We start from the raw sequence: 144,179 nt of genomic DNA, 5'->3' as shown, positions 1-144,179 counted from the left end.
GACTCTTCTCAGGAGCCTCCCCTTAGGAATGAGGCTCGGAGAAATGAATATGCAGCAAAGAGAAAGAGAGGACATTCATGCGCATGCAGGAACAAATACATCTAAAAACGATATCAACAAAGAGCCACTTTTTAAACAATGACCCAAAAGTTCTGTAACTCTATACTTTATGTAACCACTGTTTTTTTAAATGAAAGAAATAAAAGATTTTATGTGGCAATAGATATACAAAAGAAGGAAAGTAGGTGAAACTGAAAAAAATGGCAGAAGGGCTAAGAGATAAGAGCCTGTCATCCTACATAGCATTTAAATTAGAGAAAGGCAGGCAGGCTATAAGCTCTCACTGACAGCAACAACAACATTGTAGCTACAGTAGTAAAATGGTCATCTCCATGTTGGGACAAAGATTGGGTTTGATTAGAGACTGATTTGTGCTTATGACTGAACATGTACGAGCCAGAGACATAAACTCAGCACTTCAATATACTGCAAAACATCTTGGAGAACTTAATTTGGCATCCCACTTTTTAGACTATTGCCGAGGTATCAGATGGCTCTAATGTAACTCATTTCTACTGTATATTGGAATACGCTGGAACACAAACGCGTGCCCCTAAGATGAACATGGGTACAGATCTCAGACTTTAATGTTTTTCTCATTAAAGTTCAAGAGTGGGGTTTTTGGTGAGGGCAAAATGTTTAGAGCAAACTGCTGTCCTGAATTCTCTTTTCACACATTGCACAGGATTCAGATTCAGCACCCTGGTGAAATCATGTAATTATAGTCAAGAATGAGGTTTTCATTTTGAGGAAAAGCATGCTGCGGGATATTCCATTCCCACGACTGCTGCCGCTGAGGTTGCACTCTTGCATGCCTCAAAGACTTCCGAGGATCAGTCGGTCGTTCTGTGGGAACTTCAGGGTCCAAACTCTCCCACAGATATCATCCTTAATGCATTCTTACATGTAATACACATACACACACAGTATACACAGATGCACTCAACAATTACTACTAGCTCAGATCTTCGCCCACCCTGATTAAAAAGTGTCAGCTTGCTCACTGCTCGCCTTTTTTTCTTCTTCTTCTTCTCTGTCCCATCAGTCATCAATTTCCCCTGCCCTGACCTAATCCTGAGTTCACATTAATTAAAGAGGGGGCTGGAGCAAGAGAGACAACAAGAAAAAGCCAGTGCTACACACACCTAAGGCTTCAGTACTACAAGTTCACAGCTGGAACAAGGACCAGGGGGGTGTAAGAGAATCGCCGAGTCAGCCAACTGCTTTTATTTCATTTGTGGGTTTCAGACCTCAGGGTTTCCTGTAAACTGCATTTGGTAATCAAATCCATAGCATCTCAATGCCGCTGCCCTCCTTCTCACTTCATGCTCTCCAAAGCTATTTTCTTCCCACTCCCCCTCTCTGCCCAGGCGTGGGTCTCATGGATCTGAAGCCATGGTATGTGTCACTTTGGAGTGAAGCTCTCGTAAAGCCTCCGCTGTAAGGAGCACTAGGTCTCTCTCTGCCTTTATGGAAAATTTGATTGAAGAGACTTGAAAGGACCTGTCTGCCAGCAGAGAAGATTCTGCTTGCTGTTCACCATCTGGAAAAGCTCACACCTAGCTAGTTTCTTCTAGTGGTCTGTGGGACTTTGGTTCCATCTACTGGCAGCAGCGGAAACTGCGGGCTGAAGATTGAGGGAACGAGCAGGGGTTTCTTGAGTCATTGAGCGTTTGTTTCAAATCAGTGAAAGGATCATTGTAATGAGTTAGTAACTTGTGACACTTATTGCTGAGTTCTGTAAACAGCCAAGCCATCTGTCTCCTCTCCTCACCGTCTTTGGCACTCTCCCTCTCTCTGCTCTGCAAGCCTTCCACACAAGCCCAACATGGCTCTCCTACTGAATTAGGGAATGCTATCTGAGAGATGTTTTATACATTCCCTGTGGGTATGGGTGTCAAAACTGTTGTCCTTAAAATTAAGGAGTAGAGGTTGAAAGACTGAGATTAGTCGAGTTGCGTAATATTACTTTCTACTGAAATGATAGAAGCATTCCTCTGGCACACTGTCTATTAAATCAACATTCAGTCTTAACTGTTGAGCTTATTTCCTCACTACTGGAGTCCTTTACGAACACGAGGGAAGTGACCTTCACTGATTATTGTAATGGTGTGCATGGGTGATAAACCACTTGACAATTTAATGGAAATAAACAACACTATAAAGTCTCTCTTCTCTTCTCAGGTCTGTCAACTTGATAGCAGTCTAATGAATCTTTGAGTTGCAGCTAAGACCGTAACCGTGATGAGAAGATTACGATAATCAAAGGTCGTTAGCTCTTACGGTGCTACATGACTTGCAAATAAAACGGTTTGGACAGGATATGAATTTGCTGCACATTTGCGCTCATTACGAGGGGGCTAAATTGTTAAGTGTGCCGTGGTTGCCTGTGGGCCAAATCATGATGGGTATATTCACATGCATCTTCTGGTTGGCAGCAGCTGTCTTCTGCCAATTAGACACTTTGTCTGTGTGTGTGTGTGTGTGTGTGTGTGTGTGTGTGTGTGTGTGTGTGTGTGTGTGTGTGTGTGTGTGTGTGTGTGTGTGTGTGAGTGTGTGTGTGTGTGTGTGTATGCATCCTTAGATTCATCGCCAAACACACCCCAGTTCCCTTTGCCCCACAGGCACATGCTGCCTGAGCCCTGGCAACCCTGACGGTGTTCATACACAAACACACACTAACCATTAGATCCCGCAGTTTCCCCATACCCTGCCCCCACTACACCCTGGGTTTCTGTGAGGTAGACAAACACGCACTCTCTCTTTCTCGTCAATCCAGATCTAATACTGTCTAAATATGGAACAAAACTGGGTGAGGACAAAGGGGAGAAAGAGCAGAGCACGGGAAGGCTAAGATGTTATTGAAAATGAAAGAAAACACAGCAGGAAAGGATTTCATATCAGTATAACAGCACGCCTGTGTTGAATTACAACAGATATGATCTCAATATTACGTTGTCAGACATCATTCGTGGTTTGACATCAACGATTTTAATTGTGACTCACTTGGCGACACATGACACGAAACAAACTGTAGGTTTTTCGTAAGCCAAGTCGGGAAATAATTTTCCTTTTTCTCTCATTCTGCAAGTTACTATTATCTGATTTTATGCTGCACACAGCATGAGCATGCAAACAGCAGGGCACAGGAGAAGGAATTGGTTACCTTGCTGAGATTTTGGAGGTGTGCAGCCGGCCACCCGGCGCTCTTCATTTAACACTTCACTATGGTTGCACCTCCTTGATCTGCTACACACTGCAACATTTCAAACCGATCCATTGTCAAAAAATGGCAGAAGTACAGTAACTGATGTCTTATTTTATATATTTATTTTTGGTGAAACAGACAGATAAGCTAAGTTCACAGACATAACACATGATATTTCCCTTCTCAATAAAAATCACCAGTTAAATGCTTTTAATGTGAAGCACAGCTGTAGGAAATGCTCAGTTTGTATTGGCATTTTTTTAGGAATGTGACCGCAAGCATAACATTTGTTATATTGCAAAGAAATACAAAGACACGATTTTTCCATATTGGTTGAAAAGCTACCAAATCTTAAGAAAATCCTCTTAAATTTGAAGTTCCACTGATGCTCACACGGTTCTGGTTGGGATCATTCTCAAAGTGGGTGGTGAACCAAAAACCTTCTTGTAATTCCTTTGGTTCCTAGCAGATTGCCGAATTTTACCTATAGTTTGCATGGAAGATACCGACTTGTCTGCAAGCAGTTGAGAAACTTGAAAAAGTGTGACACAAACTGGAAACATAGACAATTTGCCTTTTAAAAAAGTGTACTTTACCAATAAGACTAGCACATTTTTCAAGGTGCAACTTTATTTTGAGCATGAACAGTCTGTTTCCTGTTTGCATAGTGCTCTTAAGTTAAAAAAAACTGCTGAGTGCTTGTAGACAAGTCATCTACAAGATAACTTCCATATAAACTATGGGCAACTGTAGAAATCTGATAGCTACTATACCAAAGCAAGTGCAATGGGGTTTTCGGTGCAGCACCTTCACTGAAACCAATTTCACCTAGCAACAGGGAGGAACTTTAACCAACCATTCGCTAATTGAGGAATACACTTTTTCTTTACTAACCAGTGGTAACAATGTAATCACTCATTAGTTATTTTTCCCCAGCCATGTGGTTGCCAACCGGTCTCTGTGGCTGTGTGAATGGGGCCTAACTGTGGAAAGTGATACATTATAATAGTCTTGATGACCTTTATTGTTGTGGACATGGCGCAATTCAGTTCTCGGCTTAAACTGGCTTTCTTCACTATTAAATGGTCTTCAACAAACATAATGTAACCACAAACGTATGGACAGTGCTATAGGACATGAATCAATTGGGTTTTAAATATAAACTTTCCAGAGCACATGGAGTCTAATTCAGGGGTCTTATTATGTCTAAAAGCTTTTCATAAAATAGTCGGATATGACGGCAGTGTTATTTTACCTGCTGCTGCAGGGGGGGGGGAGCTTTGTTTACCTCACCTTTAAATGGAAAGAAAATTAGTTTCAAATTTGGAGACAGTGAAGCGCTAAAAGCTATTTACAGACCCTTATCACATACACTCTGTGCAAGAGTACTCACTAATGGTTTTAGTCCATTTTATATGACTATAAAACAAAAAAACAAAGAATTGTAGGTAAACATTCATCAATCCATCAAAAGTAAATGCTTATCGTTTAACCAGGCTGACATTGGGCAGAGTACAGCCTTGACAGGTTGCCAGACAATCGCAGGTCTGACACCCTGAGAGAGACAACCTTTCACACTCACATTCACACCTACAGGCAATTTATAGTAGCCAATTAATCTCAACTGGATGTCTTTGGAGTTATAGCACCAACAGGAAATCCACAGAGGTGAAGCTGAAACTTCACAAAGACAGGCCATTGTTTTTCTTACATGCATACAAAGTAGCAGTGCCATTAATGCCAGGGGTCATTTGTAGCAACAATAAATGTTTGGCATTGTTAAAAAGGAAATCATGAATTGCAGCGAAAAACCACTGTCGTTTCTGCCCTTTTTCTGTATATGGACAAAAAGTATTTGATGCCCAATACACTTGACTTTTAACCCCAAAGAAGAAATAATGGATGGATAAAAGCTTGAGTGCTCCTGAGTCGGCTTGCCAGAATACACTCTTAATCCCAAGGCGAACCATCAGTTGGACAAAACTCACACAAGCAAATGTGTGTGCACTAATAAAGATTGTGTGCCAGTTTTGACAGCTGTGTTTGTGTGAAACCTTTGGGCACTGGGACCTTAACCAGGCTGCCTGCCCATCCCTGCTGTTGGTCTGGTTCAAACTGATGCCACGCATGCATCCAAAAAAGAAAATGAACACGAAAAACAACTCAAACAACACCGAAATTTTGGACAGAGTCAAAAATTATGACATTTTCTGCTTCTTAAAACGCCGTTATTCCCCCATAACAGAAAAAGGTGACCACCAACCAACCAAAAACCGCCATCTCACAAGAAAGAGAGACCCAAAAATGACAGCAGTCGGTTGGAAGGTCACAGTCTGTGCACTACATATCCATTTGAGCTTTTTGGCATGGCGATCTGCTATGATAATGGCTGCCCGGAGGGGGAACTGGCTGGATGGATGGAGCTGTTTTAATCTCAGAGTGGTAGACCTCTGTGACCTTGTCAGGAGGTGTCCTAGGTCTGGGTGACTGACGAGACTCCCCACAGGCATGGCACATAGCAGGGAGCGTGACTCGGTACCCTCATGCAGTAGAGACTGGTGTTAAGAGAAAGATGAGAGGCAGAGTGTGCAGAGCTCATGTCTCAGGCTTAGTTACAAGACAGTGAGGAGCAGCTGCAGAAAGTTACAAGATAAGGTCAGTATGTGTCATGAGGAAGAACAAAAAAAGAAGAAGAAAGGTACTTCTTGGAACGCATCTTTTCTTTTAGCAGTTACTTGCAAGAAAAAATCCAACATATATTTTTTTACCAACAAGACTGATTTCTCAGCAACAGGCACTTCAAACCTGAGAGACTACAAGACCGAAAATGGAGATTGTGCTGTAGCCAAGCCACAGTCTTTGAAAAAACAAGCCAACATGGAAGTGGTAACAACTCTAATAACCACTTGAGGTCAACTTCCAAACAGAGTAAACCTTAAAGCAGAAATAAAGATGTTCCTAGCCTGGTACAAAAATTGGTCTCTATGTATGTTTACCTTTCATATGGTTTTTTTTTATTTTAATATAGCTCACCCTTTTTAAGTTCAATGATTGCTATAATTTATGCATGATCAAAGGCATGGCATTTTGGGTGCTAGCACAGACAGCTAAAGCATCACCTTAGGCCTGTTTCGCAGGGCTAGAGTGACCCCCTAGCAGAAAGTGTGTACTTCATTGTGATCAGTTTCACCTACCCAGTGACAGCTAGAGACCTTCCTCAGTCAATCGCCAAACAGTCAGAGAGTAAACATTTTTCCCATCAATTGGTTGTTACCAGGGGGTCACTAGCCCACCTTTAGGCCTGCATGATTGGGGTTTTATAAATTGATTTAACGGCAACTACCAGCAACCTCCAGCAGCCACAACCAGTCATTGAATAAAAAAAAAGCGATTGGTGGTTGCCGGTTTTGATACTTGTCAAGAAAGGGAGGCATCAGCTTTACATCCAGCCCATGAGTTTCTAACCCCAAACAGCTTGAGATATTTTTGTAGATCCAGCTTTTTGGAAAACAAGAAGTCTTCATTTAGGAGTGCAAAGTCTAAAAGGTCACGAAATTATTTTTGTTGTTGCAAAATTGAGACTGATTACTCTGAGCTACATAAGTTGTGACAGGAAATGTTCAATTCTCAATCATTTTATTTGGCTCAGTAGCCCCTTTATCTGTTCGTACAGAGTTTATTATCTTTTGTGTTTCTTGCTGTTTAATATGCCAAAACAGCAACCTTGCTTTTTCACCCAGCTCTTAGTAAAATTGTCTTAGTTTCATCAGATTTTCTGTTGCATTCTCTTTCAAAAAACAACAGTTGATAGGGATTTTCAAAGAAATCTGTCTCAGTCTACCTTGTTCTGTTTCGTGTGGCTTTTTTTGTTTGTTTTTTACTGTTCCACCTACAGTCTGGAACATTTGTGCTTAAAACTTACAAGGCTGTCATCTAACCTCTTTTAAATGATAACTTTCCCAGTGCAAAGCAGCAACTAACAGGTCTGTGTTATTTTCAAAATAATAATCAAGTCATGCCCCCAATTAATTTCATGAATTCTGGATTTTTAAGCCAGAGTGGTAGGTGATGGCATCTTGGAGGATAATGCAAGGGTATAGGTATGTTCACAATGAGGGAAACCAGGGAATCATCTTTAATCATTGTACTATCATACCAGCAGTGTATAATTGTAGACATTAAGGTTGAAGTGACCAGGCATTAGTCAATTCTGGAAAATGTATAGTAATTAATGAGAGTAATAACAAAAGGTTTTCCTCTCACCAAGCATCAGTTAACTCCTTAATATAGTTTACTAACTAGTTTCAAGTCTACTGATAAAAAAATTGCTTTTCCTGTAGCTTTATATCAGAGTGAAGTCTTAGATTAAAATAGTCCCCTTTAATAAAGTTTGGGGCAAGGTAGCGAGATAAAAGAACAGTTGTTTGAAAAAGGAGGGGTTGTCTTATTAGGTCTATACATATTGACCAGATTCAACCTGAGAGAATTTCACACTGAATAATCAGATAACTACCAAATCAATTCTCCTTAATGCTGATAAGGTGAAACGGTAGCGAGTTATGTATGAGAGTAATTATCCCACATGAGTGTAACGTAAAAGAAGCTGGGAATACTTGGTCCGACCATCACGTCGTCATTCTACTGATGGGTATCTTGGAGATAGATTATTTTAATATTTAGTTGGCTTATTCTGCTCATGAATTGCTTTAGCTTGACAAGTTTGATTAAACCTCTTATATTTCATGAGGTGAACTGAAGTTCAGAGGACACCTGATTTATTCACGTGATATTAACCGAGTTAAGTGGAAACAAAAAAATTAAAGAGAACAAAAAGAACAACACTGACAGCCATCAGCTGCTACCCCTCAGCATCCTAGCACATATGGTATACATTTGAAACTCCTATGTTGCTTTGTTCTCATGTTATCACATTCACAAACTTGGGTGTCCATGCCACCTGCATGCCTGGTGGTGTGATGACAATAAAAATGACATACCATACAACACTGAAAATATAACTGAGTATACTTTCCCAACTTAAATGGACCTTTTCTTTCTGGAATAAAAGTATCCAAAAAGCCTTTTAAAAAGAGCCATCCATGCCATCATCACAGTATGCCCTAACAATATGGACATCCAGGATGGAAAGTGTGGCCAATTTTCTTCACTTCATTAAAGATTTCCTTACATTTTATCAGTGCAGCTGACACAATGGGTGCCCAATGAATGAAACCAGTCGTAGATATTTGTTTAATATGCACACTGACATTCTGGTTAAAAATGACTCCAAGATTCCTCACATTGTTACTGGAGGCCAAGGTAATGGCTTCCAGTAATATGTCTTTAAGACATGCATGTAGATTACCTCATTGATCAGTATCGTCTGGCTTCATAGATGAATCAAGCTGGGTATCATCTGCATAGCAATGACAATATATGCAGTGTTCTAACAATATCGTCTAAAGAATGTTTGTATAATGTAAAAAGTATTGGTCCTTGCACAGAACCCTGTGGAACTCTGACTAACCCTTGTGTGCAAACATGCACAAACTGGAAGCAGATATGGTTCAAACTAGGGCTGGGCCATATCATACCGTTCCCGGTAATACCGGTATAATGTTGGGCAACGATTAGAAAATGAAATATCGCGATGGAATATTGGTAAAACGCGCATGCGCAGTGCTTTTATTTTCATAAGCACATGGCGGAAAAAGCATGGCAGCGACGCAGAATGAGAAGAGCGAAAGCGGATCGTTGAATGAATCGGATGAACCAGAATTGGTTTGTAAAAATGCTGCAACTTCAGTGGTGTGGAACTGGTTTGGCTTTTATCCATCAGATACACAATAAAGCACTATTTTTGGTAGCGCATGCTAGCGGGCTGTCGTTATTTGGAAAATACGGAACACTTAAAAATCAATCCTTTGACAGTGCCCCTTATTATTCCGTGTGCCTTATGTATGGATTCTGGTTGTTTACTGACCTCGAAACGATTTATGTGGTACACAGCACTCGAAAATCTGTCATATGTTTTAGTACGACTTTGCTAAGCTACGAACCCGCACCGCTTGATGGATTGTCGGAGCATTACGGCTATCGTAGGCAGGAGCCTCGTGGAGTGATACGTACTGTGCTTCAACATAATATTACCGTATTGTGTGTGTATAACCTCTTTTTAAGTTTTGTGGATATTATACATGGTTATGCTGAGGATATGTCGGCCAATTTCCACTGGAAATGTCTTTTGGTTAAACTGTCAGCAAGGATTTGCATTTGCACTGTTAAGTTTTTATATAACTTTAATGCACATAAAAAACAGTTGCTTGTTTAAGTGAAATACATTGATGTTTGTTTGGTTTGTTTGACTGCTACTCTTTCACCCATTTTTAATATAAATCAAAAGTTAGAAATCAGTATAGAATCAGTTGACACAGCTGGATCAGTTAAGTGCATTTAAGTAATGGTGCCTTAAGAAAGGTAGATTAATCACATTTAAAATTGAAGCGTTAACTAATGGAGAAACTTTTTTGAGTAGCCTTGTAGGAATGGGGTCTCAAACATGGTGAAGATATTGACTATCTATCTATGGAGCTATGTGTGAAGCCAGTATTTTTTGAATGTTAAATACAAACTTATTTTGGTGCCACATCACAGTGACTAATGACAATATACAATCAGTCAGCTTGTAGCAAAGAAATGGCTCTAACGAAGGTAACGAAAATATGACACAGACAGCAAGGCAGAATATTTTTATTCATACAAGCACACAAAGAGAAGGCACACAGAGTGCTCTTTTTAATTTCTGTCTGAACTACACTTTCCCCAAAAGACTGAACCTGCAATGCGAAAACAACCTTTCATAACCCCAAAGCATATTCATGCAGTGCAAAAAGCAATGTCTGTCTGGTAACCTGGCAACTCTCAGCAAGCAAGGCAGGGTGATAAGACTGAATCTACTGAAAAAAAAAAGAAAAAAAAAACAAAAAAAACTTAATTTCCCTCTACACACTCATGAGCCAAAAGATATGCATATTAAACTATTTTGGACACACTTAACCTGTAAAGGAACCACAAAAACAATGTCAAATCCACTGCTGAGACCATATTATAGCAATGCCAGCTCTTATAGTATGGTCTCAGGCTATTTCTTTAGAAAATGAGTTTTGGGAGCGCAGGATGGATGGAAAAGTCAATTATTAAATAACTGAATGATGGATGTGGCGTACAACAGCTCAGTTTGGCAAAGCAGTAACACATCACATCCTCTCACTATTAATGTAATGTCAAACACACTTCCATGTGTCTTCACATTTTTGTGCAGGAAAGTTGGTCAGCAGACAGGAGAGCCTTGAGACTCATGTCTGCTCTATTCAGCCACTCAAGTGCTGGTTACGCTGTGCTGTCTTTGTCCCCTGGCACAGCTGTTGCATCACAGCACTGGCAGAGGATGGGTTGTAAGGATGGGTAGTGAGTGCTGTTACTGTCTCCCACCTGTGTCTGTACTGGCAGGTTGGTTTTGGCATACATTATAATTTTGCCTCTCCTCTGGTTCATGTTTTACACTGAAAAATCTTGCTCTCAATTTGTTCCAAATGTGCAGATTGAGCAAGTTGTTTTAAGCTGTTCCAGTCTGCTTCCACGGTACTACAGTCAAGCCCATGCTGTACTGTGAAGAGGCATCTAAATGACGTTGACAAGATCTTATAACGCCGCACTGGATTGGCAGCAGGTAAACAGAAATGTGAGACAGGAAATGATGAGACAGGAAAGTAGATTATATGCCAAATTAATATCAATCACAAGATCCTCAGGTTGCACACCAATACCTGGACCCCTGTAGAAAACCAAGAAAATGCAGCAGGCATTCGAATTACTCGAATTTGAGAACTACCTTTCTATGAGACATTCATTGGGATAACACTGGTGTTACTGCTGATTATTGAAAACTGAAAGCAGTCAGGGTTTGGCTTAACACGTGCTTACACAATTGACTCAGGCCAACAAAATAAAGGAAATCCTTTTCAAACAGCTATCAACAATTCAGCAGCTCTGGTGATTTAATATGATGTTTATGTCTATAATACTGAGATAATTACATGGCACTGTGTCATTCACGATTGTGAGGCATGAAATTTTTCTTTGCATTTAGAGATAATTACAAGAGCAGTGAACAAACGATAATGCATAACGAATAATGAGAAATCAAGTCACAACTGCTGCTGAATGTTAATCTGATCCAGGCGCTTAACTTCACCTACACATTCACTCATGCCTAATCTCCATGTTTGCAGAAGAGGAACAAGAGTAGGCAGCTGCATGGAGCTTTTATCGGCTCTTTGAAAGTGACTAAGCTTGTTACAGCAGGGCCAGGAAAGCACAGCTTGAATTGCTTCTAAATAAATAGATGTACAAACAATGCTGACATTGAACATACTGCTACGATTTTGGAGTAATTTTGGCCAGATTGCACCGACCAATATAAAACGAGTTTGGTTGTTTAGACCAAAATATTCTTTGCTAAAAGCAGTTGCATAACTGCAGATATATTTTTTCCATTCCTATTCATTATGTGTGTTTATATAAGTTATTATATAAGATTTCTATTTTTTAGCAATTTAATTCTCTTCATTCTTTTCAAGCTCAGGTATATTTCTGCATAAACAGAGAAAATCATGTTCCCACTGTGGGCAGGCAGCAGGGGCAACACATTTAGAAACCCCATTCACACCTGTGAGCAATTAAATCTGTGGGACGAACACTTCAGTGAAGAAACCACCGTGACAAAGTTGAGAGTTAAAACTGCAATTAAACGGCTCCTGTTGCTCCTTCGGTAAAAGCCAGATCTAAACCACATTTTTAATGATGCTCCCGAGTCCCGAGCACAACAGCAAAACACACTCAACCAAACATGCATGGTCACGCAGATGTAAGAGAGCAAATTACCGGCAAATCCCTTAATAACACTTAATAAGTCTCAGTTTATATTATCACCTACCGGGAATGTAATGGTTCTCCAAATCTACGGTTTGATTCAGTCGGTTTTGTTTTTGTTTGCTTGGGTTTCTTAAGTTGTTTTGCTTTAGGAGACAAACCCATCATGCTGTTCCATAATGAAGGGCATTGGGCATTAAAAAAATATAAAGCTAATAATACTTATATTTTGGCTAAGTATCATTCAGCTAACTTAGTCCTTAACTGGTATTCTTCACCCTATATTAGCACACATGCTATATACACACACCACAGAAAAGCTCATAATTTATAAACAAAAAATTAAAAAAGTATGTTTATTGAAAAATTGTATCTCAAAGAAGGTATGTTAAGCGATGTAAGTGCAAATAAGCATGTGGGCAGAGAATGTTTTCACTTTTCTGGCACATTTCACATAATGTAAGTTGCTTCCAGTAACTTCAGGACAGTTTTAATGTCCATGTTTAGTTTAAGACCAATTCACACTTATTCAAATCACTTGGATCCACTTCACAGTAGACGAACACACTGTCGTCATTCGACGTTACTAAAATATGAGTGGGTTCCATCTGCAGGGCAGGATGCCCCGTCAAATCAATGAATTGACGCAGCACATTATTACACAAAACATTTTGAACGCAAGCTTTCACACTATCAACAAGCTAATGTGAGTCATTGGGGTATGACGCACAATAACTTGCTGGTATAAAACACCGTTCCATATTAAAGTGATGGTTTCCAGCTTCCTTGGGAAGATAAAAAAAAAAAAAAAAAGACAATTTTCACACCATCCTGTTTAGACCAACCTAACTATTTTTCTTGTGTCAGGCTGACAGTTTCTCCTCCCCCCTTTTTCCCCACAGCTACCCACTTGTCTCTCATTTCATCTTCGTCTCTCTGCATTTTTCTTTTCTTGTTTTGTTTTATCTACAAAAACTACAGTAACGTTTACATCTCGTGGATGATTTGGATCAACTGAGCCCATTAAGCTGAAGTTAGTCTTATAATGACTGATAGGTCAAGGCATTTAGACATTTTGTAATACAACTCTTCAGCTTTTGCACTAGTACCATTGTGCAACCAAATTTCAGTTTTCCTAATGCATTTATCAGCCTTCCATAATTTCTTACTTTACAAAGTGACTCAAAACTTGATATTTGCAATATTTATTGATTTCAATATGAAGTTTTCCATGAACAATGACTTACAATTTAAAAAGAAAACTACTAGACCTCGGGGGACACGAGTACCTAGGTTGGCTAACCATTTGACCTTGACCTTTGACCTTGATTTTTTTTTTTTTTTCGAGAAATCATATTGAGTAATATGTCATATGAAAGAGGATGGAGAGAGCTGTGCAACACTTTTTTTTCTCCAGGGTCACAGTGACACCATAACAGGCTGACATCAGCATGTTGCAATCAAAACATCAACGTTTTAGTATAACCCTTGCCCTTCAGGTGGAGTTGTGCTCTTGTTTACACTGCCAACAAGTTATTCATTGGGGTATTAGCTTGTTGGGATGCAACATGGTCCATATTAAATGGATGGCTTACAGGAGCTGACTTTTTTGCTTTCAAACCATCCAGTTTAAAAAAAACCAACTCTATTTTTCTTGCGTCGAGCTGACAGTTCCTCCTCCACCCCTTTTTTCCCCACATCTGCACTTGTCTCCTGTTTCACCTCTGTCCCTTTGTTTTTTCTTTAAGCATCTCATGGGGAGCTGATGAAGCTTAAAGTGACAATGACACCGCCCTGTCTCATCCCTCAGAGTTCAACTTCTGTTCCTCTACCCAGGCCACAAAAACTCACTTTAATCTGACAATCGAGTTTGATGTTATTAATCTAAATCCATAATGCTTTCCACCTAATATAATTTTTTAATCTTCATTTGACTTGAAGCACAGATCACAATCAGTTATTTAAGTTCAAAATATAATTAACAAAGCATAAATATAGCTAGTGTGATGTACAGCATATTCATCTGATACAAAACGCAGTGATCGAGGTCAGCAATCAGCATATGACTCATACATAAATCCTGGCTGAGAATAGAAGCACTGAATACTTTCTGGAACAGTTAAAGCCTTGATATTTATGCAAACATGTGGCACAGCTTCATATCTATACATTATATACACGTCACTAACGAGCAACAGCAGGACCCCCCTACTCTGTATGCACCGTTCAGTGCTTGGCTACCAGATTTCATTCATTGTGCTCAAGGTTAATTGTTTTCTAGGGGAAACACAAATGACTTGTAAGTAGCATGTTCATGCAGCTGTTGGTACATGTTTGGGTTTGTGTGATGCACATTTCCGTGTGCACCAGTGTCAGAATGATTTAGCATCACAATTAACAAGCAATTGTGAATAAACAGACATGCATATGTTTACCCATCTCTTATGAATATATATAATATGTGGCAAAAAATAAATAAACCTAAGTAGATGCCCAGCTGTGTTTTCACGTGAATAAACAATCATCCATGTCAGCCACTCACATATCTGCACAAACAAGAAGAAGAAAAAAAAAGAAGCACAAGCGCAAATCAGGAGGGATTATGTCACTGTGAAACCAGTGATGAGAATTTCAAGGTTAAGGTCCAAATTATGAGGTGGCAGTTTGCCCACTCAGTGACCTAACAGCCTACCTGGCACATTAAATTATTTTTATGAAACATAAAATCTTAACTAGCAAACATCTGTCTATGCATTCTTGGTTCTTGTAGTCCCTGGAATTACTGAGCAGTGAATAATGAATGCGCATACTAGGCTTTTTATAGTAAGAATATTTATATTTTATTATTTTATTGTTTTAAAATGATACAAGAAAATGTAGAGTTTTGAGTTTGGGTAAGCTAAAAAAAAAAACTGATAAGATGTATATGAGGCATAACAGCAGATCTGAATTTTGCAGAACTCCTCTTTCCGTGAGTCTCCTTGGACAAACAGCTGCTACCTTTTCGCTCGATAAAGTCTTGTTCTGACCAATCGCAGTTGTGCATATGTAGTGCCCTTGATCTCAACTGAACAATATCCTTCCAGTAGACATCTGCATTGTTAATCTGACTATGGAGGTCACTTTACTGTGCAAAACCCTTTGAATCCGGAAAAAAGAAAAAACAACAAACGTATTTCTGATTGTACTCCTGACCAAGCACCAACTTTCATCTTGGACACTGTAGACAGCTGAAAACCGCTGTTTGGATGGCGAGTCATAGCTGAAGAGCAGGTTGTCATGACAATGATTGCTGCCATGGGAAACCCAGCTGAGTTTGACACAGACACAGAAGTTGTGCAAGATTTGCTTTTAGAAAACAGACATTTTACGCCTGTTTTTACACCTCTGCATGTTATATTTTTGCTTAAATCAAACTCAAGGAGCAAACTCAACAAAACCATCAGCTGTTGTTTTAACTGTCTTGCATATTTGTCTCATGAACAGAGACTTCAGTGAAGCACAGATAAGTCATTTTCTTTGCAGGGAGCAAAGGTGATTGAGTGACTGACGGATTGACGCAGGTTAGAGCGGCTGAATGTGTTTGCAAGTTGGGATCTAGGCGACCGTGTTTATAGGACGGCCTCCAAACACATAAATAGGAAGGTGATGGACAAACTGGGTTATGTAGTAAAACTAGCAGATAACAAGGAGGGCCTGATTACCACCATGATAGTGAAAATGATGTGGCAGAGAACAGCTGCAACATCCAGCCTTTAAATACCCAGAGCTTGATTAGTCAACTCGGAACAGCTGTGGAAAGGACAGCCCGAGCTGGAAGCCTCCACCAGAAGGTGGGCCTGCAAACGACTCCACCTGAGACTTAAAGAGGAAGATTAAAGGAGGAGAGAAAGAAGGAAAAAAGGGGGAACCAAACCCCATCCCTGCCTCATTTTGCCAGTTAGTGGAACAAAAGTTTTCACATTTGCAATGCTGCCTTGTGGTTCACTGTGAACAAGAACAAGATTATTTCTGTGATGGAAAAAGCAGAATTTGTTGAACTACAGAGCAAAAGGTAATAACTGAGTGTAAAACAGCTCTATATTCCATGTGTGTTGCTACACATCCACGTTGCATTTGTACTGCTGAAGGTTAATTGCAATCCAGGGAAGGCACAAGTGGTTTTGTAACAGCGATGTCTTGCAGGTTGCAATTTTGTGTGCGTGTGTTTTTGGGTGTATGAGTGTCACACTAAATCACCATCACAATTAATATCCAGTTGGAAGTAAACCTGACATCTAAGTGTATGTTCTTCTCCTGCAAGTAGACACGCACACAAAAACAAACCCACGGTTTTACCATCAGCAGTGCTGCCCGAAGCAATTATGAAGGTTATTATGGCCCAGTTGCGAGTGGCACGGTGGTGCTTGTGTTTGGAGGCTGACTCGACAGGTGAATTCTTTATTATTTTGACTGCTGGCTACTGGAGTCGAACAAATAAATACACAAGGCGCACACAGGCAAGCACGCACACTCACACATGCCCAGACTGCCGGGCCTGACCTGACAGCCGCCTACCCTGTGGTTCCCCGCCAGGTCAGACTCGTTAACTGTATTCCATAGCCATTTAGAGCCACTTAGTGCAGGAAACCGTTCCCTCACTTTCTCTCCATCTCGGGTGTACCGCACTCCGCCACTGACTCACTAACTCTCTTGCTCTCTCTAACACTCTTGTTTATGACAGGCTTTTCCCCTACCATGAGTTTCTCCCCCATTGACCAAGTTCTGGCCATTTAGCAAAGCCTATTAGGGCCCATTGTCTTTCGTGTGCAATGGCCAGTCAAACCATCTCAGCCTAATCAGAGCACAGGGAATTCATCTCAATCTTAAGTGGAGAGAAGTGTTTGTTTTTCTCTCAGACTGTCCAAGAGGCAAAAAACACACACCGCTCAGCTAAACAGCTCCACAGAGACAGTGATAGGACACTAAATTGTCAGCTTTCAGTCCATTATATTCAGACAATCATAAATATACAACTGTCACACTCCAACAGCCTGCAATCAATCACATTTAAGCTGTTAGAATATTATAAGCAATTGTTACAGAGTTGCTCAATGATATGCAGGTCACAGCGGGATGTGTTAGCATATGTGAGTGTAGCTGTCAAAATTAAGCCGTATTTTGTCACTGCTAACTGCCACATCTGTCACGCACACACTTAAATTGAATTGATCATGCCAATCAGTCAATCAGGCAGTCAGTCATTTAGAAGGATAAACTGCCGGGAAGCCAGCCCAAAAAAAATAAAAAAAAATAAATCAGGTCAGTAAAGTGCCAAGTCGGCACACAAGACTGAGCAGTGCCACAAAACAAACCAATGCAAAAAGTGAATAATGAGTTAACAAAAATATAAAGAGAAACATGCGGAAATCAATTATGTTAATCAAGTAGACAGTGATTTCCTAAATTAGCCCTCCAGACATCCATTTAATCGATGACAATAATTGAGATCCGTAACTTCTTTACAGCTTCTACATATTCCAAATTCTACGCTGGCCTCGAAGGTTTGACAAATGGAGGAATTAAAACTTAAATATGGCCAAATGCTGAATAAAAGTGGAGATGACAAGCCCGTTTGTCTTGGGATTAATTACAGGATGCTCAATTACTTTTCATTAGTCATGTAATTTGGTTAAATGGCCTTGGGAGTGGAAACCTTTTTATTTAATTGTCTACAAAAACTAGAGAAACATTTAAATTTTGTGATCTGGACCAGCTGAATTCAAAAAGCTGAGATTATTTGTCTCATATTGGCTTGTACATGTAGGTATTCAGAGATTTTGTGACATTGCGCCACAATAACCTTTCCAGTGGTGACACTGGTGCAGCCCGCGTTCAGTTTTGCTACAGCATTTATTTATTAACCTTTCATTGGGTCTTACTTTACAAAGGCTGACGGTGACTAAAGACTTGATATTTGCTAGATAGATCGATAGATATTTCAACATTAAGTTTGGAGTGAGCATTAACTAACAAATTTGAAATACAGCATATGACAATATTTATTCAATAATAGCAAAATGGAGTATTTATGTTTCTAACTGCTGTAAGGTAGACTAGGCTAGTATTAAATGGATAGGCTGGGGGGTCTGCAATTACTAGAAACAGTTGGCACCTCTTTTGCTGTGAGTACTCTCTTAATTCTTTATGATTTAGGTTCAATGACATGCTGGAAATATTCCTTATAGATTTGAATCCATATTGATGTAATAGCATCACAGTTGCTGCAGATTCTCCTCACCACATTCAAAGGTGCTCTGCTGAATGGAGATGAACAACACTCAGCTAGGTCGTAGTATTTAATCCAGGGGTCTCAAACTCCAGTCCTCCAGGGCCGGTGTCCTGAAACTTTTCCCGTGTGTCTCTGTTGCAATACAATTAGTAGGTCATTAGTGAGACTGTATAGAAGTTGAATGCATGCTGAGGTGGCAATTCAGCCATTGGATTCATGTTATAGCAGCTCATGAGTGAATGAACATGGTGCAATAAAAGTACTTTTAGAAGTACATTTTTCCACTTAAATTTACTGAAGTAGCGTTAGTGGTTGCCACTTCAGTATGCAGTCAAGTTCTACACGCTTGCTAATGACCTAATTTTATTCAGGTGTGTTGCAACAGGGACATGTGGAAAAGTCTCAGGACACTGTCCCTCGAGGACTGGAGTTCCCTGATTTAATTGATGCTCATTTGGTGCTAAGGGGCTTACCCAAAGAAATATCACCTGCACCATTACACCGACACCAGCAACCAGAACAAATCCATGCTTTCACACCAAATTCTGACCCTACCATCCTAATGCTCCGAGTTGTCAAACCAGGCAATGTTTTTTTCAATCTTCTCTTCTTCAATTTTCATGAGCTCGTAAACTGTAGCTTTAGTTTCCTGTTCTTGGCTGTGTGGAGTGACATTGAGTGTAGTCTTCTGCTCCCATCTGCATCAAGGTTTGAAGTGTTGCTCCGAGATGCAATCATGCCTTGTTCAGTGTCACTCAAATCACCTTTCTTCCCGAATCTAATGCTTGATTTGAACTTCAGCAGGTCATCTTGACCCAGTCTATTTCTGCTAACAAGCAGTCGGACAGCAGCCAAAAACTGTATATTTTCCAGTAATTGGTAGCCTTTCTGTCAGACGTTAAGGTGCACAAGGGAACAGCAACAGGGGATGCAAAATTTGTAACAAATGCAAGCAACAGCTTCTGTTATGGGGCTATGAGAAATTTACTAAAATAATTCATACTAAAGTAGACAAAACAAAAACAGTAGTCCTCCACTGAAATTCATGCAGTTTTGCTGTTACAGCACAACAGTCATAAAGAAACAAACCACATCCAAGATCGTATAGTCTGATACAGCAAGAAAGTCAGGAAACTGTAATGCAGAATAAAGACAATTGATTATATTTGATCACAAGACAATAAAATTCCTATGAATGAAAAAATAAAATAATGGTCAAATTTAAGTCATTTTTTTTAGTTGTTTACACTTGCAACCAATCAGTTTCTTCTCCTATAATAATCTTATTTGTACAGTTTCATCAAACCATGGAGCTAGAAATGCATGACGAATATGTTAAAGGGACATGCTGAATTCTCCTTCTAACCTATTATTTAATAAGCCCCAGAGCAATTAATTATTTTTTCTTGCTGTTATCATCACATCACAGGCCCTGTGCTGTCTTTATTGTGTTCATCATTGTTTATGGGCAGTGACAGGAAATGTCACATCTGTCACCTATTATGAGGCGCTAATAAAATTTGTGTGAATTATTCTCTCCCACTGAAGCTGTACCTCTCTAAAATAAGTTCAGGTGTGCTAAAGAATGGCACATAATCATGCAGTATTCACTCCATTTTTTTTTTTCTTATCATCATAGCCTCTCCAATCACAAACAGTTCCTCCCTTATTAATGCAACAGTCATAACTGAGCTTCATTCATTTTGAACAAATCACAGCATTCTCAAGAATTTTCTAAACTTCCCAAATGTTACCGGCATCAGACCTACGGGAATCTGGACCGGCAGCAAGTGGCACACAGGCTAGAGAGCAAACAAACTGGATTAACAGAGAAAACACCGAAGTAAGCGTCTTGCTCAGGCCGCAGTTCATTTATTTCTGCAACATATACACAATACAAATCACACTAAACCATGGATTCTTCCCATAAAATAACATATTTCATAAACAAAAATAAAGTTACAAAAGGTATCCTCTCAAAAGCAAAATAAATACAAACTAATTCAAAATAACTTTACATACAACTTAATCGAAACACTTATGGCTAAAGCATAACAACATACCAAAATAACCCACCTTCACACAACCTTTCCCCACATTCGCGCCATATACTTTTGAACATGGCGTCCCCCGAACGCAGCACAACATAGCGGCAGACGACTGCAAATGTTGTTTCATCAACTTACAACTTTCCCCTTAAGACATGTACTCAGTACTGCTTGGCTAACACTAAAACAAACACTACAACACATTTTCTGAAGTCGCAGGTTGCCACTGTCATAGCATATACTTATAGTGCTACGTAACATAATAGCATTATGCCGATGATACACTAATACTCATTACAACAAAATACCGCAAAACAACATCATCACAATCATCTCAAAATATGGCCGAACAGTTGTTACTCAACTTACATGACATTCAGAAAAAGTTCGGTAACATAAAAGTTTGTTTGTCAGTACTTGTGTTTTAATAGAGAGGACACCGAAGTTAGCGTCTTGCTCAGGACGGAGCTCACTTATTCCTGAGCTGCGCATGCGCAGAGCCTATAGCGAGTCTCTGGTAGTTCCACAGCAGTGCAAGAGCACCATCTACTGGCATAATGAGATATAACCTTGGTCTGGCAACGCATAACAATGTCAAAATAAGTCACAATAATAAACCAAAAAATAAGGGGGTATTTGGTTTCCTTACAAAACTAAACATGTAGCCTTTTCCAACCTGCTACACAAACATAAATCCCCCCACAAAAACAGCATTGCTGATTAGGTTCACCTACAAAGTCAGGCAGTCTATAATAGTTAAATTACAAGCATCAATTAGTATGTCAATCTACCCATCCATTACTATTCAATTCATCCAAATCATTGAAATTTAATCTTTTATTAGGTGAATATTAAAATGCAGCAGGTTCACATTTGGCATTCAGTTTCTGACAGAGCACTGTGACACAGCAACTGAGATAAACTGAGGAACATATATAAATCCATGACTAAAAGCACAGTATATTGTCAGAGCCAAACAGCCTCCAATGATAGTGTGGTATAGTGAACAGAGATATGCAGCAGGAGGCCTGCACCGGGATGACTATGTATAAATTAAACCCAATTTCAAACCCAAACTATTCCCCGTTCCCAATCTCATTTTAACCCAATTTTAGTGCAGGGTTGCATGTTGAACCACAACTGAGGAGGTCATAATGCATGATTACCTGTCGAAACAATCTGGTTCTAGTGCCAGTGTCCGATATGTTGTCCAAAAACAAATGCTGAATACATTTAGAGTTTGAACTATAAACAGTTTCCTAACTTTCAAAAGAAATGGCAGTCTATTCCTAATGCCTCACAGTCAGCAACAGCAGAGCGTAACCTTTTTACTTGCGCTTTTATACCTTAAATGTCTTGGTAAAATCTGTTTTGGTGATTTATATTTACAAAATAATAACCATATAACCCTCCATATTTTTTAATTTGTTCATCAAGGCTGTGGAAATCAATCTTTCTCAATCAAAGAAAGAAACTCCACCCTTGTGAAAGCATTGAAGTAAAAATTTTGGTCAAATCTCTCTTAGCTCGATTCATCTGTATAGTGTAAATAGAGACATTGTGCTGCGGAAACATTAAGTAATGTGTAGTGTTCAATGCTGGCAAGCAGACATGTACAAACCGAGCGTCAGAATAGGGGAAGAAAAGTGATTTAAGTGATTTTGAACATGGCGTGTGGTTGTTTGTGCTAGACGGCCCAGTCTGAGTATTTTAGAAAAGGCTGAACTGCCAAAGGAAACTTCAAATAACTATTCTTTACAATCAAGGTATGCAAAAGAGCATCTATGAATGCACAGCATTCATTTCATATCGTATTGTGGATGTGCCATATTTTCAATGTACGACTAATAAAATGGCCACTTACTAAAGAGAGCTGATTTTTCCAGAGACTTCCTATGAAGAAATGATCACGTGTGTCACGTGATTAACCTAAAGCCTGTGTGAATCCTCAGATACATTGTCAAACAGGAAACCATCCATTAAAAATAAGCGCAACAACCATAGAGATAACATTATTTTTTACAAGTGTTTAGCTGTCAGTTCAGTTTTAAAACTATGAAAGCATCATAACACAGTTGTCAAACCATCGCTAAAACAAAAGTTAGCTAAGCCGCTACAAGGACTTAATTGGCCAGGCTCGCATCAGACACCCTGACATGTTGTAGCAGGAAAAGCAGCGGTGTAATTAATAGGGCCTCGGCGGCTGTACTTCTACACTGGCACACACAGAATAATAAACATCATTGTGGTTATTAATTACATCTGCTCTTTTCCTGCTGTAAGTCAACATGCCTGAAGTGAGAAAGACAATTTGCTGGCATTATAAATATACATGTCACAAAATACATTAATTAGAAGGCAGCTTGTGAACCTGTTAGCACAAGAGGCAACTAACGCCAAGCAGTAGGCAGTGATGGGATGATTACTGTCGTCTCAACCAATAATAAATCCTTCTTTGGAAAGAGATCCTGCCCAGAAACATAAAGAAAACGCTGAAGCACTGACAACTAATAAGATATTCACCCCTACTTTACCTAGCTAATTAAGTGGAAGGCAACAAACTATGAGAGGAAAAGTCTGGACAGAGTGCTGACAAGGTCGGAAGTTCATTTTACTCTAACGTTTGATAGCCTTTTTTTTTTTTCAGTGGCTGGCCAATGGATGGAGCAAACAATCCAAGGGCTACTTTTTTAAACCTCTGTATTTATATGCTCATTTTTATTATTTATTTAATGGTGGTAAACAACATGGTTTCAAGCAGTTTGTATGAACACTGTAAGTTCAGCGTAGGCATGGGTGTAAAATGATCACTGCTGGCATCAAATAATTAGTGAACTCAATACACAATAATTGCGTTTTTCATTCATGTAATAAATCATATTGTGGTTTGATGGGCTTTGTTGGATATCCCAGAAAACATGGCTGAAACCCCAATATCATCTCCCAGGGTGCAACTGCTGAAACATATCTGAGCGATGTTGACATCGTTTTGCAATGAGGTCTAGTCAGACAATGTTTTACATTTACATTTAAATTAAGCCATTTGCAGTTATGTACACAGGATTTCTGTCTCATTTGTTCCCTATTGTCTGCTGTCCCCAACATCAGCATAATGTAGCTTACACCCAGGGACCAGGACTGAACTGGTAATCAGGTATACTGGGTAGCTTTATTTTTATTTATTTTTTTGAGCAATTATGGTGGGCTGCCTGGATCAACAATGCCATGGCTGATTTCTTTGTCCAGCCCTGCCAGGGACACAACTAAAATGTTAATATTGATGTAAAGTCAAGTATCTCAGTAGGCTCAAAAGCCTGAGATCACAAATATTTTGTTTACTTCATTTTTATTTGATTTGATTTTTTATAAAATCACCAAGTACCTCGAACCAGTAGCAACGTTGTTTAACTGTCATAGATAAGGCAGGTAGACTCAAGATGCAGACTCAGGGGATCAACTTCAGTGTGTTTACTTACACTGAATGTGCAACAATGAATGCAAATGACGGAATTGTGAGTCAGCAGATCATTGGGCTCCAGATCAGGCAGTTCCACAGAAAAATATTCTCTCCCCCTCTCAATAACTTTTGCGGGGTCACCTTCATCAGATGCACAGATGAGAACAAATGGGTAAGAAAGGAGTATAAGCAAACACTATGAAGAGTGGGGCGGCAACAACACTGACTGTTTCCTGCTTAACGATGCAGCATAAATTGAATGTGATCCCTCTCCTTAGGTAGCAGCCAGCTGAGTTAATTGTCAGAGGTGTGCTGGACTGAAGGGCAGGAGGCAAAAGGACCCGCCCCTGCTACAGAAAGTGTGGTTAATCCAAACACACACACATACACACCTTAATACACAGACAGAGGAGAGGAGAGCGAGACTGATAGAAAGATTGAGCCAACACAGGAGGGCTGGAGGACCGTGGCATTAACTTTCCATCCAGCTATTCTCTTCCGCTTCTCCTTGTCATGGTCACAGGGGGGCTGGAGCCTGTCCCAGCTGTCTTAGGGCGAGAGGCAAACACCCTGGACAGGTCGCCAGTCTAACACATAGAGACAGACAACCATTTGCACTATGGGCAATTTAGAGTTACCACTTAACCTAACCTCACTAACTGCATATCTTTGGACTATGGGAGGAAGCAGGTGTATCTGGAGAGAACCCAAGCAGACACAGGAAGAACATGTAAACTCCACACAAAAAGACCCCAGCCTATTGGTGGAATTGAATTGCTGTGAGGCAACAGTGCTAACCACCATGCCACCGTGCTGCCCTGGCTTTAACTTTAATTTTGGAATTGTTTTTCAACAATAGATGTTGACAAAAATCCTTAACTGAACGTTTTCAGTCTCTAAAAGTTCACTGCAGTCCTATTTTAGAGCTTTACCAAGAAAGATTGTCACTAGCAGTAACTACACTGCTGTATAACCAGAATACAACCAGTTGGAGACCAGTTGCATGGAGTCCCCTACTGCAAAGAGACACATCACAGACCAGTTGCATTCATCAAGACAGGCGAGCTCAGAGTGATTGCAATGTTCTGACAATCTCTCTGCAATTATAAATAAAATGCCAATTATTTGCAAGCATTGCCCCCTCTCTCTGAGAGTGATGGATAGTCGTGTGCCACATCTACTTGCAATCAATCTCCAACAGCAAAATTAATCAGTGCAATCATTTCACATTATTCAAGTATGACTGAGCCCTAAAGCAATCAAATTAGAATTTGAGCATTAGGAGCTTTAAATCTTAATCATCAATACCTTAGACATATAATGTCATATAATCCCTACCTAATCATACATACATACATTATATATTAAGTGGCCAGTAATAAATACCAACAATTCAACTTTTACAAGAAGTTATAATTTGGCTTCACAGAAATTGGGTTAGTCACTATTAAAGCTGGGTTAGTATGAGAACAATTAAATGCTACAGTAGATATGGATATCAACATTAGTATAATGATAATAGTCATATAACTGCTAAATAAATGTGCACTACTACGTAATTAATGATACTTAGAGTAATTAGGTGAGCACTGTTGCAAGTACAACTCAAGTAAAATTGTGGCAGTGGCTGCATTGTTGCACTGCCAGCAACACTTTTATTAGCAGCCACTACACTGATCCAAGTACTTGTGGGTCTCTTTTCATTTCTCATCTTTATAATTTTGTGTTTTTATTGTTGCACAAAAAATGAAAGGTCTAAATAGGATCGTACATCTCTATTTTTAACATCCTTTGGTTTTTTAGAACTTCTGAAGCCAGACAAGTGTGTCCAATTATTTGATTTAAAATGTATTTGAAGGCCAAGAAAGTTTAATAAATAAATCAGATAAATTATGTAATTAATGAAATAGCTCAAAGAAGCTCTTACATTATACAAAAAGCTTATAAGAAATTTTTACTTTGGCGTTTTATTTGAATCAAATTGAATAAAACCCACAGTTAGTAGACAAAATGGTTTAGCGAAATGAATGGTGGAAGACATTTGGCAGCTTACCTCGCTTTGCAGAGCATTAGATAATTGTAAGAGTTTTTCTTCCAAGTGCTTCATGTGGAAACTTTGCTTTCTCCCATATCAACTGATTTATTTAAGCATCCTAGATAGAGATAAATACCACTGGTACCACTCTTGTCTTTGCTGCACCCATAGAAAAACAGGTGAAACGATGCCTTTTTTGGAACAGTGAAGAAAAATCCTCTCTTCACAGAGTTACTGTTCAATCATGTAAGGGGTGAAGAGCCCGTGTGCTTTTCTATTGATTGCCTATTTTCTATACTTTTTTCCACCACTTATTGGCTTCATAGGGAAAGCACATACATTCAGTTTGAAAATGGTGCCCCCTGCAACTTAGGAGAGTTTATTTATAACCACACTAGATTCATTCCCTTAAGCATATTCACAGGGTGGAAACATAGCTTGATCCCTAGACCTGCTGCTAAACAATTGACTTCCCACTCTGTAAGGATGTGTAAATACCCACAAGGAAATGAAAAGAAATAAATTTCCTGTTTACTAAAATAGTAAATGTTTGAACCGATTTCTAATTTTTCTCATATGTTCATATTATTTACTTACAAATGTGATGAGTAAATCGTAGCATTTAGGAAACAAACTGGCTTTTGCCTTTTCTTTTCTATTCATTATACCTTGGTAAGTAGCTGGTTGGTGTTTTTTAGATAAACCTGTCACTTCCATGCAAACTACAGGTGACTGCAGACATTTTCTAGTGACCAGAGTAACCACAAGGAGGTTTTTGCCCACTGGTTAGGGAATACACATTTTTCCCTAGCAACAAGTGGGTCAATGGGAGAAAATGGGGGTCACTGACCATTCTGTAGCCCTGTGAGATTGGGACTAACAATCATTTTCCTTGGAGGTGCCATCGACTTACAGCAACCACCTGTAACCAGATGGGGAATATTAATTTTTCCTTCGCGATTGGTGGTTGCCAGATATCACAGACCAGTCTCTTAGCTCGGGGGCCTTATTCGATTAATCCTGAATTGTCAGCATGACAAAAACTGTTCTGTGTACATTTACACTGTGTGAATGGCCGATTTCTGTGTGTGTGTGTGTGTGAGTTCATGCACGTATTTGTGTGTTTCATTTAGTGTAGAACTATATTTATGCACTGTCAATTAGCATATCTTTCATTTGCAAAGTACTGTACTCCTGAGGCACCAAGCTCCCCAATATTTCACACATGGGACTATATCACAATGATTTAGGAAAAAGGTTCAGTTTTAGAAAACACAAAACTGCAGAGGGGGAGTGTGTGATGCAACAGAAACGTGAACGGCGATGACGCAGGTGGGATGCGGAAGCATTAACTGTGTCAGTGAAGCTATAATTAATCTATTTTAGTGTTGCTTTAAAATCTCTCATTATGAAGATGAAAACAAATGCACAGCAGCAACCCTAAAGCCCGAGGATTTTATTTATGGAGACTAAATCCACCATGTTATACAAGACTTAGGAACCCTTTCAAAAAGGAAATAAATGGAAATCCCATGCAATATTATCAGCATGCACACCCCAGAAAGCTGAATTAACTGGCATCATCTAAAAGTTTTTTCCGGTGCTTTTGGATTGTCACCTTTCATAGTCAAACACATGCAGAGGGGCTCTCAGTAGGTAAACCACAAAGTGATAATCTGTCTTATTTCATTTCAATACTGTAGGTCTAAAGACTTCATGATATTGAAATTATATACTGTAGATGTGAATTCCAGTCAGAAAAAAGCTTAAATGTATATCCAACATGTTTGTTTTTCTTCTTTTTGTTTTAAGGATGCAGGTCCATTTTTCAGTAGAGCACCTGCTCTCAGACTTGACTGGTCAGCCTCAGAGTGTCATGCATGTATGTCAGACATGCAGGAAGGAGCACAATAGCCCCTCGGGGACAGTCTTGTTTTCTATCCTGTTTCCCTCCACACCTTAGACTTCAGACAGTTTATGGCTGACTGCTATCATGGGCTGTATCAGCGGGGACCCGGCTTTGTCGAGTGATGTCGGCTGAACCACCTACAGCTCAGCATCTCTGAGAAAAAAGAAAAAAGAAGCTGGAGTGGAGTTTAGGAGAAAGGAGACCCCCTTGTCACCTGACTTCATGAAAGGAACGGATGCAGAGGTGCTTGAGGACTTAGATACCTGGGAGACCAATGCCTCTCATCTCTTTTAAGCCTCTCTGGATGAACACAGGAGTAACTTTGGCGTCAGACTGTTACCATTAAAGGGCAACACTGAACACTACAGGAGAACCTTCCTCCCAGTGGTCATCATTCTGCACAGCTCCACTCTCACTGCTGGACTCTGACAAGGATTATTATCTTGCACAGCAATTGCGTGCTTCAAACTCAGTCCAGTGCTGTTAACACTTTCATCTCTCAGATTTATTTATTTTATTTTTTGGCGGGGGAGGGTATCAAATCTACTTGCTGTGTAGTGCATCTATTGTCATAAAGCAGCTCATAACTTAATGATCCTGCTTTTAATTGTTAATACTTCACAGCGTGGCTCACGCTTGTTAAGTGTATAAGGAACATATGTAAACGACGAGGAAGGGAAATGCTGGCGAATGATGGTTGCAAGGAGGGAGGGGCTTCTATCATGGCTTCCTCATGGACTGCTATGCAAAAAGAGAAAGAAATGGTGTGCAGAATTTACCACACACATTTATGTTGACAGAAAGTGCTTGTTGCATGGTTTCTGCATGCTGCAGCTAAATTATTAATACATTTGTAACATTGCAACGTGAGTTTTTGCTCACTGTCTGTGATTTATATCTGACTATAGTAATCTGTACATTGCACTGTCGCTCACACAATCCTCTTCCAGGTTCAATAATACTAAAATCCCTTTTTTCATGTAAAAGAAGGGATTGTAAGAGATTGTAGGGCAGATTGGGGGGCCTCAGACTGAACTACACAGCACACTTGGATTGCACGTCATGTTGTTTTTGATTGATTGACACACAATTTTACACTATTTTTCCAAAAGTATTTGCTCGTCTGCCTTCGCATGCATATGAACTTGACGTACATCCCATTCTTAATCCATAGAGTTTAATATGATGTCATCCCACCCTTTCAGCTATAACAGTTACAACTCTTCTGAGAAGGCTTTCCACAAGGTTTAGGAGCATGTTTATGGGAATTTCTGACCATTCTTCCAGAAGCACATTTGTGGTCAGACAATGATGATGGATGAGAAGGCAAAGAACGCAGTCTCAGCTCTAATTCATCCCAAAGGTGTTCTATCGAGTTGAGTCCTGACCTCAACTCCAACGAGTTGAGGGTGAGGCCAGTCAGGTTTTTCCACACTAAACCTGCTCATCCATGTCTTTATGGACCTTGTCATCCCCAAACTGTTTCCACAAAGTCGGGAGCATGAAATTGTTCAAAATGTCTTGGTACAGAAGAAGCTGAAGCATTAAGTTCATTGTACTGGAACTAAGAGGCCAAACCCAATCTCTAAAAAAAACAACCTCAGAAGGCTCTGGTTTAAATTCTTCCACAAATAATGGCATAGTTTTTGTAGGACAGCAGTTCAATGGCAAAATGACAAAGCAACCTTGGTTTTAGATAGGAATATAACCGGAGTACAACCAGTTGGCAACCAGTTGAATCAAGTTTCCTATTACAAAGAGAGATGTTGCAGATGATTTGTGCTCAGAATAACTGTAAAATGTTGGCTGTATGCTTTTATAAATTAGATTGCAATTATTTGAAAACCTTCGCCACTCTCACTGAGATTAATTGCGGTCAGTCTGAGTTGGATTGTGATCATTTTGAGACAGGCCTTCTTCCACCAGGAAGCCTGTGTAATCAACTTCTGATCAAAAGTGGTTTCACAGAGGTTGAGCATGCACAACGTTCAGCCTATGGGCACCCAGTCGATCACTGCAACTACTTGCAATTTGTCTCCAACAGCAAAAAAATTGAAAGTAATCACTTTCAAACCATTTTTTTCCTAGTTGCAAGGAGGCTGTTGTCCTGTTTTTAGTCTAGTATATCTGCGCAAGAAAATCAACCAAATTAGAATTTAAGTATCAGGAAGTTTACATCTTTGCCATCAGTGTCCTAGGCAAACGAACCTTATCATATATACCAAAAGGCCAAGTCATAATTTAAGTCATAATTTCCCTTTGATAGAAATGAGGCTAGCCATTATTAAAGCCTGGCTTGTATAAGAACAATTTTAAAAAGTCGCTATGGATATTAACATTAGTATAATGATCTGTATAATTGATCAATAACTGTCCACAACTATAATGCCGATGATAGTTAGCTTAATTAGTAGAGCACTGTTGCAAGTACATCTCAAGTGAAATTATGGCTTCATTGTTTCTCTGCCAGCTTACAGCTTCATGAGGGTGCAGCAGTAAAGACGTTTCTGTCACCTGTTTTCTTTTTTTTAATCATACGCGTAATGTTTCAAGGACAGTTGCTTCTTAAGCCTCATTAATTTTGGACTGTCAGCCACAGGGCAATTGTTTTCCCTGCTGAACAGGTCTATTCTGTGACAAGGCAACTTAATATTAAGAGAGTGGAGAGAGTGTTCACTTATTCACAAGGTTTAGAGTAAAACTAGGAGACACGCACACACATTCACACATCAGACGAAGGTGAATGAAGCAGCGCGGCCCATCCACTCTCACAGCAGTAACAGTTTCGGTCCTCCACAACACATATCCATCCACAAGAGCAGTTTGCTCGTGCGTCACACATTTGTCCTTTTTGCATTATTCATTGAAATGTGCTCATCTGTTTTAATATTCTAAGATCTTCCCATAGCTTTTTATTCTCTCCCTGCGTCACTTTAATGACAGCGCCGGTGCTGGAATTGAATGATTTCAAACAAACAAACATTATTATCGCAGCCCAGGCCATTCATTCATTTCTTATTCATATTTATCTGTTTTCAATTGTTCTAGCTAGTAATTGGAAAAAAAATTGCTGTGATGGCAAACACTTTTGAATACAATAACAAATGCGCTCCCATCAGTGGATAAACAGCAACTTGCCAGTCAAATACTGACTGAAAGCCTGTAAATGCTATTAAATTCCAATTCAGACAATACAAAAACATGAATGTTCCATCTAAAAAGCCTGTTACACAGCTATTGCTTGTGATTTCATTTGCAAATTAGAATGAAATGTGGATTTTTTTTTTTAAACTCTGTCATGATCTAAATTTTCATTAACTGGCAGCAAAGCATTACATCAACGCAAATACTCCCTGGTTGCTTTTTTAGAGTACCACAGCATCTCTGCAGCCACCTCCCTGGGGCCGTGGACACCAAGGGAGGGAGTCGTTTAAATCATGGTCTATTTAAAACATAGGCACATAGGAGGCAGGCTGGAGCTCGCTCGCTGGATAGTTGACAAATATTTTCTAAATCTTAAGCAATGACAACAGTGAGCTTGGGGAGGAAGGCAGAAGGAATGAAAGAGAATAAAAATGAGATGAGAACAAAATAGGGAGCCGCCAACCAGCCAAACATGGGAAATGTGCCCATAATTAAGAAATCTAATTTATTTTATCACAGCAAAATGTAATGTTGGAGGTCTGCAGTGTAATAATTCGCTTTAGGGTCTTATATTCCTCACACTCGACATTATCTCATTATTGTGATCTACAATTTGTGTCTTAAACGACATCTTGTCTGGAAAAAGTCTTATTTGAGTGTTTTGAAGAAAAAAAAACCCACCACAAGAAATGAACAGAACAGTTTGAACATAAAAAAAAATCCAGTTGCTGAAGTCAATGAATATATAGATTTTACACATGAAATACCTTCTCACTTCAACCTGACAACATCAGCAAAAGCACATCTGTTTATTCGGTTCTCGGGTCAAAACCACCACACGCAACTCCCACCTCCCCCACCCTCTGTACAAGCTGGATTTCTGTGCATGGACGGGCTGCAGATGTGTCCAACCAACAAGCCAGTAGCAAGTGAGTAAATTCTCAAACAAGTGTGCAAAGGACAAACGTTCAGTCAGCGTTGTTGAATAACGGATTCTGGCTCGTGAAACTGAATTGGTCATGTTTTTTTAATGTCAGCGTGAACTTTGACCTTGCATGTGCTTTCCTAAAACACAACAAAACATCCTTCCCAATCAGAACAGAAACAGGCTCTATAATTATCATTGCAACAACAGATAAATGTGTCACCCAAATATTCACTGACTCGTGAATAATAAGGACATGATTTTAATTAACATTTCTGCAAAGCTATAAAGAGTTCACAGTCAAATTATCAGCTACATGTTAGCCCACCATGTATTTCATTTGTTTTCCTCACGCTGTCTTCTTTTGCTGTAACTACAGCGCAATGCACTCAGTTATATAAAGGCAATAAATGCACTTGGTTAACAGTGGCTAGGAGCACAAACACATGGCTGTTTATGCATGCATTTTCTTTACAATGCTTAAAATACTAATATCATAATAAATACAATAGCCACTGTTTGGTCGTCCTTCCACTCTTAGCTGCCGACATCTCCTCCATTTAAAATTCACATCGCCGCTTCATTTGTCAAAGATGAATCTCAAACTCTACCGAGTTACATACAACCAGCTTTTCTTTTGCTGAATACGTTCATGCTTCAAGGTCAATTTTGAGCATTAAAAGGATGGTATAAAATGCTTCAGAGAAAAGGGGAAGAAAATACTCATAAAGCCTTTTTGTTAAATATGGCTATGAGATTTATACATTGGGTGATTGATACGATGTTAGGGAAATAAAGGATCCTCTATAACTGACAGAAAGCTGTATAAGAAAGTGTGCTTAAGGAAGAGTACAGGAAGACGCCAATGTAGACAAGCTTTTTGCTCAAGCTAAGATGGAAGCAAAACAAAAGGTTCATTGGAGAATATATCTTGAAACTGTTATTTTCCCACAATCCTACTGGGGTTAGCGTGAGGACAAATCCAGCAGAAGGCCATATTGAGTTAATGGGCAGAGAAGTCCCTTATCTGTTCAAGTGGGCCAGAAACATTGGATGGATGAATTAAAGCTCAAGCAAAATGGATTTGAAAGTTTAAAAAAAAAAACACTTAAGAGATGTACTGGGACGCTGTTTTGATGCGGAGCGTAGATGAATGTCCACAGACAAAGTCTTAATTTGTCCTGATGCACTGTGATGAACTCTATTTTCAGCATGCACTGCTTACTTCGCTACAGCCTTTTACCATCAAACACAACCCCATCAAGAGCATCTGTTGTTTACTGCAGCGAGGAACATGAGAGACACGTGTTCCTCGCCGCGTTCCATTTTTGATGTGGCCATTACTCTTGGTGCCAAAATATAAGAAACGCTGTGGTACATTTTCACTCCACCTGTGCTGATGCCTCAGTTCTTATCATGTTTGTCACACATGAAAGGCATGCCCGCTCATGCTTCCTCCACTGTTTGTAAATGGGTGCGCTGTGAGTGAAATGAACAAACACATATCTGTGTGGCAGGGATAATAAAGCAATGTCAACGGCCCGATGAGTGGACAGGATAAAAGCATTCAGATGACTGTTGTCTTTGTAAATTTTTACTTTTGCGCTGAGCAGAACTGATAGAATTAATAGATAAGAATTATGGTGTCAAATATAACCCTGACAGTTTAAAACAATGCCGAACCGAGACAATTTGACATCCTGTCAGTGAAAGCATTTTGCTCTGTTCTGACTCAGAAAAGATCACTATTTTTGCCTGCATGAAACACGGAAGCCTTGCACATAAAACTGTAACTTTCCGCCTCAAACTTTCCACCTCGAGTCAGGAAAAATGAATCATTACTCTTCACCTCTTCCCCTCTTTTGGTCACATTCACACCCACGCACTTGTCATCATATTGTGATGAGCTGTCTAGCTTGCCTACAGCATTCTGCCACAAGTGTTGGAGAATCTTCAAGAAGAGAAGTGCTGATATTTCACCATTTCTTGACCTTGCTATTTTTGACACATATTCGGTGAGCTGTACAAGCCGCCCCACTGGTGGTAAGGCATTGTGCAGCATATCACATGTCTTTTTAGCTTCAGATTTATTTTCTTGAGCCCTTAACTAAACAGGAAGGGTTTTATGAGACATATGTGCGCAACAACATACAAAAAACAAACATACTATTGATCAAGTAGCTTCCAGCTTCCAGAGTTCTCCTCAGGCAATAATCATATTATATTTTGGCTCACATTACCACATTAGCATCATGCACTTTGTGCACGAATTTGTTGGCCTCACATCTATAATGATATGATGAAGCTCTGGTTCCACCTCATCCAATAGGTGCTCTGTTAGATTTAGATCTGTTAACAGTGGAGACTTTTGAGTACAGTGAACTCACTGTTATGTTCAACAAACCAGTTTGAGATGATTTGAGTTTTGTGACATGGCTGCTTCCAGCAGAAAACCATCAGAGGATGGTCATAACTGGATGGACATGGTCAGTAACAACACTCAGATAAGCTGTTGTGTTTAAATGATGCTTAGTTAGTACTAACAAGCCCAAAATATGCCAAGGAAATGTCCCCCTCATCATCGCACCAGCAGCAGATGCCTAAACCACCGATACAAGGCAGGGCAGAGCCATGCTTTGGTGTTGTTTACTCTAAATTCTGACCCCACCATGCTAATGTCAGAGCAGAAATCGAGACTCATGACAGCAAGTTTTTCCAATATTTTGTTGTCCAATTTTGATGAGCCCGTGCAAATTGTATCCTCAATTTCCTGTTTTTAGGTGAGAGGTGTGGTCTTCTGCTGCTGTAAACCATCTGCTTCAAGGATCACTTCGAAGGTGTTGTGCATTCTGAGACGCTCTTCTGCATACCTTAGTTGTTGTTGTTGTTTTTTTTAGTTATTTTGTCTTCTTCCTATCAGTTCAAAGCAGTCTGGCTAGTCTCTAAACTGCAGAGAACTGCAGCTCACTGGGTATATTGTCTTTTTCAGACCATTTGCTGTAAACCCTTGAAATGATTGCGTGAGAAATCCCAGTAGATCAGTAGTTTCTGAAATACTCAGACCTGTACTATACCTATACCTACCTATACTCAGATATCTATATCTATATCTATATCTATATAGATATATATCTATATCTATATCTATATATAGATATATATCTATATCTATATCTATATAGATATATATCTATATAGATATATATCTATATCTATATAGATATCTATCTATATAGATATAGATATCTATCTATATAGATATAGATATATGTCTATATATATACATACAGTAACTGAAGTTTGGTGCAATAATAGATGTGCTTTGAACTTGGATTTCTTGCAGTGACTGTCATTTATTTGGTTATATGCGTGGTCTCCAGGGAATAACACTCCTTTCGTATTAAGCTCTTCCCCCACTGAGCATCTTTCCTTACGCAGACCTCTGCTCCCTTTTAATTTTCCCTGCTTCCAACCCTTTGAACCAAACGTTGGTTCATTCATTAATATTTATTTCCCTTTACATCACTTTGATGGTGGAGCCTTTTAAATGTTTAATTTGGTTCAGGGCCATTAAACAGTAATGCTGGAGTCTTTTAATTCTAATGTACACATTATGCCACAGACTGAACACAAGCTGTGTGGACATAGCCTCTATACTCTGCATCACTGTGGCCAACTGTTTTTGCCTCAAGTCCATCATATATTGATGTTGGTCAGAACCAGTAGGAAGCACATTTGAATACACTGGATAGTTCTTTAAGACCATTTGCAAATGAGAGCAAGTAACCTTGTAAAAGGTGCTTAATGGTGTGAAGAGGAGTATATTAAATAAAAGTGTTAGTGAAAAGCTAAGACTAATGAGAAATTTAAAACAAAATATAAAATGAAATCAAGTGTGAAAAAAACAGTCTAGTCTGGATTCGAGCCTTCTGGTTGTAAGTCATGTGATTATGCCACCCACCATACCTCAACTCTTCATATTTTGCCTCCAAGGTGCAATAGTCCTCCAAGGCTTCTGACACATTGGCTGCTTTTTCAATCATTTTCATTTCAGTCCTTGTGCCGGAGCACTTTCAGAGGAATGTTTGTTTGATAAGCCATTTAACATTCACAAGCATGAAAAGTCATCTAATTCAAGGGTTGAACCAACATTGTGTCTACACATAACAGACAACTTAGCAAAGAATCGATTCAAACTTTGTCTTTACGCACTTTGTTACTAGCAGAACAACAACTTGGCACATCTGAGGGTGGTGTACAGTGTGTTCCTACAAATGTGAGGAAACCAGATAAGTAGATGGCCAAAAACTACAGCAGGTGAACAGTATCTGAAAATCATGACCCTAAGACATAGGAGGAAAGAAATATCGGCAAGACCTGAAACAGAACCTGGGAGCTGCAAATGTCTCTTTAGTTGATTCATCTACTGTCAAAGAAGCCTCATCGAAAATGGTTTTAGAGGAAAGATGTGCTGTAAAGAAGCAGGGGAGAAAAGGTAGAGGTATGCCAAATTACACAAGAACTGGACTGAAAATTCAGGCACCATCTTATCTTAATGACCTTGTAGTACCATATCACCCTATTAGAGCACTTCGCTCTCGCACTGCAGGCCTACTTGTTGTTCCTAGAGTATTTAAAAGTTTTCAGGCCCCTCTTCTGTGGAACCAGCTTCCATTTTGGATTCGGGAGACAGACACTATCTCTACTTTCAAGATTAGACTTAAATCTTTCCTTTTTGCTAAAGCATATAGTTAGGGCTGGACCAGGTGACCCTGGATCCTCCCTTAGTTATGCTGCAATAGACGTAGGCTGCCGGGGATTCCCATGATGCATTGAGTTTTTCCTTTCCAGTCACCTTTCTCACTCACTATGTGTTAACAGACCTCTCTGCATTGAATCATATCTGTTATTAACCTCTGTCTCTCTTCCACAGCATGTCTTTTATCCTGTCTTCCTTCTCTCACCCCAACCGGTCGCAGCAGATGGCCGCCCCTCCCTGAGCCTGGTTCTGCCGGACGTTTCTTCCTGTTAAAAGGGAGTTTTTCCTTCCCACTGTCGCCAAAGTGCTTGTTCATAGGGGGTCGTATGATTGTTGGGTTTTTCTCTGTATCTATGAAGCGCCTTGAGGCAACTTTTGTTGTGATTTGGCGCTATATAAATAAAATTGAATTGAATTGAATTGAATTGAATTGAAAATTAGTGGCCACGTGTCTTTTTTTTTTTTCTTTTTCTTTTTTTTTTTTTTGCCTGTCCCGTTTGGCTCTTTTGCCATCAGAATTGTTGTCTAAAGGCAAACAAAGATGCCCAACGGATTTACTTTACCAAATTGACCATCCCAGCCTTGCCGTAATGGTCCATTTGATTCACCTTTTATTGTTTATTTTATTTTCACTTACTGAATACGGGACAGACTTGACTGGGGGAAAGAAGGGGAGAAAGAAAGAGGGAAAGAGAAACAGCTGAGAAGAGGGACGGGGGAGAAGGGCAAAAACCAAAAACCAACAGAATGAGCAGAAAAAAAATGCATATATCAATCACCTGGGTCACCTGCTGAGAAAGAAAAAAGAAAACAAGCAGAAGAGAACAAGAGTAATAGAATAAACAACATCACAATGATATATGGGAATATGACAGTAAATACTAAATATTAAACATTATTGTGCAGCACATAAGATCAACAGAACACAGTGTGCTTTGAGGTAGGAGCCAAAAAGGGTGTAGTTTGTGGGTGTGATCACCCGTGTGTACACCTGTGAGCATGGACGCGCTTGTTTTTTGTTTTTTAAAAGGTTCCTTCATGTAATGATCTGCTAGAGGGTGTGGGGGGGCCACAGCCCCGTCCTCCAGGGCATGAAGCAGGTATGGAGGAGATCAAAACTCCAGACATCCAGAGGCCCCCAGAACACAAGAGACCAAGGAAGACCAACAGAGGGGCAGCCGCGCCACTGTCCCAGAAAGAGCTGAGGAGAGTCCCAGATGAGGGCTCACTCAGCAGCCGCGGAGCAGAAGCCAGGGGGAGTTGCAGTGAGCTCCGCTGGCAGCCAGCCGCGCCTGAGTGACCGAGCCCCAGGCCGAGAGGCCGGGGGCACCCCACCTCCGAAGTGGCCCGAGCGAGCCCCAGGCTCCAGGCCCCGATGAGCGGCCGCCAAGGAGTGAGCCGGTGTGTACCTGGACGCCCATCCCCGGACACAAAGAACCACCAACGCACCGATGTCTGAGGGAGTCCGCCACTGGCAGGGGAAGTGGTGGTAGGGGGAGATAGGCCTCCAAACCTTGGAGGGCCTGAGATGTCCCCAGAGAGGTGGTGCCTGACACCCAACCTGACATATAGACACAGACATACAGGCACACACAGATACAAACATCCATTCCCCCCCTCATGCTCTCATATGCACTTACTCCACACTCAACCAACGTGGAGACAGACATAAAGAGACGCTGTACACACGATCACACTCCCCAAGCGTACTCTACAAACCGGGTCTAGGTACCCTTGCCCCTGGAGGGGGGAACTGCACCCAGACCCAGGTGGTGTTACCCTTTTCCCTGCGGTGGGGGGAGGCAGACCGCCCCGACTCCGCAGCAGCAGGAAGGCCCCACACTCCAGACCGCAGTTGGACGGCCAACTCCTCCTCCTAGCACCCCCGCTCCAGCAGGTCGCAGAGAATGGGGGTGAGAGAAGACTCCAAACCTCCCTCCACCCGCTCATTGTAGTGTTGATGCATGTGTGTTCTAAGGTGCATTTAAAACCCAGGAGGGCATGGAGCTACCTGCCAAGGAGCAGCAGGTAAGCGCATAGTCCCTCCTGTTAGCCCTCAATGTCTACGTGTATTTAAAATTGAGAGGTGGGCAACGACGCCAGGGGTGGGGTGTACACCCTGATGGTACTTTGGATTCCGTGTATCGTGCCCACCCCCAAGATCCTATATGTATGTGTAATGAGAGTGTGAGTAATGTGAATGTCTAAGTTGTGGGATAAAATTGAGGCAGAGGCAGCCAGAAGGGGACAGAGGGGGGGGGTAGCCTCCTCTGCACCCTGGTGACATACCCCTACTCCAAGGTCCTGCATGTGTGGGTGGTTGTGGTTGTGAGTGGCCACATGTCTTATGGAGTGATAAATCCAAATGTGAAATTTTTGGTTCAAATTCTCCTCAATATGTATCCAGAAGGTCAGGAGAGAGCATTCACAGCTTAGTGGAGGCTGTCTGAAACAGCATTTCAGCCAGTTGTGTTAGGGATCGTCAAAACTGATGGAATTATGAATGCATAAAAGAACCATCAGATTTTGATCCACTATGCAAAACCACCTCGGATTGGCAACGGCTTCATTTGTCAGCATGACAATGATACCAGATACACTGCCAATGCATTAAACATGCACCTGGATAGAAATACACACAATGGAACACTATCAGTGAGCAAAATTCCCCATAACATAAAGTTGAAGACATATAAGGCTTCCAAGTTTGGTTTGTGCTGCATTGCTCTCCTCACTTGTCTGCCTTTATACTGAAATGGAGGTCTTGTTAGACCACATCAAACACATGTCCCAGCTCTCTGTTATCCCCACTCACACTCATTTCCATGTCTCTCTAACTGTTGGGCTCAGTTCTTTCCTACTAATGCATCCCCATCTCTTTTTACTTTGTAGTCCAACACATGACACCGACATCAATAGAGGTCCTTTAAAGAAATTACATTAAGTAAAATACTGCTCAGAGGGAAGGCAAGAAAGGAGCATCTCACAGGAGGTTTATATATAACACACGTAAAGAATCACAATCAAGTAGTCACACAGTGTTACACAACCTGTGAAATGTGTTGTATAATGTGTCTGGTTGCTTTGGAGGAGCTTTGAAAAGTCATTTCAATAATGTTGTAAGATGTAGGAGTCATGACGCCTGACAAAAGATGTCATCATGTTACATTATGGAAAGTTTAAGACCCAATTTTTTGGAGCTTGAGCTTCAATGGTTTCGACTGTGCTTTTTAAACGTGTCTCTGCAAGTTACTGCACCACTGGAGTACTCGCTTTAAAAGTCTGCTGTGTTTATTCATAAACTTTAGAGACTTTTCAAAGAGCTCTACTTGCAGGGCAAGCGGTGAAAACATGTTATGGATTCTCTTTGACTTCTGTCTGCAGCAGGAAACCTTTATGTCTTTATTTATATTTTACAGGTGATCAATGTTTTGGAAAGGAATGATTTAGCTTTGAAAAACCATAACCATCACTTACGCTTCTGTTGGACCACATGTGTTTTATGACCCGCTGAAAGTCTCAGCTGGCCTGTGCGAATGAAATCTGTATCCAGTAACTGGATGCAGGAGGTGATCTGGTGGGACTCCAAAAAGATGACACAGTTACAGCAAAATCAATGAAGTCTTTAATGAGCTGCAGTTTGAATGAAACAACACATCTGTTAGAAAGTTATATCTATAAAATTCAAATGATTTGTGTAATTACTTCCAATCATTTCACTGTGTGAAATAAACTTACAAATCATCTGATTGATTTTCATTCATGCAGGCCTAAATAAATCTACATGTTTGCAGTTCGTGTGAGGATTTATGCTACCCTGCTTATTAAATGTTTCTTTTTAAAGGGACAGCATACACAGGGTTTCACAGCCTTTTTTTCTTCCCCTCAACTAACCCAGGAAAGCTAAATAAAAATGTAGAGATTACATTAAAATGTTGCCCAGTAACAGCTTATGCAGATATAAGTCAGGTTCAAACCCGTTCACTTTTTATTCACAATTTAAAGTTGAGTTTGAAGATCTTTTAGTATTATGTTTACTTATTATAGGCTCAACATATACACTATATACACATCAATTAAAACTGATATCCAACCCTTCATCCAAAAACACATTATCCTCCAAAAGATTTTTTTAAGTCATTCAAAATTCACTTTGAATGACTTTTAAAATCTATTAAATACAGTAGATGGTATTTTCTTCCTTCATTCTCATTTACCAGCTCTGTGAGTGAATGAATGATAACAGAAGCAAGCTGAAAAAAAGCTGAGGCAGGAATCAATTTAGCGTGGACGAGAGCTGTTAAAGTGCTGTTAGAGGCCACAACACTGTCCACCCATACATCACTTGACAGTATGTGCAGGGTGTGTTTTAAGCTGAGGGTAAGTACTAACAATGTACAGCATACTTTGCTCAGTAACTGTACAACAAGCAAGATTTAACATGCCAAGTTACAAAATTCTATTAGCACTTAAACCGACAACTCCGAGAAAACGTACAATATTAATGCTGGATTAACCTCCGAATATGAAATAGTAATTTTAACATTAAGCAATAAAACAGAGAAATATCCTGTAGGCAAAGTGGTTAGTAAATCTAATAAAGCAGTTGTCTGCTTAAAACTGTACACATAAGCCATTCCAACAATAAAAAGATGTTGTATAAAGATCTAATAAAGTCAGCTATAAAATAATTCTGAAGAATGGGGGTAAAATCCCATCTCATTCATGTAGACACAATGTATCACAGATAAAGTGCACTACGGTGTAATTACTGGAGTAAGCTACGCAGCTGGAACAGACAACATGCATTTTGTTACATCTGTCGATGAATTTTCTCGCAGAAAACAACATAATCCTGATATTACAACTAACCCCACACAGTCTAGCAGCTCAAATTATATTTTCACTGCCAGATTCGACAGTTTTTTAAATATTCTAACTAAAGTTTTATATAATATATGCAAGCAGAAAACAGTAGCTGTGTTATTTTGAGTGGAAGATGTTTATTTTGTTGGTTTTTTGGCAGGTGAAAAATATGGTTATCTCACAGCTGTGGCTCGTTGCTTCGTGTCTTTTCAGTTCATGGTCATTCAGCGTGATTTTGTCACAGAGCAGGTATTCAGGTGTGCGTGCAGACGATACAGTTGTGTATCTGTCTGATGGAACATTTTCATATTCAAAGCTGTTGCGGTACAGATAGTGTTTGACTTAAATACCAGGGGGAGGTTTAGACACATATTTCAGTAATTTCCCTCATGCGAGCCACAGATATGCTTTTCTACGTATCAGTACAGCTGTTTGTACAGGCAGCATAATAAGATGCATTTTACTATACAGGTCTTAGCATGACCTCAAGCATAATTTCATACTTCCCATCTATTTAGCCAGCATATATAAATAGTTGAAAATGCATTGTGATGATTGAAGCTCCTACAGTACTGTTTCTGTTTCTTCTTCAAAAAGCTTTCTATTGACACGGGATGAAAGTCAAACTTGAAACAGTCTCTGTATAATGATGAGGTGTGTAGTCAAGGTGGTGGGTGCCTTCAGTTGTAGTTTATACACTTTGGTGCCTTTGTTGTGGTTCATTGCGTAGTTGGCTGCAGCTAGATCAAACACCTGGTGGTGGCTGTGGTGGTGGAGTTTCAGGGTGACCGGCTTCTCCGAGTGTGTTACCCTAGTCGTCCTTGAATTCCAAACTCTGAATTGCAGTTTTTCATTCACCCATTGGCCGGTGTTACTCAACAAAACTCATCAAAAGTTATGAATTATATAATGCTCAGTCATTTTAAAATGTAATTTAATCACTCTCTGGAGAAAGTAAGTCGTTACAACATAAAACCCGAGGCTACACTCGCGTACGTTGACATAAATATCTGTAATAATGATGATAGACATATGGGTTTTCTTTTAGCCTTTAACTTTGAAGACTGGCCTAAGCAGACTTCAGTCCAATGACTATTGTGTTTCTACTATAGAAGCATGTATAGGTAGAAATGGAGGCTACAATGCTACAAGCCTGAGAGCTCATCACCTGTAGAAAATCTGGCTGTTGGGCTGGGGTCAACATAAACTCTGCTTTAGTATCATTCCTCACCAGCATCGTCGCAGTCAGAACTCATTCAGTTGAAGACTGTTTGCAGACCGAGTCAACCACATTTCCATTTTATCACCATCTGGACACACCAGAGTGGTTTTGAACGTCACAAATCTGTTCCCCATGTTTTAGGCCATTTCAAGGGCAACAAGATTGCAGACATTTGCAATAATTTGGGTCATCAATAGTTTTATAATGGAGTTGTTTCTGTCCTGAATGCTGTTTGCACTCAAATTGTAGACCATTGTTGAGAGATACGTTTTCAATTCAATTCAATTTTATTTACATAGTGGCAAATCAAAACAACAGTTAACTCAAGACGCTTTATATTGTAAGGTGAAGATCCTACAATAACAGAGAGAAAACCCCATAAATCGGTTGGTGACAGTGGGGAGGAAAAACTCCCTTTTAACCAGGCTCAGGGAGGGGCACCCATCTACTGCGACCAATTGGGGTTGAACTTTTTAACATGTTACACCCAATATTGCCATTCGCACATGCAATGCAAAGCCCTTTACAGTACTGCAATAAGTTTTATAAAATGCTTTATATTTAGTATATTTTTCATTTTTTACTTCTTGCACCAGCAGCAACAAGTGAATTAAGCTCAAAAAGTATTTAGTACTCTGAAGCTTTGCCTTTGCCGTGCACTTCAACAAAACAACCTTAAAATCGAATCAACCTAACATGAGTCATTCAAACAAAAAGGACGACACCGTTATCTAATCAGTTTAAGCTCAGGGTGGAGAACAGAGGATTTCTGAAGCAAAGTTATGCTGATGTTATAAGTAAGTTTATTTTACAAAGGGGTGGAGGACCAGACACTAACTCAACAGCTGCTGAAGGAAGCTTCTGGTCTGGAACAGTCCTCTGTTTAATGAATTTGCTTTGCTGTGTTTCTATGACTGACAGTAAAATATTACAGTAATAAAACATGACTGCTGTTTGTTTTCTTAATACTGACTTTATCTTTGAGAGACTCCAAGATGATAAAAAGATGCAGGCGAAACAGATGTTAGCATAAACTGACTTTAGTGTGATAATTAGGATCCTGATTGTTGGGGCAGGCATTATTGCACAGCTGTTAACAAAACAACTTGTCTTCATTTAAAAATCGGTTGAATAACAATTATTTGATATGTTGAAGTAAATAAAGAAGAAAGGTCTGCTTACTGTAGATTTCAGTATTTTCTAAGTGTGTGTGTCCATCACTACATTAATGAGCACCTTCCAGGCAGGTTGCTGTGATGAGGAGGTGCTCTCCTTTCCACAGAGATGAGAAATGATGGTGGCAGCCCAAAGTCTAATTATAAAGTGGGTCTAACAAACCAGCCGTTCATATGTCTCTCACAGCTTAATACCTCAGAGGAGGCAAGACAGATTTTTCCTGTAATTTTCATTCTTTGTCTTCTCTGCGTTTTGCTTCCTCAGAAATGTCGGAATGCCGCGTGCCTCCCTCCTCCACCTACACAGTAGCCGCTGCAGCTCCCTCAGTCACTCCCCGAGAAGAAATAGCATCAATAAACAGTTGTTATGGTTTTCAACTCCACCAACAAGACTTGGTGAAATGCTGTTTAATCTATTCTTTAAAATACACGTGGGAGGATGTTTGTGCATTGTGTATTCTGAGTAGTGAGAATGCCTTCAGACATTCATCAAGAGTAAAACATTGTAGTTCCCCAGGGGTCAAAAAGACTTTCTAAACATAGTTTAATCATAGGAAAGAACAAAAATAATTAGAATACAGTTTAGTCCTTCTGTGCTGACAACTCAGTGTGACTGAAACTAAAATGCCTTGATACTTAAGTCTCTGACCCAGCAAACATGCCCATGCAGGCCCGAACCCCTGTTTATAGGGATGCTCACACTTGCAGATGATTAAGACCATATGGTTAGCAGCACCTGGCTGCTACTTGATTTTTTTTTATTCCTAGTCCAGCAGTGAGTATCGTAGGTTTTGCACAAAGTTCAGTAAAAACTTTATTTTGTAAGTTTTCTTCACCAAACTATCAGAAAATTGATAAAATACTCAGAGTTGGTAGAGTTTTACTATTGAAACTGATACTCAAAGTTGGCTACACAAATAGAAAGATGTAGCTTTAGATTGTGGCCCCCCGAGCCTGTATAAAAATGATTTGGTTGGTTCTTAACTGAGCTCAAATGTGAGTGTTTTGTTTTTTTTCCCAGCCCTGAATATTTCACGTGGGTATCAAATGTACTTCAGAAATTGTGAAGACTCAAAAATAAGATATAAAATAATTACGATTTAAAAAGCAGCAAATTTCAATCCTGTCTGGCCCTGCAGCATAGACGATTTTCCTAGTACGAAGGTAAAGCTTTGCATGGCTTCACTGGATGCGCTAAAGTGAATGTACAAGAAAAATCACTTGACTTTGTGGGATCAGGTGGGGACTGGTCACTGATTTGACTGATTTAATATGGAACGAATTTTGGAATAAATTCAAAAATCAGCCTCCTGACATGTTCACATTCTGATATTAAACTGGAGCAACATCATCAAATTCAGAGCCCCTTCTGTTTTCTTTTCTGTCTTTTTCTTTTTTTCTTTTACCGCACAGCTTGTTTCTTTTTTGGTGTGGATGTACAAATTTTTCCAGGTTTTATATACCCCATTAAATGCCCATTATTACTGGGTAATTATTCCCATAGTAGTGCAAGTTAGCAAACTTTGGTTCCCTATACTAGTTATCATTTCATCCATTGTAATCACCAACAAACATCTAGCCAGCTATGTAGCCTAGAATGTCCTTAAGTGACCGGCCGTCGACTGCAAAACAATGTGAGATGAGCGAATCACTTCCTGTGGGTACGCAGCCTGCCTGACCCTCACTATGGTTGCAAACGTCATGCAGGTTTCTGTTTAAATAAACTCAATGACAACAAGGAAAGCCACTAAACAAATATGCGGTGAAGTCAGGCTTCTGAAAGAGGAACTAAGAGGAGAAAAATTCACAAGACAAGTGGAGCAGATAAAAGTAGAAACTACTTTCAGCTCCTAAGGTTTCGCCACCCCAACTGTAGAGGAGAGACACTTGAATAACATAGCCTAGCTAGGAGAGCAGCCTAGCATGTCCAGGTGAGTCGACATGTTTAGCAGAGCATAGTTACCAACCAACCTAACCAATCCAGGGTAATGATTTAACAGTCATTTTATTGGACTGCTTTTCCAGTTGGTGTCACATTATTTATAACAATAATGGCAATGAGCTCTGTGAATTTCTTGCCCAGGGCAATGGCGACTCTAGAATCGCCACTGGCCTGTAAATTTTATGACAATCCAAATTGGTGAACTGACTGACATACAAATGCTACTTTCCCAGGAGCTTTGCTGCTTACATGGCTAGAAAGTCATGAGATTCTACTTCGAAAGAGCTGTGCCTCACATTTTCGGGGTTGTGAATGAGTGCAGTCGACTCCTTATATAAGATGATGAGGCGAAGCAAGCAGATGAGAAACAGTTGGAGGGGTTTGTGGTGCAGCATGAAAACTCAGCAGCTGCAATTCCTCCTTCACTTCGGCGAAATTAGATCAGAAGGCATTTTGATATTTCGAAATGGATGTACAGCTGCTTTCATAAACCCAAACTACATTATGCATAGAAGTTGCGTGGGGGTGCAACAATGCAGATATCATATATGAATGGATCATTCTGATCGCACGGTTTTATTGTTTAGGGTACTTTATAAAATTGCTAATAATTCCCATAATGAACACAATTGTTCTGCCTAATCTCCACTGAATTCTAGATAACTGTAAAGAATGCCCTTGCAGGTACTACTACATAATGATATGTACAGTGGTGGACAATTAGCTGTGCAATAATGATTATTATACAGTGGGTGGTTTCAGCCAAGCAATCTTGAGCCATAAATTTTAATTTGTTTAATGCCTGAAGTAAACCCGCACTCAATACAGATCACACCAACATTTAATTCTTCACCCGAGGTGCTATGCAACAGAAAAAAAAACGATTTAAATGGAAATTTGCTTATTCCATTTTAACTTGCATGAGACTAGTGATTAGAATTTAATTTTAAAGTTAACTGGCATTCAACAAAGGGTTCCACAAGCGCCTCAGCCAGTCAGAAAGAGACTGGAACCAAGTCACTCACACTGAAATTATTCAAATGAGTGAGCGTGATGCTTGATTTGTCTGATTAGGTAAACCTAAATAAACTGCTCTCACTGAGTAAATCATTGACTCTTTGCTTTCAGATTTACCAGCGAGATGCACTTGAGAGTTAAGGACGCGACAATCAAAATATAAAAGGTAAAATAAAATCCACGGCTGGCACTCCAGTCACAGAATGCCGAGAGAGAGACACAGAGCAAACACAAACTAAACTGAGCACACATGCTAAAATGAAAAGGTTTGAGCTGGATCAAGGTTGTTTTAACATAAGCCTAAAAGGTGAAAGGCACCAGAAGAATCGGGGATAGAAAACTCATACTTCAACAATGAAAGCTATTGAGTTTCCAGAAATTCCTAGGCGACCGCTGCTCTGCTTCCAAGATGATTTTATTATATAATATTTTCCTCTCTTTGTACTCAAGAGAGCTTTTGTTCACTATCCCTTTTCACTTAAAGCAGCGCAGCCTCTGTGAACCCACACTGCCCCCTATTGATCAAAACCAGCCCCGGCATCAACACTTGGTGCTCTGTGATGAATAACAAAACTGCTTTCTGTGAAGCAACTTTCTCCTCTCCAGTGTTTTACTTCCACAAAAGGAAATGTGACTCACGCTTACCTCTGTAAAAGGACAAAGTGAGAGCCCACCGGAGGACATAATAGTAAAGACTAGATAATATGCAAGTTCAAACAGAAAACTTGTATGCACTCTGCAAAAGTATTCTGCATAAAACTGCACTCTGGTTATACTGCAGTGGGAGTGCACGGAAACAGCTCTGCACAATTTATTTATCAGTCAAGATGCTTGACTCATTTGCATATGCTGAGTTCCTGCATATATTTATGTAGCAATAATAGAAAAGACGGTGACTCAGTCTCTAGTGATTACCTCCTGCTTTTTTTTTTTCCTTTTTGAGCAACAAAATTAACGATCGTCACTCAAAGAAAAGAGATTCTATTTGCCGTCTTTGGATTTAAGAAGACACGGACAGGTGATGTAACCTTCCACTGTTTTATTTCCGTCCATTATGTCTCATCAGACACACTGACTGTACAAAGTAATGGGACAACCTGCCACCTCTCCATTAAACAGCCCATGAAATTGATTGAGCTGGCCTCAATGTTATTACCTCGATGTTTTCCATCTTCAGCGTACAACCTTTAATAAAGGCGTAAAGGCAGGGGAGAAAGTAACACAGTGGGGTTTTTTATTATTCAGATGGAGATGATGGTCAGGCTGTCTTCAACCCTTTCTTCTCTAACGCTTCTCTAACTATATGAAGTATTGCCCTCTTGAAGTTATGCATTAAAGCTGGGGTGAAACCGTACATCAGAGAGCCAATGACAGTAAGGTGCTCCGGAGGAGGAACAAAGAAAGGAATGTACTTTTATTAAAAAAGGTTCATGGAATGGGTGTTCAGTTCGGCATTTGATCTTCGTATCACAGAGATGATGAAGAAAATGAAAGAAAACATGACTGAGGTTAATGAAAATCAGCTGAATGGTGAGACTGCTTGGAACACCTATGAGCTGGCCTCTGTCTCCCCCCAGTGGTGGAGGGAAAATGCAGCGATGTTTGATGGCTCAAGTTAATTTTATGTCAGCTGGCAGGAAGTAAGCCTATTTGCCTTTAGTGATTCCAGCAGCATTTCGATGGCCAGCTTCCATTTACCCTTCTCGTATCTGCACTATGAAAAGTCGATGAATAAGTGCAGAATACACAGTCTGGTCTATTTTACTGGAAGCATTAAATATTCGGCTTGAACTGCTTTACTGTACGCATGTGCACTATGGGAAGTGTTCTATAGATTAATAGTACAGTCAGACTTTGAATACATTCTGCAGCAGAGCAAAATGTCAGATGTTAGCGTTTAAACATCATTAATGCACATTTTTCCTCTTGAAGAGCTTATTTAACTAACGCCTCTTGTTTTTGTTATGTCATATAACTTCAATTAAAGTGAAATGAACATATAATGATGTTGAGATTATGGACTTATATGACATCAATATTCATAATAAGTCATAAAATATGTCATCAAAGGATTAACCGGGTCCATTTATGAGCAAACCATTAAACATGAGACTAACGTTGGTTAAAAAGCTAGTTAAAAAGCTGACTGAGGCCTGTAATAGACTGGGGACCTGTCCAGAGTATACCCTGCCTCTCACCCTGGTATACCCAGCCCCAGGTGGAAAAAAGTGGACGACATTATAACAAACAAATCAAATATTTTCTTGTTTAAGCCTCTCAAATGTGAAGATTTTATACTTTTATCACCTTTATGTCTCTGTAAATTTTATATGCTTTAACCTTGCTGTCCTACCAATAACACCTTGAGTTCTTGGCATTGAGATGGACTTCATATGGACCAAATGATCACCTCGGTCACTAGGTGGATAAAAACAATTTGTTTTTATTAATATGATTTCCATTCCTATCTTCCACAATCTCAGTATTACTTTTTCCTCTCTTTTTTTACTTTACCTCACATTTATGTTTTATTTTCTTCACTCTTTATCACTGTGGTATATATAAAGGACTATTTTTCCACTATCTCATAGTACAAGGCCCTTACTATGCATCTGTGGCACTTTACTTATTTTAGAATACACTGTTTTTATTTTTTATCCTGCTGCTGTAACACAATAGTTTTCCTTGTGGGATCAATAAAGCATGAAAAATCCTATCCCTTCAACATTTATGAGTGCAATGAATAAAATAAAACATGACGTTGAAGACATAATGTCAGCAAACCAACAAGCCCAGGATGACAGCACTAGAAGGGGGTACTGTGAACCATGCTAGAAAGCTAACGTTCGCTGCTTATCACTAATCCCAAAGAACAGTTGAGGCCAGTGTGAAGGTAATTAGATTTGTAGGTACTGAACTTTAAATGTTAAGGGATTATAAAATGTTTTGCAATTCATTCTCAAGAGGACATTTATGTCTTCACTTAAAGGCAAAAAAAAATCAGAGTACCACCAAGGTCAGTATAATTCAGCCTCTGGAGGCTCTGTCTGGGTCGTGCATTCATCAGTTTTTAAGAGATTTTACTTTGGAACAAAATATTGGCCTTAGTAACAACAGTCTGGTTATATACTTAAAACTCATGGTATGAAACTACTGCAGGATGAGATCTGATAATCAGTGATCAATTATTTTCTCATTATCAGCCGCTGTCTGATAACAGCTGTCATCTATGGGGACTTTTTTTTGTACATTATGTCCAAAAAGGGAATTCCCAAAAATCTGGGCATGCCTATGTGAGCTGTAATGTGGAGGTGACGTTGCTCTAGAGGGGCCTCAAAAAGATCAGCCATCTCAGTTTGGCCCCAGCAGTGATCAAAGTCAGAGATCAGATGTGACTTTAGGCATATAATGTGCTCAGCCAAGTGCACAAAGCATTCCTGACAGGACAGAGATGGCTCGGCGTTGACAATGATTTACGGTGTGGTGTGGAGCATTCTTCGCCTACGAGGGTAGACAGGAGACATAGGAGGTCTGCAGACGCACTGTAAATTCTTGTTAAACTGATCAGAGCAGACAGCACTCAAACATCACCGAAACATCAAGCTAAACATGTAGAGTCTCCTCTGCTTCCCACTTAAGATCCAAGAAGCTGAAGCCAGCGTACCCCTGAGGCTCTGTAAGTGTTTTCAACTCTTGTACAAGCACTCCGGCTTAACTCCCTTGTGATTTTACTATAGCACAGCATAATTACATACGTTCCGTTAAATAAAACTGTGTTAAAGGCAAAAAAAAATATTTTACTGGGTTACTCAGATAGCCTAAGGTAAATACTGATGTGGTCTAGGGGAAAAAAATTGTCACTTGACAATTTGGGATTATTGGGTAAATCTAATCTATTTTATTTATTTATTTATTTATTTATTTATTTATTTATGAAGTGAATCTATAGTCTGTTGCAAGAAACAGGAAAATAAATAAGCACAGATATTTTTTAAAGTCCATCTAGAAATGATTTTCACATGCCCGAAAGAAATTATTGGCTCTTTTATATGCAGGCTGTTAAAAAAAAAAAAAGACACCTCCTTCCAGACAGGTCTTTAAAAAAAAAAAGTAATAAAGTGCAAAAGTTCAAGCAGTCTGAAACTGTGAAATCAAGTGAGTGTCACAAGTTATGTGAAGTGATTAAAGCTCCATTGTTCGCTTGCTGAGCTGTGACCGATGAAGGGTAAAGGAAAGGAATTTTGCACAAAAGAAATTAAACTTCATTAGTTTGACATCGATTCCTGAATTTACATATTAACTTGGCTAATACAAGAAACAAACCTTTTGAAACAAACCTTGCAAAAAATCAGTCAGGCATCATGTTTTAGTAACTTAACAAGTGTTAAAAAAGAGTTCAAGCCCATATCAGCTGATAGTTTAGCTGATTCATATAGAGCCTATGATATTTACGCTGCTGTAGCCAGCCTATAGTTAGTATGCATTTGCAAGCCTCTTTGCAAGCCTCCTCCATGCTTAAATCTGTCCTATCTGTTCTTGCTGATGCATGCTCTTTTACCTTTCTCCAGTCTTATGTCCTCTATGAATTAATGTGAAACAATGCTGGAGGTCCAAGAAAGGAGATAAAAAGAAAAACTGATTTTAAATATCATTTTCTACGTAGTGCAGAGGTTTATTTTGCTGCCTTGACCAGTTTTACATGCAAAACTATGATAAAACACAAAGTGTCCAATCAAGAGAAGCACTGAAAAAGAATGGTAGCTTTCAGATTCTAGGAAGTGAAGATAATTGGGTAAATAAAGAGAATTACACCATATGAGGGAGATATAAAAAAGTACTGATATGTGCATCCCCAGAATATATGTGTGCATAACCTCTAGATCTTTGCACAAACTCAAACTAGTCTCAGTTTAAACATTCAGAGAATGAGGACAAGCAAGAGATATATGAGACAAACACCTGACTTGATACACTACATACTGTGTTCACTCTGCTAGTTACACTCTGTCAACATGCAGATATGCTGCTTGCTGTGACTGTTGTTTCTTATCAACATTCCTGTCTTGACCTTGGTTCAGACACATTGGTCAACTTTGAGACGACTGAGAGGAGAATACAAACACTTGCTGCCCGTGGTTTGTTGACTAGTGTAAGGTAAGGTTTGCCTGGTGTATAAATAGACAGAGAAGGTCTAACGCTTCATTTCTGAGGTTTTCCTGACAGGAACCACAAGCACAGAAGCAGTCAGGAAACTGTGAGACACAAATGTGTTCTCTCCTAGAGCCGTTGTGTTGTTTGATTTTCTCTAGATGTGAGTGTAATTTTACCTCATGTTTGAAATATTCCTTTTATGACTCTATCTTGGGAGAGTGTGCTTATGTGATGGAGGAGAAAACTGGCAGACCAACAAAGATATAAGTATATAAGAATAGCATGATTTTAGGGTTTAGTTTTAGTTTACTAAAACTTTACTTTAACTAGCTGGAGACACCAACAGACTAAATAAACAGAACAGGAAGGCTGACTCTGTAATTGACTGTTGGTTGGTGTTTGTAGTGATTTTTGGTAGTTGTCATTGGTAGTTGTAGTGGTTGGTTGTTGTAGTTGGTTGCTGGTTGTTTATTGTTAGTTGTTATTATTGTTGGTTTCTGCTGTTCGTCAGTTGTTATTGGTGGTGATTGATGCCAGCTGTTGCTGTTGGTTGTTGGTATTGTATCATTATTCAACTGCTGAAATAAAAGAATTTGTGAAATAGGGGATTTTGTGTTTTCCATCAAATTGTATTGTAGTTGTATCTAAATGATTTAAACAGTTAGCTGTTAAAAATGTATTAAAGTTTCATTTGAAGATCAGTCTGAAGGCAGAAAGGCTGCTGATACAAGTGTTAAATAAAGATAACTGCAGCACAGCCTCTCACAGTACCATTAGTTATTGGCTAAAAAACAGATTTTAAATTTAACCTGTCATTAAACACAGGTGTTTGCCTTTATGGCAGCTGAACGTAGCAACAGAGTAGCAAATAAAAAGAATGACATGTGGCTGGTTAAACGCTGAAGTGCGTTTAAACAATAACTTAAAGCACATAGCAAGTATTTTATTTCTTCATGTGAGGGCAAGCACTACTTCAAACTGCTTGTCAGGGTTTCATATCAAAAGCAGGCTGCTGGATTAAAGAACCAAGCAACAAAAACACCTTTTACTGTTTTCAGTGTTTGGTGTCGTGGTTTTTGTTGCACTGCATCTTAATTTCACTTTTCTAAAGGCCACACAAGGTAATCTTCCTGTTCAGAGACATCACTCCCAGATCTGACTAAATGGGAGCAAAAGGGTCAGAAAACAGTCACTCCAAATAATAGTCTTATCATCCATCCATGGTTGGGAGACTGTATGAAATGCATCTTGGGTGCAATTAATCAAATTCTGCTGCCAGTGGTGACACATTGATGAATGCTCCCATGTTTTTACTGGTTAAAGACAAAGGTGGAAACAAAAGAAGCACATTTCTGTGTGATTTCTTACTGTCACACAAACAAAACATACATCTTTATACTTCTAGAGACTCTGAGAACCTTGTGTTGATTTATTCAGACATTTTTTGTTTCTTATTAAGTGCTTGTTTTACTGTAAAAAGCCCCACATAGGTGTGATTCATCATAACCGGATAAAACTAGAGGTGAGCTTTCATGAATTCTTTTAATCAAGTATTCTGCAGATTCTGAGGGCGACTGAGGTAAACAACCTGCTGTAAAAATAAAAATGCTTTATTGAGCAATACTTAGTATGGATTGCAACATCCTGCGGTGTTGCAATACCAACGATGGAGTTTCATTTGTTTTTCTGAGGTTGGCAAAAAAATTATGTAACAGGAAATTTCATTTGAATGTGTGGCATTTTGATACCTGCATTCAGGCTATCGCATGCAGCAGATCCGCGCAAGTTGCATAGAAAGTCAAGTTGTTGTTTTTTTATGTTTTCCTGCTATGGTGCATGATACGGTAATAATATGTGTGTGTATATACATTCTTGAGCACCTTTATGCATCTAAATCAAACTCTTGAATTTGTTTTAAATACAAGTGCATTCCTAAATAGACTGCTCAAAAAATAAAACAACATTTTCAAAAAAAAACAATGGGGAAAAAATTACCATGCTGGATATGAACTGGGTCGGGAAAGAAAGGATGCCACATCATTGGACAGAAATGAAAATTATCAGTCTGTAGAGGGCAGAGGTCATCCTGTTCCTCCTTGCACAAAAGAGCAGATATCAGGCGTGCTGATGGGTTAAGGAATGCCTTCCACGGTCTTCTCATAGAGTAACTGCCTGTCTCCTGGAATCTCCTCCATGCTCTTGAGACTGTGCTGGGAGACAGCAAACATTCTGGCAATGGCACGTAATGACGTGGCATCCTGGAGGAGCTGGACTATCTGTGCAATCTCTGTAGGATCACATCATACTACCAGTAATGATACTGACCCTAGTCAAATGCAAAAGTAGTGAAAAAAACACAACAAAAACGTCAGCAGCCGCCAAGTCTAAAAGCATTTCTGTTTTTGGTGGCTATCTCTTTGTTGCCCCTTTAGTGCACCTGTTGTTAATTTCATTGACACTAAAGCAGCTGAAACTAACAATCCCCTCTGCTACTAACTGCCCAGATCAATATGCCAGAAGTTTAACTGACTTGATGCTGTACTTTGAATAAATGTTCCTTTAATTTTTTGAGCAGTGTATTTATGTTGAAAGGCATAGCATAGCAGTCAGTATACACTAAAGCATGTATATATTTGTAATATCATTGGCTAAGCCATCTTTTCATTTGGATGCATACCAAATAAGGCTTCCATCTTCCATATATAGTATTTTTGTGTATTAAAAGTTGCATAGGCTTTAAAAACAATCCAGTGATGGCTGGGCTCTGTGTTTTTGATACAGAGAGATCAAATTCAGCTCTACTATATGGTGGTCCAATGCCTATCAAGCTAATACTTGATAGGCAAGCTAATACTGCTGCCAATGCTGTTCGTAGAAGTGGTTTATGTTTAAGATCGCAATTTCAGACTCTCCTCCATTAGGCTAAAACAGCTAAACTATAAGCTCAGACAGCACCAGATTAAACAGTGTTAAACTCAGCTAATGGCCCCTGTTGACCATCCCCAACACGTTGCCTCTATGCACACAACTTCAAAGCAAACAGTAAGACTACGCATGTCTACAGAGCTGATATAAAACCTGTAGCTAGTTCGCCAGAGTAATGCGATTGAGGGAAATTACAATTCTAGATGCACATTTCTCTCCGTGGTACATGAACTAACATTCATTTCAGCCATCACAAAATGTTAAATGCTACAGAGAACTGCAGGTTTCGGGCTTGTGGAAAGAATTTCAGGCAGATTCGATTTCAGGTTTACAGATTAAGAATGCAGGAGTAGTCCTAAAGGTAAACAGTGTCTTAGCGGTACATTATCCACAGTATTACCAAAGAAAACTTAACACAAAGAAATTACCACATCAAGACTGCTGCACACTAAACTTAATGTTTGTTGTTCAGGTGAACTTTGATGTCAGTGAGAGAAAGGTTAACAAAACTCTTCTTCTTCATCTGGCTGCTCTCTTTAGGGGTCAACCATCTCACCCAATCGCTAGTGTCCTCCTCCTTCTCGCCACTTCTCTATGGTCTTCCTCTTTTCCTCCTGCCTGGCAGCTCCATATTCAGCACCTCTGCCTGACCTGAGACAAAAAGGCAAGACATATGGGTGCACCATCTAAGACAGATAAAAGGGGGCACAACCACTAAGAGACTTAAAGACATATTATTATTATTTTTTTTAAAATAGATTAGTAAATGAACTGGAAGACAGTTAAGGGAAGCTAAAATTGGGATGACATGCTCTGGTTGGTTGCATCAGATTAAAATCTAGCTGCAGTGTTTTGCACCAGTTGTGGGCGAACAATACATCGTAGCAGGTCTCACCACCATAATATAAACCTTCCCTTTTAATCTTACTGCTAACCTTCTCTTGCAAATCAGCCCTGAGACTCTCCAGCCACACCACTGTCAAACTAAAGATTTCCCCTTACTTGCAGGCATACATATTACACGTGTGCTTTCTATCCCACAACTATACAAAAGATCTACCTGAAAAGGTCCATCTATCCATTTTCACACACTGAGACCTCCTTGTCTTTATCTTGCTGGCCACCTCCTCCACCTCATCCAGGAGGGGGGACACCAAGGTGTCCCACAGTCTGCCAAGAGAGAGGTCTTCCCTGAGGCCTGTCCTCAGTAGGACATGCCTGAAACACCTCACCTAGGAGGCATCTTAAACAGGTCCCTGAACCACCTCATCAAACTGAAAAGGTCCAATTGTAAAATCAGACACAGCCACAGAGTTGTGCGGCTGCAGGATCTCACAGCCCTGTGGGGAATGAGCTGTATCAAAGGACTTTGGAGGGGAGGGGAGGGGAAAGAAAAGGGACAGGACCAGGAATCTAGCATCCCAGCAGTGAGAAGAGGGATGGATGGGACTCAAATACCCTGCGCAAATGGAAATATTTTTCAGGTAGAAAGGGCAGCTGCTGTTCATCCTTCTGCCTCTGTGCAGGAATGATTCCCACACAGGATAAACCGAGAGCAGCTCCTTATATTTCAGCAAACACCATCACTTTCTTGCTGCACACAGCACAAATCTTCCATTTCCAGAGCTCGCTCGCCCATTTTGTGTGACGGGTCCCGTATGTCTGACCCACTAACACATTTCCGTTTATCAGGCGGCGTTACGTCACGCCAGTGGGCGGAGTCTAGTCGTTCAAAACACAGCCTGCCTTCAAATCCTCCCAGATTTTTTTACGATTCCCACCTTTTTTTTATTTTAAATTTTGCTCTCATTTTACAGCCTCCCTCAGCTTTTTCGGTACTCGGCGCCTTTTTTACTTTTTAAAATTTTTATCTGCTCTTCGTATATAATGCGGTGGATCTCCGTGTATTCTTTCCGACCTGGTTTTTCTTCCGAGATTGACTTCACGAACAGCATCATCCTCTGTTGTTTGTTTTCTGGATGCTTTCGATGGATATGGATTAATTTAAAAGCCGTATAAATGCACCTGCCGTCGGAGAGACACTCGGCTTTTAAAATCGCAGAGGTAAGACTGTGCGAGAGCTAAAGCGGAGGGTTAACGGGAACAAATGTTTTTGTTTGCAGCAGCAGCAACTGTGCAAGAGGCTGCAGGAGCAGCTGCGGGGCATTATCCCGCCTGGAGCCCGTCTGCGTTGTGCTGCACGTACTGCACATCAGAACAAAGTCCATACTTTCAAATGATTTTGAATTTGCATTTTGTCAGCAGTGTGGAAGTCTGGGGAAATGGCGTTATTGTTGTCGAGCAGACTTGAGCGCGCAGTTCATTTCCTGCTTCGCTTCTTTTTCTGAGTAGAGCAGATTGTTTACCAAAGCAGACTAAAAATCGCCGCTGCAAATTTCGGTTTCGAGCCAATACCAAGTGAGCGCAGGCCCAGTGTTACCGACACTGATGCTTTAACCTTCTGTAGGCAATCTCAAAAGTACATCTCAGTTTTTCTGCGTGATGAAGACATGCCCCTGTAGTAAAAGAAATCCATCTGTAAACACGACTCTCAGGGTTTAAACTGTAAGAAATGAATGTGTAAAATTACAGATTAAACTCTGGTAGCTTGTTGCCCAGACTTCCCTCTAATTATAAAACTTTCTTTTTCTTACTATGAAACAATTTTTAAAAAAACAAATTCTAAAGTAGAAGCAGAAAAACAGGAAATTTTGTTATTTAATAGTTGTAATTAAACATGTAATGTGACCCCACTGCTGAGGTCTTTATTAGGAAAACCTATATATCCTATGAAAATACTGCATTAAATAGCGGCATTTAGACAAATGTGTCCTTTCTGATTAATAGGAGAAATATATTGAACTTGGGGGGGTAGAAACAAGGTCAAGTATCAATCCAATACCAATACTAGCATTACTGTCGATACTTGGATCGATTGACTCATCTCTACTGTGGATCGTGGAAATCACATTTTTGCACAAAACTGGTTTGTATTTAAAGAAGCTGCTCAAATTGCTGTTTCTACGAAACGTTTCATCTCCCTGAACTTTACTAAGCTGCTATCATTTTTCTTCTATTAATTAAATTAATAGAAGAAAAAGAATGTGATAGCTTCTTGTCTCACCCAACCCTCCCCCCCCACCATCAGGTGTGTGTGCCCTGGGTGCAGCCTGGCCTGTGCTGTGGATGTGATGAAGAACCCAGGAGCCGCGGAGAGCCGTCGGCTGGACGGCCTGCTGGAGGCCGCTCTGGTCCGAGAGGCTCGCCTCTGGAAGGTACCAGTCTTCAAGAATGGATGCATCCAGGTGAGCCCATAGTTGTTAGGGGATGCATAAATGTAGGGTGTCATTTTTGCATTTTCAACTTGAGTAAAGGTGTTTTTTAATGTTTATAAAGCACAGACATTTTATAGGCAGCTCAAACCTTTTTTTATGATATAAAAAATGGAATGATGCCAACAGGAAAATCAATTTTGATTCGGTCAGTAAAAGGAGCCATTCTTATGACAGGAACCAATAAATCTCCATCTCAAAGTAGTTCAGCTGGTATTATAGAAAGGCAGCCTGTCATCTGGTTTTTATGTTGCTGTCATTGTACCTCTTAAAGCAATAACCACAGCAGAAAACCTTACAGGTTCTGGTTTGCGCCTGGTTGCATTTTATTCTTTCATCTAAAATGTAGTTCTTTGCACATGTAAATCATTAATCTGTTTTATCCTTTGTCCGCTCAGGGCGCTGACATCTCTTCATCCCAACACCAAGAAATGATCCTTTGGCTTGGAGAAATGAACAGGCTGTTTCATTTCTGTCCAGAGACCTTTGCACTGGGAGTGTGTGTCCTCAACCGTCTGCTGTCTACTGTGAAGGTAGACAACAACACGTGATGGTGGTGGTGTCCGGCTTTTGTTTTGGTTTACAGCTTAATTTGCCCAGTAACTAAGGTTTACACTTTAGAATAATAGATTCTGTAGTTCTAAATTAAACTGTTCAAAGTTGCATTGCGCACATTTCACAGCTAATATTCTGTATGCACACCCTGTTAGTTTATCCAGTGCTGCAGGAACAAAGAGGTGAGAGCGAGGCAGATCTTTACTGTTGCAACATATCATGTACTTAAAAGTTATCAGTTGTGATGTTTGATTTAATTTCCGCGGGTCTTTCTTCATGGAGGCAAACTAAACAAATCCTTTTGTGTTTTATAGGCTCAAACAAAGTACCTGAAATGCATCGCTTTTACCTCACTGGTTCTGGCTGCCAAAATCAACGAGGAAGATGAGGTAAGAGCAAGCTTTAAGCTGCAATGCAAAAAGGAAACCAAGAGTTTAAGGCTCAGTCACAGTAGAGTAAAATTGGAGGGCAGCCTCCTTGCGACTGTGGGGGGGGAAATCAGTGGTTGCCAGGTGACTGCAGTGAATTTATGTACTCTGATTATTGGGTTGGGTTTTTGTTTTTTTGTTTTTTTCACACAACTACTTGAGCGTGTGATATCCTCACCCTCCACATTGGATTGCAAGGTGATTGCACAGGTTGCCTGATGTGAGGCAACCTGTCTCCAGACAATCATGGTGTGACTCGGACTCACTGCAATCACTCTCAGACTGACTGTTAAACTGATTTATAAACGTCCAGATTTCCAAAACCTTGCAATCAATCTGATACAGTCTACGAAAATTACTGCAACTCCTCTGCAACACATCTCTTTTCAGCAGGAGACTAGTTAACTGTATGTATTCTGGTAATATTCTGGCAGCAACTACGTCACTATTTATGGAATTTTCAAAACTGAGGTTCTGACTGGACACTTAATTTAGCAAGTAGATGGCAACAGAATTGGATGTTCACCGATTTATCAGTTAATTGCAATGTTAATACAAACTGTATGTAGTTGCCAACCAGTTGCAAACTGATTGCAGACTGACTCCGACTTATTGCAGTTTCAAGGCAAAGGCGACAAAATCACAAGTTTGTTGCACATGATCACTAATAATGATTTTTAAAAATAGAAATAAATAAAAAAATAAACACCTCCGACTTCAGTGCATTTTTCAAAACATTGTTTATTAATTTCCCTTTTTGTCTGTGTGTGTTTAACAGGTTATAGGCTCTGTTAAAGGCCTGGTTGTGCAGAGTGGATGCAACTTTTCAACAGCGGAGATTCTTCGCATGGAGAGGATCATTCTAGACAAGCTGCACTGGGACTTGTACACCGCAACACCCATCGACTTCGTTCACATAGTAAGAGAGAATTCAGCAGATTGACAAGCAGACAGAATTTTTTTTTTTTTTTTTTTCTTTCTTTTTTGTAATCTGGACCTGAACTCGAAATGCTTCATGAATTCAGCTCCTGGTCTTGCATAAAAACACACGTGGTACAAAAGCGCACATAAAACTGTCATGCTTGCATCATGTTTGCTTCAAGATGGCATTCACAAACCCTCACACCTTCACCTCCCCCTAAAGAAAAGAATTGGTCCTTGTAGTGATTGTGCATTTATTTGATATGACTCAATGTGGCTACAGTTATCTATATTAATATAACAAACTCCATTCAGTTGATAAAGAAATCCTGGATTTCACTAAAAGCATATCTGGAAAGCTGGATTGTGTTTTTCTTCATGCCACTGTTTTAGAAATCAGATTTGATTTCTTTATTTTTAATGAGCAAAAATTCCAAATATTTTGTTTTTCAGGTTCTTAAATGCAGATTTTAAATAAATCCTCCAAAGATTTAATCCAGACTTTTTTTTTTCTTCTCACTTTCCTTCTAATTCATTGGCAAAGATGACATTTAGTGATTCATAGACTATTAAATTTGTCCATTGCAGAGTAAACAGATGAAAGAATTAAACTTGACATTAAAATAAAGCTTTAGTGCCACTTTGTGATCTAAAGATTTGACTTGCAGATCTCCATAGTGGACAAAATCAAGTTTTTGTGTTTTTTTTTTTTTTTTAAGCAATAAGTCAAGCGTTATGAGGCTTCTCTAACACAGAAGGCTGCATGTGCAAGCTGCAAGCAAAGTAACATACGTTGCATATCAGGCCAAGGCACTTCTGACTAACCCTGCAGCCTCTCTGTGGAGACCTAAAAGATGAGCGGCCAGGAGGGTATAAAGATCAAGGATCTCTAAAATTATATCTGGGGTAACCGCTCAAAATCTCCGTGTTGTGTTTACGGCTTGGATCTGTGGCACTACTTGTTAAATCTTCCCAAGTCATTGCCTGAGGAGGTAACCGCTCACTGAGCTGTCAACAAACACACACACACATTATTTGGATCCCCCCTCGTGCAGTTGGGCCTCGGGCTGTATTCATAATGCTTTTAAGTGAAAGTCAAAGAGCAAAAATTCACGGGACTGAGGTAAACGTCTCGCCTGTGAAGGTGCTCTAAAGAAAAATCTTTATCCATGTGATAGAAATAAAGCAGATTGTAGGCCAGAAGCTGGAAGCTTTATGAATACAGCCTTGACAAATGGTTAAACTGAATTCAGCCACATGCTTTACGAGTTTTACCTACAACTCGTGATGCACACTTTCAAATGCATCTGACTTTTTAGAAAAGTTAAATATTTTTATTTTTGTCTTCTCATGGATTCTGTCTCAACCCACACCTCAACGACCACCAACATTCCCAACAAATGTATAAATAACATCGTTGTGATTCTGAGAGCAGTGTTGGACTGCTTCTTAAAGCCACCAACCATAAACTGTCCCCCCCAAAAAGCAGCTTGGCACATTCAGGCTGAATCCCCACTAAACTTACAAGAAAAAGAAAAAAAATGGCACTTCCCCTCCAGGCTGATATTTATGTCACAGGTTTACCGAGTGCAGTTCTTATTGTGGCTCTATTATTGTCCTAGCGCTCGACTTTTCAGGTATTACAAAATCCAAGACTTTTAAAATAAAGACATGATGTATTAATAAAAACTATAATAAAATAAAGACATTTTCTCTCTTTGTACTATTCAAATAAATACTTTAACTATACTTTTAAGTATGTCACAATTACATTCCCCCGGCCCTGAAGAAGTTTCCCTTCACTAAATAAAACTGTATTCTACCGTTGTCTACAAAACGGCTAACAATAGACTCTATCGATTAATTTGTCACAGACGCTCCACCATGACACTTTGATATGAATAAATAAGAGGATTTACAGAGTTTTCTTCGTGTTACCTCTCGTCGTTCAACATCCATGTGAAACTCCTGGAGAAGCACTATCAGCTGTGTGATGGTAAAAACCATCTTTACTGCTACATTACCCTGAAAAGGACTCCAGAAAGAAGTGTAGTGGTGAGGGGGGGGACTCAAGAAATTATATTGACTTTAGCGCCACACCGCTGAATCTGCAGCTCCAGGAACATCCCACTTTCTTTAAATCCCATGGCTTATATTTGCTACGGCGTAAAAGACGAAATAAAGCAGATGAACCAAACGCTATGTGACTAAATGAATGACGGGGTTTGAAACAAAAGCTGGATGAATGCATTCCTTTTTTTGATTCTCAGGATGTTCATCTAAACCAAAAGACTGAGCCAGCTTATTCAGCCTGTACTCACTGGTTTTAAAAGTGAAGCAGATTAATTAGTTTATGTTGCTATTTGGAAAAACTGAAACCACCTTCTTTTTCCACTGAGCCCCAACTCAGGTTTGTCAGTTACCTCCCACAAACGGTAACACAGAAAAGCACTGCACGTACAATACGATACAAACGAGATTACAATAAGCAGTCGGACAAAGAGGAGGGGGGTTTGGCGGGCTTCATTAGCAAAACCTGCACTGCTAGAGCTTCAGGTTTGGACCTCTACACTCACCTTTTGAAGAGTGGATGATCAATCGGCAGATTGATCACGTCTTTGTTGGTGAGAAATTTGTGTAAAAGGGATGAATGATGTGCAGTTAAATGCACTGGTATACTTGATATAAATCTAGCAGGTTAGGAGTGGGCAATGGGTGGACAGACAATGAGATAACAATGACATCGTTATGGTAACATTTTGGTCTCGATTATGTTCTTTCCCCCCCCGTTGGTCCATCCTAGTTCCACGCCATGCTCGTCTCCAGCCACCCCCACCTCATTCCGTCCATCGGTCTCGGATCCGGTGTCGGCTGGTACCCTGCAACGGACCCCGGTGTCCCCCCCGTTGGGCTGGGGAATCAGAAGAGACCTCCCGGCCTCCAGGTGGCGTTGTGGACCAGGCAGGTGCAACACTGTATGGCTTGCCACCAGCTTTGGCAGTTCAAGGGCTCCACATTGGCTTTGGCCATCATCACTTTGGAGCTGGAGGCACTCACACCCGACTGGTTCTCCATGTTAACAGATCTGCTGAAGAAAGCACAAGTAAGAAAAAGCGCCTACTACTTTCTCTGGTCACGTTAAACATCTTAACGCAAGATATTCAGGGATTAACACATACTACAGCCCAACCAACAGTTTCATGTATTCTGCAATTAGTGGTTGATTTTTAGCTCAAGTAGATTTTACCGCAAACGTGATAATGGAAAACATGGGCAAAAACTTGGACAGTATTGGTCGGTTTGTTGAACTCATGCAGAGAAATGTAATATATGTTGAAAATCTAGCACTTTCAGTCCAGGCACTCCATGAGTCGTAGCAAAGCAGTCTCTCAAAATCCAACTGGAAAAATCCCAAAAGCTTGCCCATAGCTGTAAATCTGCAAGCTGCTTTGCAACCCTGTTTTTGTTTTGTTTTTTTCCCTGATCGAATCAATGTCATGTCAGTCACTGATGTCCACTGTGCTCTCAGCTTCTCATCTATGCGTAAGAAATAAAGCTGAGGCCATAGGACACAGCCATAATGACAAACATTTGATTGTAGAAACTGTTGCACGTCAGGTATTTCTATTTGTATACCACCAATTCACAAAAAGCTTAGCCTCGAGATGCTTTAAATCCTAGAGCAGCGGTCCCCAACCTTTTTTGTGCCACGGACCGGTTTATGCCCAACAATATTTTCACGGACCGGCCTTTAAGGTGTCGTGGATAAATACAACAAAATAAAACTAGTACCGGTACCGAAAAAAATATTTATTCATAACACGCGTGAAAAGACCCAGGAAAACAAAGTTAACGATAAAAACGATAACAGAATAACGCTGAAAACCATACATTTCACACCTAAGCCTCAACTCTCGCGGCCCGGTACCAAACGACTCACAGACCGGTACCAGTCCGAGGCCCGGGGGTTGGGGACCGCTGTCCTAGAGTATTGGATTGAACTCTTATTTGCTGCCATGTCAAATCTTTAATTAGAAAAGTAACTTATTAGCAGTAACCCTGGCAACAAGCCTGTACAGGAAGTAACTAACAAAATGTTGTTTAAACACTATGTGTCTTCATTGTTTGTGTTCTGTTGCAATTTCCATTTAAAAGCACACTAACACACCAAAGTCACAAGAAAGACTTTCCTACTCTGGCAGTGGGACCATCTGAAGTATAATAGACTAAAGTAGAATCAACAATATAGTCTGTAGGCCATCATTTACATCATGCTTGTCTCTTCTTTTTCTTGTTCATCTCACACACATTATCATGCTTCTTCTTGTTCCCATCTCCCAGGTTGACAGTGCGGAGTTCATCCATTGCAAAGAGGTGGTGGACGAGTACCTGCACAGCCTGGAGTTCTCCCTGACAACCAACGCAGTCTACATTTTCAACAGCACTCAGATCCAGGAGGAAGAGCGAGCCCAAAGCCCCACGCGGCACTTACGAGAGTCCGGGAGGGACCAGGAGGACTCGGACGAGTATTACGACGGATTCAGAAATCTCTATAACGAGGAAGCGACTCCCGGGGCAGAGGGGAGCAATCGCGATGATTCGTTTGAGCAGGAGGACATCTCGTCGTGCCCCCCACTGCACCCTGCTGTCAACTAGGAGGACATTTTATTCACACCGTCCACCTTTCGTCTACAAGGACATTGTGGGACCCAGATGCTCCTCGCTAACCATAACATTTCAAGATTTTGTTTTTCCTAAAAGATTTGGCTAATGTAAAATTTAGTATTATTTTAGTTTCTTCTTTGCACTTGTCCTCATTGACTCTGAAGGTGTCAGGATTTTTTGGGGGGTCTTATTCTGATCTTGTGGCTTGTTCTTGGCGGCTGAGCTGAAGCTGTGGGGAATCACTTACGTTACCAAAATTAGATTTGAATGTTTCTCTTTAGTGCAAAGTTACTGTTCTACCTGTAAAGGCCTTCTTCCCCTTACTTTACAACCTTCTTTTGGTTCACATCAACTCCAGATTTTTTGGGGGGTGTTTGTTTTGGGGTTGTTTTTTTTTTTTGTTTTTTTTAAGGCCTGTTTATTTGCTTCTTTTCCAAGTTTGACGGTGCCCCCCCTCCCGAGCCACACAGCACTTTGATATTAAAAAAAAAAAAGCTTTTTTCTTTTTTATACAAATAATTATATATTTTTAACCTCTTTTTATTATTTTAATCTTAACTCTACTAAAGTTTTCCAATTTTGTTAAATGTTTATTTACCCTTTTATTTAGAAAAGTTACATTTTTACTTAAAAGCTTTATTTCATGACTTAATTATGCAAATGTTTTTATTAAATTAAGTTGCAGCCTGAGTTGGTTTAAATTATGCAGCTGTTACATATCATATCTGAGTACCTTTGGGAGATTGATTCAACACTAGAGCAGAATAATAAAACAATGGTGATTTTTGACGGCATGAGATTATCTGATTGATGATGCAGCATCAGTGATAAATTAGCAATATTTTTTTAAATTATGTACTGTATGATAATCTGAGGTTGACCTATGGGATTATTCTTTCCTCTGATGTGTAAACTGATGAAGGCTGATAGATGGGAACGCAGCGTCTCTTGAGGGACTTTACCTCCACCGCTCTACCAATGCTGGAGAGACTGATCTTTGATTTTATATATTTATTTTTGTTTAGGTGGCTCAAATTGTGTTCAGTCTCAGTAACATGACTTCTAATGTGAACAGGTTATTTTCTCATTTGTAAAGCCTGCTTTGATTCATCAAGTCGATCTGAACCAAGCAACACATATTCCTTCAGATACTGAGGCAGCTATATCTTATTGTCTACCATAGAAATAAAGCTATGATTTCAACAAATAAAAATTCATTTCCTGATATTTTGAATGTTTTTGGTTTTTACTCAATTTTTGCTTGATATTTAGAGGTTTTGTCAATTACTGCATACGAGGATCAAGTAGTTGGGATGGGGGGGGGTCAACAAAAAATCGGAAAAGTCAGTGACACTAAAAAGAAACAGGTGGTGAAACATTTTATAGCTAATATAACTGCATCTACAAACTGTGGAATAATGTTCCTCAACATAAAATTGCAAATATTTCATCGCCTACAGTACATATTATCAAAGGATTTAGAGAATCTGGAGAAATCTCTGTGCGCAAGGGAGTTTGCTTGTAGTTTGTCCATCCACAAAATCTGAGCTCACAATCAGTCGTAAGTAGGTTAAAAAAAAAAACTCATCTAGTCAAACCCCTGAAATACGTCATGCATCTCAGCAGCTATCACTTATCTGTCACTGGCTTTGATGTTGTGTCTCAGTCCAAGTATGTACATGGAGGCTCTCAGGGTGATTAGCAGGCAGCTTTGTTGGCAGTGTTAGTGTACTACAGCACAGAGAGAGCTCTGAACATATTGTAGGGCTGAATGAGGTCCAGTGAACTCTGCAGGTGGTAGACAGAATAATACCAATGCTGGCAGATCCTTCACAGTAAATGGAAAACAGTCTCAATTACCCAATAAAATATCTCAGATTATTATAGTCTTGTGTAGTTTTTCATTGATAATAAATATAGCATTTATATACATGTTATATAAATTTAGAAAAGAAATGCACTTATACCTTTACCTGTTATATCATACAGCAGCTAGTTAACACTGGTAACAGGAAAAAGGGGGATGCCCCTGGGCTCATAGCCAGATCTGTATTCATGACATGACCATATTAGGATTTCTGCCTTCACTGACATCACAGTCTAGCATAGAAAAAAAAACAAAAAAAAAACCACACAAAGTGAGTGTTTTGTCCAGTAAAAATACTATATACCTCATCTATCTGATATTTTGGTCATATTCAATACGAGCAAGCACCTCTGTAAATTAGGTTGCATTCAATTAGAAAATGTTATTTATTGAAAGAGAATGGTGGACGGAGTGAACAAAGATCCCGCTCACTTTTATGAGCCCAGTTGGTGGCCCAGAAGACGCTCACAGAAAGCAGCACTGATGACTGAGGTCGATGAAGATCCACCTTTTATGACGCATGACATCAATCGGGTGGTCAGGGATCCCTTTGGCGAAGAAGTTACCGATGGAGTGTCCAGAAAAGAAATCTGGAGAAATTCTAAACAATGAAAGAACTTAAACTGAAGTGGGGAAGGAACTGGGTAGGATGTGGCCGGCGTCAGGTCGTACGGGTTTAGTAGGGTGAGTTTACTTTAATAGTTTGTCATTTTTTTTCTTCCATTTAGATAGTCCTGGACAGGAATTGGGTCAATTCAAGCCACTCTGTTCCCAGTTACCATAGTTTATATTTTCATACTGGAATGATGAAAAAGCTGAAATGCAAAGTGAAGGGAGGACACACCTTTCCACCTCTCACTCCTTTGAAAAACACACAGCCACACCCAACAGAGGTGAGCAGCGATGGTGAAAGCAGGGAGGATTGTGTGCCGAGCACACAGCACTTTGTTCTTCAGTTAGAGATCGCTACACAGGAAACGCTGCCTCAAGCTGACAGCTGTTTGGTTACAGCGAGGGGCCGTCAGCCTCTGTGTGTTGTCTTAATGCGCACCTGAGGGAATGAGAGTCTTCACTTGCCTGTGCTTCACTTTCAGCTCCACGCTGGGTAAATATAGACAAACAAATCATGGCAGAGACGCATCAAAGTCAGGAGTGGAAGGGTGTGGGGTGGGGGGGGTTGCATTTATTTCCAAAAGACACACAGTAAATACAGCTGCTCTCTTCTACATCTGAGTGTAAACGCGTCTACATCAAGCTGAATAGTTTCCTGAATCCTGGGTTTACGTCGATATACTGGCTTTGTGTTTGCGTCCACTGTCATAACAGTCACATCGAGACGATCAACTCACCGTTTACAATAAAGTTAAATCACTTACGGACAATGTACACAATCATATGTGCTTCTTATAACAATATCAGATTTAAAAACTAGTACATTTTGCATATTAAGCTTGGTAAGCTCTAGAAAATATTCACATACATTTAATGAGTTAAACTGAAACAGCACCAGAATATTGCATACATTTCTTTAAAAAAAACACTTAAGATTATTAGGTTTAGGTTGTCAGCACCTATGTGTATGCAATATGCAGTACACAGGTACTCAGTTATTGCTATTTAAGTATATTATTTGGGCTTAATTGATTAAAAAAAACAAAAAAAACAAAAAAAACAACTTTAACCGACTTTAACTTTAACCAAGTTTAACCGACACATTTTATCTGGGCAATTTTTCAGAAAGATCATGTATTTAAAGACAAAAATCTTTACTGATATCTTCTTTTATTATTTTTGTAATACTTGCTGAAGAGTTTAAAAAATGTTGCCCAGGTGTTACGTTGTAGTACCAAACAGTCAAAGGTTCGAATGGTTTTAAGCTCTTATTTCTTGTGTGGATAGTTAATGAAGAAACAAAAAGAAAACAACAAAATATTTAAATCACAATTAAGCAAAACAAAACGCATATACATACATATTTATTTTAAAAAGTGTCCAAAGGGGGGGAAGCAAAACAAACAAACAAAGATCCTGAATAAATGAGATGGCCTCTGATGGAACGTGAATATTTTTGCTCATCATCTCTCACCATCTTTCACTCTTTTCTTCCCTGTGGCTTCACCATCATCATCATCATCATCATCATCCTCAGTGTCTTTGGTCCGTGTGCACAATATCAAGATGGAATGTCGGAACAAACAAACGAAAACAAACAAACCAACAAAAAACAGATGTTGTCGCTGCTATGGTGATGGAGGACAAATCCATGGCCGCGTGAGGAAGGGTATACAGCGCCCAAAAATTAACTGAAAAACAACGACAAACAATAAACAAAATAAATCGAATGAACAAACAGCGACTTTACTGAAATAATAAGTGAAATAAAAGAGAGGGATCAGAAAAGCAGCACTGAAGCAAAGAAGTTAGGAAGCTCAGATAAAATCGTAGCGCGTGTGCTGGTGAATGAGGTGTGAACCTTTTAAACTACACTCTGTATGATGATTACTTCGAACACCAGTCCTGAGTGAAACGGCCAAAAATGATGTTCGGAAACGCACAAAATGGAAGATCTGCAACAGGAACAAGAGTAATGCACGTGAGCGGCCACAAGATGGAGCCATATGCCTGGTCAACTTGGTGGGAATGACCATGAAGACTTCACTGCCGTTCACCTATGACCAAAGCTTGGCATACACACAGAGATGCTTGCTTCACTCAAAGCCAGCTCTGATTGTGATACAGTGTGTAAAGGACCGCCAGCCAACAAAACAAAACACAGATAAAGAACTGAAAAGAAGCTACACGACAGACTGAAGTAAAGTGAAACCTGAACATTGTACACGTTTGACTGTCTGAAATGGCCTTGAAATCATCAATATGAGATTAAAGTGCAGACTTTCAGCTTTAACTCAAAATCCTGAATGAATGTGCAGGAATTACTGCTATTTGTTGATATATGTGCCCCATATTCACAGGACAAGTGACTGGCAGGTAGAGGGTTCGTGACCAGAGATGGGCAGTAACGCATTACTTGTAACGCGTTACTGTAATCTGATTACTTTTTTCAAGTAACGAGTAAAGTAAGGGATTACTATTGCAAAATCGGTAATTAGATTACCATTACTTTCCGGTAGGAACGCTGCGTTACTGCGTTACTAAAACCGTGATTTTTTGCGAGAATGTCTCATGACAGTGACGTAAGCGAGTGCGACGTTTGTGACAACAGCTGTGTGCAGATCAACAATGGCTCACATATCGATTGTGGGAGAGAGTATGAGCACGCAGCGTTTAAAGCGTGGAAGTACTGACCTTACTTTGAGTTTGATTCCATAAAAAGTGACAAAAACATTAGCGTCCATCGTGCGTGGGAAGAAAACTTCTTTTTACAGCGAAAAAAAACCCCTAAACTTCCAAGCAAGCACCGAGTGCACAACGACGTACACAGAGAAACTCGCGGATTCTTCAACTGACCGCGGCACACGTGCACCAGGGTAAACCTCAACCTACCCTGCCAGGCCTGCTTTACAGGTGAAAATAGAGCAACAGGACCGCTGAGTCTTTGACTTTATTTATTTTCTGCTGTGTTTTACTTGCATCTATTTGAAAGAGTGAGTGTAAACACAAAAAATATTTTATTTTATGTGCTGGAATGTGTAGAAAATAGGTTTAAATGTTAAACTAATTTATTCAAGTCAGAGAATGTTGCATATAATTAAATTTTTGCTTGATGCATAAAGTTAAAAGATTCAAACTGATAAAACAAGTTAAAAAAAGAGACTTTTCCATTTGATTACATTTTGTATGATGGATTATGTAGAAAAAGTAGAATTGGGCTGAAAGATCTATCACTTTATCACCTATTCAGGTTGTAAATCGTGTTTTTAAAAAGTAACTAAGTAATTAATTACCTTTGAAAATAAGTAATCAGTAAAGTAACGGGATTACTTTTTTGGGGAAGTAATCAGTAATTAGTTACTGATTACTTTTTTCAAGTAACTTGACCAACACTGATCGTGACCAGGTCATTTCATGAAAAACTGAGCAGATAAAAGTTGAATCCAAGTACTGAACTTGCATTTTGTAGCTCCTAATAAGGATTTCAAAACGTTATCAGCTTCAAGAAACTTCAAGCTAAACTTCTGTTTTACTACATGAGTTCATGAAGATCAAACTCATTTTATAGCTTCTACAGTCAAGTTGTACTTGACCAAGACTAAACCAGAAAAAAGCAGCCTCTTATCAACAGTATGTGAACAAGTTGGTCTAAAGACAAAACAAGCTGAAGGCTCCTAGAATGCAGCTTTAAACGAAGGAATATCAAAACAATGCTGACTGGGCTTTGAAACAACCGCAGCACCTTGATCCCTGCTGTGATGGGTGAGCTATAGATCGCTATGCATGTCAGTCCAATACCGTACTTAAGAAGAAAGCATCAGGTATAAAGTGGAAGATTTAACAACGATGAACACACCCCTATTGAAACATCAGTTTTGCCCTTTCTGAGGTTTTCACTACCTCCTGACTGAGTATCCTGAATAATTAGAGCGAGGCGAAAGGAAAGAGTGAAAGCACAGGAAATGTTAAGCTTGGGCAGGACAAAAAGGAGAGGAAGTTTCCTTAACGCATGCCAGGCCTTTATAATGGTTGAAATGCTTGTGTATTGGAGACAGGTCGACAACAGGTCTAAAGCAGCAAAACACGCTCTATTCAAGGCTCCATAAATCCAAGGGAATTAGCAGAATGCTAACCTCGTGTATCAGTGTTACTCAGCAAAACAAGAAGAGACAAGAGCAGCGGGGAAATCATTTCAGGTTCTGAAGGCACACAGTGAAAGGCAAGAGGATTACTTAAAGAAAGGAGTAGGGTTTAAAAAAGAAGCAGCTTCCTGTTACTGAGAGAAGAATGACACGATTGAGTGACTTAGAGGGACTGCCTTACTTTTTCTTGTCCTTGTCTTTCTTGACGGGCTGAGATAAGGACAGTGTCTCGGCTGCCGCCTTCCTCTTGTTAAAGGCGTTCATCTCCTCCTCCAGGTATCCTCGCTTATCCTCCACCTTCTTCTTCTCCTCCTGGTGCATCCGTTTCAGCTGCTCGAACTTTTCGTGCAACTGAGGGGGAGAAGACGAGTGTGGAGACGGACAAATGGGATGAGGACAAGAGAGACGAAACTTTAGAAGAAAGGGCAGTTTAGGAAGAGTTTGTCTGACTAATATTTTTATACTCAAACTGAACTGAACATTGGCTTTTCCTATATTTTTTCAGTGTATATAATTTTGTCTTGCATGGTTATATTACTAAGAGCAGGTTAAATAACCATATTATGAAGTGCAGTGAAAAACAGGGCATCCCCCTGTTTAGTCATACACTGCTTCCCTTGTGATCGACAACACACCATCATCTGCTATTGCAGTGTGCAACACTTTGGTGTGTATAACACTGGATGCACTGCAGAGCTGCTCAAAGTGTTTTTGAGGGCCCTGTATAGTTGACAAGTAGACACTCAAACAAAATAGAAACTATTAAATGCAGGTGTTAAAGACCTAAAGTGTGGCTTTTATGGTTACTGGGAGCCCTTAGCAACATTTTATGCACTCCTCAAGTACAACAAGGAAATAATGCACTTTTGTAGATTTCAATTGTAATACTATGATGGGAGGTGAAAACTCATCTCTTTCCAACACTGAGAAAGTTGGTGGTAAACTGTAGAAACTGCACAAAATGTAAAAATGCCAAGACAAACTTTCTTAGATCAGACATACAGTCAAGTTACAAACAATAATTTAAAGTGTTTGATCTGTGCATTTCTTTCTGTGTAGTCACAGCTTCCTAAACTGACACTGAGTCATAACTTTGAGCCTCACTGTAGGGAAATCGTGTGATGAGGGTCTTGGTACTTTCTCACAGTGGTGCCAGATATGAGTGATTAGGATAAACCAATACAAACAGAGTCGGTCATTCACATGTGCAGACACTTTGTCATATCTTAAAATGTGCTGAACTCAACAGGTTTTACAGATGCCATGCAAAACTGTGTGCACAATATTTCTGATCTTCTGACAAAAAAGCACCTGAAGTTGATGTGTGGACATGTCAGGTGCAATTGACTATCAAATAAACGACAGCTCGGCTTTTCCAGACTGACCTCTCTCTCCTTGTCTTTAAGTTCTGCTTCCGTCTCTTTTACTTTGTTGACAAACATTTGCCGCATTTCTTCCTCTTTGCGCTGCAGATCCCCCAAGAACTCTTTCCTCTTAGCCTCATACGTCTCCTGAAGGCTGCAGAGCAGTAAAGCCAGGACAGAGAACAGAAACAAAGAAAGATTAGGCACAGTCTTCAAAAGATAATCGTTTCCTTTCATTGCTGTTGACAGTTGGTTGACTGTGTGAGCCTTTCAATAAACGCATTGTCTGTGTTGCACTGGGTGTGTCCACCATCTACCTGAATGGCTCGCTGTCAGGATCTGTATCTTTGAAACCCATCTCCTCGAGCTTGCAGCGCCGGTACAGCTCATAATGGCGGGCATGTGTCTGCTCCCTCAGATCCTCCATGTTGACTCTGATCAGCATCTCTCTGAGCTTTACAAAGTCGCAGTGGCTCTCGTTCTCAACTAAAAGGACAAATACAGAACGCCATGAGTACAGCAGCAGAGACTCAGGAGGCCCTTTTAGTTATTCCCTCCACATTAGACTCTTCTGGTGTCCAAATAATGTTGTTTTCAGTCCTTGCTTCACGCCTTCATTCAGTGCCTGGCCATCATTTTCAAATGACTTTAACATGCCATCTGTCACTCCCTCAGCCTCTCTTCCTCTTAAAAGCAGGAATGTGAAGCCTCCACAGGAAACAGATAATTCGGCATGTACATATACGCCATCCTGAGTGATTAAATTAAACCAAATCAATTTTTTTTTCCAGCAGACTTCATATTCTGCACTTTTCGTGCTCACTTTGTTCAACTGGAGAGAACTTTCACTTTAGTTTCACGTTTGAGTGAGTCTCACACTTAAATGCCTTCATGGTGACGAAAGGGCAGGAAGTGTTTCCTGCCTCACAGACTGACAGCAGAGGAGGGGAGAGGGGATGATGGGTGCCCTGGGCATCCACTCTGTTGAAGCCTTCAGTCACAGGTCACCTCACCCCATCAAAACAATAAGGACTGTTCTGATAATAAAATGTGTTTCATTTTGAGGCCAAAGCTAAGATCTGTAATGGCAGGAAACCCTAAGATGACTGAACCATTTTGTACAGTAAAACAATCTCAAAGTTAAGATAAAACAAGTGAGTCATAAAGAGCTAATACAGGCAGAAAGAAAAGTCAAACAAGCACTTTGGGGGACTGTAGATCAGGAAGTACTATAAACCAGCTATATAAATGCAGTCCATTTGCCATTATTTACTGAAGTTCTGACGCGAGTTTTGTATTTTAGCTAATACTGACAGTTTCTCACCATAAAACGATGATCTTCCATTCAACTATAGCTAGCGAGAATGCTTGCTACAGATCTGCTGTTGCTGAGAGAAATCTTATTAAAATAAAATAAAAACAAAAAGGGTTTAACTTGTGTGCAACATCATTTGTTCGGATCAAACATGCAAGGCAAGACTTCAGTATATTAAATAAAAACTTTTAATACCTTCTGAGTTCATTCGATCTCTTTTTGTCTATATTGGAAACTAACTTGAACAACATCTTCAGTAAGCTTTTTTTGTTTTGCTTTTAAATAACAGGAGACGATTTGGAGAACAATGAATGGAGTATTAGTAGATCCCAAGGATATCTTAATAGAATGTTTGACTAAACTAAAAAAAATAAAAGCATAACTCATTAAAAAATTTGTTGAAAGTCAAGTTCATCAACCTACTGGCAAAACTCAGCAACCCCTTAAGATTACTTTGGTTGCTTCAGACCCGGTTTGTGAAGAAAGGTCACCGTGGTGAGAAAATACAAAGGCATTATGTTTAAATACCACCAGAAGCTCTAAGGATGAATAAACAACAGTGGTGGCATTCAAAAAGCACAATTAGCATGGCAATTAGCTTTTCCAGGTGGACACAGATGTGAAAGTCTGCAGAGGATGACGTTAAAATATAACAATGCAACATAAATATTTAAACAAAACAACAAAGGGTAACTTTAAAAAAAAAAAAAAGAAGGCATTCCTTTATTAGACTTGGACAAAACACAAAATAAACTAACAAATTCTTTTGAAACCAAAATTAATTTCAAAAATCAGCAGTCATTCAGCTGCATGACTCAGTCACTCGTGTATTTTTTGCTCAAATTTGCTGGCTAACCGCACATCATTAGTGGAAAAAACATGGGTTTAAAAAAAAGAAACTAGCCGTTTACTGGGGCTGCATCCAGGCTACAGAAAATTATTGTTCATTTGGCATCTAATAGCCTCTCTTCTGCACACTACCACCACTACCACCACACCCCCGTGAGGACTGAATGAAGGCCAACTCTCCAACTGCCTGCAGCACTGAGCCCTCAAGATACAGAAGCACATGGCTCTGCTGGTACACAGACACATGCACAGAAATACAGAAGCAAGCAAGCAAGAGAGATGTGGCTCCAAATAAAGTTATCAAAAGTAAACATTCATGCAATTAAAAATCTAGAATGATCGGTTTTTACTGGGTTGATTAACAGCTCCGTGAGTCTTTGGAAAGGCTTCCAGATGTTTGGAGTTTCAAAGATAAATATTACAGATTAGGGAAAGCTTTGCCTCATCATATACATCCTTCAGTCTCTGCTGAATCCTTGAATTCCTTACTGCTTTCCAAATATTTATTCCCTGCGCCAAGGAGGTAGGTAGGATTTTGATAGTGTCATTCTATCTGTAAACACCATAGCTCAAACTGTTTTGAAACAATTCTGATAAAACTTAGTAGAGGTGTAGAGTGGGGCCATGTTAACAATCCATTAAAATCTGGCTTACATCCACCAAGGTCTTCAAGGTCAACTCACTGACTTATTCTGCAAATATTGACAAAAATTGACAACAGTTTTTCACACTGGCAAGAAAATATTGGCATGGAACATTAACCCTAACCCTTTAATTTTATTACAGTACAGTAATGGGTTATAACCATTTAAATACAAAACAATTTGGGCACATGTACAATGATCTGGGTCATTTATGCTTTCTTCAAGAATTTTAAGATGGACAGATGGAAATATTCACAATTTGCTAATCTCTCACTGTCTTGCTGTGGGCTTATATACATACTATGTGTATATACTATTACGATATTTAAATGGTAATAAAAGCGAGACATGTTGTAAAGTACATGCCGTACTTCATGCAGGGATGTGGGAACCAGCAGTGCTGTCTTTTACAGTATAAAGACGTGATCTCACCTCATATTACTTCAGTGCATGATCATTTCCTCTGGGGCCGTGTCTAGACTCTTCTTCTTTCTTTCTTTTTACTTGTTTGTATAAGAGAACATTAATAAATTGTGTTCAAATAATGCCCTTGTACAGTGAGGCTGTTTGGGTGGTGACGAGTCTTCAGGCGTGTTTGGTGGAAGTTCTGAATTTAAAAATCCAGGGTCACTGTTTATTTCTGCTTTCTGCTGAAATATTAAAACCAACGAAATATCAATGGACGGATTACATTCTCAGAAGAAAATAAGTCTGCGAAAAACTTGATCTATGTGATTATTTAGTAGCTTTTAGTGATACTTTTACTGAGTAGATTAATGCTGAATAATACATTTTTTTAAATCAAGAACAAATGTACGTTTCTGAACTTACATAAATCTACACATTCTCAGGATTTACTGTTTATGTGATTAGGGATGTGTAATTTGATGCCAGAAAAATATTCTTAATTTTGTGTCGTTTTCTATCTGTGTGAATAGTAACACATAGAAAGCTGCAGAGAAGGTCTGCTACGTGTCACAGATGTCTGGAGTTCAGAGATAACAGCACAATGAGATCTTGGGGAAGATTAAATACACACACACACAAAGACCCCCTGAATAGCTCTTTTAGTCAGCAGACAGCCCTCGTCTGTCTTTCTTCAAGCTCATGGAAATTTCTCATGACTCTTTAAGAGGTTACCATAACCCATCTATATGACATCTGGCATCTACAAACTGTTTCCACAGATTGAGAGCCTCCCTTCAGTTAGCTGCATGTTATAAAACACAGAGACCTCTGTGCTCAGATACTGTGACAAGTGTGTTGTATGAATGATGAGCAATCAGTGTGAAAGCAGGGCTGAGTCAAAATGGAAGCAGCTTTGCTCTATTATATCCCATCAATTTAGACTTTTGATGCCAGACACTGATGGACTTTACGGATGAGACATAACCATGCAGACAACAACAAGCTTCAAGAGTCTACTGCACAAGTTATAGTTGTTTCTAAATACAAAAATAAACAAATACTACATACCTGCTTGCAACTATAATACATTATTGTGTGTTGTGTAATATATAAGAACACTTGTAAAAAAAAAAAATAAGAAAAGCAACCAGGAAAGAAATGAGCTTACAGCAGGGCTGACAAAACTTTTTTGCAGTAAGCACCAGTCTGTCGGATGACTGGACTAGAGCAGCACAGTGACTGATAAGTCCAGAGGAATCCATCCCACAGGAGACACGCAGCAGGCTTTAGAAATAACCACAGTGTCCTCTGAGGGTTGGAGAATGAGTGGCCACTAGATAATGGAGAGAGGAGAGGAAGAGAGGATGGGTGAGGGAGGGAGCAGTAAACGAAAAAGGAAGGAAGGAAGCGAGAGATGGAGGGAGAGTGGAAGGGAGTGAGCGAGGTTCTCTGAGAGGATGACTCCCACATGAGCAGCAATATTCTCACAGCAAATCTGTGTGTGTGTGTGTGTGTGTGTGTGTGTGTGTGTGTGTGTGTGTGTGTGTGTGTGTGTGTGTGTGTGTGAGACATTATTAAATTAAACTGTTTACCATCATTGACAAACACAGAGGAATGAGCTGTGGGAAACAAAAACTCCCAAGAAACCCGACGTCTCCACGGGCAACGCATTCATGCCAATATCCAGGCATACATCCAGGCTCTGCACGCCTACAAACACAATGCATGAAGCTAAAGACGAGACATCGTTAACGATAAACTGTCTGCGTGCGCACAGAGACACTGTCAAAACGATCTCCATACTTCATTTTAGTGTCACTCCGCATAAAGTGACACTGTCAGCTGTGGAGGGCATTCTGCATTAACGGGTAAAAATAAACAGGAAAACTATGGGATGCACTCGCCACTCTGCCACGTGCAGGAAACATCCTTCACCAAGGATACTTAACTGAGTAAAACGTCCTTAACGAACAAAAAACAAATAAAAAAAACAAGAACAAAAAAAAATAAAATAGTGAGTCCAGCTACTAGTTTGTTTGTTTTTTTTATTTAAAAATGAATCATATGATTCAGAGCTTTGTCAGTCATATATTATTTTTTATGATTCCTGCAGGTTACTTTTCTTCCACTGGCTTTATTGTTTTTCTCATTCTACTTTCTCAAATACAGAGTTACTGCCTGGTATGACTTTTAATATTGCAAAACATCCACATGAACACCCAAACACAGGCACAAGGACACTGAGTCACCTACTTCCTCAGATATATAAAAATAAACAAAAGATAAAAATCCCACATGACCGATTTCAGCCACATTCACAGCACAGCAAAAACAAGAAAATCAAGCAAACTTATAAAACGGCGTAACAGCAACTGTACAACAGTTCAGCGTTTGTGCCAATATCCCAAACAGTCACCTGTCACACATTAGGTACGCCTATTCAAACGCTCAATAATGCAAATGCCTAATTAGCCAATTACAACTTAGTACTTTTAAGTAAAGAGACAAGGTCAAGATGCATTAGAAAGGGGAAGAAAGGTCACTTAGGCAACTTTGAATGTGGCATGGTTTTCGGTGCCAGAGTGGTTGTGCTGAGTAATTCAGAAACTACTGATGGTTCAAAAAAGAGGAAATATCTGATGACTAGCAGTGCTCTAGAAGAAAAGACCTTGCTGATGTCCGAAGTCAGAGGGGAGTGACCAGACTTCTTTGAACTGATAGCAAGGCAAAACTAATAATCATTCACTACAACCAAGGTATGCAGAAGAGCATCTCTGAACACCCTGAAACCTTGAAGCAGCAGAAGAGCACACAGGGTGCCACTCCTGTCAGATATTAATCTGCACAGGCTCACCAACACTGGACAATGGACTGTAAAAAAAAACATTGCCGGTTGTGACTAGTACTTTATGGAGTATAACCATTTTCTCTAACTGAGGATATATAATATGTGGTATTTTACAAGAAAAAAAACACTTTCTTTTTGTAGTAGTCCTGAAAAATTAATCAAACAAGACCGGCCCTTCAAATTTACCTGTAAAATGGGCCCGCCGTTGGGCCCATTATCAATAAAGGGTTAATAAACCAGCTATTTGATTGTAAAATACAAACACAACATATTGTGGTTAAATTTCTTGTCAGCATCTCTCACCTTGAACGACACCCCAGGGGTACTGTCTGGCCCTCACTGCTTTGTTCCCCACTTTGACTTCTTCCACACTCCCGACTACAGCAAATGGCAGATGGGCCTGCACAGAAAAACAGGTTAGTGTCAAAAAGGTTTTTACAAAAAAAAAGTTCTTACTGGTGCAATAAGCAGGGGACCAGGGTACACTGCCCTAAGGAGATTTTTTTTTTTATTCTTCACAGAACAAGTCAATTTTCAGTAGGCTGTGGTGTAAACTGTACTAAAACGAACAGGACGGATAAGCCGTTTCACTGTGTTTGTCTGCTCTCTTATCCTTCACAACCAAACCACACCAGTGCAAAGCGTAACCATGTTTACATATGAGCTGCACCAGTGATCGGTTTCACGTTTTAAAACAAAATGGGTCTCCCAACTGCGGCTCAGATGGGAGACCTATTTAGTTGAAGTGATTAAACACACACGCTTTATTATTGCTCTTGGAGCTACTATGCTTCATTAAGACCAACAGTGAGGAGGCATCGCAGGGGAAACATGCCTGACACGCTACCTCAAAAATTAGATGGCGAGTTGAAACCAGCTGGCTGGTTACAGCTCAGAGGAACCAGCAAGCTGGCGAGTGTGGGTGCTGATGTAACCAACTATGAATAGACTGGGATACTGTACAAGGACAGTGCCTCGGAGAACCAAATGCTGTCTTGTTCACCATTTTTGTACATGCGTGGGTGTGTGTTTAAACATTATGATTATACATGAGAGGCATAATAAATTCTGATCTAAAAATAGACAGATATTATCATGAAAATGCACTTGTGCCTGATGCTTCAGCAAAGGTCTGTAGCATACGTTTAATTATAATCCTACTTGTAAGATGAAACTTAAGTTGGAGTAATATCATAAAGTTTATGCACTTTTTAAATTTTTTACCTAAACCAAGGAGGTTACATTTTTGGTAGCGCTTGCGTGTGTGTGCATTCAATTTTGTCATTCTGTCTGCAAACACACTTGCATATAAAAGTCTTGCATGAATTCTGATCAAACTTTGTAGGACTGTAGAGTCGAGTTGTGAAGGTCAAAGTGATAATAATGCTAGACAGAGCCATTTAAAATTATGTTTCTTACTGCTACTGTTTGTATTATTTTGTATAGGTAATGATATAGGGTGAATCTAAATATCACGTCACTTTGGGCCTCTTCTTCAAGGTCAAGTAAGGTCAAACTTTCATAAAATGCTTTTTATCTTTTAAACTACGCTTAAAATGTACTGTCTTTGTCTGTATTGACAAGTGATACTGATACAGTGGGATGCAAAAGTTTGGGCAACCTTGTTAATAGTCTTTATTTTCCTGTATAAATCGTTGGTTGTTACAATAAAAAAAATTGTCAGTTAAATATATCACATAGGAGACACAGTGATAGTTGAGAAGTGAAATGAAGTTTATTGGATTTACAGAAAGTGTGCAATAATTTTTTTAACTTAATCAGGCAGGTGCATAAATTTGGGCACTGTTGTCATTTTATTGATTCCAAAACCTTTAGAACTAATTATTGGAACTCAAATTGGCTTGGGAAGCTCAGTGACCCCTGACCTACATACACAGGTGAATCCAATAATGAGAAAGAGTATTTAAGGGGGTCAATTGTAACTTTCCCTCCTCTTTTAATTTCCTCTGAAGAGTAGCAACACGGGGGTCTCAAAACAACTCTCAAATGACCTGAAGACAAAGATTGTTCACCATCATGGTTTAGGGGAAGGATACAGAAAGCTGTCTCAGAGATTTAAGCTGTCTGTTTCCACAGTTAGGAACATATTGAGAAAATGGAAGACCACAGGCTCAGTTCAAGTTAAGGCTCGAAGTGGCAGACCAAGAAAAACTCGGACAGACAGAAGCGACCACTGGTGAGAACAGTCAGAGTTAACCCACAGACCAGCACCAAAGACCTACAACATCATCTTGCAGCAGATGGAGTCACTGTGCATCGTTCAACCATTCGGCGCACTTTACACAAGGAGATTCTGTATGTGAGAGTGATGCAGAGGAAGCCTTTTCTCTGCCCACAGCACAAACAGAGCCGCTTGAGGTTTGCTAAAGCACATTTGGACAAGCCAACTTCATTCTGGAATAAGGTGCTGTGGACTGATGAAACAAAAACGGAGTTATTTGGGCATAACAAGGCGTTATGCATGGAGGAAAAAGAAAACAGCATTCCAAGAAAAACACCTGCTACCTACAGTAAAATATGGTGGTGGTTCCATCATGCTGTGGGGCTGTGTGGCCAGTGCAGGGACTGGGAATCTTGTCAAAGTTGAGGGACACATGGATTCCACTCAGTATCAGCAGATTCTGGAGACCAATGTCCAGGAATCAGAGACAAAGCTGAAGCTGCACCGGGGCTGGATCTTTCAACAAGACAGTGACCCGAAACACTGCTCAAAATCCACTAAGGCATTCATGCAGAGGAACAAGTACAACGTTCTGGAATGATCATCTCAGTCCCCAGACGTGAATATTATTGAAAATCTGTGGTGTGAGTTAAAGAGAGCTGTCCGTGCTCGGAAGCCATCAAACCTGAATAAACGAGAGATGTTTTGTAAAGAGGAATGGTCCAAAAGACCTTCAACCACAATCCAGACTCTCATTGGAACCAACAGGAAGCGTTTAGAGGCTGTAATTTCTGCAAAAGGCGGATCTACTAAATATTGATTTCATTTCTTTTTTTGTGGCGCCCAAATTTATGCACCTGTCTGATTTTGTTTAAACAATTATTGCACACTTTCTGTAAATCCAATAAACTTCTTTTCACTTCTCAAATATCACTGTGTGTGTCTCCTATGTGATATATTTAACTGACTTTTTTTTTTTTATCGTAACAACCAACGATTTATACAGGAAAATAAAGACTATTAACAAGGTTGCCCAAACTTTTGCATCCCACTGTATATGGGGATTCCAAATATCACATAATAGTTTGCATCCAAATATCATGTAACATTTGACCTCTCACCTTATATCTTTAAAGAAAGCTTTATGAAGAGAAAGAAAATGAGCTGACTGGTTATATAGAAGTATACTTCAGTAAAATATTATATAATACGCAGAAGTTATTCATACCCAGTTATTTATAATTCAATTACCTACTCCTCCATTAAGTTTATATACAAAATACAATACTGCTCCCTTAAAAGTAAATAAGGCCCAGAGAGTGAGCTCCCATGGCCCAGGTTTGTGCACTCAGAGTGCCTGTTATGGTTATGCTTGCATAGGCAGACTAGTGCAGAACTTCTTTTTAGTTCTTGTTACGAACTAAAAAGAAGAATAGAAAAGTGCCAATCAGTGCAATCAGTGGGTCCAACGACATATGATCCTTGTATATAGCTACATACCCACGGTTAGCTAGTGTTTGCAAATATTATAAATATTTTACAAAGTATACAGTCAAAATTGTGAGACTGTAATTCATCTGCATTGAAACACTGACTCTTTATTTATGGTGTTTTAGTCAAAGCATGTGTTACCGTCATTAAAACAAAGAATGTTTTGACTTTTTAAATGTTTTTGTGCCAAAAATATTACTTACATTCATGGAGGCATTGATCTCACTGACAGTTTCGTCATCTGTTGGGAACTGATATATCTGGACGCCGTTGCTCACCAGCTCGCTCATTATCTTTATTTTGAATTTATGAAGCTCGCTCTTGGAGATTGTGTCCGCTTTGGCAATGATGGGAATTATGTTGACCTGCGGAAATAATGACAAAAAAAAAGTGAGATAGTTATTAAATATGCGGTGCACTGCACTGTTGTTGCTAATGTGGTGGAGTCTTCCAAAAATGATAATGCAAAGACGTTTTGTGTTACATTATGGAAGCATTTGGTTTAGCCTGGTTTAAACGTTGACATGACAAAACAAAAGGATGCACAGGAAACACCTGAATGTTTTCAGATCATGACAGATTACAGCAATTGCCATCTAACCATCATGAGCAAACACTGCTTAAAAAAAACATTAAAGCTACATTAAATATGTTGAGGTTTTAAACAGCTGTGTAGCGCATCTATAAGACCATGCACAGTTAACTGAATAGCAAATAAGCCCAATCAGAACCCCGACTGATAAATAAAACAAACAGTGATTATGAAAACAAACTCGGCTCCATCTACAATCAGCAGCAGATGTGAAGAAATAAACGCACAGTTTGTCTGCATTCCTCTGTACGGCTGCATTTCCCAGATCACCAACTGGGAAGATGGCAGGACTCCCACAGATCCACACAGCAATTCCACAGCGTGCCTTAGAGTATGAGTCAGAGCTTGTTAAAAATCAAATTTGAATCTCATCATACTTTGTTGGCTCGTTAATTTGCAGCGGGGTGGCCAGTATCAGGTTTTAACCCTAATATAACAAACTAATTTAACTAATCTCGGTGTTATATTTGCTCGCTTCCCACAACTGAGTTTTCCCAGCTGACCAAAGATCATTCCCAAACAGTTAATGTTTGTTCTGAGGGACCAGGAGCGCCAGCTGTGACCACATTAAAGCAGTTCACAGGAAAGATAATCCCTGAAAAAACAGCCCAATATTTTTGGCACTTTGTCATTTAATGCTATACAGGGAAATATCTCTGAGTGTGCAGGTGAGACCACGCTGATACAGTCTGAGCCTTAATAATGAAAACGCTTACACAACAATATAAAAACACCTAATATGAATGGATCCCATTATTATCGTTTGTGTTACATAATTATCTGGATAATGAGCTGCTTAACTCAGTTTTCATAATGAAGTTCCTGTAATTTCTGGGCTTTGGTGAACAAGAAATTGATGTACAACACTGCTGTGGAGTCAATTACTCACCTTTTTTAAAGGCTGGATTTATTTATTGATATAACACTGCTATGATAAATTACTTATTGCATGCCGCTCGTAATAGATTAGTTTGAATCATCATGTGTTTATTTTTTCAAGAAAAAATAAACACATGATGACTCTTGGGGACGCTCTGGAGTATTTCCTGATTTTTTTTTATCTGATTTATGGACGCTGCTGGATAAGAAGATTCTGGGAAAGTCGCAATAAATCTACAAATATAAAAATAGATGTTTAGCAAGATGTTTTCAAGCACGCCTTGGAAGCCTAAATAATACCTGATGGCAATAAAAGCAGGAACACAACAAATGTCTCACAGACTTAGATAAGGGTTTAAAAGATCTCAAACCTGCAAGCTGCCACTGACTGTGGATAACGTCACACAGCACTGATGTGAGAACAGCGTAGGCATGGTCTCATGGTAAGTGGGCAGCATGACGTGTCCTGTCCCATGCACAGTCTACTCAGGCAGCAGCTTCTCTTGAACCAAACCGAGTATTTTCAGTACCACTGTGTGCTATATGTAGGGAGCGGACAATGCCCTGACCTGATTGTGCCAACACTGTTCAAAGCTCATGTGAAAAAACAGCACTACAGGAGTCAGGAAGCAGACTCCTTATTACTTTTAGAACCCCAGCATGTAATGTGTCCTTTCAGTAATGCTGCTTCAAGCCTCTCCCTCTATTTTTACTTTGGAAAACATCTCATCTGCCACAAACAGGAAAAACGGTATAACCAAAAACAGCAAAATGGAACCTAACCCAGCCATGTGACAGTGGATTACATCACAAATTAAAAAGGTATTCTTAAAGTTAAGCAGGAGGCATGAATCCTTTCGCCGAATAACCTCAATAAACTCACTCTTTTACATTCTTTAATTTATAAAGTTAAGTAGAAATGTTTCCCATCCGTTAACAAAAAGACTTAAAACCTTCATTTAAAACAAACGACACTCCTTTCAGACTCCTATCTCTCTTCCTGCCTTCATTTACTAAAAACCACATTTTACTTTACGGGCCTTGTGTGGGGAGGGCTGATTCGTTAACAAGAAAAACACCATTGTCTGGGTTAGACAGAAAAAAAATACACAGACTGAGGGAAAAGCTGTTTCTGGTCTCTTTCCCTGGTTTTTCTGTCAGAGGGGACAGATCTGTTCATTTATCTGTTTCATTTCCAGATACAACTTAAGATTTACACACAATGTAATGATGCTTTCTCTGACAAGGATATGTCTCTGCATTAAATTTGATATTAAAAACACATAGCCCTGATTTATCGAGCCATGAAAAAACATAACGATTTCCAGCTACTGGGATGGGGTTTTTTTTGTTTGTTTTTTTAAAGCAATTTTCTTGGTTCTGCATGTTTAAGAATTAGATTTCAGGCTGTAAACGCGTCTGTAATCTGTTGAAAACTAACTGGTATAAAAAACTGAATGCAAAAACATAAAATAACTTTGTTAAAGCTATTTGGTTTATTGTCTTGGTTTATGCAAAACAAAGTAGGCACTTTCTGTGGTCACCCTCCAGATATCCAGAGCCCATAAACATGAAATAAGACAGAAATCTCATAAATGTGCAAAGGTTGAATATTGTTTGGTTTGCAAGGGTCTTAAATGTTGCCTCCAAATCTATCTAGAAAGAGAACCCTGCACACACAAAGTCCATCTGCCCTGTAAAACACAGCAGTGTCACTTCTACATTGCAGTTACTCAACACTGGCTTGTTTTCAGATACAACAGCAAACACACTGCAGATTGTGGAAAAATTGCTGAGACAGATCCACTGAGATCAGAGTGGTACTCATCGTGAACACCCGCAGCCTCACTGGTGGGTTCTGAATTGTGTAAATCTTTAAGGATAAAAAATAAAGCCTACATTTCTTCCGGTTTAATCCGGAAACACTTTGTGAATGTGTGCAAAAAAATGCTTAAAAGGTGTATATATAAAATGTCTCTGATTGTTACATCAAAAGAAAAAAAATGTTAATCATATGGATCTACATAAAGTTTAGGCTGTGGTAGCTGCTCTGCTACAGTATATTTAGCTCAGGTAAGTTGGATGAGTCAAAGCAGAGGCCATGGCTTGGCTGTGTTCACTGTGCTCATTTGGGTGGTATAAGGAGACAGTTGGCAAACATAGCATGCCAGGTTTTGATCGTTCTGTTGGCACATCAAGACAGCACACGGGCTTGGTGGTCAGCGCCATCGTTTCACAGCAAGGAGAGTCCTAAATTTGGATTTCTGTCCTTTTCTAAAGTTCGTATAGGTTCCTTCACAGGTTAGGTTAGAACTCCTGTATCCCTAAAGGACAGTTTTAGTAAAAATACCAGAAGCACTGGTTTAATTTTGTATTAAAAAAGTACTTTGAAAAGAAAAGAATAAACCCTTGGGTTTTTAAGAAAGGGTTTAATATACTGAATCAAATTTGTTCCTGAAAGCTGAGGACTGAGTTAAGAGCCGTTGCATAAATTATTTATACACTTTTTCTGATGCCATAAAACTATTAAGTGTCCCTGTAGAGCGGCATTTGGCTGAGGTATCTAGTTTTTATTATGAAGAGTATCGAGAGACTTCTGGCAGAGATGGCTTGATTGTTGGCAGGGGAAAGCCAGCAGGGTTGGTCACAAGCTGACCATCTGCTTTATTCTGGATTTATTATTACTGCACCAACAGAAACAAACAGAGACAAAGCTACCACTTCATCAGCTCTACAGCAGTGCTATTAGAAGTTAAATAGACTGAAAAACTAATCGCAACCACTGCAGATCAATCTGAATGATCGAATAAAATTTGATTGCTGAACCTTACAGTGTATTGTTTTGGTATAATCTCATACAAATTCACAAAAATTGGCTTATGGCTTCCACATAAAGCTTTGTAAGTGAAATGTGACAACTCCTGTGTGAGTTTACTGCCTCACAGCTTTAAAGTTAAACGAGCTCCTGCAGAGCTGAAAATACAAATCTCCTCTTTCACCGTCATTCACTCTCCTCTGGGTTTTGTCGGCTTCATAATGTCTTACAGCTCACCTCCCTGGCTTTTAATAATTTCTTTTATTAAACTGTGAAAACAGGAATAAAATGACAAAATAAACAGATAATAAACAGGCAATGCCCACTTAATACAATGAAAATATAAATAATAAAATAATAAATACAAATGGCTCCAACTTAATGGCTCCAAACTGACTTATCTGGCTTGTCTAACTATGTACACCACAGTGACTCCGCCCCTTTCCCTTTCTTTGCCCCAAGTGCTGTTTTGATGAGATTTTTTTTCCATTTGTTATTTAATGAAGGCAATCCCAACGACTGCATCTCCAGTGAGATACACTCATCACATACAGCAAATCATAGATCCATGGAGCAATAATCTGTGCAGTAATACTCACAACAACAATGAAAAAGCCACAAATCAATGTGTTCCTGAATCTGACTATTGACTGTGTGCTGACCTGCAAACATATACCAAACTCAATCTCAGAGTGAATTAGAGGGTTGTGATGCTGATGTATTGGAAGCAGAGTAGTTTAAACTGACATAAATATCTTTTTATAAATAAGAACCTCTCCCTTAAAACACCAAATCAAATTTTTTCACTATGCTGGCTTTTTAGGTGTAAAACTAGTCATGGAGAGGTTCTCTTTTCCCCAAATCACAACTATTACAGTTCAAACCATTAATCCTTTTCCACAGAAATAGCCAAATAAGTTCAGCCTAAACACTGCCATGTGAACTCTTCTTGAAATCCTAAAAGATGAAATGGAAACTTGCATAGTCACTGGAACATTTTTGTTTCAACTTTACTCTTCTCTTTTGGGACACAGAGTCCACACCCTGGTAGGAAGATCAGGGATGCCCTCGTTTCAGTGAAATTCAAACCAGTCACACGGAAAGGGAAGTCTGACTTCAGACTAATATTATTCAAACACACTTGCATTTTTCCAGAGGGAAAATATAAATGCATGCTTGTGTGTCACATGTGCGTACCTTGCTGTCCAGTTTTTTCATAGTAACGAGGTCCAGGGACTTGAGGGAGTGTCCTGTCGGGGCAATGAAATAAAGGCAGATGTGGATCCTGGTGTCGTGGTAGTTAAACAGCGAGCGTTTGATCTTCAGCTCTTCCTGGAGATAGTTTTCAAACTGAGTGTCAATGTAGTCAACAATGGGTTTGTAACTGTGGAGAGAGGAAGGGAGAAGAGAGAAACCGTTAGGATTTATGTCTGTGGGTCAAAGCTAAATATTTGTCTTCTTATTCATGCGCTGGTAATGAATATGAAAAGGGAAAGGGGACTTTTCACAGGGAAAGGAAAAGACACAGATATGTTTTCAGTAACTGTGTGATCTGATTCAATGCCAAGATCTCAGCTTAGAATTGCACAGCTTAGTGCTGCATGAAATTTGTGTTCAGCTTATGGAAGGTCCAATCAAAGAGGCTGCAGAAAACAACGCGTCCTCTCTATCACAGAGCTGTGACCGCTTTCGGAGCCTTTAAGTGTCACCAGTAAATCAGTGAAGGGCACGAACACAAAGTAACACATCGTCGTCTTTACAGCCTTTTCTCCTCGAGCATTTGCGAGAAAGGACAGGAGAGATGGGGAGTGCCTTTAATGCTACACCACTCGCTCACAGCTACTTGACTATACAGCTAAATGTCAGAAAATGTTACTTACATTGCATTAAAATAACACATTTCTGTTGGTTATTGCTCCAGTACAGTTGGTTTCTATAAGCTGTTTTCAATCTTTTAACCACAAAAGCCGGTGACCAGCCTCATTGGGATGTTTTGAATCACATTCACACCAGACTTGTTTATTTGAGTCTGCAGCTTTAACTCGTTTCATTTGGGAAGATGAGAAGAAAACCATTAGAAGGAAGCCACATGCTTAAATAAAAAACTAAGCGAACTGTTGGTTCATTAGTCATAGTAGATAACGTCACACAGTCATAGTCTGGTTCTCACATCAACACTTGTCATTTTCTGGCTATATATCTCTACAATTATGATCATCTACATATGAGATGTTCAGTAAATTTGTTTGTATTGAACAGATGTCTCCAGACGAATTCCTTCGTTTATCTCATGCTGTTATATTTGGACACTGCACAACCAACTCAAACACTGTATGTTTTTCTTGCTGTGGATAGTAGAAAGGCTTGAAAACAACTGCAACCAGTGTCAAACATCTTTAACACCTCCTGAATCCATATTCAGTCACATAGACTTCAAAGTGCCTCGGAGTGACCAAAATGCAACCCAGATGCTCATGTTTAACATGCGTCTGCAAAAGTAAAAGTGATAATGATGACATTTTGTCTTTAGAAAACAACGAACTCTGAGAAACAAGCCCAAAAAACAGGGCTACAAGGACATAGCTGTTTTGTTTCTTTTAGAATTAATAGGAAGCAGTTCCCTTGTGTGCTCTGGAAAGATGCAGTTTAACACTAAAGATGGAAAATAGTGACACAGTCCTGTTACGTTTAATCTAAGAGCTTGAATGTGATTTCTACAAACTCTCTGACCTAAAGCCAGTAATTCCAAGTTTTTCCTGTTAACCATCACCATACACTACTTCCATCTTTTCTAAACATGACAAATAACTGAAAATTACATCATCTTGTCCACTGTTCAACTCCGGATGTGCCACTTCACTGATGTTTTACAACTCAAAAGTGACACATAAGTAGAACAGGAAAAAAATGTATTCCATTCCCTCAGCTTGCAACATGTTTACAGTCATCTGTCCTCTCACTTCACATCCATCTTCAATCTTCTCTGAGGAATGCACAAACTGTGACCTTTTGAAGCTCTCTCAGTGTGCCGTTACACTCCGCTGCAGGCTCTGTCCTTCGCCATGTTGGTTTAAACGGTCTACGGAGAAAGCTGCTATCAAAGAGCGTGAGAGTGCTGCTTCCTGGCTAGGCCACAACAAGTACACTTCATTCCACAGCTGAATGTTAAAATAAACAAATCAACAATTTCCTCTTTATTTCTCCAACTTCCTTCAATTTCAGCCTTCGGAGACACCATAAAAGATGCAGAAGTCTGGACTGACAGTGGTTTGTGTGTCTGGGTCACTCGTTTGCCTACGTAAGCATCTTTTCATTAAAAATGTGTCAATGTCATTTTGGAGCTTGCCGATTTTTGGGGAAATAGTTACAGGGAAATCTGCTTTTACAACAGACCAAAGGAAATCACAAATTCGTTTTTTTTACTTCTGCTTTTGGCTTATGGGATAATGCAGAGATATATTTGTGATCATCATTGTTAGTTTTTGTTGCTGGTTACCAAGCAGGTCTGGATACTTTGTGAGGCACTCTGGGCTGTATGTATGTGCACTTAGCTCACCTATCCTCTTTGTTGATCTGATCGCCGAAGCCAACCGTGTCAACAATGGTCAGTTTGAGGCGGACGTTGGTTTCTTGCAGGTCGTATGTTCGAGGCCGCAGATACACGCCGTTCTGGTAATGGCTCGCCTCTTCGTTCTCAAACATGGTGTTAAAGAGCGTGTTCATTAACGTCGACTTTCCGATACCAGTCTCCCCTGTGAACGGTCGGAAGCAGAGAGGGAGATGGAGAAAGAGAGAGTGCGTTAGCATCACTTGGGAGTACTTCATCAGCTTTCAGACATCGATTTTTATTGCTGTAACAGAAGTGTAAGCCAGTGTATTACGTTCATGTCAAGAAATACAACACAGTGCTGCTGTTTGTTATTTATCTTTGTAGCTAAACATGTCACTCAGTGCAAAGTAAATCAACACGAGGGCCAGAGGGACTCTGGAGAAATGTACAGTAGTTACACATTCTCTGTCCGATACTCACCTACACATAGGATGTTGAAACAAAAACCCTGCGTGACCGATTTGCTGACCAGCTGCTCGGGGAGGCTGTCAAACCCAACATGGCCACCCAAACTGAGGTTACGCTTCTCTTCATTCTACAGGACACACACAAAAAAAAAAAAACATCAGAAGTGTGGCGGATGTCAGGAAAACACATGGCCGAGTCATTATTCAGAAGAGGATGGCACAGATACTGAAGCGCTCACATTCCAATGCGTGGAAACATCAAAGACCTTCTGCTCATTCTGCACATGTAAAATCCATCACATTATGATTTAGGTAATCGGGGCCTGCAGTGAGGATGAGCTTCAAGAATAATCACTCAGAAGCACAAAGAAGAAAGACATGCTTTAACAGACAGAGGAAGGAAGTGATTATATTTGTATGGAAAATGGAATAAGGCACTTGAAAACATGCAAGATGCAAGTTAGCAGCTTGTTTTATAGAAAACCCCAATGTGGACATTTCAGAACTCCACCAGTCCACCTATTCTCCAAACAAGCTCATGATCAATTTATCAGTTATTACACACTATAATAGAAATATATCGTTAATAGTGGGATGATAACAGCAGGTACAGAAGAGGCACCCAGGCTGCCTTATCTGCAACACCTTCGTCAGGTTTGATCTGTGGGATCCCCCTGCCACTTCAAGAGCAGCTGGGAGATTTAGGATCACAGGGATATTTCAGCAGGTTGTATCAGTGATCTTGCTCTTTCAGTCGTTTCTCAAAGCTCATGACCATCGGTGACATAGATCGAACAGTAAATCGAGTGCTTTGACTTCTGATTAAATTCTTTCCCCACTGCTGAGGTGAAGTAAGATGCCCACAGATGTCCAAAGAAACGGCCACGGAAGTATTTAACCTAAAACACAAAAGTTAGCAATGCACGACAAACTAAAAACCACCAGAAAAAAAAACAACAACAACAAATCAGGAGGGTTGTAACCTTTTTTCACATTTGATCTAGCTCATTTAACCAATCTCAGCCAAAGAAGAGAGTTAAAGCTGTACAAGAGGGCCAGCACCTTGAGATGAATAGGGCCACCCGATCTCATCTGGCTGAGCCACGAAGGACTGCATACTTGAAAGCTGAAGTCACCAAGCACAGGCAGCTGAGAGCAGAGCACAGCCAACAATACAGAACTGAGAGGTGGAGGCAGGCTCCGAATACACAGAAGATGACTTTTAAACCTAACTGAACTGCATAATACAGGCTGGAAAGTGTGTGTGTGTGTGTGTGTGTGTGTGTGTGTGTGTGTGTGTGTGTGTGTGTGTGTGTGTGTGTGTGTGTTGTTCGTGTGTGTGTGTGTTCAGGGGTTTCGGGAGGTGAACGAGAAAACAGGGCTTAATGTGTCAGGCAACACAGCTGGAGTAATCCAACATGAGCTGAGATAGGCAATACTGAGCTGAGCTGCAGCACATTGGGGAGATTACTATACTACACTAACATGTGTTAAAAGTAATAAATATCCTATATGCATTGATAATATGAATATTATTTAAATAAAGACATCAATTTCACTGCAAACCCCACAACAACAGACAGAAACTCCCTTCATTACATATCGTTCTGAATTTATTAATGAACATTGTATTTATAAATGTGAAAGGAGCAATAACACAATAATTGTGCATTGTAATAGGTGCATGACAGACTGAATATATTAGTATGCTAAAACAAGGGATAAGGCCGGTTTCAGTTGTGTGCACTGTAGCTCCATAATCATCCTCGATTTCCAGTTCGAGCAGTTTATACAGCTCTTGTTCTTAAGTCTGAATACGTATATTGTAAGTCGCTTTGAAAGGAAAAAGCAATGAATAACTGCAACGTTTGCAGGAGTCGGTTTCAGGTTCACCGAGATGAATGAGAGGAAGAGGCTGTGGCCATTCTTTCTTTGTTATTCGCTGTAAACTCAGACCTTGTCAAACAACATTAGTCGGCCTGCTAGTCAGCATTGGTAGTCAGCCTGCTGAATGAATGAAGCCGGGTAGAGATGTTCAGATAGAGCAGTGGTTCTTAACCTGGGTTCGACTGAACCCTAGGGGTTCGGTGAGTCGGTCTCAGGGGTTCGGCAGAGCCTCCGCCGTGACATGTACGGCTCATTTTGTGCACCAGTAAAAAACATATGCATGTCTTGAATTTGAAAAAAAATCTTATTTTATTTTTCACTAAAGAGGGGTTCAGTGAATGCGCATATGAAACTGGTGGGGTTCGGTACCTCCAAAAAGGTTAAGAACCACTGAGATAGAGGGAAGGGAGCAGACTATGATATTGTGCCTGTAAGCAAAACTAAACTCTGGATTCCTGAGTAGGTTTTAAAATAGGAGTTAAAAATTTACATAAGCCTGTATTTATCCAGGAAATTATAAATAAAGGCTTGCGTGCTGCTTTTCCATAAACATTTTTGTACTTTAAACTCTGAAAATGTGTACTTTAGTTTGTAAATGTACTTCTTCAAGCTCACAGTTCCTATTTAATACTTTTCTAGACATTTAGAGCATAGCTAAGCTTAAGGAGGGTTTTTTTTACTTGTAAACCTGCTTCTGTGGATATTCCTCCAAACTTACTAAACCACAATGGTGAAACAAAAATTCAGAAAAACAACAGGGATTCTGACTCACTCTAGATCATTTTGGGTTGACCTCCTACACTGAACCTAATCACGCTGTCAGTAGCGCATGATTTTTGTGTGTAAGTGAGTGACACATAAGAAGCAGATGGAGCCCGTGAACGGCTGCTGCAAAATGAGCGCCCAGGCCTGACCAAGAGTGTTATCTTTTAGGAGAAGACAGCACAGAACTGCAGACGTGGACACAAACTCCCCAAGCTGTCACTCGACTGGCTGAATGTGTAAGTGTATGCACTGGACTGACTGCAGGAGGAAGCACTCAGTTTCCTTAGTGTCCTTAGTGCAGTAAAATGGCTATCCAGCCATGTGCAAGTACTCCACTTTAAGTAAAAACTTAACGAATCAAAGAAGTTGGAAAAATAAAAATGGACTGCAATGACATTTCATTTCTCAAAAAGAAAAACAGTGCAGAAATAGTTCAGACAGAGAGTTGAGAGTTGATAAGAAACTCATTCATTGCAATGAGTGCAAGATGTTGCAGAACTAAATGTGTTAAATAAAGCACTTTAATTTCAGCTGCCAAAACACTGCACATTATATTGTTAATATAGATTTATTTTAGAGATTATAGATTTAAGATAGATTTCACTTAAGCAAAGTGTGACGTACAGCCAAAAAATAATATTATGTTAAACATTTCTCCATCTTTGGTATTTTTCAGGGAGGCATTAAAGGATTGCCTAGTTCACTATACATTCTTTTCACCCTATGTAATTCAAGCCAACTGGATTTCTTTAACAACATGACAAATCTAAAAATAAACCTGCCCGTTTTTTTTGCTTTCTGGTCCATTTAGATTTGATGTCGAGAACATAATAACACCCATCAGCAAATACAGGATGTATAACCAACAGACAAGAACAGTTAGGGAAACTATGAGGTATCTGACTGTCCACCAACCCACCCGAGCTAGCTCGGAAGAAGAGAAAAGCAGCGGCACAAAGTATGTCAGGAATGAAAAGCTTCTGGTTAACTGTCTCAGGGTGAAGAGACAACACAGTTCCCAGGCCACCAGGAAATGGTTGCACAGAAGAGGCCCCAGGTGGCTCCAAGTGAAATGAGCCACAAACAATATGGGCTAGGTCACAATGCTGCTCGCTTGAAACTAGCCGAGTTACTAAAGCCTTTTATTATTGTTGCAGATGAAAATCCGATGTGAAACAAAAAGAATGGCACAAGTAAAGGTAATTAAAGGTAATCAGTTTCAAGGTCCTCACCGTCACATCTGCATGGTCTACTGGGTCACCCAAAAAGAGTTGTGATACGTTTTTTTGGGTTGTTTTTTAATAAAACCTGTGCAAAAACTAAAAGAAAAGCTCTAATCTCAGTTTGTTCTGTAGTATGTGTATCCTGCACTGCAACCCTAAAGTCAGTGAAACATGTAACCATTTTCATTGTATAATCTGCCACATGTTTAGTTATGATTGTTTAAGCTACAAAATAATGAACCTCTGCACGGGATCACTTAATCAGGGACCGAAATACTGCTCGTCTGCCGCTCTTATCCAAGCTAGTTCTTTCTTTAGAAATGCAACTCAGTGCTACAAAGCTGTGGATATTCAGTGAATTTCTGGGCTCTAACCAAGCAAGCCGTGAGATCATTTTTTCAAACATTCTAATAAATATGTGATTCGGATCTGACCTGATATAAACTCAGGCAAAAACCAAGCTCTGTTTCATGTGCCCATCAGTCCACAGAAACACTCGGCCACCGGCCATCAGTCGGCCCCTCCCTCTCTAGCCATCTTCTTTTCAGCTGTCTTCCAGCCTTCTGGCCTACATCCCCGCCTGACTGGTGTCTGCAGCTTGTGTCTGCCTCAGTGAACCTCCACCTGACAGACAGCAGCAACCACGCACAAACACACAGTTGCAGCTCGTGTTTGTGTGTTTGTGGGCAAGAAAACTTCACACATTACTACTACTACTTTAACATCTTGATGTAAAATTTGTTTAGATATAGTTTGTCTGTTAGCAAAGACAGAATTCATCCACTTGAATGTGGCATGAAATGAAATTACTTTTATTGTGATTCAAACTGCATATACTGTATTAAGCTTTTGCAGGTAATGAAAGTGCAAATGACATTTTGGGGGCTTCTTGTCACACTTTGGGTTTGATTTGACTTAGCATCTGTGAAGGGAGGAGACCACAGGACAGCCTCAGTGACAAACCCACACACGCACACATTTATCACTCTTTAGCTGAAGTGGCTGCTGACTGGTGTTTCCTGTCCAATGTGTAAGTTCATGAAAGTGTAACTCTACTTTCAAACTGCCAGTACACAGTACTAACATGTTACACTTTTGAAATCAATAACGTACTTTATAAATTACGTTACAAATATTTTTGCATCTTATTCCACGTCAACAAGCATGAAATGCTGAGTGAGGTGTTTTTGCGTTACTGTCAGGTCGAACCACACCTACAGACTTCTGCTCCACCGGTTCTCAGCAGCTGCCCATGCTGGCAGCGATGTTGTAATGGTAAAAATGTTGACGGTTGAAATTTGAATGACGTGTGCCTCCTCTTGTCTTTTATGCTATTATAACCTGCCCCACGCTCATGAACATGCTTACATTACTACTGAGCCTCACCAGTAGTAACACCATCCATGCCGAACAGGAAAGACAAAAGGGAAAAAAAGGAGTGACAGATGGGAAGTTGAGACAGGAACCATTTTACGAGACAGATGGACAGCATACTTATCTTTATGGGGGTTCCTTACCATTAGAAAAGAAGAAAGTATGTTTTTGTTTTTAACTTATCCTATCAGCCACAAAAGCAATGTTTTGTAGGTCAAAGGTAAAAGTGGAATAGATTGGATTAGCTTTACTCTCACCCATGCATGCTAAGTACAATATAAGCCTTCTTGTTTTAAGATCTTATACTAACTAGCAAACACGATGTTGAATACTTCTGGTTGATACTTCAAAGTTGATTTAATTCAAAAATGTGGATCCCAGGGAAGAAAAACTCCAGAACGTAAAATATGTAATTTTCTTTGTGTGCTAATTTTGAATGAAGTAAGAGCTTGATTTGGCTAGTCATATAAAAGGAAAAGGAGCAACCAACTGCACAGTCCATAGTCCATACATAAATATGATTTTGACTTAAGAATCTACCTAACGCAGTTTTCTCTTCTGCCCTTCTTATTGGTATTTACTGATGAAACTGGAGGGACCCTACCTTCTGTTTTACCGTCCACTTTGCCAAAAATGGCCAAATCAGTTCTGGGTTAATGAGCTGATGGTTGACTTAATTTTAAAGAACACAAATATTCATCTGGAGCAAATTCCATAGAGAAGAGCAAAAGTTTGATTTAGAAAACATGATGTTTGGAGCTGATGCCAATTTGAATTTTTAAGGAATAAATATCACAATATTGATGTACTGGACATCATAACGTATACATGCAACAGCTACTTTTTGCTGCTCCCCTATTCACAAGGGATCACCACAGCGGGTAGCTCCGCACGTTTAATTTGGCAGAGTTTTAACACCGGACATCCTTCCTGACACAAGCCCAAAGGCATTTGCGTTTCCTCCTGGGATGGAACTTGGGATCTTTCGCTTGTCCTGCGAATGTTTAAACCGCTACTCAAATACAATATGTGAGTTACACTAGAAAGGGAAAATAACTTCGCAGCAAAGTGGTTTACTAACCCGTTAGCATCTAAACACGAACACACTGCTCATCTCCACGCTGCCTGCTCAGCTGTGGTGTGCACCCTGCTCCATGTGCTGCAGGGTGCACAACTTAGCCAGAGAATCTTTTTCTACATCCAGACATATCAGCGTACAGTTTCATATATCAGATCGGCTGTAGGTATGGGAGCGTGTCTAGCCGCCAGTCTATCCGGTTCAGCTGTTCATTGTGGACCACACTTTGTTACATTTCACTGATATCTAAGAAAATAACTGAGCTACATACATGGTAATCCTCATTCAGCCTATGCTGACATTATTTTGCAAATTTAACCTCAGTATATAAAGAATTGGGAGACAGATATTGACTCATCACAGCTGAGGCTGCAGCTTGGATGTCATGATTCATCCGATTCACCAGGTTTGACAAGCTCGCCCGAAGGCCGTTTAAGCCCCACAAGTTCTATATACAGCTTACAACGCTGATGGCGGTAAACTTGAGCCACACTTTGACCTAAACAATGTGATACAGGCGTGTTCCTTCTTGTTCCAGGATGTGTTTCATTAACAAATACATGTGCAACTAGAGCACCAGCTGTATGAAGACATTGTAAGCACAAGTTAAATAAGCTTTTAAAAGAGCAAGGACCTGCCTGCTCGCCTGCTTGAGTCCTTACTCCACATCTCTTGGCTTTAAGCACTTTATGGAGCTAATTTCATTTCACGCATGCAGTCCTCACAGGAGAGACAATACTCTTCAGGGTCAGTAAGCACTGTGCCTCCTGAATGTGCTCGGGCTTTTTTTTTTCTTTTTTTTTTTTTTATTGCATCCAAATTAAAATGAACATCATTATTTTTATGCTACACACTCTAATGCAATCAATAATCGAGAACGACACACATTGTTAGGCAGTTGGCTTGTATTGATCACTTCATGTGGATCCGGCCTAGAAAGTTATCCCAGCGCTACAGGCTCCACCGGATGGGGCTGACGTGGAAAAACAATCCAACCAAGCACACATCTCTATCAATAGCTGGGTGTAATTAAACAGTACTCCCTTTACACAAACTGCCAGGCCAGCAGGTCAGTTTGTTCAATGTGGTCTCACTTAGTTCAGGATGTTAGACAGCTGCGTTGCTGCCAACGCCGGCCTGTTTCGCTGCATTCTCAGCATTTTTCTCATTAATCAATCAATCCTCTAAATTTCGTATTCCAAATGAGACATTTTGGAAACTTCCACTGGGCTCTGAGCCCCCATTCCTGGATACCTTCCTAATTTAAGAAATGCGAGGAGTGCAATATCCTCTCTTTATTTCTGGATCCTCTCCTTTTCTTCGCAGACATGTGTTGCATCAATAAGTGGTAGGAGTGGCCGGGAGTGTGTCCTTAATCTCTTTATCCCTGCAAGTCAGCTCTGCTTACAGCCTAACACAGAGATCTTTTCAAGCATCTGCCAAAAAAGTTAATCACCTTCTCCCATTCATTTGCCACTTTACTACAACATCATCATCACCATTATTACTAACATCATTCATACACTCACCTATTCTTTGTCATGTGACTTTGTGGGAATTTACAGAGAATTTTCAGGTATGTTTTGCGACACTTCACTGTACCTACAGAGTCACACCTGAATGACAACATGGCATGTTACTATGGATGTAATCCAGGATGCATTCCACCCTCAACTGATACTACTCTGCCCAGCCTGCTACTGTGCCACTGTACAAAGCAGTATCATGAACTGACATACCCATGGCTGTAAACATAACATTTTGAGTCTAAGGAAGAAAAACACAAGTGTATTTATCACTCATCACTGCGATTAATACACCTAAAGGAGTCTTCAAGTGGTAATTTTATCCACTGGCTAGCCAGTGTACATGCCTTACTGTGATTCTCCATGGCGGTTGCAATGTTTGTTTCCTTAATTTCTAACAATCTCAACAGTAAATAGTTTAATGTTTCCATACGCTACACCCATATTTTCAGCAACGCGTCCACGCGTGTAAACGCAACCGAAGAGAAAAAAATGCATTACACGGCACGACATTAAAAATAGTCAGCTACTGTAGCGTACTTAATTTCCCCATAACTGGGAAAAACACAGTCACCATCACCGAAATCACTCCCACCATCTCGCCTGAGCCCACAGTCCAGGCTCCAAAAGCGGGGGAGGCTTAGCTACATACATACCCACACATAGACAGCAGCTAACACACACTTTTACTAATCACAGCCAAGTGTGCCCGTAGCTGCACTTGCAATGTTTACTGCTCCTAGAAAACAGAGAGGGGAAAAAACAAGGAGCTCCGGATAGCATTTGCTTACCGAAAACACGTCAACGTCCGTGGCAGCCATGGTGCGGAATGTATGGTGTTGGTGTGCTGAAGCAGACCGAGCAGAGGCGAAAGGGAGCAGCCCTTGTGTCTCCGTACTAGCCTGCTAAACTACTGACTGAGCTGAGCTGACAGTGATAGGAAGAGAGGGACACAAGGCGGAGAGGAGCTGCTGAACTGGGCAGGGAGGGCGCTAAGCTAGGTGACGAGAGGACTCCCTGCTACTTCGGTTCTGCTTCGCTCAGACACGCTACAGTTTTTCATTTGCTTTTAAAACGGTACTAGTGTAAAAGAACAACAGTTATTTTTTTTATTTTTTATAAACTGATTATATATAAGGGAAAGGGTGAGAGAGTCGGTACTTAACGGCTGTTTGACGGAGCACTGTTTGCGCATGCGTACGCACATTCCACATTTTTATACATTTTTGCTGTTTTCACATGAAGAAAGCTATTTTTAAGTAGCTTTTCATTATATTGATTATCAAAGTGAACTACAAAAGATGGTTGCTATGTAGTTTTTATTAAGCACTAAAGAGTTTCCAGGCGATATAAGAATAAATATTTATACCTAAGTTAAAGTCGAGCGTGAACTATCCCAAGTATAGTTGACATCTTTGGTTGTGACATATACTTTTTCAATATGGCCAGCTTTCTCAATCGCTGCAGGAATGTCATGTTGCACACTCTGCAAGCCAGGACAGGAGCGAGCAGCAGAGATATGTGTCAGTCAGAGATGGATATCATTTAAAAAAAATACCTAATCATTTGGATGCCAGTCAAAACATGGCATTCATATTAAAATTAAGCTAATTAGGTCAGAGATTGAGTTTACTAGAATGCAGATCAGCCAATCAGAGAGTTGGAGCAATCCGTCACGTGATGTCGCGATTTTCAATATTTTTCTGTTATCTGTCACGCAAAAAAAATAGAATTTGTATCTTGTATGTGTGTATACCAAACTGGCTTTATTCCAGATAAATGAATGGTATTACTATCATGAGTAAGAGCAGTGGTTAAGTTATAAGATACCGTTGCAATAATTAGGATTTCCAAAGAACTAAGTGGCAAACCTCCAGTACTCAAAAGTCAAGCTCGCACATGCCACAAACTGCAGTTCTTCTAATGTCCACTTGCAGCCTGCTCGATGAGTAAGTCAGTCTGTATTAATTACAATGTTGATGTTAAAGTGCCCAACTTTATCAGGAGAAATAGAAGGAAGGTCGGAAAGAGTTGCACTGCGTCTTTGAGGATCTCAAGAGCACATACTGGAAGAATTAAAAGAAGTTAAAGTGACTAAGTGGCATTTTAAAAGGCTGGTACAAAAAGGCTTTTGGCCTCTATGGATAGTGCCCCCCTTCATTGGGGAGATGCATAACTCATCCATGTGGATACTGGAGTTGGGTGTGTGGCTGTCTGATTGACAGGCACAGTCTGCCGTGATAGTGATGTGTTGTATGGCCATGTTGGTGGTGTTCCTGCATCATTATAATAATGTTGGTCCACAATGCTGATGTGATGTCATAGCTTGATGACTGTGATGAGAAAGGACAAAAAAATCCATTTGTTTATATAAAAATCTCTTCTGAAACAAATGTTAAGCATTTCAAGTGTTTTCCTTATTAATTAATGCAATTAAATAATAAAGTTAGGTTTGCTGTTAGCCACATTTAGGTTCCTCATCCTGGTTTGCTTGGGATAGTTTTTCATTGCTTTAGTTAACTTCTTGGTTAATGCTAACTGAATGCTCACACAACATGACTGACCAGTTGTAATGTTTATTCTGGAACAACATTATGATGAAGATATAAGATATATAAGATAGGAACAAAACTAACCTGGCGATATCAAATCGTATGTGGTGAAATTATCTGACAAATACTATGGCTCGCTGCGAGGTACAGACTATCAAAGAAGTCTTTGGTTCAGTTTTGTGGAGTAAAATTGCAGCAATTTATTAGCCCAATGCAGTCAACAAGATAGGATGGCCACAACAGCCACAACAATGATGCTTCCAATCAGATGGGTGAGGTCACGTTGCTATGTCCATCTTTTATTTACAGTCAGTGATGGTAACAGATTATATAACCTATATGACATTTTCAAAATACAAAAAAGAAATAATGAGCCCACATTTCATTATAAAATATATGTAACTAGATTGTAACCACAATGATTTATTAATTAATTTATTTATTATTTTTAATCTTTAAATTCCATTGTCACCATTGTTTACAACAACTTATTATGTTTGTTTGCTTTTCTTGAAAAGGGGGAAATTACTTTTTTTAATGTGGCTGCATTAGTTTGTATATTATTATTATTTATTTATTTATTTATTACTTTATTATCATTATTATGATTAATATTATTTAAAGTGTAATATTTTCAGTGTTGAAGTATAACCCTTGCATATAAAGTATAATCCTTATTACAAACATTTCATGTTTGTGAGTACAGTACCTACATTTCAACACCTCATGTGAGCCTAATCCAACATTTTTAGCCTAATTACCAAATATTTTCTCCTTATCATTTATATGTACTTGTAGCCTACGAATAGGAACAAAGTGATGCTTTTTGTTTTATTTTACTGAGGTCTACTTTGTTGATTTACCGAAATTTTTGAGCATAAGAATGTTGAACTACTTTGCTCATAGTAAAATATGTACATACATTATTCAAATTGTCCACGTCCTCACTTTCCCCGGAAAGAGCCTCCTCCAGGTGTGGGGAGGAGAGGGAGCGTCCAGGTAAAGCGGTCTGTACCGTCACACGGATAAAGGTGTAACACACAGCGCAGCTGTAAGGAGCTTTCGCTTTTTTCTTTTACAGCTTTAATAATGATTTTGACACAAGAATCCATCCTGTCTTTGCTGGTAGCGGAGGGTGGAAGAGTGAAGAAATCCGACCTGGTTGATAAGTTCAGAGAGTCGGTGGACACCGCGGATCCCGAAGAAAGAGAACGGAATAGGGAGCTTTTCAAGACTTTTGTCAACAATGTAGCGTTTGTGAAAGAAATCGACGGCGAACGGTATGTTGTCCTGCGGAAAACCTATCAGCATTTGTTGGAAGGTCCAAAGATCCATGTGGAAAAGCCTGAAAATGAAAAGATCCCGCTGACAGGTGAGCAGCAGCGCCCACCTGCGCAGGCTGGAAGCTCTGAGGATCAGGGAGGTGTTCAATCAGCTGTTACTGAACCTGATCAGGAAGAGGCAAGTGAAAGTAGTGACCATCCCACAGAACTGCTTTCTCCCATACAGATGGCACTGCAAAGGAGTAAATTTGCAAGTGTACGACTTAAAAGGTCGCTGAATGTTGATGTCCAGCTGCAGGATAGAAAGGGAATTAACTGCTCAAATGCGCCTGTAAAGACCAAGCCATATGCCTTGCCTCTGAGGATGCCCCCCAGCGCCACTAAAGTGGAGATCCACAAACTTAAGCCTGACCCAGATGAACCCGAAGAACAACTAAAAACAGATGCTTTCAGGGACAAGAGAAACAAACTTAAGCCTGACCCAGATGAACCCGAAGAACACCCAAAAACGGATGCTTTCAGGGACAAGAGAAGGATGCCTTCGGCGGAGAGCAGCACCGGCTCACCCCAACTAAGGAGGGCAGCGAAGAGCACCAAGGCATCAGAGGAGCACAAAGACACCAGGATTCCCTCTATGTTTCCCCTGGAGCACTCAGAGCATCAGTGGCTCGTCAATTGTGCCGCCGGCCACTGGAGCCAGGCTTACGGCCTGCTGCTCAGAGACAACCAGCTGGCCGAGAAGAAGGACTTCATGTCAGGGTTCACTGCTCTGCACTGGGCAGCCAAAACTGGGAACAGCGACATGTTTGTGAAGATTATCGAAAAAGCCAGGCAAGGAGGGGTTCACGTTGACATCAATGCAAAAACACACGGGGGATACACTCCTTTGCACATTGCTGCATTGCATGACAAGCAATATATCATTGGCATACTGGTGAAGGAGTACGAAGCCAACATAAGCATCAGGGACAACTATGGCAAGAAGGCCTACCACTATCTCCACAAAGACGTTTCTGAGTCTGTGAGAGAGATGCTTTGTAAGCCCAAACCCCAGCCGGCAGAGGACAGGGCCCTGCATGAGAAAGAGGAGCTGGATTTGTTCCCGGATCTCTCCAAGGGCCTGCATTCAATAAGCCGCCTCTTTCAACCAAACGTGACAGGCCACAAAAAGAAGCACAAGCAGCGGCCGGGCCTGTACTCCCTGAACAACGACCCCATCGAAGAGGGAGAAGACAGCGGCACCGGCTTCAGGCACAGGCCCATGTCAGATGTTTTTATGTGAAAGCAAAGCTCTTCCCTGACGGAAAACACACCAATGACCTTAAAAGGATTTGGTTAATGCTCTCTTTTTTTATTTTTAGCCTACTTTCTGCAGTTATTATTGGAGATAATGATACAAAAAACATGTGGAGGGATTCTATAGAAACACAATTTAAGTGGTTAAGATCAAAGAGAAAAGATTTAAAAAACCTCGAGGTCAGCAGACGCTGTGTGTGACGTTACCTGCATGAGGTGAATGTCAGACAATGGTGGCTCCTGTGAGTCGTCTTATTACTCACACAAGTGTGGGCTTTTGTAGGTGTGGCCCCTTTAGTCTGTCTGTTTTCAATTGAACTGAGCTTTAAAGTTGTACAGAGAATTTTCTACTGAGTCATTTCAATTAAGACCAAAGCATCATCACCTGAGAGGAATCTGCGTGTTCAGCAAACTGGTAATAAGGACTAATGTATAATATCACAGCATTACAGTCACAGAAGTTAGCATGTGGAACAATTGTACAGACAAAGTGGAAAAAAATAGTACATCACTACATAACTTCACAGACCAGCTGAAAAACAACAAACTGAATGAATATAGGAAATGTTCCTCTCGGTGATTGAGTTGTTTCATTGTGTTCTTATGAAGCCTTGTCTTCATTTTTGTTGTTTAAGGTGAGAATAACCCTCTTTTTTTGTAAAAAAGGAGTAGGTCTCAATAAGTGTTTAACTTCTAAATACACCCGTTGAGGTGTAGTATGTATATAGTATGTAAAATTTAAGATGATTTCATATTGTGTTTATATATCACACATGGAGTGTTAGGATGGTTTCCTTGTTTTTTCTTCTGTTTATGTTTTTTATATGAATACTATAGCCAGAATTAACCCCTGGAGGGTCCTAGAAAAATGCATACACTATCGGACCTAGAGCCACAAATCGACCCAAGACCCTCCAGGGAAAATAAATGTAGTGGTTTAGACCAGTTTTCCAGTTCATGCCATTAAAAAAATTAAGGTGTCTGTTTATGTAATCGAGCTTCCATGTCCGATAAGTCGTGCCATGAATTCTCTTCCACTGTGATGTCGAACGGGCTGTTTTTCTTTTAACCACAGACTTTAATCTGGTTGATCTTTTTTTGTTTTTGTCAAAGTACCCATTCTTATTCTTCTTTTGATTTCAAGCTAAAGCGTACATACTGACAGGAAGTGAATGCAGAATAAAGACATTCTGTTACTCATTTACTGAGATCAAGACTTGACTTGCTCTGTGTTTTCATTTATGAGCAAGAAATGCAGTGCAGTGATCTCACAAAGCAGGCATGCGCAAACAGGGAAAAAAAACGAGGTGTTAATTTATAGGGGAATTAAACTTCCAGTAGAGAAAAATATAATTGTTTTGGAAAGAAGAGACTTAAATATTTGTGCCTCTGAGGGCAGGTTTAGAAGACTAAGCTATTCACTGCTTCACTTTAAAATAGATTAATTATTAAAGGCTGTAAAGCATTAAAAAATTCCCCCGAAGGAAGCCGACTCTGGATTTCACTGTAACATAATCAAATTTACAACAAAAAAAAAAAAAGGGGGGGGGGGGGGGTACAACTTGTATCATTCATTAAGGCCGCACAGGTGCTCCATAAATCATTAATGCCCCTGTATTTGCCAAGTAATTCTCCAGGCTTGGCTACATCTCCTGACTTGTCGAGACAGCTGTGATTAAGCCAGGTAAGCATCTGGCATTGAATGTGCGTGGCTGAAAGATCAGAACGAGCTTTGCATACACTTAACTCAGTGTGTGCTGAAAACTGGAGGTAAACGAGAGGCAGGAGAGAGCGGGAAGAAATAGCAACATTTAGAAATAGTAGGCCAGCTCACTATCCCGCCGTTCGCCTGCCCTTGACTCGTCTCCCTCTGCTTCTTGCGTGTCTCGTTATGTCACTTTCCCAGAAGCGTACATTGTTTGTACGTCAAGATGATGTTTCATCTCAGAGCCTCTGGGCTTTATTAAGCAAATGTTCTTTTCTGTGGCTGCTGCAGGGAGGAAACCCAACATGGGTTCAGAGAGCTAGGAGAGTCAGCACATAGAGCTGATGTCAAACTGTTAATGCACATAAACATATGAGTGTTTAAGGATTAAACTGTACCATAGAGAGCAATCAGAGCAATCCATAATTAAACGTTGTCCTAGTAATGTTATACTGCCTAAAAGTGCACTACTGTAGCAAACCATAAAGGAAAAAAAAGCACTATCTGACAGCAAATTCGTAACGGAAATCCTGTTCAAATCCTTGTTAACTTTTTACATGTTTTTAATGTAAACAAGCATTAACACAAATGTCTAATTAGCCAATCATTTGGCTGCAACTCAGTGTTTTTAGGCATGTAGACACGGTTCAAGAGGACCTGCCAAGGTTCAAACGGAGCATCAGAATGGAGTAGAAAGGTGATTTATGCGAGTGACTTTGAACAAAGCGTGGTTATGGATGTTTCAAGTATTAAAAAAAACTCCTGATCTTCTGGTATTTTAGCCACACTACCATGTTTATGGAGAATGGCAATGGAAAAAAAGAGAAAACATCCAGTGAGCAGCAGTTCTCTGGGTGAAAATATCTCACTGATGCCAGAAGTCAGAGGGGAATGGCCAGACTGCTTCAAGCTGATGAGAAGGAAACAGTAACTGAAATGACCACTCTTAAGAACCAAAGTATGCAGGAGAGCATCTCTGAAAGCACGACATGTCAAACATCAAAGCAGAAGAGCACACTGTGTGACGCTTTTTCAGATAAGAACAGGAAACTTATCTACAATGCGTGTGGGCTCACCAAAACTGGATAATAAGATCAGTGTAAACAGCATGAAAGCATGGATCCATCCTGCCTTGTATCAGCAGTTGAGGCTGCTGGTGGTAATGATGTAATGGTGCAGGAGATATTTTCTTGGCACACTTTGGGCCTCTTAGAAACTACCACATTTCTTTAAGTTAGCTTTAATAGGTTATCAATGTGTTATTAAATGGAAACAGGCCACTTTGCAGCTCTGTTTCCTGCTTATTACATAGAAACTACCAGGTATTCCCAGGTAATAATCACACTTCTTTAAGTGTGCTTTAATAGGTTATTCACCCTACCTTATATTGTAAGGTAGACTCTATAATAATATGACAGCAAAAACAATCATATGACCCCCTATGAGCAAATGGTTTGGCGACAGTGGGAAGGAAAAACGAACTTTTAACAGGAAGAAACCTCCAGCAGAACCAGGCTGAGGGAGGGGCGGCCATCAGCTGTGGCTGATGCGGGATAGTGCACCATGTCAAAAAATTCAAATAATCTCAAACTGGTTTGATGAACATGACAACGACTTGACTGTACTGGTGTCCACTCACTAGATTTCAATCCAACAGAGCACCTGTGAGGTGTGGCAGATCAGGAAATTCACATCATAGATGTGCAGCTGTTAAATCTGCAGTAAGTGTGTGATGCTATTGTGTCAACATAAACCAAAATCTGTGAGCAATGTTTCCAGCACCTTGTTGAATCTGTGCCATGGAGACCAAGGCAGCTCTAAAGGCAAATAGGGAGTCCAGCCTAGTTCTAGTAGGTGTATTGCACACAACCCACATTTCTAATGTCTGTAATTTTAGCAGTAAATTTAATAAAACAACACAATTCAGTCTGTCAGTCTGCCCCAGGGCAGCTGTGGCTACAACTGTAGCTTGCCTCCATCAGTGTGTGAATGTGAGAGTGAATGAATACTGGAATTGTACAGCGCTTTGAAGTTCTCAAAAAGCGCTATATAAATGCAATCCATCATTATTATTATTATTACAAATGACACCTGCCAACACCCCCCTTAATGATTTCTAACAATGTAAGGCAGTGCACCACGGCAGTCTTGCAATATTTATTATGGCCCATAATGTTTGACTTTTTTCATTGCATTGTTGGAAATGTGTAAATCCTGGTAAAATCATAGTTATGTAACATTATGCTGAGAGCTGTCTGTAAGGTGCTCTGTAGATCGAACCACCTCTCAGCAGTCCAGTAATACTGACCTCAATGCTAAAACATATAAATGAATGAACACCTCTGTGACGGTGTCAACGTAATGTATTTATAGATATCATTAAAGCATTTATGGCGGACCAGGTGTACCTAATAAAGTGGATACTGAGTATATTGAGAAAGGCCTGGCATTCATATTGTACACTGTTCAGCAGGAATATATAGTGGCAATAAATCATAGCCATATACCATTTTACCGCAGCCTAGTTAGACTGAGACCAAGCCTTTGTTAGTTTTCATAACCGAGGTGAGTAATGACTGCCAGAAGGTGGAGGCCAACACAAGGTGTGCTGACATTCCTAAGGGCAGAGGGTTCAGAGTTCAGGTTGAAAAGTAAGCTTTAAAACCACTAATCTGAGCTCCTGGCAGAGACATCACTGAGTCACCCACTTTGATAAAGAATCCTCCTCACCTCCTGCAGGCACTGTGTCTTCTGGTCATTTTAACACAGTTATATGGTTACATAAAGGGGGGGTTGTGGAATATATGCTTGAGTTTTCTGTTTCCCCACATTGCCGTGGATACAGTCGGTGATTATCAGCAGCAAAGCTCTTCATTATCTGGCGCTGTGACAGAACTGCTGCTGCAGCTGTGCTTCGCCATGCTATATCCTCCCGTTTGCTGTCTGGAGTATATCTTTATACTGTCTCTGTAATGATGCTAAACCAAATTGCCATGCAATCAGTGTCTTGGAAACAAGATCTCGCTTGTTTAGGATGCTCAGAGTTGAGTTGTATGACACCGCTGCTTCTCTGGGAATCTGTTTTGTTTTGTTTTTGTTGGTTTGCAAAGTACTCCAAGTGCTGCGTGGCGTCTCTTCTCGTCCACCTGGGGATTTCTCTGCCACTTTCCAAAACAAAACCAACCATTTCTTTGCTCATTTCATTTTGTGTCTCTTAATAAGCATGTGCTGACATCCTCGAAGGCATCCCACTGACTAAACAAATGGGAGCAGCGAGGCCTGAAAGACACGAGAGGCGGACGACAGCATCAGTTAGTGTTACTTTGAGACCACACAGTCTTTTTTCCATCAGTTAAATAGGATAATATTTCTGTTAATCTTCCTATTGATTTTGGTCCAGACTTTCATGTCATTTGGTATACCTTATATCTGTTTGTTAACACGATTATATAATCAAAGTGAGATACACGACACAACCTCAGTGCATTTAGATATGATCAAGCAGACCAGCTGAAGTTCAAACTGAGCATCAGAATGACGAAGAAAGGTGATATAAGTGATTTAGGTGATTTAACAGAAAATACTGGATATTTTCGTTCCCTAGGTGAAAATATCTTGTTGATGCCATAGTTTAGAGAATGGCCTTCGAGCTGATAGGAAGGCAGTTATGGAGAAGAGCATCTCTGAATGCACAGTATGTCCAGCCTTGAAGCAACTGCATTATAGCAGAAGAAGGTCACACCAGTTGCCACTGTTATCAGCTAAAAACAAACACTGAGGCTTCAAATCCCAGCCTCACTGGAAAAATGCCACGTGGTCCGATGAGCATCAATTTCATTCAGATAGTGTAATCAGAAGTTGGTGTAAAGGCCATAAAAGCATGAATAAATCCTGCTTTGTATCAAAGGTTCAGGCTGCTAGTGGTGGTTTAAAGGTGTGGGGGATATTTTTGGCACAGTATTATAGCTGACCATGCTGAAATTATTCCACAAAGAATTAAAGCAGTTCTGAAAGGCAACAGGGGGCCAACCTGCTACTAACAACAAATAAAGTGTCGAGTGTAGTCCACATTAATAAAAAAATGTATTTTAAAAAATATTTAGTTTACATGCATAGATGATGTATGTATTATCTCCACAATATCATTTTTTAATTTAAAAAAATGCAGATTAAGAACAAAACAGGCTCACAGGAAGTTCTCTGCTAGGAAAATTTGGACTTTCAGAAACAATGTGTTGATCTGCCTGTAGAGGGCAGAGGCGAGCTCTGATTTGAAAGCCCAAACAGGATCTCCCATTTGTGAAATAATGAGATAAAATGTTATGTCTGTACTGGTCTCCCACAGTGAATCCTGCAATGGTAGCACCAACCTTAAATCCTAGACAAATATGCCATTATTTGCTTTGAGGGGAAAAAAAACAAAGGAGGAATGAGTGTGAGCTTAATTTATTCACAATATTACAAACATGATGGAATTTGGAACTCCAAACAGGCACAAAACAACAACTCTTGACAGAAAACAGGTGTGAGACATGCCAGAAGAGGTGGGTTTACAAATGTCTGCTGCTGGCAGTCGGGACTCACTGAAATGTCTTTGCTTCTCTTGGCTTTAACACAAATTCTCCATGTATCAGTGTCACAAATCTGCAGTTTTTGGATCAAACCCGCCTTTTCCTTCAGCTAAACACAGCTGTGATTGAAAGAGAGAAACAAGCAGTGACTCAGGAAACCGCGCACACGTACAGTAGCAAAAACCAACATTTATCCGCGTGCAGCCAAGGGTCTTCTGTTTCTCCAAAAATGCCGGTCTTTTGGATTCTTTAGGAATTCCAGCAGGCTGAACGGAACGGCATTCAGCCTCTCTAACACTCCAGCCTTGCGTCAGCACAAAGGCCAAAACAAGCATACGTTTGTTTAGCAAACTGAAGCGGTCAGAGTCATAAATCTCCAGAGAAATGTTTCAGGGGTGGTGGCCAAGGTGGAAAAACTGTTTACCACAAAAACATGGAAATATTTATCCAAGGTAAAAGGGCACGTAGTTACTAAGAAAAACTGATTTATTGTTAATCACAATTTATTTACTTTTTTAAATTTTTGAGACTGCTACTGCGTCTTTGTGGTCGTTATTCCATAAATATAACATACATAACCCACAAGCAATACAGTGTGGATATATATATATATATATATATATATATATATATATATATATATATATATATACTGCGCAGGACCCTCAAGCTCCCAGGCCTCTGGTAGAGGACCCGAGCTTGAAGGATAAACCGCCCGCAGGGGCGTGCTGGGTGTTTGTTTATATATATATATATATATATATATATATATATATATATATATATATATATATATATATATATATATATATATATATATATATATTAGCCAGCAGGTGTAGATTCCTGAGAGACGATGACATTTCAATCACCTTCACAGGAGTTTTGCTGAAAGTTAACACGGCAAATACCAAAAGGAGTTCTGTCTTTCTGTTCAACCACACACACACACACCACAAGCACGCGCGCACACAGTGACGAACAGCAACATTAAACAGCTCTCAAAAGTGTTGGACTGAAGGTTCTGTGAGAACAGAAATGTATAAAACTATGAAAACTAGCTGACAGATTTTAATGGGGAAACAGTGGTGCAGTTAAAGGTGAGTGGATGTGCGGGTAAAGTGTGTTTGTACTTTCAGAAACAGCCTTTAACTTAAGAGAAGTGTGTAAAATGAAACAAGCATCACGTGTTTCTAGAGGGGGCTACTCTGTGGAGGTAGAGAACAGGAAACCAGTCTAAGACGCCTGAATTGAAGATTGCAAATTTTTCTCATTAAAAAACTTAAAACAAAAGGCATTTCAAGTATCAAGAATCGGCTATGCGACAAAAGGACATTGGGGAACAAAGTACTCAGTGATATAATTGTTGCTTATGTGTAATCTGCTTTTATGAGGCTTAGCACCTCCGTATGAAGAACTATTCCAGTATAAATCATCAAGGCTTTAATGAAATTAACTGGAAAAAAATTTGTACACAATTTTTCATGCTGATTGATGCGCTCGTGTACCTTTTAAAAAAGATCACCTCAACATTCCTATTTAAAACGAACCTGAAACAGGAAGAAATATTGTTTAAATGGATGGAGTAAGGCTTCCACTTGAAATGATCTTGAATCTGATTTGAAGAAATGTGCATTTAGGTTGTTTTTTTTACAAAGTGCTTTTTTCCATTCACCTATTTTTTTTTTTTGGTTTTTAGTGCCTTCATTTGAAACACATTTAAAAATAAGAACATTAAAAAAAGATTAAATCTTCTACATCTATTGTACATTTTTACTGATATGATACAGTACATCGCTCTCTTTCAGACTGCTTTCTTTCACTGGCGTCCTCCCGCTGCTCAAATACAATCTTAAAGCTTATAGTAGGTTTCCACAGGTGCAGATACAGGGCTGAAGCACTAATGAAAAGTGAAGGGAGGGTTTCTGCATTGCTAAAAAAGTGTCCCCACAGCAGCTCTAATGGAAAATGTTCCACAGCTTCAGCTATCATCAAGGCACACAGAAAACCCCCCAAACAAAAACAGTTCACTCCTGTTCGAAGTAAAAGATGTACCGTAGTGGGACAAGCCTGGAAACAGTGGTGGGCGGAGTCAGTGAGCATTTATGAGTCTCAGCAGATGACAGGAAGGTAAGCAACTTCAGTCATTACTGCTCACCTCATGCACTGCCTATATAAACAAATAGAAGAGGGGTATCGTGGGTCTTGGTGTAACTCTGCTAAACTCTTTTCAATGACCAAAACAGTCATGACAGAGTGCAAAGGGTTGCAGAGACCAGCTGGACCTCTACAAAGCCAACATGTCTCTACATGTCTCATTTTGAAGAAGCCATCCTCATTTTAGGTAAGCGAAGCAAATCCAAAATTTCCCCCTCACAGATCCAGGCTGCCGGTAAGGGCCTCCAGCTGCTCCTCTCCCAGCCTCTGCTTCTCCTCCAGGTCCTTTTGCCGGATGAGCAGCGACGCCTTGGTCTGGACGAAGCGCCGGTAGTCCTGTAGCTGTTCGGCGGACAGCTGGCGTGACAGGAAGGTGGAGACGAGGTTTTCTCTGCGATCCAAGTTATCCTTCAGATCTTTGGCATCCTCCCTCTGTTTGCATAGCAGACGATGGCGACTGTCCAGAGATTGCTGCATGGAAACGCAAAGAGAAAAAATGATCAATTCTAAGTGACAGAGTTATAAGGCTACATTTCCTCTCTATTAGACACATGTTGATAACCAAAATAAATCCCTAAAACAATCATGTGACATTTTGTCTCATATTTTGGGGTGTTTTTATAAGTGACAGGAAATAAAGAGGAGTGAAAGTTGCACGATTATGTTTCAAACAGCTACAGGACAGAGGGTGCAGTGTTTCCTTGTGTCAACAGAGGGCAGGGTAGTTACAAATGTCATCGAAACTGGGTTGGAGTTTCGATGAGTCAGTGTAAATACCAGTGTTGCTGATAACAGCGAGAAAACAAATGAGCCCTCTAACAAGCCCTCAGTATGCAGCACGCTCAGCGCTGCTATTACAGAGCACAGGGCTAACAAAGAGTCTTTTCAGGGGAAAATCTGGAGGTCTAATGCATCCATGCAAACATACAAAAAATTATGCTGGAAACACTGAAACAGGTTATTCAGAAAGCGCAAGAAAGCACAGCCAGAACTCGTGTTACGCCTGTGACGTGGCCACTGGATTAATGATTAATTAAGAGAGCGCGGAAATTATTTAGGAGAAGAAATTAGCAACATGAAAACTCTTTTAAGTGAAGCCCCTATCGATTAATCAAATTAATCTTCAAACATTTGATAAGCTGAAAAGTGTCAATTAAGCCCAGATAAACCCAGCAGCATTTTTTAAATTCCACAAAGTGAGAAACCTTGACTCCATTACAGCTGCCCTTCAACTTTCCCCCAAGTGGCGTGTTTGCTGTTCTAAAGTAAACAGAATAAGAGTATAGCTGAGGGCATGGGAGCAGCTGCACACTTCTAACACTTGCTCTCCGTGGTCTTTTTGCCAGGAGCTCCTAATGAGCCACAGTGTATATTGAGATCCTTAAGCTTAGTGACGTAGCATTTCTCCCAGGAGCACTCGCTGACAGTATGCTTTTACTCACATGATTTAGTGTTTATGTGTAAACAGCATCAGCGTGTGAATGGCATCAAAATACATTGAGCACATGCTGGTGTATTTGAGAGAGTTCATTAAAAAATTATTATCAGATCATTTGATCTAAAATGCTTTTAATTTTTATTAAATTATATGTGTTATGTAATGTGACTGACTGTTATGTGTTCATGAAAATCCAAATCTGAGTCAAAACAAAGGCAAGAAGGATTGAGTGATTGTGGGTTTTCTTTGCAGAAACTTGGAGAATTTTGGAGAGTTTTCAAAACAATCCCTGGTAAACAATTATGTAACGCTAATTAAAAATACTAAATTAATTATTCAGCGTTATTTTCACAATAGTTGGCATGCAGAATCAGCCAGTCAGAGTCAATGTTTCTGGTTCCCCACCTTCTCCTCAGCATCAGTGTTCTCATCCACGGTGCTCAGGGCGTTCTGTACCCTGGCCAGCCGAGCAGACAGGCACAGCAGCAGACTGACCACCCGCTCCAGGTCACCTATGAACAGGTTGTACCTCTCCAGTTCCACAGGGAGACAATGCTCACGGACCAGCACCTGTAGCGCTTCCCCGCGGGCTTTGTTCTCCTGAACCTCTACCTGGAGGGCTCCACGCGTCTCTTCATACGAGCGCAGACGGTCCTCGATGTACGAAGCCAACAAACGCTGAAAGGAACAAAGAGAAGAGTTTAAGACGCTTTAGATAAATGAGATGTGGTGAAAAAAGGATGGATATAAACCAGTTAAAAATATGTTTTTTTACATTTGCTGCCGTGGAACCATACCACTGTACTAGCAGTGAGTGTGCATGGCAGCAAGAAACAGGGGGGAGTTACTTGCTAAGCCAAACATTAGACAAGAGGGAGACACTGATAAGAGGCAGACGGCATATCATGTGATAAGAGACAGAACTATTGCTGCTTGAATAGTCCACTTAAGGCCAAATAGCTTACAGATGGTATCAATATGAAATCACCAGAGGCTCTGGTTTAAAAATTAAAACTGAATGAGGCCACAGTTCAAACTGTTCACATAAAAGCAGTGCTCATTCTGTCTGGCTTTCACTCATTTAACAAAGCAGTGATTTGAGACATACAGAGTATTTTTACCCATAAAGCAGACAGACCTTTGGTCTCATAGGGATGTCTTGAATGTTTTTCAACTAATGAATTATTTCTTCTTACTTGTCGTGAGGAATTTTAATGTTGAAAAAACGATTAAGCTATACTTGCTCTGTAATGCACGCTGAACTAAACTACTCACTATTTGCATAAAATGATGATTACCTTCTTCTCTGTGATGTCAGTTTTGCTTTGCAGGTCTGCTGATTTCTCACTGTCGGGAGCAGGGGGACAGGGAGAGGCTTCCGACCCTTCCACTGTTTCAGCACTGCAATGAAATTTGGTTATGTTAAAACAACTTGATTCCTGCTGTCACAATATAGACATGCTCAAATGACATGTTTGTTTCAGGCAGGCCACATTTTAACAGCAACACAGAGTTAACTGAGCAAAGTCCAAATGTTTTCTGCATATTTAAATACTCTGAAATGCATCTGCACATTCTCTTTGTATCTGAAGTGTGCTTACATTAGCAGAAATAGAAGTGCAGGCACAGCAGTAAGCAAATATACAGGTGTGTCCGTGCATGAGATGTTACACAAGATAACAGAAGCACCAGTGGAGCTCAGTTCGTTAGCCAGTTTAAACTAGTGTCAAATTTCATGGAAACCCATCAAACTAGAAATCCTAATTACCTGAGTGCTGCACACCATTGGAAACTCTAGCTTGGCTGTTATTATCCATTCTTTACGTTAACTACTTCTTCAGGAGTGAAGAAGACCTCCAGCACAATTTCTATTTTCCACGAGTGTAAACTGAAAAATAGTCATTCCATCTGCTTTGTTTACCACTGCTGAGTTTACCTGAAGTGTTTTCTTCTGGCACATGAACATTTACCTTTCTGCTGCTCCATTCTGCTCTTGTTTCTTCTTGTAGTGCTCCTCCATGAGCAGTGTGTCCTCCGACAGCAGCTGCTCCATCAGCATGAGCGCTGTCTTACGATTGGTCAGTGGGTAGAGCACTCTAGCTAACGTCTGGTCGGCTCCGACAACTGCTTCTACAAGCTCCTCCCACTTAGGTCTCTCAGCAGGTGTCTCCTGGCCCTCCGTCTCTCCCTCTGGTGTTCCCCTTTCCTCCATCTCCTGGTTTTCTCCCACATTCTCATCTTCCATTACCAGATCTTTCTCCTCATCCACCTGATGACTGATGTCTTCGTCGGAGACCGACGTGCAGGGAGACACAGAGGTTTCACTCATCTGCTTTAGAGGGACTGCACTAGTGGAGTCAAAAACACTGTCAGTCAGAGGTGTAGTCTTGACTTCCTCTTTGACCTCTTCTTCTGGTGACAGAATCCAGAGCAAAGGATCTGTGGTGACGCCACAGCTCAGAGACACCTCGTGGTTTGAATCAGGTGGCTGGCCATTACTGCTTGGTTCATTCACCGACTGCTCCCTCTCTGATTCAGTCACAGAAGATGTGCTGCCTCTGCTGGAAGTCAAAAAAAATCATGATAAAGATTTACACCTGATGAAATTTGCAAAATCTTTTTTTGATGTAATGTTTCCTGTTACTGATTAATTCAAATGAGGAAGAAACTGGTATGGCACATTTTAACATGGGGTCTAATCTTACCTGGATCTGTTTTCAAAAGGAAGCTTTGTCTGAGTGGGGGTGGACACAGTGGATTTAATCTCCCTCTCAGTGATCTCTTCACCTCCAGGGGACGGTGGGTTTGAGGAAGTCTCACTAGGCGATCTGCTAGACCTGCATTCATCTGTGACAGGGCCATGAGATCCAGGACTCACAGGATGAACCTTGGCCTGAGAAGGGGAAGAGGAGGAGATAGGGGAGATTGATCCACTTGAGTTCCTTGATCTGACTGTAGCATCCTCCTTTGAGTTGTCCTTCAACAGGGCTTTCCTCTGGGTTTGGTTTTGTGACTGTCCCTGAGTGTGCTTCTGACCAACAATCTCTGGCTCTTTTCCTGTTTTCTCCAAAACACTTAGTTTCTTCCTCCTTCTTTCCTGCCCCTGGGCTTCTCTTTCATCAGAAAAGTCTGGTCGTCCCATCTCACTCGAATACCTCCGCAGATGATCCAGCTGTTCAGAACTTTTACTCAGGGCTGACACCTTTGTCACCTGGGATACCCCAAGCTCTTCCATGGATTTTCCCCTCTGTGACGGTACACGGACCTGGTGATGGTCCACAGGAGCTGACTTTCTCGAGGATTCCTTAATGGCAATCTTCTCAGAACTAAAATAAGAACAGAATCAGACATAAAGATTCATGGCAACTGTAAGTTACTTTGGAGCAGAAACCCTTGCAATGACGTGTACCCCGCAGGGGCCAACACAAAGAGAGAAGAGCAACCATTCACACCTAAAGTAATTTTGAATCACCAATTAACCTAACCCTACCAGCTGCAGTACCCAAAGAGAACCCACGCAGACATGGGGATGTCTGATTCGAACCTCTCGCAAAAGTCCTAGCCACTGTGCCACTATTTTACCTGAACATGAATCATTTCTAGAAAATAAAAATATCAATGTTCAAAACAGGAGACTCAAAGTCGAAATCAACATAATTTCAAGAAGTAGGCTAACTCATTGAAACTGGTTCAGTCCATTACTCTTCTTTTACGGTCCATGTGTAAATCTTTTGAAAGGAATGTCGGTTTGCTGGAGGAAGTTGGTGTTGACTTTCCAGCACCACAATGAAACAAGTTGAACTTTATAGTCTGTACCACAGTGCACACATCACTGACCTAATACTTCTCTGACCTAAAACCCAATAAAAGTGTCCCAAATTATCTGCAGCACTGGTACATACCTGCTGGTCTCCATAGTATTAGCTGGTAGTAGATCCTCCTCATATTCATTTGCCTGCAGACCCAAAAAAAGAACAAAAACACTGAATTTAATTTGTACTGGTGTCAGAAATTACTACACTGCCAAGTGAACATGACCTGAAATATTTCGCTTTTATTTTAATTTTGTATTATTTACGTTGCTGCTTTTTAAATGCAATACAGACTCTAAATTAATTAACTATATCTGTGAAAGGAAATCTACAGGTGACTTTAGTAAGGAATGTCATATTAAGGATACATCTAAGGGCTTTTTAATGATATTGCCACTAATTTGGCCTACTTTACCTCAAGTGTGTGCGGTGTGGATGTGGAACGGTTCCTAAGGAAACTGGGTGGTTCTGGCTGGTCCAAGAGACTCTCCGCTGATGCAGACTTTCCCTGAGAAGGACCTTGGCTCTCTCTCCATCTGGACTGATTTTGCTGGCCACTATATTGGCCTGAACAGGACTGTGCTGAGAAGAACTGTGCATACCTGTTTTGTGAAAATTAAACAGAATACTTTAAATGCTTGATTTATCCACACTACACACTACAAAGGCAGAACCAAAAGAAGCTTCTCAGCTGTACCTGATCGAGCTGGTGGAGGAATCGAGGATTCGGCCTGCAGAGTGGGGTCTGTTAAGCTTCTTCTTTGTATTTTTAGCTTCATAATTCCCCCATAGAGACCTGGGACCTGGCCAGTCAAATGGTTTCTCCCCAAGAGAGTGCCTCTGTCTGGGTGGAGGTGGTATCTGAGACGTTGGTTGCTGGGGTTCGGTCGCTTTATGGCCCGTCTTACGCTCCATGTAATCCACCAGAGCCTGATGTCGCAGATGTTTTAGGTTTGTCTTCGAGGTGCTCGAGGTTGAAAGAGCTCGACCTCTTGTCTCAAACATCTTCCTCCGTGCTTCAACCAATCCCTGCTCTTCTTGCGGCACCTGCTCCTCTCCCTCATTTTGATCCAAAAACAGGTCGTCGCTTTCATTGCCAAATGAACGGCAGGCTGAGTGGTGTGGGCCACCGCCGAGGTGGTTGAGTTTCTCTGGCTCCGAGTAAGACATCTTCTTCTGCTCAGGAGTCAGTCTCTTTCTGCTTCCAATTCGTGCCACCTGTGGCTGGGCAACATTTGTTGGCCTCCCACTTTCATTTTCATGCTTTTTGCCAATCTCCATGTGATCGCTGATGTCTTCTTCTTTTATGCTCCCCTTCTCCATCCCTTCTGAAGTGACAGAAGGAGTAAGCGTGTCGCTAGAAGTCTCTGAGTCCTGTGATGAAGAGAAACGATGAATCACTCCAGGTCTCAGCTCTGGCTTTTCCCTGATCCGGTGTGGCCACGACAGCTGCAGGTCCCTCCTTTTAAATGACGTCTCCCTCAGAACTTTTGACTGAGCATCCTTCAGCTTCTCTTTGTAGTACTTTTTAAATGAGTCATCCAAGGTGTTACAGGCAACTGAAATATCATCACCTCTATTATTCTTGCTAATGTCACCCTGTGGAGGTGTCTCACTGTCATTTACTGGCACATCACCTTGGCCTGTTTTGTTTAAGACTGTTTCCTTGCCTTTTACACTGATCCCAGGCTCATTCTTGGGCTGTAATGCTGCTCTGCTGGCACCAGTGAGGTGGTACAGAAGCGGGGTTGTTTCCTTGTTTATCCTCTCACTTGCAACATCCCCTAAGGGCTGCCATTTCCCTCTCTTTGCATGATCGTCTCTCTTGTGGTGGTTGGACTGCTCATTGCTAATCAGTGATGTATCCTCCATTGTTGGTGAGGCTGATTGTGAGCAGCTTCTTTCGGGACCACAATAAAATATAGGGTTGCTGGCAGTGTGCCGGCCAATTTCTCGATTCTGCACTGTGTCGATTTCTTCTAAGGCATCGAAGCTTCGTGAGGATTGCGTCAGCTTAAAGGACGGTTTAAGTTGCTCCCGACTCTCAGAGATCATATCTTTTCCTGGGGTAACAGAAGTGAAAACATCATTTTCATCTAGAATTGTACCACTGAAAGAGCGAGAAGTCTCTTGGAGAGGTCTAAACAAATTGTCCATTGTGCTGTGGCATCTTTCTCTTAGCTTGTGCGTCTCCAACACAGTAGAGACTTCACTTCCAGCCTCAGAACCACAAACAGAAAGAGAGTGTGTCTTCAAACCAGACTCAGACAGCTTACACACTCCAGTGACAAAGTAGTATTGACCCTTGTGCTGAATGCTGCTGCCGCTGATAAGACTCTGATCATTACTCCCCCAGGGGTTGGCAGCTCGGGCTGGCTCTGAACCAAGCCAGTCGTAAGCAGAATGTGCCCTTTTGCGCTGACTTTCAAGATGGCGCTTACTAGCTTTGCTATAATGGTCTCCATTACATCCACCAGTGCTCGGGGGCTTTTTGGCTGGCAGGTGGTCAGGCTGACTTGTGCCTCGAGGAATAGATCGGCTTAGATTGTTTGCTGACTTCTGCTGCTCAGAGGCAGCTTTGTTCTCTTTGATGGATAGGTATTCTGGGTTCAGAGGCAGCCTGGTCTGATCATTAGGCTGGAAGTGGGGTCGGTAGTTTGGTGGCACCTGTGCCTGTGGCTGCTGCTGTTGAGAGCCTCTCCAAACTGGGTATACTGGGTCAGAAGTGAAGTCCGAGTTGCTTGTATCAGCATTAGCTGTCTCAGGTTTTGTGGCATTTAGATCATGGTGCTGCCGAACTTGGGGTCTGGCCTTCTGATAAGGCTGCTGGAGCTGAAATTCAGCATTATTATGATGGATGTTTTCAAAGTTTTTAGTAGCTATAAAACTATCCAGGCGTGCTGGAACTGGAGGAGGACGGACAGGAGGGACAGCACTTTGGGCTGAATTCCCCAAATGCATCTCTCTTTTTGAGAGTGCTTTGTTGTTGGTATGGACACTGTTACTGCCATTGTAGTTAAGGTGGTTTACATTAGTGTTAGTTTTGTTGCGGTACTCCTGGGTGATAGATTCAACTGAGCGATAGAGCTGGTCCATGGTCTTTGAGTCAGACTGCAGAACCTGGGTCGGATGGTAAATGGACTTTATATACTTAAGATCAGCATAGTGGCTGAAGGAGTTTGGCTGAAGGTCCTCTGGAAGAAAGGGAGATGGATAGTCTGGGGCAGTGGAACCACCAGAGAAGGAGCTATAGGCAGAGTCTCCTTTGCCGTGTTGGTGGTGTGCAAGTTGGTCGACGATGCTACTGCTGGACTTGGCTGGGGAAAGCCGGCTGACAGGCATGCTCAGAGGATGCAGATCCACGTTGCTCATTCTCTCAAAGTGGAAGTTGTAGGAATCCATGGAGGACTGGGGCGAATGGCAGGAAGGGAAGGGCAGAATCTGTAGATATGGTGTACGTGTATGAGCGCTGATGCATGTGTCTTCCTTGTGGTTGAAACTGGGAAAATTACCACAAACACATCTGCACCAGGTTGTCCGTCACGTTGGTTACTATTTAGGTCATTTTCCTGCCTTCTTTTTCTGCAGTCAGAGCCCCATGAAACAGTCTGCTCCTGGGGAAGAAAACACAAACACAGCACAGGCCTGAAAACTCAACTTAGGCTTAATTTTTCAGGACAAACATGGTACAAATGACTTTGTTCATGTTGTTCACATTAGGCTTACAGGCAAATAACATTAATATTTTTTTCTTATTAATGCATGTGAGATAGTATTTTGTAATCAAAAGCAAAATAAAACAGTATCAATCAAATAGGTTTAGATAGTTAAAGTACAGTCCCTTTAACACAATTACACCTTTGTCTGCCTCAACATGTACTCAAAATTAATACTATTATGTGAGCAAGACAAGTTTCATGCCATTTTTTTTGTTTTAGGGTTCTTACAGTTCACGCCAGCTTGGTTTTGTGGGTCAGTGCAGTTAACCACCTGTTGAAGGGGTCTGCCGTTTTGCATCAATAAGACCTCTAATTAAGTTCCCTGAGACTAGCAGAGCACGTTGCAGCACACTCATGAAAAAATGTCAGGAATTTCATATAGAAGAACAGAAGCACCTGAGGATTAGTCATGTGACAGGTGTATAATGCATTGTTATACACAAGTGGCTCATAAAAACATTTGTTTTCCTCTTATTCACTGCACACCGCAGTATTTGATCTATGTATTTGTTTTGTCAAATGACTGTCTAAAATATGATATGTTAAGAGCAACATAATAATCAATGATCAATGCACTATTTAATTATGAAAAAAGATCACTATCCTCTCCTTCAATGTAAATCTAAATGTTTCAGAAGCAATATCTGCAAATATGTAAAATTTTCAGATTTTATCAAGTTCACCACCTGACCCCGTGACTGGAAGATGCTTTGCACCGCTAGTGTCACACCATTTCAAATGACACTTTTTATCTGCAACATTATGGAAACCTTATGGAACATTATGGAACATTATGGAAACCTTTAGAGTGGAGCAATTGCTCCACTCTAAAGGTAACTGTTCTGACATGTATATACAATATACTATTTAATGTTGAGGCCACGTGCCTATGTGAGTGATGTGCTGCTAACAAACAGATTCTGCCAGTTTCCTGTTTGATCAGGAACTGAATAGAAACAATCAAATTTAGATTTTATATACTTATTTACTGCATTTTAAGTTCTGCAGTGGATATTTGTTCATATAGTCACTGCAGTTCATTCTCATACAAAAACCAGCTCTCGCAAGTGACTGCGGCGTTTGAGCGTTACAGTCGACTCTCCCATGACCTGCATGCATTTCTTTCACTATGTCATCAAAGTTTATAGTCACACACCTGTCATGCATACACAAAAGCAAATGCTACTAATATAACAGAGTCAAGCCAACCAGCCCAGTTTTAGGGCTCACCAGCGACCAGATTTTGCTTAACTGATTTTGTTTCCTGTGTAATCGGGAATTATTTCATTCACAAACCACAATGATGACTTGAAATTCCTTACAGTCGCTTTCAAAATTTATTTTTTTCCCAGTGTTTCCAGGTTTTTTGCCTGGTATTAAAAAAACTGCATTACAGATAATCCGAGGTGGCCGTTTTGCATATACACAAAACCCACCTCCCAGGAGCCATTCACAGCTAAACTACAGTATTAAGGGGGGTATCCCATGTGTTTATGAAGGGCCTTCTGATCTGTAGTGTGTTACTCTGCGTGTGCCTTTGTGTGTGTGTGTGTTTTCTAGCCATCCTATTTCCACTGTGAACAGAGAGAGGCTCCCAAACAGGGGAGCGCTGAAGTGGAAGTGATGGAGGGGACAGGCAGTGACAAAATGTACAGAGGGGAGAGAAGGAGGGAGGGTAAGGCAGAGGGTGACCGGCCCAGACAAATACTCTCACACGCAAACCACAACAACAAGAGACAAGAGAAGTGAACAATGACAACAGGAAAGCTGAACACAAGTTAGAAAAACAGACCAAGTGTCACAGTAGCAAAACGGAGAGGGAACTAATCTGGAGCTCTACTGTGTTCAGATTGGATTGAAAATGTATAAACTTTAGGGAACACCATCAGAAAGAAAGGAAAAAGAAAAACTCACCAGAAGTCTGAGTCAAAGTCACTGCCCTTCCTGATTTCCATCTGAAAAAGAGAGTGTTTCCTAAGTTTAATCTGAAATAAAGATCTGCCAATTGATTTCCATGCTTGTTTCTAATTCAGAACATTGTTCGGCTTCTAAAGAGGGACCAGACCAAGTAACCAGGAGAGCCAGATATTAGAGAGAAGACTTCTAGCGGGTTCCTTCTCCCCCCACTGAGACCCGAGGCTGCCTAGCGGGGACCACTGATTGGCTAGCCGATGACGTCCGGCTCTCCGATGCACAATGAGCGCAGCGGAGGGAATATTTCACTGCTGCAGATAGCTGCTAGTGCTGCCGGCCGCCTAAACAACAGAGAGCGAGAGAGGGGAGGAAAAAAAAAAGAGGCCTCGCATTCCTGGCTGGCTTCAAAGACGGAGCACAGCCCGGGCGGCATTCATTCCCAAGGCCCTGAGCCCGGCACATGGAGACTAGCCAAGGCAGGAGGGAGGGGATAATGGTGGTGGGTCGGGTGGGTGTATGGGTGACCTCCCAGCCTCCACCCCAGAGGGAAAAAAAAAAACCAGTCACAAAGAACAGCTATCCCCCACTTTCATCCTAATTTTCCTCTTTCCACAATTTCTACAAGTCTCCTCTGTATTTCTTAATAAACTCATAAACTGGGCATCACACAAACAAAAGTATCACACAGCAGTACTGCAGTATTTGTGTTGGTTTGAGATAAGTGGCCTCTTTTTAAACCTACAAATGTAAAGCATGTTCACCATGTCAATAATACACTTTGAATTAACAGGTTAGTTTTATTAAACCCTAAATGGGCACAAAAGGCACAATATTAAAAGAAGACTTAAACACGACACTGATCAGTCAGTCACACGAGTCAACAATAACCTCATCTTTCAAAACTCCTGCGTGATTGTGTAGTGTTGTACAAAGAGCCTTGTTGCTTTCACTGTTGTTTTCTATTGAGGCTGGCACCACTAGTGCTCCGCTATGCGGGATCTTTGTTACTGTCAGCCACATCCACGATGTTCTAGTGATTTCACTGCTGGCTGACTCCACCTGTTGTAAATGTACTCTAACTTTTGTTTATGATCATGCTGAGAGAAGGAAAGAAACATTAGCATGTAAAACTGTAGCATTATCACTGAGAAAATTGACTATAATAACACTTAAAAAAACAAACAGGCAAGCAAAGTTGGCTTCAAGTATGTTGAATGGTCAATTGTTGAGCTAGATTTGAGCTTAAAGCAATTTCCACACGTGATTACAAAAGAAATCCATGAGAGGGGTTGACCTTAAATATTGAGGTTACGCATAAACAAGGATAAGCTCATGACCACTTTCTGCCTGGCAACTGAGCTAAGGACTATATCATGGCAGATGGAGGGGAGAGTAAAAAAATTAAGAACTGCAGGCTATTCAAAAAGCAGATTTTTTTTATGTTTAAAAGAAATGGTCACAGGAGGAGCTTGTTTTTAATTTGTTAGGAAGACGGGATTCATAAAACCAACAAATGAGAGGAAGAGAGGTTAGGCTGATCTAGAGAGGGAGGAATGAAGTATGGGAGGGGGGTGTTAAATTCTTTCTTTTTTTAATGTCTTTTATTGGTGATTACGTGTTCCAGCGTGACCTTCACCATGAAGCCACGAGACTGGACCACCAAGTCTCTGAGAAACAGATATGACTCTCAGAAGGCAGAAATAGAAAAAGAGAGGATGCCAAGAAGATCAAAAGAAAGAAAGACAAATATGCAGGGAGAAACTATTAAAACGGTTAATCCTGCTGGCCCTGCTACATCTTCTGAGAAAAATGACAACAGGTTGGTTGATGGACACCCTCCCAGACAGACCGCAACAAATGCTTCTGTTATGAGCCCACAAACTATTGTTGGTACTGTTGCTCTTAATTAGAATACTGAATAAGTGTTTTTCCAGCACCATGTCACTGCAGCTGTATCATTTTTCCAGAAGGCAAGCATTTTCTGCTACAGTCCTCAAAGCAGAGTAATGACGTGTGTCTGCATAGTTTTTAACTTTGAAAAAGGACTTAGTTTACCCAGAATCCACCGCAAATTAGTCCTATTTAACACTGTCATGAACTTAACAGCTTTCTATAACAGATATGGCTCATAGCTAAGCCATATTCAAAAGGTTTATCTTGGTAAAGTCAACAAAACCTCTGAACCTTTGTAGACACGTCAAGATTTCTGTTGACCCTCCTGGTGGTGGGCCCCACTTTAGAAGTGCTCTTTAAATGACTGTAAAAGCGCCAGTATGCCTGCCACATTGGCTGTTTCTCTCACCACCACTAAAACATCACACAGTCACTTTTATATATGCCTGCAGTTAACACGCAGGAAGTCACTGCAGTATTCTCCTGAACGATAAGCATCTAATTATTTTGCAAATTACAAAATTACAAAAATAAGTCCAGGCGGCTTGTATGATACTTGGGTGATAAAGGACTACGGAAAGCGATTTTCCTGCTCTGCTGTCTTGCTGTTGGTGAAAAAGATTTTTCCATCACAAACAGTAAATCATTACATCTTATTATTATCATCATTTTTTTTTCTTCTGACTTTGGTGATTATACTAATTACACATTTGTGATCCTTTTGACAAAAACAAAAAGAAAGGCACACCAGATTGGCAGTTTGAAAACCAATCCTGGGCGGTATGTGGACACTACTGCCCACAACTCCCACTGTGTTTGGATATATATCAGCTGCAGCACTGAGCGGAGCCTTCCTGCAGAGCAGAACATTCACTCCGTCTGAGAAAAGTTCAACCACAGCAAATAGAAATGACAGATATTTAAGTTGATGAGAAGCAGACCAAGACTCACAGAGCAAAGCTTTGACTCAATGTGCAAAATTAGAAGCCAAAGAACTTTTTGGCTCATGAAGGCCTTCATCAAGCCTACGAGCCGTGATATTCTTCACTTACTCTCAGTGAAATAGAAACATAGTGCTTTAACCTACATTCCCTTTCACTGAAATCCACAAAACCTAACTACCAGGGAGGCAAAAGAGACTCAACACAAGCTCAAATTAAAATAAAAGTTAGAAACATGACTTCACTTCTGGACAAGAGCCTCCCAGAGGACCAACAGGGCATCATTCTATTGTCCTCAATCAAACAGAAGCAGGGAGGAAGCCGTATTTGAAAAGGTGGAAGTGGATGTATGTTGAGCTCTGACAGAGCAAAGCGGCTGGTTGCGGGAAAAGGAAAGGGGCTTGCCATGCAGTGTTATCATTAGCACCAGCAGTGTACTTCTTTGTGTATGCATGTGTCAGACACACATATGTATGAACCACAATGATTAAACAGTGAGAGCTGCGGAGAGAAACTGTGAAACTGTTGCTGGGCAGTGCTCACATCAGTGGCTAAAATCTCTAGCTGACCAAGACAAGCTGTCACACTCTAATAAGCTCTGCATTCCTGCCCTGATCTGGCCTAAATACTTGACAATATCAACACTGAGTCCACTTCATGTTGTTGTTGTTGTTTTAACAAAAAGAAAGTATAGAAAAAAAGAAAGCAATATGTTTGCAACGCCAAACACTGAATGCATGTTTGTGCAACTATGACACTCCTTTTGTGTTTGCATAGATGCAAATTACTAACATCCCTTTAGTTTAGCTGTGCTTACGTAAACGCCAAAGATGAGACACACAGAAAACCCAACAAGGGCAATAAGCGTATATTAATAACATGCACCAAAGTTATTTTGTATCCTTCCTGGTCAATGATTAACCAGGAACTGCATCGTGCCTCGCAGCACTTGGCTCAAAAATGAGTACAGGCCTCTAAGAATGATAAACTATTCTCAACTGGCCTCTGAGAAGACAATTACTTTTGTATTTAAGACCCCCCAGGGCTTTGCAATGTGATCTAGTCATGGTCAGTTTAACTGGATACTGTAGGAATTCCACTGCACTAGAATAGTAAGAGCCTACAGACTATTGGGTTTTACTTGTGTGAAGGCGAGTCTGCATGGAGCCTCAGTCTAAAAATGGGCCGTGCAAATTCATAATTTCGGCTCCATATCCTTTTCAGTCTTTGGTATGTGTAATAAAATCTGAGAACATACTGACCTAGGTCAAAATCCAGATGTAAAAAGATAGTAAACAGCCAATTACAAATATATCTCAATAAACTAAATGTTGGCCTGTGGCCTGATAAGATAATCTGATCATTTAGATACAGACTTTATTAGGTGTCCTATGCTACTACCAGGTCGGACCACCTTTTTTCTTCAGAATCTCCTTAAGTCTTTATGACACTGATTCAAAAAGGTGGCAGAAACATTCTGCAGAGATTTTGCTCCATATTGATATGACAACATCACACAGTTGCTCCAGATGTGTCAACTGCACATCCATGAATCCAATTTCCACTGTAAAGGTGTTCAATTGGATTGAGATCTGGTGACTGTTAAAAACCATTTCAGTACAGTGACCTCATTGTCATGTTCAAGAAAGCAGTTTGAGATTATCTGAGTTGACATGACACATTAACCTCCCAGAAGCAGCCATCAGAAGATGTGTGCATTATGCTAATGAAGGGACGGACATGGTCAGCAACAATACTCAATGTAGGTTGTGGTGTTTAAAAAAACGCTTGTGTGGCACGGACATATCCCCCACACTATTACACCACCATCACCAGCCTGAACCACCGATACAAGGCAGGATGCTTTTAGCATGCTTTCATGTTGTTGCTGAATAACAATTATGACCCTACCTTCATCACAGTTAAGCAGACGACAATCTTTGTTTGGGCATGCCACTTTGAATATTTTGGAATTAATTTGTAGAATATTCAGAAGATATTCAGAATATTCAGAAGACACCACTGCAGGGCAGCAGATAAAAAGTGATTGTAAATGCATGATACCATCAACAACAAAGGAGCCATGGCGACAGCAAGTGAGAAAGAAGAGACTGGTCCCTACAGGAAGCTGAGACAAACACCACAAAAAAGCACAATAACAAATGACCCACTTCCTGGTTAGAGGTGGGGAAAGTCTCAATGACTCCTTCATTACAGAAAAAAGTTATCTTTAAATAAAAAAGTTGTCTATTCTTCTTGGGTCCTGAGTGTCAGCCCTCACAGCTCAGCCCTGATCTCTCAGCTGTCACTGAAGACACTGTTAGCAGTCTAAACAGGGAGGATAATGTGCTCCATTTGATCTTCATCCAGCTCAGCTCTGTCTTTTCTTTAAGCACTACGTGTCGCTCAACTCGTCAAGCAGGGTACCAATTATTTTATTTTTATTATTATTTATTATATTTATTAACTTCTATCTATAAAGTGTAGAAAAATAGGGGGGGGGGGGGGGGGGGAGACTCAGTTTCCCTTCATCTTTGTTTTCTCCATCCCAAAATCAAACACAAACACTCACTTCTGACAACCAAGAGTCACAGATTTGTTGGTGCCAATACATACACCACAACTATTATTAAGACATGCATGCTTACATCTTCTGTTTATGATATACACACATATAAAAGATCACATATACTGAAACCTAAATAGCTTTACATTGAGTATCGAAAAATCCAGTAACAATGTAGCCACGTTTTACTGACCACTTTCACGTCTTCAGCTGACATTCTCTACCAGTGAGCTCAGTGTCGCCTGGTGGCAGTGACCATCTCTGCCATGTTACATAACGAGCTGTGGTCTGACTATAGACACATAACAAACACTGGATATCACACATGGTGGCATTGCTGCTGGGGCTACAACACCACGTGGCTTCACCATGAGGACGTGAATTCGCAGAGGTGGAGACTTCCTGGAGAGAAAGTGACTTTACAGAGCATGTATTGTTCTTGTAAGACCAATCCCTAATCTTACACTATCAATGTCATGGACAAGGTATGAACACCGACTTCAAACCAAAAAGAGCAAATAAGAATATATGCCAATATAAGAGTAAATACTATCTTCAGGAAAGACCACGTGAGGACATGTGTTACTAATGAACAACATAAAAGAAGTAAACAAGAAAACAAAAACTAAAAATAATCACAGAGATAGTGCAGAGGATTTGGAAATGCTCATGCAAGACGCTATGCATCTGCACCTAGACAGTATATAATACACTACTCATAAAATGCATTAATGCTGGTAAACCCAGGGTAAAGCTGTTAATGGGCTTCCCTATAGCACAAAGGCTACATGATATGACCTGGTTCTCAGGTTTTTCAAAAGCAGCTGCAGTCTAACGCTCTCTGAGGGTTTACAATGGAAATCAGTGTAACCCGTTTCCTGGTCGTTATTAAGAAGCTAATTAACTCTGATTTTAAAGCATGGAGCTTACTTTTAATTTAGGTGTGTATTCCTGTAGTAATCCTTACTGCAGAACATGTCAGATGTAGTAGCAGCCTCAGCCTAACTCACATATCTGCTTCTATAATTAAACTTTAAAAGATTGAGCATTAGAAATACTACTTATTTCATATAGTTATTATTAAGGGTAAGTTTCTTCTGTTGAATGGACTGGGGCAAAAACCCTGATTATGAAATCTAATCTCTAACACACTGTGCTCAAGTCATCATGATGTCAGCAAAATGTCTCATCAACTACTAGCTGGGCTACCTTTAAATGACTACAAGTGAACTGCCATGATTACCTTAAAGTTAAATCCAGTGCTTTGGTTTACAACTAAATACTGGTCATTCCCATGAGTCTCAGCTTTACTACGTGCGTGTAGTGCCAATTAGCAAACGTAAGTAGATTCTTTTCTTATAGCTGACTTTACACTCATGACAATATTGATCAGCGGGGCAAACACCTGACCCTTTATGGTGACATGGCACTTAGTGCGTTATCGCAGGCTGATTGGCTGGATTGGGAGCTTGGCAGAAGCACAAGGAATGTGCTTGATAAGCAGCGAGAACATGTACTGCAGGTAAAAGCAAACAGGCTGTTATAATCATTACACAAAACCCCAATTTTACTTGTCGTTTCTTTCAGATCACATCCCGACCTCAGGCCACTCTGAGAATTCAGTTATCAGTTATGTTAATGGTTAGTTCGCAATGGCGTCTCTTGTGCTCTAGTGTCAACTGGAAGAAATTCTCAATTTCTACACGGTTCTTACAAAAGTTGTTAATTAAACTGCTGTATCTAAATATTACTCATACTATCAAACTGGCAGTGAGCTCACCTGTTGGCCTGTGTAGATAGTACGTGAACATCTGATAAGAGACAGCCTGCGGGACACTTCCTGGTCGAATACAAAAGTGCATAAGAGAAGATCACAGAACTGTGAGCCCTCAGCAAAGCAATGAGGTCACTATTTGATTTAAAAGATACGTTTAGACCATCTATGTCTGGCATACTCTGAGACAAACACGTTGAAAAGGGACTGCCCTTTTTCCTATCCACTGTGCTCAACGCAACTTAATTTCGATTTGCAATCCAAAAGTTCTCATGACACCTCCAGACAGGAAAAACAGGCCTGTAGTGAAGCTTTGTTATATCATAAGGACAAAGTTTTCGTTTCAATACTGATTACATAATGACGTTAAATATTTAATCCTCTACTGAGGGAATATGCATGAGCAGAAGTGCCAGGTTAACAATGTGCCAATGGCGAATATTTGCAAAGATGCCTAAGCACCAATTATGACTGTTAGCGCAGAGACCAAGCACACTTTAGATTTAGTTATTTGATTAATCAGAATTTACTAACCCTTCTTCTAAGAACCATGTCAGCCATTTAGTAGCAACACAGTGACGTACTACGGGTCTAGCCTCAGGTTTATAAGGTTTGTTACTGCAGTCATGGAAAATCCAAAATCTCATCCCCATCCATCTGCTGCCACACAGATCGTAAATTTTCACTTCAACACACTATCCTATTACCTTTGAGACGCTCCGAGGACATAAGTAGAAATGGGCGTTTTCCCCTCTCATAATTGTTCAACCTCCTGGAGTGGCTAAAGTCAGGTTACAGTACTAAATGACCAACGGCATTCCTGGTCAGGTCTTACTGCTCCCTTGTACCTATATAATGTGAGGCAATTATCAGTAGTGAATGGACAGTCGTAGAACACAGAAAATAACAGAAGCATTTCAGAGACCGGTTTTGAGGGAAAACCTGCATTCCAGACTCTAACAGTAAATACACTCCCTCATTGCTGAGATCCAAGCATCAAGGAAGGGCACTGCACACTCCTACAAAGGTTTTTGCTCACTCAGTAACTCAAGTTTGGAAGATTGTCAATTGTCAATCAAACACACCAAAACAAGAAGTGTTCCCACGAGTTGTTGTAACAGCAGTTTCTCAAGTAATAAATATTTACCACGTTTCCCCATTCACTTCTATTGAAGCTTGTCCAGCTGACAAATATAAATGTGGGTTTCCTGCTCGGGTCACATGTTTTTTTACTGCGTTGTCATCTCACAAAAAAAAGGAAAGAAAAAAATCGCTGTACACATGTTATATAAAGATAATGGCTGTGCTGTGATTTTGGCTAAATGGACAAGTGAAATTATCGCTCAGGGAGAAAGTTAAAAGCAACAGGATGCTTGTAATTTTCTTCTTTCACACACTTATTTTGGGTGTTGCAGCTTTCTAAATTGTACAAAGGAAAAGAGAGAGGCGTGCCTGGGGTGAGAAAGGCCTTTGATAGCTTTTTGCTTCTAAAGCGCTATGAAAAGTCGCTAAGTTTGTAACTATGACATGAAGTGAAGAAGAACGATCGTGGCTTCATGCCAGAGTGATGAGAGCAAGGCATCAGAGTTAAGACTGCATGTACCTCCACATGTATAAAAAAAGAAGGAAAAAAAAGAAGAAGAAACACGCAAATCCTGAAACTTCCATCCATGCACTTATGTAATGAACGAACCTCAACATTCAAATATTCAGCTGCAGCCCTAGTTTGGTTACCTAACAGGCTCCACCCACCCTGAATGCACACCTGTGCTTGTGTTGGTCCATTAAACTAAGCCTGCATCCAGTCACAGGCACAAAAAAAAATATTTAACAAACAAACTCTGCCAGTAGAATAACATGTTTTTGTCCTGCTTTTGTTGAATTCCTTTCCACAAAGAGCACATAAATGCAGAGTCACTGCAGTCAGTGGCAAAAGCTTACTGACAACAGGAGTCATTCACGCATGGAGCTTTTGCTGCTGGGCATGTCATTGACATTAAGTCTGGAAAGGAAGGAGACCAAGGAGAAAACAAACATGAGGATAAAAAAGGAAAACGTATAAGAAACTGTTTGATCACTATCTAAAGTGCCATGATGAAAGTAGCAGACATGCCTCTAATCTCCCTCTTTTTACCTGGTACTATGCTTTTAGATGCATGAAAAGGACAGTCCAGATACAGAGCAGCAGCTTCATCAAGGACAACAAGGGGAAATTTGCTCAGTGTTGCATTAGGAGATTTGAATTGCAAAACAACCGGGAAGGCAGATAGAGGCAGTCTGTGTGGGCAAACAGTAAATATGCACTTCTCCCTCTGCCTCCAACTTGACACTGAACAACAGTTCTGATCCAAAGCATATTTTTGAGGAAGGAGATTTGAATGTTTAATCTAGAACCCACTTGGCCACTGTGACCTCCCCGCTCAGTTTAACACCCTCCAAATGGCAGATGAAATCGAGCAAATTAAATTGGCCAGCATTCTCCACATTTTTGTTTTCGCTCAATGAGTGCAAATTATCAGGATTACCCACCCTGATAGAACAACCGGATTAAGCCAAGGAGAGATGAAGGCCCCTTACCAGAGCCTGACTAACGGGCAGAGCTGCAAGCAGTTAAACTGAAAAATTGATAACTTATTCTTTTCATAATCACTTGTTTTAATCCCTGTAATCTACTATTCCTTTAATTTCTATAATTTGTTAGCCTTGGCATCCCAGGCTCTAATGTCACTCAGTCTCTTTCTTCTTTATTTACACTCATGTCTCCTACTCATTCCTCTTAAAGTGTAAAACAACTGAGGGTTTCCAGCAGATTTCCTTTTGAGAAGGATGCATTTCATCTGCTATAGTAACCAAGTGAATAAAGTGCCTGGAACATAAACATGACTGGAAACCACCTCACTGTTTGGCAGTTACTTGTCAGAAACCATCTGGTGTCTGACTTTAAATTCCCGTTTATCTAAAGAAGTACTTTCGTGCATAAACATTGCAGGTACAGAGACACCAAGATTAGAGCAATTTAGCCACCACACTAAATAAACTTTCTGCTTCCTAAAATACTAATTTGCTAACTGAAAATGCCTACAAGCACACAAAACAAACAAGTAGTTTGATCACATCTCTCAAGGTAGTTAACAAAAAGAACAGAAGCTAAAATGCTCAAGCTGACCCATGATCAGATGCTACTACACTTTATTGCAACAGATCTAGCAAGCTGTAAGTTGACCTCCTCACCCCTGCTAATCATCTTTCCACTCTACATGCACACAAAGTACATTTAATCTAGTGGGCAGCTTAATGACAGATTTTTTTTAAAATTCTTAATTCCCAGCTTTAAGCATGCTCCACATATTTTTTCATGACCACATAGTAAACAAACCAGTACCAAACACTTCCAGTGATACTTACTTCCTCAGTTTTGATGTGTGCCTGAAGTAGATCATTTATCTTTTTGAAATGACAGTGACTTTTTGCAGTGACAGTTTCCCTCAGTACAACACACACAGTATAGAGTATCACGCCACTACTCAGTTGGTGTGTAGGCTGAAGAAGAAGAAGACAAAATCTTCCCATCATAATGCAATCACAAGCAAAGAATTTGTTCCCTCAACAGGCTGATAAGTCTCTCAAACTAAGTAATCTTGGCTAAGCGCTTTTGCTCTGAAAAGTTTTCTTTATGCTGCAGAGAACTATATAACGAAAAAGAAACAACTAAAAGCAGAGTTATTATTTTATCTGGAGTACAGTATTTCTTTGTTGCGACATGAACTGAGTTTTCTGCATTCGTCCCACCTTTGCCTAAGTAGTTTCACTGACAGAGCACATGACAAAGGTGTATCAAAAGAACAAATGTGTGTCTAATGTCCTGATAATTACAGAGTGCCACCCACACCTCTGCATACGCCTCACATTATACCAACGCCTCTGCCAAGGTGAAATACTTGGTATTAACTTCTAATTATCCTGCTTTTGAAACACATACAGTAACCTAATAGTGCTGATTATCATGCTCAGGAGTCAAGCGATTCCTAATTTCTATAGTCTTTCTCAGCACCAAGTTTACCACCTTGGTTAATTTTAGGGGTACTGATCACAATGGGCTCATGTTGCTAGTGGCAGTGCAGGTTTCCTACCTCAAAGCGGGGGATGAACAAGGGGGTAAGGAGAAGGAGGAGGACGGTGTGGAGACTTTAAAACAAATCACACAGAGATTAAACTTCACTAGAAAACAGTGCAACTCAATTTGGACTTTGTAACCTGCTACAGAAAAATAGAGTGATGTAGAAACACTGAAGTGACTACAGGGGTTAACATTAATGTCTTTTCTAAAAAAAAAATAAAATAAAAAAAGCTATTCAAGATGGAAAAATACTTAAAACAGTATTTTTTCACAGTGCTGTTATATATACTATTACATAATAACTATAGGTCTTGGTTGCATTTTTTTTAATATTTGTCTTGTGGCTTGGCCTGTTCTAGTCAGATGGCATATTAATAGTCTGAAAGGTCCAAAGGAATATGACAGATTGCATGTAATATTAAACAGGACCATTTCTGGCAGAGAAAAATCAAAAAGAAATCTGTCTTAAATTACTTCAGAAGGGCAGCTCACGATTATACTAATTTTTACTTTAATCATGAGTATTTTAAACGTAAAAAAAAGATATTCATTTCACACTGGCATGAAACAGAGAACAGCAATAAATTTTGTCATCAGAGAGGCTTATTTTTGCATGACAAATGACTGAAATCATAATTCTATTGCAGAATGTCAACTAAACAATCCACTGTACAATCACTTTAGCCCACACTAATTTATCATTTTGACGTGTGCAACGTGCTGAAGCTATGTCAGCACTGACTGGACAACCACACACACAAAAAAGACATCAAGCGGTTAGTTCCAGCCATGTCGGACAGCTGTAAAGGCCTCTTTTATTAGTCAATATCACAGCCACATTAATGCATCCCTGGCCAGCTCAGGTCTCACTGACAACCCCTCACCCACACCTTTTCATCAGGGGCTATGAAACCTGAGAGGACCCTAAAGCAGACCTGCAGGCATGGCACAGACCCAAGCACACACCCCACAGACTGTGCGCCTTCCTGCCTTTTACTGAATACTCTGCTGTGAAAACCACAGTGAAAAAAGCAATAGTGTAATCCCCAGTGTTATTCATTAGAGATTTTACAACTGTAAAGTAATAATCCGTGATCAGTGTGCAGCATCTAAGTCCAGCGCTGTGCTGGATTTGGATTTGTCCTGATGGATTTACTGCATGTATTGTTCTTGACAAATAACGCAATGCATTATTTTCTCTATTTATGCAGAATTTAAATTGGTCAGTTCAAATATTTACAGAATAATCTGCTTTTATATCATGCAGAAAGAAACAAAAATTGCATATTTAATCACATGTAAATCTTAAGTTATTTCAAAAAGAGTGGAATGTGTAGGGCACTGAATTTGTTGTTGGATAAGCAACAAGAAATCAATAAGATAAGAAAAGATTTTAAAAAGATATGGTATAGAAAATATATTTTTACAGTCCAGGTTCTGCTGGGATATACTTTCGAAAAGGCAATAACACGATGTCTTATAATTAAAAGTACCCAGTGAAGTTTTTGCCCTTGTGTGTCATCATGTCAGCACTTTTGTAGTGTTTATTTGTCTCATGTATGCTAAAAATGATGCACATGCATGCAACTATGTTCAATCTATCAACAAGTTCAGGGTTTTCATTTAAAAAAATCCAGCAATGATCTAGAGACAGAGAGGAAGAAATCTGCAACACAACTTTAAAACAACAAAAAATGCCCCTTGATTTTGTTTGTATAAAAGATAACCCCACGGGGCACCTTTAAATACTTTGTGAGTGTAAAAGACCTTTATCTAATGTGCTGCTGCAATTCTATCTACACAGCTCCTAAAAAAAGCAGAAAAAAAAAGATTAAGGATGTATTTTTAAAAGCTGCCCATACAAGTAGGTTACTCTATGTTTTACCATACACATGGAAAATGCACTCATGACATATGACACTACCATATAACAATGAGGGGCTTATAGGTCCAAACAATAGAGCAGGAGTGGTCCTGTAAGAGCACCAGAGTAGGAAAGCACACACATAACCGAACACACTTTTCAGCTTCCCCAAAGGGGGGTCTCGCCCTAGCCAGTAATAACCCCTGGCAGCCATTTTTCTTCTTCATGTCCGTCCATTATGTAGGACTTTAACGGGTTTTCTGCTCCTCTGACAAAAGAAGGAGGATCTGACCATAGCTCACAACTACAGACAAGTGAGTTGTCAAAGCCATTGTAAATAAGCCCCCGTCATTGCCTGCAGAACAGAGCCCTGGAGTAAAAGACAGGAAACGAGGAGGGGAAAAAAAAGCAAGCAAAAAGAGCTGAAAAGGTTCCATCTGTTTAAGTCTGCTGGATGGTGATGGGGACAGCCTTGCCTGTTTCTCAAACACGGAGCGTGAAGGACCCCCTCAAATGTCTGGAAGGCCATCCATGCATGAGGAGAGAGAAGATGACGGTCAAAGTGAAGGGCGCTCAGACGATCTTCATCTTTATGTATGCATGCATATAGACAGTGATGATTTAAAATAAAGACTTACATGTGATCAGCCATCATTTTTACCATTGTTATACCCTTTATACTAAAGAAATGATTCAATACAAAACAAGGAGAAAGGGTATCCAAAACTATGACTAGGTATATGATGATGAAGAGTCCTTAAGTTTCCTCATATTGCCCAACATCACAGAAACCATCTAAAGGCAAAAGGACATTTTCACCTAAGTGTCTATCATATAATAGCATGCTTTAAAAAAAAAAGTCAACACCAGTTATGCATCTAACCTTGGTATCTAAATGTTCCATTTGCAGCTCGTCTGGTGCAACTTAATAACAACACCTACAGACTTCCCTTGTTTAGTTTATTACTTATTAATCATGTAGGGCAATTTGGGCTTGAATACAGCCTACAAGCAGGTTTTTCTCTTCCTCTTGTGTGCTCTTACTTTAGGAAACTATAAAAGAAAAATCAACTGATCTGCCATGATTTCCTCATCAGGACCTCATCAAAGTCACTCCAGTGCAAGTGAGCATATCTGAATACGTATACAAAACACAGAGGCACGCTAAAATCCTCTTCAATTATCACACCGACCTTCCCAAGGGCACGACTTTCAACAGCCTTACGAACTGGACCACTAAACATTATAACACCTAACATCAGCTCTAACTAGGGTTTAATTAATATGTTACAGTATCAACACGACAATGTGCCCACGCTTTAAGAAAGACTAACCTCTTTCTGGATGATATAAGGTCAGATATAAAGTCTGGGTATTAAAGTCAGACTTTAGTGGTCCAGTTTGTAAGGTAATAAAGTCTGACTTTATTACCCCTAAAATCTTGATAACATTGTGTCTGAGGACTTTGGTCAGCAAACATGTTTTCGCTTTTACCTCAAACAAACACATTCTGATTCATTTTATTTTTAAAATGAATGACACACTGCTTTTATACTTGGTCACTACGTTCCAGACGTGGACCGCTACAATTTGAGATACTGCACAGATTACACTTTTCCCAAATCTTTCCTTCTGTGATAAACAAATCACTCTATACGGGGTGAAAGCAGCCACCCTGGAATTGTCAAATAATTGGTACCGGTTTGCGTTATTGTGAACACAAAGACATGGATGTTGAAATGGAAACAAAAGAAACCACCGGGCCACCTCAGCTTACCAAAACATGTCACGAAACACAGTTGTAAGGGATCAAATTCTCCCTGAGAGAAAATGTGAATTTGTTCGATATGGCACAAATCAAACACACATTTTATCTGCAGTATTACCTGTGACATACTTCCAATAAAATCTCAGAGTACTTTTTTTCTCGCAAAAAATATGGTGATATTTAAGTTCCTACTGACCAAAAACCCCTAGAAAAAAATCGCCACTTAGTATGCTCTTAAACTTCTTTCTTATAGCTGATTACAGCATGCCTGCGTCAATCCTTTTGTTCATCAAAAGACGCCAGTGAACTTAACACCTAATTCTATGACTCATTCATGATATCACTTTTTTCTTTCACAGCGGTATACATTTATCTTCCCGGAACCAACAATGCCATTCACACATCAGTCTCACATCATTCAGGTTCAAAGCAAAAGGTATATTACATCAAGCCTGCACTTCCATCATGTAAACAATCCACTTAAGGCTAACAGAAACTAACAGGCTTCTCATTTAATTACAACTTAGAGACCTTCCTGCTACATCTTACGCCATTATTTCACTATGATGCCTCGTGCAAAGTTCAAAGTGAGGCTGATAATGGTTTAATTACTGCGCTGTTAAGTAATGTGTTAAAGATTTCTGTTACTTTCAGCTGCTTTGTCTCTGAAATTTAATGAGATTTTCTGTGTAATCCCATTTCATCTGGATCAACCACAAAAACCTCAGTTTCTACAGAAATAATCTGAAACCTATGTGAACTATAACCTCACGCCCAGAGCCAAGCCAGTCGCTTCAACCTTGCAGTGGTTGGTTGTATAAAAGGTCACAAAAAGAATTTAAACATCCAAAACTACATACGTTCAGCTGCAGTGTGAGTAATTTTCCACCGCTCGAGGAAAAAAAATAAACATAAAAATGACCATGTCCTACAGGTCGAACAGAAACATACCGCATGCAGGGTTGAATTCCTACAACATTACATACTTTACTTTTTTTCCCTAAAAAAAAGAGGGAGAGAGAGAAAGAGAGAGGGAGAGAGAGAGAGCAAGGGGAAGACTGAGATCAGGTTTCAAAACCCAGTCTAAGTTTACATTTACACCCCATGGCTTTGTGACCCTACTCTCATTTATAACGCTACCCTTCTGCTATTTGCTTCCATCTTTGGTTTCCGGCTTTCTTTCTTCTTTATACTTCCTGCAAACAACACTTACTCAGGCTACAGTCCAAGCCGCCACCTGTATGCAACCATTACCAAATATTTGTATTGCCACATGCTAGCTGCCGATTGGGATCAACAGGTGTTTATGCAAGCACCTCTGGGCTAAGTCCCTCATCTCTCTGCATGCATTACGCCTACATAATTATACCCAAATATCTGAGTGCGTGCTGCTGTCAGGTCAGGCTCTGTGGACGTAGCTGGGGTTGAGCCAGGTCAGCAGCCCCAAGCATGGCATCCTCCAGCAGTGGCAACAGCAGCACACAGAGAGGCCAGTGTGCTCCCACCATCTGACCAACTTCACAGCCTAAGTGCCTCAGTTTCAGCTCCAACACAAAACACCAGTGTCTAGTTTCCCTTTAAATAAAACATACTCCACTCATTAGCTAAAAAGCCCCCCCACTCCTCCCTCCTTGTGCATAATTGAGCGCTAGGTATCAATTTAAGGCAATGAAGTGAGGTTAGAGCAGGACAGTACTATGTTTTTTTAGTTGTTTTGATTTGTTTCAACCAACAACCAAAGCATGAGTAAGTAAGGTACAACACAGCAATTTAATATGGTGATAACAGTAGTTAGGGTTTAGGGTTGTTTCTATCCAGTCCTCAGTATCTATTACAAGCTTATCAGTCAGCTGTCAACTCAGATATTGCTTATTATCTCCCACTGTTACCTAACATTCATGAACAGTAATAATAATGTCTATTAATAATAAGCTGCTAACATTAACGCAGATAAAACCTCATCATATTACAAACTAAGGAAAACTATGCGATTTTAAAGGTTAAGGGTATAGATTAAGAATTACATCTAATTTACACACACACACATACATATATAATACATTTATTAAGTATTACAAAATAAATAAGTAGCGATATAAGCAGCCTAGATGGGCTTTGCTAAATACCACCAGATCCTACTACTGACCTCACCTCCCAGTAATAAAACTGAACTGAGACCAGCTGTAGCTTATTCGTGGACACTTTAACTTCCCACAGACACGAAAAACAACTTGTACAACAGCAACAAGAGGTCTGACTGTAAGGTGTCACTGTCATACAGGTATTCTGCGAACATTTTCACTAATAAACCAACAGGTTAACAGCTGACAACCGAAACTGAGCAGCCACAGCGATACTGGATGCACCTGCTGCCACCCTAAACTACCCTCAACGTACCTGCCGATTCCCGCTTCCTTCGCGGTCCTCAAACTGTAGCTTTACTCTTGGTTTGTTGTCTTCAGTGGGTTTCCTCTTCGTTTATCAGTGATAGTTACACTAACTAACTAACAAGGACGGCTCACCTGTATATGGTTAGCTGGCGTGTCTCGCAACCTCTGGTAATGAGCTTTCCTTTTCCTCCGTCCGCACTCAGCTTACCTTATTCCCTGGAGAGAGAAGCGGATGAAAGGTAACGGAGGACCAAGGTGGCCAATTAGACGTGGCGGGAGGCGGGCGAGGTGGAAATGCACGACATCCTATTGGTCAGAACACATTAATGGCGGAACAGTGGAAAAGTTAATTTCCCTGTATTGTTTTCATTTATAAAAGAGAGAGAGAGAGAGAGAGAGAGAGAGAGAGAGAGAGAAAGAAGGAAAGAGGCGCAAGCTGGAAGCAAGCTGAAGCTAAACTTCAAATATAAAAAGAGAAAATTTTGAAAATAAAATGATCTATAAGAAGCGACTAATGTTTAAAATGTGCCTAAATAATAAAACTAAAATGTGGCAAGTTGCCTTTACAAAGAGTTAATGTTCTCAGGCCGGTGCAATGTGGATTGAAAGGAGCTAATCATTTCTAAGAGGCTCTGCCATGCAAAGCTATATAAACTACTTTTGTCTCATGCACAGAAAGATTAACTAGGCACCTTTTTTTAATCTTACTGAAAGACACGAATTACTGAGGCCAAACAATTTGGGTGGTTTGGGATGTCATGAGCTCACTGTGAAGATATTCAGGGAAAGTCAGGTTACTCTAATGTCGTTTGTTACTGAGTCACAAACACTGTATGATCTCAGATTGCATTAGTTACTGTAAGCTCCATAAAGGCATATTCATGGACATGTAAAGGTATATTTAGTTCATGGACCACATTCAGTATAATTTAATTCTATAAACTATCTTCAAGCTAACTCTACAGTCAATATTTTTTCCTTAAACTCTGCATTGTTCTGTCTGTTCCTTTAAACTCCCTGATTCAAGATTAAATGAAGCACTTGGGGTGTCTCTTTTTAGTTATCCATCACCTCTGTGCATGTCACATGGTCTGACTAACAATCAACTGAAGTGGCAATCCACTGATAATATGGCAAAAAAAAAAAAAAAAAGGACAGGATAACAGCAATGACAATAGCAACTAATGGCCACTTGGTGGCAATTCATTCACTGTGGAATGAAGCCTAGGCTTTGTCCTGGGTCAGCAGCCATCTGTGGTGTACACATCACTACATAGGGTTGATAAAATGTCACACTGTGTAAAAAGAGACTAGAGCTGGATAATTCAAATACAGCTTCATATGTGGTTCACCACTCTGATTACAGACCACGACGGTTCATTATCACTGCTTAATGCAAAGTATTTTCACTAGATGTGGGAGTCACCAGTCACCCCACAAAATATGACCAGAATACTTCACTCACAATATATCATTGTGATTTTTTTTTTTGACATTTTCCAATATCCTGAGTGTTGCAACAACATATACTGCTATTTATAACTTTTTTTCAACTGCAAGTTATGTCCTCAAAGTTAAACTATATCGGTTTTATCCAATAAGCTCAAGTTAACTCTCGTCAGGTATGTTTTTTTGCTGCAGAGTGAAATTGTCACATTTACACAGGAGTTACTTCAAACTGCAAGTGTTTGCAGAAAGGTTTCCTCCTATCAAGAGAGATGAGTACTTTTACTTTGTAATGTATATTGTGACTCCAGGACCTAACTTATATTTGTATTTATTTAGGGTGTTTTATCTTTTCATTCTAGCAAGATTTGCCATTCTGATATTAAGTTTGGAAACAACAACAAACAATAATTGCAAGAGTTCATTATGCTTTACTACCACAGACAAATTTTGTAGACTGTTTCTTGAGATTGCATATTTAGAAATGAGGTAATCTTCCTTGTGCAAACTGTTTTAAGGGGGGAAATACTTCAGTCTAGATGGGTGTTAGTCCCATTTTAGTTTGCAGGCCACATACAGTATCATTTGATCTCATTTACCTCAAGCCACTAAAACTCACTGCATAATTACATTTCCAAAACGTTCCTTTCCTGTGTAAAGAAGTACACGGATTTTCTGAAAACATTTGCATTTAGTGAATCATCCAGACTTTTAACAGACTGAGATGTCTGGAAAAAATAGGAACAATTTCAACAATGGTCTCAGTTTTTCCACATTCAGTCAGCGTGTCATCGCAGAGAAATGCGTCTGCAGGGCCCCTCAGCTTATAAATATTACTTCAGTGTGGGATAGCAAGGTTAAATTGACAATGACTCAGACATTTGGCTTCGACTAAATTAACAGCTCTGATCACCACCCTTATGATGTGCTTGATTTTTTGCAACATGATGTGTTCCTGGTGAAAAATATGTCAAAAAGTCCACTAAAATAAGCCCTCATTCCCTGCAAGAATGCACTCTTTAGAGAAAGCAGTTCTGTTTTGTGTTTGTTTAACTGGTGCTCACTTCATTAAGTACACCTGTTCAACTGCTTGGTGACCTGGCAACAGCGTGTGGTCCAGGAGGACCTGCCAAGGTTCAAATGAAGCATCAGAAAAGGAAAGCAAGGGGATTTATTTTAGGGACTTTGAACAGAGTGTGGTTGTTGATGCCAGATGAATTAAGAGTTCCGGAGGCAAAACATGAAATTTATATATTGTTAAGACACAAAACACATCAGTTGCTTTAAACTACATCAAGTAGAAAATCTAAAGCTGATGGAAATGGGGAGAAAAAAAAGAAACAGCACTCTATTAAACATATCCATATATATTTTATTCTCAATACGGCAAAATACAAAGAATATTCAGGACAGACTTTTATTAGTCACAATTAATACTCACTTCACAAGAATGCTTTTAAATTACATTACCTAAGTTTGAAGATCAAACTTCAATGAGTACCTTTAATCATATTGCATCCATCATATATAGCATCTCTATCATCAGTTCTCTTAAAACTAATCCAATTTAGATTATTGTACATAGTGTATGCTGCTGGTCTCGGCTCTGAGACAACTTCTAGAAAAAAAAAGGTGTTATACAACTTACTGTATAAACTGCTACAACTGGTTTTGATGTGTAGAGAAATACCTCTGTTTCAAAAGACATGTTGGACCAATTGTTCAAAAGAGACACATAGTAAATATACCTCTCTGAGGAAGAAACAGACATGGTTTTACAGAACAGACTGTACACATGCCATCCATCCATCCCATGAGATCAACAATATACACTTCATGAAAAAGTACACAGCTCCATATCAAATACAGAGAAGACAAAATATTCGCACTTGGATCGAGAGACGTTAATGATTATGCGGCGACTGTGATACTGAGACAGTGAAGCAGAAGACAAAGAATACCAGCACAGTTAGAAAAAGGACTGAGAAAGCATTTGATATACAGAGTTAACAGACTAGGAGTGTAATCTGTAACCACTTGGAAGAAAAAAAAAAAAATGTGCATAAAGTATATCTCACAAGTATATTTACAGCATTTTTAAATTTAATAAAAATGTCAACCTGTAGTAGAAATTCACCCTTAAAGAAAT

The 144,179-nt window shown here is 40.1% G+C and overlaps 3 protein-coding genes across 7 annotated transcripts; 1 reads left to right on the top strand and 2 right to left on the bottom strand.

Moving 5' to 3' along the window:
- Window positions 1-63,138: 63,138 nt before the first annotated feature.
- septin8a (septin 8a) lies at window positions 63,139-99,994 on the bottom strand. 2 transcript variants are annotated; one of them, XM_026181122.1, is made up of 10 exons: window positions 99,616-99,994; window positions 90,985-91,099; window positions 90,511-90,706; window positions 88,152-88,338; window positions 82,872-83,033; window positions 79,299-79,395; window positions 73,249-73,417; window positions 72,953-73,085; window positions 71,749-71,918; window positions 63,139-63,366 (listed from the first exon to the last, which is right to left on the bottom strand). In XM_026181122.1, the coding sequence occupies exons 1-10, from the start codon at window positions 99,643-99,645 to the stop codon at window positions 63,201-63,203; spliced, it is 1,425 nt and encodes a 474-aa protein (XP_026036907.1). In that variant the 5' UTR covers window positions 99,646-99,994; the 3' UTR covers window positions 63,139-63,200. The 2 variants fall into 2 exon arrangements, with proteins under 2 accessions (XP_026036907.1, XP_026036908.1); XM_026181123.1 differs by lacking the exon at window positions 63,139-63,366 and adding an exon at window positions 68,791-69,116 and having other exon boundaries at window positions 99,616-99,992.
- Window positions 99,995-102,255: 2,261 nt separating this feature from the next.
- Window positions 102,256-105,165, top strand: sowahaa (sosondowah ankyrin repeat domain family member Aa). The gene has a single exon (XM_026183307.1). The coding sequence runs from the start codon at window positions 102,466-102,468 to the stop codon at window positions 103,939-103,941; it is 1,476 nt and encodes a 491-aa protein (XP_026039092.1). The 5' UTR covers window positions 102,256-102,465; the 3' UTR covers window positions 103,942-105,165.
- A 6,818-nt stretch (window positions 105,166-111,983) lies between these two features.
- shroom1 (shroom family member 1) lies at window positions 111,984-140,802 on the bottom strand. Of its 4 annotated transcripts, none has more exons than XM_026181763.1 (10): window positions 140,592-140,802; window positions 123,272-123,312; window positions 118,336-121,252; window positions 118,054-118,240; window positions 117,729-117,781; window positions 116,532-117,152; window positions 115,797-116,387; window positions 115,125-115,227; window positions 114,232-114,504; window positions 111,984-112,859 (listed from the first exon to the last, which is right to left on the bottom strand). In XM_026181763.1, exons 3-10 carry the CDS (start codon window positions 121,038-121,040, stop codon window positions 112,605-112,607), a joined length of 4,788 nt encoding a protein of 1,595 aa, XP_026037548.1. In that variant the 5' UTR covers window positions 121,041-121,252; window positions 123,272-123,312; window positions 140,592-140,802; the 3' UTR covers window positions 111,984-112,604. The 4 variants fall into 4 exon arrangements, with proteins under 4 accessions (XP_026037548.1, XP_026037551.1, XP_026037550.1 ...); XM_026181766.1 differs by having other exon boundaries at window positions 140,717-140,802; XM_026181765.1 differs by lacking the exon at window positions 123,272-123,312.
- Between the last annotated feature and the right edge of the window lie 3,377 nt (window positions 140,803-144,179).

Source organism: Astatotilapia calliptera, chromosome 10, assembly GCF_900246225.1.
Source record: "Astatotilapia calliptera chromosome 10, fAstCal1.2, whole genome shotgun sequence".
NCBI lineage: Eukaryota > Metazoa > Chordata > Actinopteri > Cichliformes > Cichlidae > Astatotilapia > Astatotilapia calliptera.
The sequence above is the reverse complement of the archived record's forward strand: the minus strand, read 5'-3'. Positions and strand labels throughout refer to the sequence as shown.

Excerpts from the sequence above, each read along its gene's own strand:
- shroom1 (XM_026181763.1), bottom strand. The coding sequence starts at position 121,040 with ATGGATTCCTACAACTTCCACTTTGAGAGAATGAGCAACGTGGATCTG. Across the intron at positions 117,782-118,053 it reads CCACACCGCACACACTTGAG|GCAAATGAATATGAGGAGGA; the intron begins GTAAAGTAGGCC and ends TTGGGTCTGCAG. Across the intron at positions 115,228-115,796 it reads CAGAATGGAGCAGCAGAAAG|TGCTGAAACAGTGGAAGGGT; the intron begins GTAAATGTTCAT and ends ATTTCATTGCAG.
- sowahaa (XM_026183307.1), top strand. The coding sequence starts at position 102,466 with ATGATTTTGACACAAGAATCCATCCTGTCTTTGCTGGTAGCGGAGGGT.
- septin8a (XM_026181122.1), bottom strand. The coding sequence starts at position 99,645 with ATGGCTGCCACGGACGTTGACGTGTTTTCG. Across the intron at positions 91,100-99,615 it reads CGGACGTTGACGTGTTTTCG|AATGAAGAGAAGCGTAACCT; the intron begins GTAAGCAAATGC and ends TGTGTCCTGTAG. Across the intron at positions 73,418-79,298 it reads CCCCTGGGGTGTCGTTCAAG|TTGAGAACGAGAGCCACTGC; the intron begins GTGAGAGATGCT and ends TTGTCCTTTTAG.